We start from the raw sequence: 123,814 nt of genomic DNA, 5'->3' as shown, positions 1-123,814 counted from the left end.
GAGGTTGTATGATGCAGGAGAGCAAAAAAAGCTTTTAGCATCACTGTGTGCTCCCTTCTCCATCACCACTGCGCAGCTCCAGAGCCACCAAAACGGAAGATTAGAAAAAGAGAGACCAGACATTTCATACATTGCCCAAACTCCTCAGCTCACAAATCTAGAAGGTGTTAAATTAAGGTGGTAGTTAGTAATAGCAACACCTTGCTAGTTCTGCAATTCAAATTGTGTCACTCACCATTGCATGTGGCATCTGTACCCAGAAGCCATCTGGTAACACTGGTTACTTGCTTTGCAGGTATACAAACCTTAAGCACCAAAATTCATATATGGGTAAAGAAGGTGAGCAACACAACTAATTTTCAAGGTTTATTTTTTACTTCATGACTGAATTCCCACTTACACTCTAACTTTCTTCTTTTTAAGTGAAAACATACAATTCACAGGATTGGAACTCCATTTGGCATACATCAGACACAGGTTACAGCCCACCAGTAAGATCTCTCAAGTCTCATTTTTAGAGGCTTTGTTTGTATTAAGTTTAGCTGTTTGATGTTCAGCATTTTGATTAAGCTAATCATCCTTCCCACAGCTGAATGGACAGCAATGGGCATCTCAGAGTATGGCATCAAAGAGCTGGAAAGAATCATGTCAGAAGGAGATTAAGTATATTCTGCAGATGGTCTTTGTTAGGACTGCAATACTCCGTCATCCAAGCTCCTTAAAGCAGGTGTTGGTTTAGAGAGGAAAGTTGGAACTCATCTACAATTAGAAGCCTACAAATAGATATCTAAACTCATGCAGAGCTCAGTTCAGCAGCTCAAACACACACAGACAGTTATTGGTATTTAAGTTGTTTACTTAGACCAAACTTGATTTTATGTGATGGACAGCAAATAAATTAAGGACCCTGACAGAACTGAGTGCTAAAGTCAGCCCACTGAAGCTACTACTGAATGTTTTTCTGTTCACCCTGTAGTCCTAAAAGAAAATAAGCACCTCCAGCCTTTACTTAAAATGTCAAGCAGAAGATCAGCTTCTAAAAAAATTCCTGCATTGCCAGAGTCAGTTCAGCCTCACCTCCAGAGAAAAGTGTGGAAAGAAAGAAGAGTAACAAGAATGTCAGACAGATAAATAGCATACTTCATAGCTTTGAGATTAATAATGAAAGGCAAAAATCTCTATTACACTATTTAATTCAGATTCTCAATACAACAAGATATTTACCTGGGTATCCCTCTAGTAAAGCAAATAAATTTCATGTCTCCCAGGCACTGGAAACTTCAATTCATCCATCAAGGCCATAAGTATCTTCAGCAGTTAATAGCCCTGTCTAGAAATAGCAACCTGTTTCTATTAGAATTTCTCAGGAGGTCATTTCCAGTTGGTTATTGCTGTGATTTGAGTACTGCAATTACAATAGTCCTTCAGTTTTATTTGCTCCCCATGAAAGCACTTGCACAATTCAAGCAAAGATCCTGTAAATTTTTTCTTCATAACCTAAACAAATGGAGGTTCTTCAGTTGCTGCCTCTAAAGTATCTTTTTTCCAGCCATAAGAGAAGCAAGAAAATTGAATATTTAAAAAAGAGCACTCATAGTTCTTGGAAACAGCTGAACCTGAAACTGAAGGATGTTTATTATGCCAGTAGAAGCTGAGGAATCTTAGCAACCCCTAGGGTCAGGCCCTTCCTTTGGTATGAAGATGAAAACATTCACAGCCATTCAGGATGTTGGTTTTACAAAAATAATTTATTTTCTTTAAAGCTCAAACATTTCCAAAGCTCTGCAACATGTAGTTCAAGCACATTATCAAAAGTTACACTGTGGACTCTGGGAGAAAGACTGTTCATGGTTTATAGACATGTTATAAAGGGAATTGCCATAAAATCACACCACTTTGGTTTCACTTCTGACTGCACTAAATACCTGGATAAAATCAACTGCAAACAAACCTTTTTGCATTGTTTCCAGCCTCAGCTTTTACTGACATGGTTAGCAGCACCTCGTCTCTTCACAGTTTATAAACAGTAATGCTTTTTTCACTGCCAATCTTGCACTAAAGGGCACAAGGAAGAAATCTTTATCCTCCTGCACCCAGGTCTTTTTCAGATTTTTTTACAGGAATGAGACTCAAGTTCCACCTACCAGTTATTCCTACAGCCATTAACACTGGTGGACCCACATAATAGGAACAGAGGGTGAAAATCAGCACTCCAGAGGTCTGAGTGGCCCCACAATTTTTCAAAATGGGAACAAATTTGTTGAGAAGGAGGAACAATATTTCCACATGGCCCTGTCCTGCTCCAGCCTGTGGATGGTCACCTTTGGACACCCAAGATCACTGAAACCATGGTGCTGTGAAATGTTCCCTTAAGGAGGGCAAGAAATTACATAAATCTGCTGACAATTCTACCTATATTGCATGTGTGCAGGTGGCATTAGTTCACCTTCTGAAACACACGCTTCAGCTCAGTCCCAGATTAACTGCTGACATGTGCAGCTACAACTTCTGCATTCTGTTTCATAGAATCATTAATGTTGGAAAAGACCTCTAAGATCATCAAGCTCAACCACTGACCCAACACCACCACCAAGTGAACCATGTCCTGAAGTGAGCACATTTTTTGAATAACTCCAGGGATGATGACACCACCACTTCCCTGGGCAGCCTGTTCCAATGCTTCACCACTCTTTCAGTAAAAAAAGTTTTTCTAATATCATAGAATCATAGAATTGGCTGGGTTGGAAGGGACCTCAGAGATCATCGAGTCCAACCCTTGAACCACCGTTGCAGTTCCCAGCCCATGGCACTGAGTGCCACATCCAGTCTCTTTTTAAATATCTCCAGGGATGGAGAATCCACTACTTCCCTGGGCAGCCCATTCCAATGTCTGATCACTCTCTCCATAAAGAAATTCTTTCTAATATCTAACCTAAACTTCCCCTGGCACAACTTAAGACCATGAACCAGAACCTCCCCTGGTGTAACTTGAGGCCATTTCTTCTCCTCCTATCACTAGTTACATAGGAGAAGACACTGAGTCCCACCTCACTACAATCTCCTTTCAGGTATTTGTGGAGAGCAATAAGGTCTCTACTCAGCCTCCTCTTTTTCACACTAAAAAATCCCAATTCTCTCAGCCTTTCCAGACTTGTGCTCCTGACCCTTCACCAGCTTTGTTGCTCTTCTCTGGACATACTCCAGCACCTCAATCTTATTGTAGTGAGAAGCCAAAAATCAAACACAGTACTCAAGGTGCAAGACATTGTTAAGAAAAAAAAAAAAAAAAACAAAACAGAAAAAACAAATCAGAATAGAGTGGTTTGCTGGAAGACTTTGTTCACCACACTGTTTCACACAGAAGTCACCATCCAGATGCTCTGACCTGGATTCTGCAGCCCTGAGGGGATGGCTCATGAATTCAGGACCTCACTATAATGATGGTAGCTCACCTTTACCCAGACTTTGCTTTTGACATTACATAAAAGGCATATTTAAAGGCAACACATCAGTAAATTTGACTGCATAAGGCAGACACTTCTCCACTGGGAACTAAACAAATATAGAAATTAACTAAACAAATACAGATTTTTTTTTTTTCATGAGATATTCATTGTTCATTTTATCAACAGCTTTTAGTTGCTACAAGTACTAGGAGCAGTCAATGTCAACATTTGCAAACCTGCTTTACCTGCTGCAGGGCCTGAACAATCACCCCTGATTTGGCTGTTTCCAAGCCTTTTATTTGTGGTTTTCCAGCTCCTTTAATCAAACTTCATTTGGTTTGCTCTCCAACTCCATGGCTGGAAACTCCATTAGAATACCTGAGAGCCAAGGAAATAATGACTTTTTATTTGATCAACTGCTCCAAGGAAAACATTTTTTTGTTTGCCTTTAAAATCTCACATCACTTCAACATCCTTGTTTACCTCTGGAACTAAGCACCCTTAGAAGACCCAGCAACCCAACTTCAAAAAAAAAACAAATAATAAATCAGATACCACACTCCTCTGTATCAACTTTAGGGATTTCTCTCCATAGGCAGTTTGGGAAACCATGTGGTTAAGGAGGCTTTGTTTACAGCCTCCATATTCAACCTAAACTTCAGATTAACTGGGCACCAAAAGTTTTAATCTAACACATTCTAACAGCTCTTAGTCACCTACCCCTTGGTAAGTTTATGAAATGTATTCCTATTTTTCTCCATCTCAACTCAATGAAAATCCATCAAAACACAGAAAATTGCGGGACAAAAAAACCTACTTGACAGAAATTATCAGATATCTCTGTATCGTGGATAAAAAATGAGAAAAAATGGAAATACACAGGAAAATGTTTCTCTTTCAGTATGCAGTTATTTTAAGTAATGAAAATGCCTGACAAGTATCTGTACTATTCATGTGCAACACCAAGTTTTCATCCAAATAAATCAGGAGCAGTTTCTCCTTCACAACACTCCCAGTAAAAGGATAGAGTTTCACATCTAGAATTTATTATACTATTTATATATATGTATATAATTTATATATTATTATTTATTATACCTAGCAAAACACAGAGAATATTTAGAGGTTGCCTGCCCTTTACATCCTCTCATTTACTAAATTCCACTGACACAAACAAATGCATTTAACAGTTTTAGAGCTGAAAATGCTCAGTTCTACTACAGCAGTAAATTTGTCCAGCTTGGCAGGATTTAGTAGGGCTTAGTGCAGTCTGTACAGATAACTGTGGGGTGAAATACAACAGAGATTAAGGAATAGGAAACATCTTGGTAGTTCCCAATTTTACTTGTCTCAGTGTAAGGATACCTGTAATTCCTTATTTCTTGGAGACATGCACTGTAAACACAACCAAGAGCTGTATTAAATCCATGACACATGTTGACTAACCCAGTTCAAAGTCCAGAGTTGGTATGGTATGGTGCCTTTAGGATGTGTCAAGCTGGACACATTGTATTGGGCTGGGAATAGGTTTCAAAGCACATCAGCAAGGGTAAATAAGAAATTACTCACAGCTTTTAGACCTGAGTAACTAAGCAAGTATGTTGCCAAACTAGGTTGGCAAAAGAGCCTTGGTGCTTAAAATTGGGCTGCAGCTCTGCATAAAGTTTGTAAGAAGGCTTCAATCCTCATTTGATGAAACTGGCTAAAAGAGTGCACCTGTTATATATCCCCTTGACCTCCAGTTCACTCTGTGCAATAAATATTTTGAAGAAAATACAATGAAGGAATTCACACCAGATGCTGCCCTCCTCCATGTGATCGACTGTCATGTGCATACTTACAAAGCTGAAATAGTGTAACAAAAAAAAAACCAAACCAAACCCAAACCAAAACCAAAATAAAAAACCCAAAAAAACCATAAAAAACCCCGAAAAAACCCCACAAAACAAAACAAACAAAAAAAAACTTGACATATAACTAGCTGCAAGAAGTGTTACCTCATTCACCAGGAAATACCTTTTTTTCCTCTTTTAAAATCCTATGCTTTGCCACACCTGCAATGTTCCATAAATCAAGGTGAATCAGAGGCAGGTCACTTTATTCAGCTTTTGTACCACATCTTCAGAGCCTCTCCACAGCTGGCAGGCACAGGTGACAAAGTCACACACGTGTGAAACTCGCTAGAAAGAAGCAAGCTCAAATCTATGCCACATTCAGAATAAACACACTGGCGGGATACACTGAATAAAATTCAGATCCTCTATTTGTCAGTCATGAAGCTTCATCTTTTTTCTGAGTTTTTAATGATAAAATTTATAATGGAGTGATGACTTCTGCTCTCTACTATTAGAAGACACTTGATTCCTCTGTTTGCACTGAGATGATTCCATTGTTATTCAGCACCAGTAACGTAACAGGTTTTGCAGAACTACTAATCCCTTCTCATAATAAAAAGTAAAACCAAGGGAATGTAAACTATTTGCCTTAATATGTAAAGCAAGCTTACACCAGGACCTAAAAAAGACCCATGATACCACACACTGCATTCCTAAAAGCAGCACTGGCATTCAGGGCACTGACATTCAACAGCACACACCATTTCCTGCATGTATTCTAAGTTACAGGGTAAACCAATGCTGGCACATCAGAGCACAAAAATGTCATACTCAGGAAAAAACAAGAACCCCCTCAAATCCCCTCTTCTCAGCTCCTCAAAGCCCTCCCTCAGCTCCCCTCAGCTCCCCTCCATCTCTGCTCCTCTCAGCCCCCTGGCTGATCTTCTTCACCTCCCCTCAGTCATGGAATCACAGAACCAGGGAATGGTAGAGGTTGGAAGGGACCTCTGGAGATCACCCACTCCAACCTCTCTGTCCAAGCAGGATCATCCAGGACAGGTGACACAGAAATGAGTCCAGACAGATTTTAAAAGTCTCCAGAGAAGGAGACTCCATGATCTCTCTGGAGAACCCGGTCCAGTGCTGCCAACCTTATATTAAAAAAGTTTTTCCTCGTATTGAGATGGAATTTCCTTTGTTCCAGTTTATATCTGTCGCTCCTCGTCCTATCACGGGGCACCACTGAAGAGAGACTGACCCCTTCTTATTGACACCTGCCCTTCAGATAAACATTAATAAGATCCCCTCTCAGCCTTCTTTTCTCCAAACTAAACAGCCCCAGAACTCTCAGCCTTTCCTCATAAAAGAGATATTCCAGTCCCCTGACCATCCTCAGAGCCCTCCATTTGGGATATCCCTGTCCCTCTTCAACTAGGGAGCCCAGAACTGGACACAAAACTCCAGATGTGGTCTCATAGAATCATAGAATTGGCTGGGTTGGAAGGGACCTCAGAGATCATCGAGTCCAACCCTTGAACCACCGTTGCGGTTGCTAGACCATGGCACTGAGTGCCACATCCAGGCTCTTTTTAAATATCTCCAGGGATGGAGAATCCACTACTTCCCTGGGCAGCCCATTCCAATGCCTGATCACTCTGTAAACAAATTCTTTCTAATATCTAACCTAAACTTCCCCTGGCACAACTTAAGACCATGCCTTCTTGTCTTGTTGAAAGTCATCTGGCAAAAGAGCCCAACCCCCACCTGGCTCCAACCTCCTTTCAGGGAGCTGTAGAGCGTGATGAGGTCTCCTCTGAGCCTCCTCTTCTCCAGGCTGAACATCCCCAGCTCCCTCAGCCTCTCCTCATAGGGTCTGTGCTCGAGTCCCTTCACCAGCCTGGTTGCCCTCTTTGGACCCGATCCAGGACCTCGATATCCTTCCTAAACTGGGAGGCCCAGAACTGGACACAGTACTTGAGGTGTGGCCTCACCAGTGCTGAGTGCAGGGGCAGAATCACTTCCTTGGACCTGCTGGCGACGCTGTTCCGGATACAGGCCAGGATGCCATTGGCCTTCTTGGCCACCTGGGCACACTGCTGGCTCATGTTCAGCTTCCTGTCAATCCAGGCACTAGGGCAGAACAGAGGGGGAAGAGAACTGCCCTTGACCTGCTGAGCCCCAGGATACCATTGGCATTCTTGGCCACAAGAGCACATTGCTGCCCCATGGATCACTCACTGCCCAAGCTCCTTCTCTATGGAACTGCTTTCCATGGAAAAAGCAGGAGCAGGTCATCCCCTAACCCAAACTGGCCCATGGTTATTCCTTCCCTGGTGCTGGACTCCACACTTATTCTTGTTGAACCTAATGTGAGAAGAGAAGAAGAGAAGAGAGAGGAGTGAGAAGAGAGAAGAGAGAAGAATATAAGAAGAAGAGAAGAAGAAAGGAGAAGAGGAAGAGAAGAGGAGAAAGGGAAGAGAAGAGAAGAGAAGAGAAGAGAAGAGAAGAGAAGAGAAGAGAAGAGAAGAGAAGAGAAGAGAAGAGAAGAGAAGAGAAGAGAAGAGAAAGAGAAGAGAAGAGAAGAGGAGGAGAAGGAAAAGAGGAAGAGAGGAGGAGAGGAGAAAGAAGAAGGAGAAGGAGAAGGAGAAGGAGAAGGAGAAGGAGAAGGAGAAGGAGAAGGAGAAGGAGAAGGAGAAGGAGAAGGAGAAGGAGAAGGAGAAGGAGAAGGAGAAGGAGAAGGAGAGGAAGAGGAGAATCTAATCTAATCTAATCTAATCTAATCTAATCTAAGATAATCTATTCTAATCTAATCTAGTAGAATCCTTATCGTTGGAAAGGACCTTCAAGATTATCAAGTCCAAACATCAGTCCTACACCACTGTAACCACAGAATCATCTCCCAAAGAGCCACATCTACCCATTTTTGGAATACCCCCAGGGATGGTGACTCCACCACCTCCCTGGGCAACCTGTTCCAATGCTTCACCACTCTTTTGGTGAAGAAATTTTTCCTAATATCCAATCTGAATCTTCCCTGGCACAACTTGAACCCATTTCCTCTTGTCTTATCGTCGGTCAGTAGCAGAAGCAGACACCCACCACCAACCTCTCCTTTCAGGTGGTTGCAGAGGGCAATAAACTCTCCCCTCAGCCTCCTCTTCTCCAGGCTGGACACGCCCAGCTCCCTCAGCCTCTCCTCTCAAGACCTGTTCTCCATCAGCAGCCTGCATGTCCTTCTCTGCAGCCCCCCCAGCACCTCCATATCCTTCACGGACTGTTGTGCCCACAACTGCAAACAGGACTCGAGGTGTGGGCTGGGCTGGGCTGGGCTGGGCTGGGCTGGGCTGGGCTGGGCTGGGCTGGGCTGGGCTGGGCTGGGCTGGGCTGGGCTGGGCTGAGCTGGGCTGGGTTGGGTTGGGTTGGGTTGGGTTGGGCTCGGTTCGGCTGGGCTGGGCTGGGCTGGGCTGGGCTGGGCTGGGCTGGGCTGAGCTGAGCTGAGCTGAGCTGAGCTGAGCTGAGCTGAGCTGAGCTGGGCTGGGCTGGGTTGGGTTGGGCTGGGCTGGGTTTGGTTGGGCTGGGCTGGGCTGGACTCGACTGAACTGGACTGGAATGGGCTCGGCTTGGCTCTCCCTGATCTCGGTTCGGCTCGGCTCCCCCCAGCCCCTCACCTCAGCCGATCCCCCACCACCGCCCCCTTCCACCGTGCCTCAGCGCCACGCCCACTCCCTCCCCTGTATCCAATCAGCGCTGCGGTCAGCGGGCCTCCAGCCAATCGGATCGCAGAGCCGCCGCCGTTGGTGGCAGTTGGTGCCGCGCGGGCGGCTGGTGCGCAGGCGCGGAGCCAGTTCCCCCCCCCGCCTCCCTCCGCTCCCGGCTCCCCCGGCTTCCCCCCCCCCCTGCAGTCGGTCACCTCCAGAGCCGCGCCGGAGCGGGGCCTCCCGGTGGGGTCAGAGGGGAACGGCGGCGAGCAGCGGGACGGGTGTCGGCAGGCGGGGAGCTCTGCGGTGTGAGGAAGCTGTGGTGAGTGGTACTGAGCGGGGCAAAGCCGCGGGACGACCGCTCCGGGCTGGGGCTGCGCACTCTCCCCCACACACACTTCACGCTTCCCCTTCTCCCTCGGTTTTCCTCTGAGGGGAAGAAAGTGCCGGCCGGCTGCGGGCAAATGGCCGGGCTGATTGCTGAGCCAAGCCCCGGCGGTGCTTCGGGTGCTCCGGGTGCGGGGTGAGGGCAGCGGGGCCCTCAGAGCTCCGCTGGGGCCGGCCCTGGGCAGCGGGAGAGGCGGTGAGGAGAAGGGGGCATCTTGCTGTCAGCTTTCCCGGGCAGGATATCTCATTCTTTAACTGAACTGAGCAGCTGCGAAACTCGAAATTCAGGTTAAAAGGTGGAAGGGTTCCGGGGCAGATGGCTGTGATGCTGATGGGAGTTTGGGGTGCAGGGTGTAAAAAACGCAAGCACTTGGTACCTTTGGAGTATTTCAAAGGTAAATATTGAGGTTTTAATCCGTAATGCGCTTTGGAAAACTCTGGTTCTGCTGTTAAAACCCCTGACAACATGAAAGGTGATTCTCAGCTCTGCTGCTCGTCACATTTCTTTTTTTTTTTTTTTTTCATTTCAAGAGGTTGTGTGTTACAAGCCCTCTGTACTAGGGGATGCCTTATTGTTGGTTTTAATGATCCTTTCTTCAGACTTCTAAAGAGAATTTAACTGTGGGTTACAGGAGGGATGATTTTGCCATGCTTTGAATTCCTCTCACTGCTAACGCTTTGGCTAACATTGAAGCTACTTCCAGTTGTGAAATAATGCAGTCTTAAAGAAATTACTTGTGAATAAAAGTCTTAAAGAGTTTAGGAGGGAGGGCTGAGATAGACCAGATAATGGTTCTACAGTTAGGAAGTTCCTCCTAAGATCACCCAGTTTGTGCAAGTGAGATAAATGAGAAATTTGCTGAAGTGGGGCTCTTGAGAAGTAAAAATGCTAACAATAATCTAGAAGTTTTAATGAAACCTGGGTCTTCACTTCCTCTTCATAATAATTTACAGAATAATTCTGAACCTTCCTGAACAAACTACTCCTGTCACACATAGTAACTTTAGAGGAGGGGAAATGGGATGATTACACATCATACTTTGCATTCATAATAGCCATGAAATTCTTGGTGAGAAATACTTGCCTCATAGCTAAGGTTACTAATGATTTTTAAATTGTTTTGAGGAAGAGAGACAATATGTAAAGCACAGATTTAGATACTGGTGGTTGTACAGCAGCTTAGAAGGAAAATAAGTTACTCCTGGGAGTTCCAGGTGTAGAGTAAGCAATGAATGTTGAGAGACTCAAAAGTCTTGCAGCAACTCAAGAGGGTGGAAACTGGAAAAGGAAAGGTAGGATGAAAAAGATTTATAATTACAGTAGGAAACAAACTTCTGGTCTGAGCAGTGATGTGTAAGCAGAATTTAGAGCTGCAGAGGACTCTTAATTGTGGACCTGGAATTGTTTTGGTCCTTGTGCTTGAGCATAAGGAAAAATGCTGATTGTCTGTCTTGGCATGTAGAGTTGTAATAAGAGACATGGAGTTATGGAAGAATTGCTTAGAAGAGAGAAAACAATTCTTCCTTTTATTTAGTCAGGAATGAAAAAAAAATAATAATCTCATTGCTCATTTGTTTTAATATATGAAAAAACATGGTAATATATGAGAAACTTCTGAAGTCAGTAGGGAAATACACTGTTGACTGCAGTGGTTGTTTAGACTGCTTATGTTGCAGTTAACCTCTGTAATGAATATGTACATAACATATAGCTTGTTCAGCTTGTTCCAGTACATTATTCTGTGCTACATGCCTTATCTTTTTTTAATTTTTCAGGTGCATCATTACCTGCTGGAAGCAATCTCAAGTATCAACAATGAACTCAATTTTAACATTGTTTTTTTCTGGAATGGTTGCCTGTTATAGTCACCCTGCTGGCAATTCAGTATCCAGGTTACTTCTTGTGTCCTTTGATGGCTTCAGAGCTGATTATTTGGAAACCTATAAACTTCCTCATCTCCAGGAGTTCATTGATGATGGGGTACTTGTGAAAGAAGTGAAGAATTCTTTTATCACCAAAACTTTCCCAAACCATTATACCATAGTGACAGGTTTATATGAAGAAAGCCATGGCATGGTGGCTAATGACATGTACGATCCAGATGCTAAGCAGAAGTTTTCACAGTTCAATGATTCAGATCCCTTCTGGTGGAATGAAGCAGTTCCAATTTGGGTAACAAATCAGCTGCAGGGAAATGGAGCAAGCGCTGCTGCAATGTGGCCTGGTACTGATGTAAAAATTAACAATACAGCCCCTCACTTCTTTATGAAATACAACTTTTCAGTGACATTTGAGGAGAGAGTGGAGAAGATTGTTGCATGGCTGAACAGCTCTAATCCAGTGGTCAGTTTTGCTACGTTGTACTGGGAAGAACCAGATGCAAGTGGGCACAAGTATGGACCAGATGACACCGAGAAAATGCGAAAAGTTTTAGAAGAAGTGGATAATCACATTGGCTTCCTTACCAAGAAACTGAAGGCTTCAGGTTTATGGGATACTCTTAATGTCATAATTACAAGTGATCACGGAATGGCCCCGTGTTCTGCAAACAAGCTGATTATCCTGGATGACTGCATTGGTCGAGATAACTACACTCTGATAGACAGGACTCCAGTTGCTGCAGTGCTGCCAAAACAGAGTATGTTTGGGGGTTTATTTGAGTCATATTTTGAGAATTAATTTTATCTTACTACTAAAAAGTCCCCACTGTGGTACCCACTGTTCACATCTTTTGCAAAACCAGTGTAGGTATTACACTCACCTTTGACACAATTCATAACTCAAAAATGTGTGCTTTGATTTGGTAGTCAATGGGAAAAGAAGAGTTTCTGGTCAAGTTGCTGTGGGTGCTGAAGATGATCCTAGTACAGCTTATGAAGGAAGCAGATGGGCACTTGGTGTGCTTGCTCTCTTGTTGCTCACTTACTCTGTATAGTTATAATTCACAGTGACCATGAAATAAACCCTCATGGTTATTCAGGATTAAAATGTCATTTTCTAAATTTCCAAGTAAAAATCTAAACCCAGCTTTGAATGTTTACCACTTCAGTTCCTGTGAATTCATACTATGAATTCAATTTATTTATCCCAGAGTAGTTATTAATAGATAAATCATGACACTGCTGATCTTGGTTTCCATGTCTGTGGCCAGACTGAGGCAATTCTCTCAACTTCTATGCTCAGAGTTTGCCCTCCTTCCCTGCAAGGCCAGAGAGTAAGTTGAATTTTAAGTCCAAAACTACAGTTTTGAGATGCCTGATATAAAATGTGAGGAAATTGTGAAATCCAGCTCAATACATGTAGCATTTCATTAGGGAAGTGAAAAATCCTTTTCTATCTGCCTATTAAAAATACAGGTTTGCAGAAAAGAAAAAAAAAGATCTGAAATTTAATGACAGCTGATTGCAGTAAATGTGAGGTGATTTCTAGGTGTTTCATACATTTTTTTTTTCTTGGCAGACAAGAGAGATGTGTATAACTTGCTGAAAAAATGCAACAGTCACATGAAAGTGTATCTCAAAGAAGAAATTCCAGACAGATTTCATTATCATCATAATAAGAGAATTCAACCCATAATTCTGATTGCAGATGAAGGGTGGACTATTGTACAGAACGAGTCACTTTCAAAATGTAAGTGTGTTTTCCTTGGTTTTGCTCTTGGTGGCTTATGTTGCTAAACAGTCTTGTTTTTATTCCAGCCATTTGTCCTGGTTTAGCAAATGAAGTCCTGGCACTCTGTGTCTTTAGGGACATTTCAGCACTTTCTGGAACATTGTTATCCTGAGCCTGGAGTGTTTTAACAGATGAGGAAGAGATTGAGGATGTTCTGTTGTCACGTTCAACTTAATAGCCTGGGGTACACTTATAAGAGTGTATAAGCTTATAAGTTTTCACCAGAGTGTGAAAACTTATTTTTCACTATTTTTTTGTATATAAAATACATACCTAGGGGAGCATAAATTGAAGAGTGCATGACACAACATTTAATGTTACAGGAAACAAAAGTAAATGGGAGGAAATACTAAAAATACTAGGAGCACAACAAAAATGGTCAAAGAACCCAGAGTTCTTCCTGGTAGGGGTGTCAAACATTATGTTTTAAAGACAGAGAGCACAACAGATGTCACTTCACACACTGCATTGCTAAGCTATGCACTCTTCCTGCTAGATGCTGTTAATGTCAAATCACCTGTGTGTGTGTGTGTGTGTATTTCCAGCTGTTTCACAGGCATATGTTTTGGCAGAGAGAGGTGTGTGTAACTTGCTGAAAAAATGCAACAGTTACATGAAAGTGTGTTTCAAAGAAGTTCCAGACAGATTTTGCTATTGTTATAGTAAGATAATTCAACCCTAGATAATTCTGGTTGTGACCAAAGGCTGCATATATTTATATATGTGTGTGTGTGTGTGTGTTCAGAAAGCAACTGGACAAATTCTTGGAAGAAGAATCCATTAATACAAATTAAATACAAAAGTACCAACTTCCAGGAAGTTTGTGAGCAGCCAGCATCTCAAGGCTGGTTGGTGTGTCACAGCTGGATCCTTCTCAGAAAACCTGTTTGACTGCTGTCTGAGACAGTATGCTGAGTTGGTGTAAGCTCCCAGTTGGGTTGTTCTCAGTGGCTGACCTTTGGACATTTAAGTCCAAATTTTGTAATTATTTGTACAAAAGTACTTTTTATAATGTAAGGTACATTTGCATTTTAATTTCCTCACAGATTTGTTAGAATTCCCAAACTGACAGCACTTAGCACAGGTGGTCTCTTTCTTGTTTACAGTTAGATTAAATTTTGTGCACCTAAGAATAGTTACTCCTGTATATTTAGATTTAACAGTATTTTGTCAGTTTTAAGTGAATCACTTCTCAAAACAATTCCCAGAAGCAGACAGGGGAGTTTTTAGCCTAGAGGGCTATTTAAGTGTTCATTGTACTTGTTTTTATGGACAAAGTGATACAATAGGCCAGTCCCCACTGTCATGACCTGGATTAGGCAACCCAGGGAGATCCAGACTGGACCCCCTTGCTTTTTAAACTTCTCAGAGAGGAACCTGGGTGTGGCTGGATCCAAACTTAGCCTCAGACCTGGCCCTCCCTGGGAGATTGTTTGAAATGTTTTGGTTTGAGGAAATGCTTGACTGCCAGATAACCCTTGGTTGGATTAAGGTGAAACAACACTCAAGGTCTGCATTTGAATATTAGCTTTAATTAGAACAATAAAAGAAATACTGATGCTTTATTATTATATACACTCAGGCTGATACTTGGTTTATAAAAGACATAGCACGTGTATGTTCAAGCTGCACAGTCTGAAAAAAATTATGGTGGGTTTTGTGTTTCTTAATGATTTTAGGGAGAGGGAGAGAGGGGGGGGGAGAGAGAGAGAGGGAGAGGTAGCGAGAGAGGGGGAGAGAGAGAGAGAGGGGAAGAGAGAGAGGGTGGGGAGGGGAGGGAGAACAGAAGAAGTTAGAGAGAGGGGTAGATAACAGAAAATCACCAGTCCTGGATCCAGTGTTGGGCCAGCCAACAGTGTAGGGTTGATGCTTCTGAACCCTGCCAGCACAGCTCCTCCTTCTGTAGGTGTTTCCTTTAGGCAGTTGTTCAGCATGAGTAACCATGGTTGAGATATATCATGATTGTGTGGACCTCCTCCTGCTCAGCTTCTCCTGTCATTAACTCTGTCACTGTCACTCTGTCTGTTGTCCCCATATGCAGGTGTTACTTCCATAGGTGCCAGGCAGTCCTTTGTCCTTTTTTCAAGGGCTTACAATGGGGTTTGGTCACACTTCCCACAATAGCTGCTGTCCCTCACCAGTACCTACACTGGTACCTACACTATTCCTAGCAGTGTTAGCACACACCAACCCTCCTGCTTCAGAGGTGGAGGGCAGGAAACTTCACTGGAGAGGGACAACAAATGAGCAGGATGTGGAGCAGTAGTGTCAGGGGTAGCAAACATAACAATAGAGAAAGCATCAAAAAGGAATACTGGAGGTGCAGTAAAGTGGTGACTGTGACCTAATCAGTAGGAATCATGAAATTTCATATCAAAAAGTTCAATGGAACAGCTGAGGAGGCAGTTCTGGGGGAGACTGGTTAGACTGTTACTGAGAGATGAACTCAGAACTTAAGATACAGTCTTCACTTAAATACAGAACTTAAATACAGTCCCTCATATACTCTGCTGCATGTGGTAGGAGAAATTTGTGGCATCTTAGATTTTTTTTCAGGCTTGTTATTAGAAAATTTGACTATGCCTGGTTTTTAGCTGCTTATATTCCACTAAAAACTGGAGTATTCCTTAAAAACCTACCAATTGTCAAAGTACTCATGACCCTGTAGTCACAAATGTTTTGTTGTAACAGACATAGTGATCATTTGGTTTTTGGTTATTTGGGGATCCCTTCACCTGAAACACCTAATCTGATAAGCAGGATTTGAGGGCTCTTTATATGCTTTAACTGAACACTTTGAGGGATTTTAAGAAGCAATGCAAGTGTCTGCTTTGCAAGGGGGAGATGTCTTTCCAAAATCTAAAGCACAAATCTATATTCTGGGTACTGACTTGTGGAATAGCAACATTCATTTCAGCTTTTGCATGAGTGAGTGGAAAGGGGAAAATTGACAATGATAACCAAAAGGAAAAGAGGTAACAGGCAAGGTTGGGGGAACTGTGGCTGAAATCCAGTATGGGAAAAGACTTCTGAAGCCTGGGGAAGAAGGAAGGAACTCTGGGTTCCTTTGGTGTTTGATCCAAGAATTTTTTTAATGTTCTGCATCAGTCTGTGGTACAAAATAAATGCCCTTTGAGACGTGGGGAGAGATAGGGAGGGGAATACTCAAAATGCAAACAAAAACTGTGATGCTAACTCTGAATTTTTCATCTCTTCAGTAGGTGACCATGGCTATGACAATGCTCTCCCAAGCATGCATCCATTCCTGGCTGCCCGAGGGCCTGCTTTTCATCAGGGTTACAGGCAGAGCACGATGAACAACGTTGATATTTACCCCATGATGTGCCACATCCTGGGACTGACACCACAGCCACACAATGGCACTTTCAGTAACACCAAGTGCTTGCTCGCTGACCAGTGGTGCATAAATCTTCCAGAAGCTATTGGGATAGTTCTTGGGGCTTTTGCAATCCTGACTACTTTCACTTGCATTATAATCATCTCCAAGAAGAAAATAGCTCCCCCGCGGCCCTTTTCCCGGCTTCAGTTACAGTCTGATGATGATGATCCTTTAATTGGATAGCCTGGAGGAAGCCTGGGATTGCTAAATAGGGATTTCAGGAAGAGTTTGAACTTGCACTGGATGGCCTTTTTCATGCACTTTAATGGGATCTGTATAAAATACTGTACAGTCAGATTTTTGCTAACTTGTTTCTGTGTGCTACCTGACTCCTAGTCCTCTCAGTATATTTTCAGAACAATATGGTGAACGGGTGGCTTCCTAATGGAAGAGATGCTTAACAATGTGAGGATACTTAGCTTCTTATTCAAGTTTTTGAACACTTTTCAAGATGAAATTCCAGAGTATGAACTAGCCAGGATAGACTAAGTTAATTTTAACCTTTGTAAATGATAATTTTTTTAAAATTATTAAATTAATGTTGTCTGCTTTTAGTGTTCTTGTACCTGTACTGGAAAAAAAACTTTTTGAGAGTTACAAGTTAGTCCTGTTTGGGAAGTGTATTCTGATTTCTTCTTCAATTTAGGTATAGGGGGTATAGAGATGATCCAATACTTCTGTTTCCATCCTAAGCCAGCAATATGACAAAGAGAACAGAAGTCATCAAGGAAAGAATTGGTGCATATCACTTCTGTTTTCCAGTGATACAAAGTACAGAGTTGAGCAATTCCAACACCAGACAGATGGCTCTGACAGGTTCATGGATGACAGTTCTGCAGCTACTGCACCCAGATAATTGGATGGTACTACTTGCTTGTCTCAAGGATGTAGATTTAATCTGAGAGGCCTTGGATTAATCAGTTTAATGGGCTGTAACAGTAAAATTACTTCTAAACCCTGTGGAAGGTTTTCAAGGTGTAAACTTTGTTGAAGGTGTTTTTTTTAATAAAGGTGGTTCTGCCCTGTGTACTACCTGATCTTTATCTTTTGAAGGCTGTTATGTGCTAAATACAACTGAACATTTTAACATGTATTCATCAAGCAAAGATTCCAAACTTTTATTTTAAACCTTGGAAATTAAAAGGAAAAAATTAATTTTTTGAGATGTTACCTGTTGTGTCTAAATTGTGTAGATGTAAAGTTCTGGTGAAGACCAGAGCTAATGGTTCTCTTGATTGAAACTTCTGATTCCTTGTTAGTCTTCAGCTCTAGTAACTTGTCACAGAAAACTATTTTTGATTTAGAAAGCCTTAGTGGCACTGTTAGTGAGCAAAGAATGTGCAGTTAAATTGTTAATGCTAACCCAAAAAGAGAACTGCCATTGCCAAGTCTTTTTCCTACAAGTTTAATGGTTTTAACAACTGGTAATTTGAAGTCAGAGCTACCTGGTAGCATGCAATGTCATTTTTTGTTCACAAGGTCAAACTCAGTAAATACAATTTCATGTTGTAGCCTTTTGATCCAATTGGAAATATGGACTTGAGAAGGAAGGGCTACTTTTGACTGCCCACTGAAAAATATCCACTTGAGTTTTAAAAATGATAAGGAAGTTTAACTAAATGGTATCTTCCTCTCCAAGGATTCTGTTGTACTAATTAAAAACACAATACAAAAAACTAACCTGTTCTGCATTTTTTCACCCTTCTTAAACTACAGGTTACTGCTTACTACCTACAGCTTTAGTCTGGGTTAAGCTGAACTTGAAGGAGCCTGAGACCCCTTGGAAGATTGTGCTGTTACTGACTACTGGAGTTTAGACTCTTGATACAACAGAGTGATTGATAACAGGACTGAACCCAGAAGTCACTTTCTCACCCTGCTGAAACAATTAATTAATTACATTCAATAAGAGGTCAGGTTAATGAGTAACTATGGAGTGAATGTTTTGCAGGGTAGAACTCAGGCTTAGAAAGGCTGGAAAATGGAAGATGCTGGAATTCCTGCACTGGAGAGAGGTGTTAGGTGCTTGTCATGTTGCTGCCACCCTCAGGGGGTGGGGGATGTGCTGGGAGGTGCTGTGCACCATCTATTTATGGAAAGGCTTGACTCATGTGAGTTATCTTTATCTTTCTTGCTAATGCCAAACCTGTACCTTTGAGGTTTTATTTTTCTAGATGCTAAAAGTGACAAGCACAGTATGTGCTCCACTCTGTTCTTCCCTTCCTCCTCCTCCTCCTTCTCCCCAACAGTTGGGTGGCTGTTGTGCTTTCAGTAGCTCTGTGCATCTGCTGTCATCACCCGGGTGTTGAGGTTGAGGTTAAGTAAAACCACCAAGGTTTTACTTAACAGAAACGAAAATGTTGACAATCACAAGGGCACCACTGTGAAATACATTGTTACAGATGGGCAATTCAGGTCTAAATGCCACCTTCTAGCTCTAGGTAGCCCCTTTTGAACAGACTTGCCACAGAAAAGCTCCTACAAAACCAGGTGAGTGGCACTTCTGTACCAGAAGTACCCTCCACCCCTCCCTTTGGTGACTGCTGTGAGGAAGCAGTGCTTTTGTGGGGAAAGTGGAAGGAGAAAGTTGAAGTATTAATCAAGGAATGCAAGATTCATCACTAATAATTTTCAATTCCAAAGCTGTGGTATGGTCTGTAGGAGTGCTGGGTGTTCTTCCTGGCACAATTAATTGTTCACTGCCGGCAGGGAGGGTTTCAAAGTAGCTCTTGTGTATATCCAGGATTTCATACAGGTCATGGACTGATCAAAAGAACCTAGAAAAACACCTTTCTCCTTAGAGACAAAGTTGATACAGTTGAAGGTGATTATTTTTAAATGTATTAGCACCTTAAACATGAGAAAATATTATTTCCACTACCTAATTCCTATAAATTGTTGCTTGTGAAAGTCAGCAGCTGATTTCCTTTTGAACAGCTAATTCAAAGAACATGAGAAGCTGTGGCTTCTCCCTTCCTCAAAGCTGTGATAAAGCAGATGATAACCTCCCAGCAGTTTGTGGTAACACTTAATGACTTGCTAAATACATGCAACTCCCCAACGTTCATACAGAACATGTCCATTTACAGGAAGTTCCTAATACTTAAATTAGCATTGAAGTTTAGAAGGAAATAAGGGGAGTTTGTAAGGCTGCTTCCCAGCAGCAGAGACTGATGTTTCATTCTGCTGATTGCTTCCAGGAATGAACTCTCAACACTGGGTAGAGAAGCCTTAAAACATCCATGCCTTTGGGTTTGTGTGCTTCTTGTCCCTTAGCATCAAGGAAACAGTTCCTGAACTGAGCTGATTTCAACTAACTCTAAGTCCAAACAACTTCTTTCAGGGGAAATTTAACTTGCTATAAATTAGAAAGAATGTGAAAATAAAACAAGAACATCATGTACATCCAAGGATCAGTCCACAGGGACAGATGTTTACTTTTGTAGGCATGGCAACACCTTTTATTGCAAAAAAAAACAGTAAGAGAGATTTGTGAACTTCATATGATTCTGCTTAGGATTCCATTAGGGAAAGGATTAGGATTCCATTGTACTGCTGCAGGTACTGCTGCTACACTTACCCTTTCCACTGTCATTGCAACAGGGAGTGTGTGACACCATCTGTCTGCACTCTGGACTGGGTTATTCCTTAATGCTCTACAGCAGGCAGACCAAAAATACACCAAGTGTAACTTTACGCTCAGTCACATTGGCCTTGGTGTTAGGTTTACAGTTGGTAAAGACTTAAAGGTCTTTTCCAACCTAAGTGCTTCTTTTTATCTGCAACAATTTTTTGCAGTCTAGCATGTAATAAATGCTTTTTTTTACCTTTAGTGCAGTACAAATATATTGGTTTTGGGAAGGTATGTAAAGCAGCATAGGCTTAGACAGCATCCATGAGCATTATTTAAGCCAGAAAGAAGATCTGGAGGTCAGCCTCTTATATCTGAATTTTACAAAACACCAGGTCTTAAATGTTTGTCATTCTTCCCAAACACAGCTCAAGATTGTGTTGTTGTCTCTGGAAAAGACACTCTACACAACCCTTCATCTTACAGTAGGCATTGTTGTGGTTTGGGGGTTTGTTTTGGGTTTTTTTTGTTTAGATTTTTCCTGTTGAGATCTCGTGTAGTAAACAGCATTATGGCACCTCTTTACTAAGAACATCTGGAAGACTTTTTTTTTTAATAAAAAGCCTGCATAACCACTGTTTTTAACAGCTGTTGTTCCCATATACACTAATAAGGTGGAAAACGAGGTCTTTCATGGAAGAACTTTGACCTAAAATTCTTAACTTCTATCCCATTTCCTGTTATTTTAAATAAAGACACACATCAGGCAGAGCACACAAAATCATTGGGATACACATGAGTTAAGGCCATTCTGCCCCAGCTGTCCCTCCGCAATTCAGGTTTTTTTCCCAGAAGTGTTTTTAAATGAAGCATTCAATGCTTTTGATAGCACTTACAGCACTAAGATATATTTCATCTTCAACATTACCAAGCAGGAAGAAACAAACAAAACATTTGACATCTCAAAATACTCTTCACAGGTCAATAATAAAAGACAAAATCATGCAAGCTTCTCAGTTTTCAAGCTTAAGTCCCAAGTAGTATACAGTGTACTCAAATCCACTTTCCAATAAACTCATTCATACATCATAAACAGTCTCATTAAACCCAGGAACCCAACCCATGTCTTCACCAACCAAAAAGGTAGTCTGAAAAAAATTTCACAATCACACCAGAGCAGAAGTTGATGCTTTCCTCCAGTGGCATATTTGTGCTTTCAGTTTCATACAAGCATACACCCAACAAGTTAAAACACAGTCCAACACTGGCTAGGCAAATATCCTAGCAGGAAATTAGCCAAGAGGTACCTGAAAATACACCTAAGCAACAAGTAAACATGTTTCAACCTAAACTGAAATACCCAAATGCTGAGAAATTCCCTTCAGTTTTCTACAAGGTTTCATTTTGCCCTCCTTGAAGAAGAGCCTTACAGTGCAATAAAGAACAATGACAGAAGAATTCTCACCTTTGTGTTCCCAATCTATTTTTAATCTTGTTCCCAAACCCTTTGTTAGGGTAAACCCACAGCTCTTCCCTTCTTGCACGTTCAGGCAGGTGAGCCCCAGTCCCAGGATCACAAAAACACTGAGCAAATTTGCCCCCTCCTTAAAATCAAGGGTTACTTTGGCTGATGATACAACTACACTGACACAATTAAAAAGTGGGAGTTTAATTAACACCTTCAAGATTACAGTCCAGTTATGTTTACATCTGCCAAAAGCATTGCTATGAAATTACTGCAGTAAGAGGAATTTCTATTAAAGCAGCATGTTCCAAAGTAAGAACTGTGTAACTGAAGCAGCCACAGATGTCTGTAGTACCTCCAATTTTCACTGTTATTCCCTTAACCACACCTGTAGATCTCTAAACACACACTAGTTCATTTTTATGTTGAAAATCAGAAAGAAAAGGTGGACTAAATGCATTCATTTGCTATCTGCCATCCACTTCTGGAAGGTAGCTAAGGAACTGATTAGTAACAATTAAGAGGTTTAAGTTTTCTGCTCAGACTTCCTCAGCCTCTCTAGAAACTACTGGAAACACCATTACTGCTTTTATCTTTCAGGGATCTTTCTTTATCTTTCAGGGGTTTTCTCTTGGTTTCTTCTTTAGCTGGCATCAGCCAATTAAACTTCAGACATATCTACTGCTCAGCTCCACACCAAGAATGTCAGGCACACCTCACCCAGATGTTTTCACAGATTCACAGAATTCTCAGAGTTGGGAGGAAGATCCCTGATCTTCTCAGAGATCACCTCCTCCAACTCTCCCACTAAAGCAGGAAAATGTTTCCTTCAGTGTTTTCCTAAGAAAATGTCAATCTAGGAAAACAAGGAAGCACACAGGACAGTAACAGCAGAAAGTAATTTACACCAGACCTCATATATACCCCCCAGATCAGGGGGTGTCCTGCTTGTTTCCTGCCTTCTTAAAGCTACTGTCACCACTGGACTTTGAGCATATACCTGAAGCTGGAAGATTTTATTGCCTTCCCTATCAGGCTTTCACTGCACCTAGCTAAAAATCTTCCACATCTCTTTGCAAGACAGCTCAATGCTAAGCAGGGGTCCCTTCCTTCATGGAGGAATCTGACAGATTCCTTCTGGAGGGAGCAGTGAGGACCAGACAGCTCCTGACATGCCACTGAGCCAGCAAGAAACAAGCTCACTTCTGAACTCAACCAAATCTTATTCACTGAGTCTGGAATGAAGTTCAGCAAAATAAGTTTTGCACTTCAGTTGGTCAGTTTGCTCCTTGCCTGCTAGCAACCCTCCCAACAGCAGCATCAGACTGGCACACCACTGCTTTGGCACTGGGGACATCCAAGGCCAAGGTGTTCCCATCTTTGCCCTCTGCTGAGTGCTGTGGATAAAGCAATAAATTACCCTAACAGAAACACCAGACTGTTTGAATTTTGAGAGTTTCTTTCTCCTTCAGGCAATGTAATCAGAAGCAAGGTGCAGAGAAATACTAACATCAGGAGGGAAAAAAAAATTCAGCTGTTCAACAAGCCTGACAACTTATCAATTCACACCATTTTTAAAATAAAAATCTTAGTCAGCTGCTTCTCATCTACCATTTAAGTGAACTCATCAAAAAACCACAACTACAGTAGCAAAGGTTTATTGCCCCACAAAGAAGAATCAGAGCAATATGTGGTTTTCTTGACTCAGGATTAATAATTTTCCCTGACACTTTCCTCAGTCTTACACCTTTTTTTTTTTTTTCATATAAAAGTGTGGTTTGTCAGATTTAAGAGGATTTATGGGTTAAAATTTATACAACTCTTCCTTAAATTGCATGTATAATCTTATCCACCAAATTCTAAGGTCCAGCCAGACATATCAGATAGAATACAGGAAAGCAAGGCCAGCTCAGACCTGAGAAGAGTCTCCAGTAACAGATCTGATGTTTCACCCAGTGACATGCTTGAAAGCTCTCTGAAACCAGCTAGTACATGTGTGCCTGACTCTGAAAGAACCTCTTGTCACAGAAATACAAAGACTCCACATGGAAACACAGGTGTTGTGCTTGCATATGTCTTTAAGCTGCCAGCTGCCTGTAATTCCTAGAAGATTTAGTCCAGTGTAGAGGAAACAACAGAAAAAGTAAAGACCTACATTTGTCTAAAATCATACCTAAAATTATAAAGACCTCTATTACCTAAGGAAAAAACAATCACTTAGTTAAATGCTGACTGCTAGAGGCAATGCCACCTAGATTCATATTTTGGGGCTACAATTTACACAATGTTTAAAGAAATATGCCTAACTCTAAACTTAGACACTTAGCACTGCATGACCCATCTTAATAACGTGGGTTTCAGCAGGATTTGATCAACCAAGCTACCTCTATGTAATGGGAAATCATGCAAATGCTTCCTTGGGTGAGGAAGAAAAACCTTGAGGAAATCTAGCAACATTCAGTGGTTTGTTAGAATCTTAAGAGTCTCAAAAAAACCTCTCAAGAAAAAAAAAAAAAAAAAAAAAGAGGGAGTGGGAAATTAAATCACTGTGTAATCATCAGTGAACTGCACCTCAGCTGATGTTCTTTCCCTAAAAGTAGCTCAGAATGAGGTATTCAAGGTCTATTTTCATTACAAGTCTACACATAAACACAGTTTTCCAGGTTTACCTAGAGTATTTTCAACCCCTGAAAGAATAAGTGGTTGTAAGGTGAAACAGAAACATGCTCTCTCTCTGCATACCTGGTGTGTATGTACTCCAGTGGATCAGCATCCATCTCCTTTTACTCCACATATCTGTGCTGATCTCCTTGATTTTTCATTTTTGCACCAGCTTATTTTAAGCATCAATCAGGAAAGAGTACAAAGTGCTATTAACCTTGCAGCAGTGGCTGGGCAGCTTCAGTATGCTGCATGGGCATGGTATTTGCTTGGGTGAGGATAAAATGCTTAATAAAAACTGCAAGAAAAACCATAACAAGCAAACTGCCCAGGAAGACTCCTACAACAGCAGCATAAGTGTCTCCTCCAAAGGCTACAGGAACTTCTTGGGCAAGTATATCTTTCACAGCACTGAATGACCCATTGTTTGGCAGTGGGTTAATACCAAGGAGGTGGCACAATAAGGGGTACAAGTCTGTAGCATTCATGACTTCTTTGGCAGCATTCTTTCTGAAAGCAGGCCCAAATGCCAGAAAAATGGGATGCATTTCTGGCAAGCTGTTGTCATATCCGTGATTACCAACTGGAAATAAAAGATAGATACAGGTCAGTATTCTGAAGCTGCAAAACAAGAAATGGATGTTTTCCTAGGATTAGCATCATGCAGAAAAGGAACAGCCACCAATTATTCTTGCACAGGTTTAGAAGCAGCATTTTGAGCAACAGCACAAATGTCTCCAAGTAAATGCCAAGTCTCAGAACTACAAACATGCCTTACAAATCAAGTGGAGAGCACTCCTGACCAAGTCTGGGACTATGTTTGGATCCAGATGCATCTACATAACTCTTTGAGAAGTTTAGAAAGCAAAGGGATCCATTCTGAACCTTGTGACTCAATGGGAGGGTCTCCCTGAAAGTTTTGTCTGATTCTTGTCCTCTATGGAGTAAATAATCAAGTGTGCTCTGCCATCAATTCTTGTGAAACCACTGGAACATTTACTAGCAAAATTTGTTAAATCATGGACTTATACCACTAAACATTATATTCATTATGTTCTTCCTCTACTCAACATGTCTAGTTACAACTCTTTTTTCTTGAAATCTCTCAGAAAGTGCTTGTCAGTTTGCAAGACCTCACTAAAACATGTGAATGATCTTAGCTCAGTAAGTTTAATCTTTAGAAACAGTAAGTTTATAAGAAGTAAGTAAGAAACTTACTTCTTTCTTACTTACTTACTTAAATAAGAAGAGTAAAAAACTCTCCTAAGAGTATGGAGCCTCCCATCCCATCAGGAAATAAAACCAAAGCAAAACTAGAAATTCTTACTGGCTAACTGACTTAGCTTCAGTTTTCTCTCCAAGTCTTAAAAAAATGATGATAAAAAAATAAACAGTTATGGAAATTGGCAGAGAAAATACCACACTAAGTCTCTAAATTAAGAGACAAAACACTGTAAAGACACAATACTTACGTGGAAAACCATCAGACTTATTAAATACAATTTCCCATCCTTGATCAGCCACTGCTAAAATAGGCTGGATTTTTCTGTTGTGCTTGTAATGTAATCTCTCTGGAATCTGCTCCTTTTTATATACAGTCATGTTGGGATGAGCATTGATCAGGGCTTCATATACTTCATCCAGTTTGCCTTCAAATGAGCAAAAAAAAAAAAAAAAAAAAAAAGTAGTTTAAATACAACTGAAAGAAGAAGGTAAATTGCACTTCCCCAAAAACTACTTACAGCTGCAAGACACAAAACTGGATTACACTGCACAGAGAAATGACTGTGAGGCATCCAGAGTGTCATTCACAGACCTGGCATCAGGCTGCACAGCCTGTTCCCAAACTGTAAGCAACTCTGCATTAGTGACACACAACATACACCTGACACTGAAGCAACCCTTCAGTGGCAGCAGCTAGACTTCAGATTCTGTTTACGACAGGATTCTTAGCCATCTATATCACAGTAAAAGTGGTGTGAACTTAACTGGCTGGCTGTGATGGGGAAAAAAACTACAGGGAAAAAAACCTGGCAGCTAATCAACTTGCCAACACAGGCTCTCTTTTTATCAGAGGTCCCCATCTGGTTTCAGTTTACTGCTCAGTTTTGAAATCTGATTCATTCACCACCTGATGAAAGGCAAGATACGTAACATTCAGTTGTTATCTATCTAGAGCACCAGCCATAGTTGTTATCTATCTAGAGCACCATTCATCCTTAATAACACCATTAGATGATGGTGTTAGAAGATTAGATTATCTTACTTCTCATAAAGACTAATGATATTTGGCAATATTAGTCAATAACAGACTAATTTCTTCACTTTTCATTTGAGGAAGTTAATCCAGGCTTTTTAAAGAGCTAGCAAGAAGAACAGGGAAGTGATCCTGTCTTGTTCAAGGCTGATGTCCTACTGGCACCACTGCCAGCTAAAGAATGAAGTCCAGAATGTTCTGACACTCAAATATTTTCTTCAGAGAACTGTAGTGCTATTTGCTCCTACCTTCTTTTGGCAAAATAGCTACTGCAGGAGAATGGTCGATGACTTTATAGAGCTCTCTGTCCACATACTGATCAAGCTCAATGAGCCTTTCTGAGGAAGACTGTGACATTCCATGATCACTTGTGATGATGACATTTATCACACCCCACAGCTTTGCCTTCTTCAGTTCAGTCATAAGGTACCCCAGCTTTCTGTCAATATCAGTGATTATCTCTCCCATAAGTAAGTTTTCTGGGCCCAGAATATGGCCCATTTCATCAGGCTGTTCCCAATAGAGGAGGCCAAAGTTTATGGGTTCTTCTGATGTAAACCACTCAATAAGTCTTGCAACTCTATCTTCAAAGGAAACAGATTCATTGTAGGGCATATAATATGTAGGAAGGACTCCATGTATTTTCACATCTGTTCCAGGCCACATGGCAGCTCCAGTTTTATGCCCTTCCTTCTGGTTTGTTATCCATATTGGGCTGGCTTCTTCCCAGAACTTGGAGTTCTGGATGTCCATTTTGTCCAGAGAGAAAGTTGCATTCAGAATAGGATCATACATCTCATTAGCAACTATGCCATGGCTCTCTGCATAGAGCCCAGTCACCAGTGTGTAATGGTTAGGATAGGTTTTTGTTACAAACACGTTGGTGACCTGCTTGACATGGACACCATTCTCCATGGCATCATGAAAATTGGGAGTTGGGACTTTGTAGATGTAATCCCATCGAAATCCATCAAAAGAAACCAGCAAGACTCTGGGCTGGGCTGGCTGAATAAACAGTGCACTTGGAAGAAAAAGTATAAAAATTGACAGGACTTGGGAGTAAGAGTTCATGGCTATTCTGGAAGGTGTTCGTCCCCTCTTCTGAGGCATCTGTTGAGCAGAGACAGAAGATTTGTCTGCATTAACCTCTTTGTCATAACTTAATTTTAATGAGCATCTAAAATACTCCTTATTTACTTTATTCAGCTTCCCTTACTCACACTCAGCACCCCAAACACAGGAAGGAGACCTTTTCCCTGTCAGTTATATTTGCATCCTCATTTCACAGATGGGAAGTGGGACACTACAATTTGTTGAATAAAATGCAGTCTGCAAAGGATTCAAACACCACTGCTCAACCTCTTCCTTTTTTTTTTCCTGCTCCCAATACAAAGGAAATTTGCTCTTGAAATCTGAGAAGAATTCCAGTATTTTCTGTACATAAAGTTGTAAGAATCCAGCTTGTGAGAAAGCTCCTGCCTGTTAAAAGTTAAGATGTAAACAAGAGCAGTTCTCACCTTGAGAATAACAAGATTCATCTCCAGAATTTTATAACCCTCACTGAAATCTCTCTCCTGTGCAAGCATGGCACAGGCACACAGGCAGTGGATGACAGCAGGAAGTACACACTGGAACTGGAAACTGCACAGCTCTCATCAGGGAGCAGGGATCAGCTAAAAACCATCCCAGCTTCTCAGCACTGACACTTGATGAATGTGCTGAATAGAATTTCTAGTGAAGAAACTAGCAAATAAGCTTTGACTTTCAGATACAGCAGTTTTTCCATTAAAATTTTTGCTGCTTAAAAGGTGTGTCAGATCAAAAGTTAGACAAGCAAAAAGCAAGAGCAAGTTTCCCAACATTTTATCACTTCTCTAGTGTGGTCATAGCTTTCCTACATAACCAAGCTCTAGCTGATCAACTAATTCTGAAGCTTACTACCAAAGGTCACTTGTGGTGACAGTTTTAGTTTTACCAAAAAAAAAAAGAAAAAAAGAAAAGAAAAGGAAAAGAAAAAGAAAAAGAAAGGAGAGGGGAAAAAAGGAAAGGAGAAGAAAAAAGAAGAAAAAAGAAAAAAAGAAAAAAGAGAAAAAGGAAAAAAAAGGAAAAAAAAAAAGAAAGAAAAGAAAAAAAGAAAAAAAGAAAAAGAAAAAAAAAACCACATAAAAGTGAGCATGAAATTTAAATTCCTCCAACTAACCACTGATGTCTCAGAATGGGTTGGAAAGAGGCAGTTCAAATATTTAGTGGAAATATTCAGTGGAAATACTGCATTTTTCAAGCAAGCCTCATCTGTCCTTTCCAGTCAAACACCACTGCTACCTGAGTGCAGGCAGCATGAAGTGTGCCACACACAAGAAATAAAATGCAACTCCCACTTATCAGCTGCATGAGATGGTGATCAGTACACACTGTACCCAAAAGCATTTGCTCCCTAGATAAACATTCAGCAATAAATCTGATCACATGGCCTAAGGCTATTGACTATTCCAAGCTGTGTCTGGCATTTCTTGTCTCATAGCAGGACATGACACAGAATTTCACATTGAACTGGGTTGTACACCCCTGCCCCAGTTTCTCTCTGCCCTTCCCAAGCACGTTCTTGTTCAAAACGCAGATATTTAACAACAACAACAAAAAAAGATCCCTGCAAGAACTCTCACACAGCATTTCCCTGTCTATGCCTGACCAAGATTTTCATGCTAATATTCCCAATTTCTTGCTCAACAGCATATTTTAACCACAAGACCAGATACCCTCCAACCCAATCCTGTGGACTCTGCTGATGCTCCACACAGCTCCCCCTTTAGTTTCCCAGCAATCCTCTGGAACCAGCTGCTACTAAAATTCAGCTGGAAAACTGATTGTGATAAAGCCATGTAAATATCCAGAGTAAATAATTATCCTAGTTAATATAAAAAGCTACAGTGTAACAAGCATCTGCATACCACTGCAAAGATCACGGAATCATAGAATGGTTTGGGTTGGAAGGGACCTTAAAGATCATCTTAAAGATCCACCTAAAGATCATCTTAAAGATCCAACCCCCTGCATGGGCAGGAGCATCTACCACCAGATCAGGCTGCTCAAGGCTCCATCCAACCTGGCCCTGAACACTTCCAGGGAGGGGGTATCCACAACTTCCTTGGGAAACCTTTTCCAGTTGTCTCACCACCTTCAAATTAAAGAATTTCTTCCTAATGTCTAACCTAAATCTCCCTTCTTTAAACCATTTCCCCTTGTCCTCACACTACACATCAGTGTAAAAAGTGTTGCTATAAGGTCACCCCAGATCCTTCTCTTCTCCAGGCTGAACAACCCCAACTTCCTCAGCCTGGCTTCACAGGGGAGGTGCTCCAGCCCTATGATCATTTTTAGATGCTCCCCTCTGGACATGTTCCAGGAGCTCTGTGTCCTTCTTTTATTGGGAACTCCAGAACTGAACACAGAGCCCCTGTTGGGGTCTCACAAGAGCAGATGAGAGGGGGAGAATCACCTCCCTCAACCATCTTCTCAGCTTCTTTTGATGCAGCCCAGGACCTGGTTGGCTTTCTGGGCTGCATGATGGCTCACGTGAAGCTTCTGGTCCCCCACCACCCCCAAGTCCTTCTCCTCAGGGCTGCCCACAGTCCTTCTTCTTCCCAACATTGCATGGGATTGCCTCGACCCAGGTGCGTAAAAGATGGGACAGGGTTTATCATTTTGGCAGAACACAAGATATTTTCCATGGGAAACCCTTTCAGTACAACTTCCCAGCTAAATATCTTATATATTTATATATTTACACTGGAAAAAAGCATAGGCACTGTTGACTTACAGGTAGTCAAATGCTACACCAAACTTGCATGTCTTCTTAATGTCAAATTCAGACCTAGAATCACTCAGCTTCACACGATGTGGGATTTGTTACAGCTCAGTCTGAAAGAAAAGAGGGAGAACCTGCTGTTGTGTCTGTCTGAACCCCAGCTACCAAACTAAGATCAGTCCATAGCTAAACCATAAATTGCCCTTTCTTGGAAATGACAAGCATGAATTTAAGCCCTCCCAAGTGAAATTTCCGAATTTTACACAGTTGATGTTGTGAACATCATGCTTTAATTACATACATTTGATAATTAGTTAATAGTATTGGGGTTTGGGGCTTTTTTTCAAGGCCTTTCAACGCTGGTCTTCAGCTACAACCTGAGCACCTCTGCTGACCCAGGTCTCTCCAGCAACCCAGCACTGCGAGGAACAGCTCTGGGGTCCCGAGGAGGCTCTGGGGGGAACAAAGTCATCCGACTGCCCTGGGCAAGGAGCTGTCGCACAGACAGACAGACAGGTGCCCAGGGACCCGTTCAGCATCCCCAGGAGCTCGGCATGCAGAGCAGGACAAGGACATTCCCCTCCACAGCAGCCTCCACCCGCGGCTGCCACCTCTGCGTGTCTTTCACCCGTGCCGAGGAGAATCCACTCTCGACTCCCGAATCCACCCTCCCACAGGGCAGAGACCACCCCGACCCCCACGGCACCTCACAACCGAGGCCCACCCAGGCCTAAGGAACCCCCCCCACCCTCCTTCGGGCTGGGCCGCCCCAGCTCCCACCTCCCCGCAGCTGGGGAGTGAGACCTCAGGGGCTTCGCTTTCCCCAGCCCGCCCGCAGGGACTGAATCTCCCCGGAGAAGCCACAATCCCCCCTTACCTGCCTGCCGGCCGGCCCGCAGCGCAGGCGGAGCGAACCCGGGGTGAGGCGGAGCTCGCAGGCAATGGCCGCCCCGCTGCCAGTCAGCGCCGGCGCCGTGAGGGGAAGGGGGGCGGTGAGGGGAGGCGGCCCTGAGGGAAGGAGGCTCTGAGAGGAGGCTCTGAGGGAAGGAGGCTCTGAGGGAAGGAGGCTCTGAGGGCTCTTCTCCCGGAAAAGCTGTCAGCCCAGAGCTCAGACAGAAGCACTCTGTGCTGGGTTAGGAACTGCTGGAGGCCACCAGAGAGTGGTGCTGAACGGTGCTGATCCCCCCAGGGATCAGTGCTGGGCCCAGTTCTGTTTGTTATCTTCACTGATGATTTAGATGAGGGGATTGAGTCCACCATCGGCAAGTTCACAGACAACACAAAGCTGGGGGGGAGTGTGGATCATCTGGAAGGCAGGAGGGCTCTGCAAGAGGGACCTGGACAGACTGGAGAGTTGGGCTGATTCCAATGGGATGAGGTTTAACACGGCCAAGTGCCGGGTCCTGCACTTTGGCCACAACAACCCCATGGGGAGCTCCAGGCTGGGCACAGAGTGGCTGAGAGCAGCCAGGCATAAAGGGACCTGGGAGTTGGGAAGCTGAACATGAGCCAGCAGTGTGCCCAGGTGGCCAAGAAGGCCAATGGCATCCTGGGCTGTGTCAGGAACAGTGTGGCCAGCAGGTCCAGGGAAGGGATTCTGCCCCTGTACTCAGCCCTGGTGAGGCCACACCTTGTGTCCTATGTCCAGTTCTGGGCCCCTCAGTTCAGGAAGGAGATTGCGGTGCTGCAGCAGGTCCAGAGAAGAGCAAGGAGGCTGTGAAGGGATCCAGCACAAGTCCTGTGAGGAAGGGCTGAGGGAGCTGGGGGTGTTCAGGCTGGAGAAGAGGAGGCTCAGGGGAGACCTCATCACTCTCTACAACTCCCTGAAAGGAGGTTGGAGCCAGGGGGGGGTCGGGCTCTGCTCCCAGGCAGCTACCAGTAAGAGGGGAGGTTTACGTTTGATATTAGGGATAAATTCTTTCCAGAGAGGGTGATCAGGCATTGGAATGGGCTGCCCAGGGAGATGGTGGATTCTCCATTCCTGGAGGTTTTTAGAAAGAGGCTGATGTGGCACTCAGTGCCATGGTCTGGGAACCACAGCTGTAGTGGATCAAGGGTTGGACTTGATGATCTCAGAGCTCCTTCCCAACCCGTCTGATTTCTGTGATGTGTAAAACCAAGGTTTAGCCTTTTGCTTTGCTTTTCTGTGCAGGAGGCTCAGAAGGAAGGAGGCTCTGAGGGGAGGTGGCCATGGGGATCCTCCTTGGGCCCACGGGTGTTGTACTCGGTGGCCCAAAGGCTGTGGTTGCCCCTGAGGCAGATCCAGGGGACACCGGGGACCCTCCCGCAGCCCAACCCCGGGCTGGGCGGCCCCGGGGAATAGGAGGAGGAGTCGGTTCGGTGGTGCTCAGAGGTTCGGCGGTGCTCAGAGGTTCGGTGAGGGCAGGGGCTCGCCGGTCCGGCCCCTGTGCCGGTCTGAAGAAGGTAGAGTTGTAAGGGTGTTGCTATGTGTTGTAGATTAAACTGAGGAGAAAGAGGGTCCAGGCTGGGCTGTGACCTGACTGTAAAGACCAGGAGCAGAATTTAGTTTGTGGACACCTGCAAGTCCTGTCTGCTTCAGTTTAATAATAATAATAATAATAATAATAATAATAATAACAATAATAATAATAACAGTAATTCAAATTAAAATAATCGTTATATTAATATTTATAAAACCTAATTTTTACATTTGAAATATAATTTATCTTATTATTAATATATTTCAATAATATAATTAATAATATTGCTATTATTATAAGAACTAATTATTGTATTGTTATTATTATTACTATTATTATTATTATTACTATTTTGTTTGTGGTTTTCTATCTTCCTTTCTCTCTATCTTCCTTTCTCTCTCCTCTTGTGTTCCGAGGCTTTAAATTTTCCTTTTTTTTTTTTTTCCTTTCTGGCAAATAAATTCTCCCATGTTGTGATGTTGCAGACCTATGCCATACCCTGGACTGAAGAGGAAAATTAGTTTATCCCACCTCATTTTACCAGAAACTGAATTGGTGGAGCAGACAAAAGTCCGAGCTGGGTTCCCCATGTTTACTGGTTTATGTTCTGAGCTACATGAAGGTCCAAAGCCAGCCTCTTGTGTAGGTACACAAACCTTACACCACTTTGTAGCAATGTAGCAAACGATTACACTTCGGGAGCAGGAACATGCTACTTAGAAATTACTTTACAGCAGCAACTGCCTAAATCTGGACCCTGATGCAATCAAGCATTACACTGTAAAGACAACAGAATTTGTGCATTTGGGATTTTTGTGGGGTTGTGGCTTTGGGTTTTTGGGGTTTTTTTTGTTTGGTTTCTTGTTTGTTTGTTTTTTCCCTAATTCACACAGGATAAACCTGCTTTCATGCCAATGTAAATCTGCTGGAAGCTTCACATCCCCAACATGGTACACTTTTGGCAAGTAAGTAGGTAGAAAAGGGTTACATATAACCCATGTACAGGATTACAGGCTGTAATCCAGGTAAGGTCCTGGCTCCCTCTTCCTTTTTGTGTAAAGCCACAGCTTGAATTCATGAATTTGAGATCCCTGTGCTGGTAAGGCTCCTGGAGTGCCTGGGGCAGTAGCAAAGTCTGGTCATTTTATCTCTATTTCTAAAGCAAGTATGATAATTCCTTTTCCCTCACCCTAGCTCTAAGAACTATTGTAGGGGACAAGGCTCTTTTGATTTTCTTTATATCTCCATCCCCCTTCATTACAGTCCTGTTAGATAAATGAGATTAGCAGGAAATTGGCAACCCCAATTGGTGCTGTGATAGGGAGAAGCTGTGTGGATGTGGCTTTTGTAGACAGGAAACTGAGCCAGGCCACATCAGTGGCACACAGCTCATCATCTGATTCCTGACAGTGACCCTCACCAGAAGCTTGGGAGAAGGGGGTGAAAAGAAAAACAAAGATAAAACCCCACATTGTAAAATTTTATCTGTGTATACTGAAACCTCTAGCTGGGTGCCCTTCAGAAGCAATGTCTTGTCTCACACTAAGAGTTACTCTCGCTGGCTAAGAAAAACAACACTCACGTTTCCTGTTGGTTTGTCTTTAATTACAGCTTTTCATCAGAGGCCTGGAGAGCTCCAGAGATGCCCTTGCACACGCCTGCAGTAGCTGGAATTGGTCACTAGAGGGTAGAGGTGTATATGGATTTAAGGCAGTGTTCTAAAGAGCTGGAAATAGTATTTGTCTTGGATGTAAGAAACGGCTCAGCTGTTCAAAGCTGTTACGAAATGAAAACATAGCACGGAAAAGGATTTTTCTAATTCCACCAAAATGTTTAATACCATAATAGATTTTCACTGAAGTACAGAGCTAATGTGAATATTTGTACAAAATATGTGGTTAAAAATAGTATTGATTTGTAATATATACAGATATGTCACATCTGTGTCAGAAATGCAGACACTCGAATTAAAACATGAGTTATGTTTTTAAATCTACAACAACATACATGAAATATTTCTGCAGCTACCCACAGTAGGACAACTTGTCAAACTGACACTTAAAGATCCATCAGTCATTACAAATGGCATTTCTTTCAGAAGTTTCTGAACAAGAACTCTGCTCTAAAATGGGTTCAAAACATTTACTTTCATTAACCGGATAGTGAAAACCACTGTGTGACACTAATGTGGATACAACTTTCTTGTACTAGATAAATGATCAGTTACAGTAATCTGTTTAAACGAGGCTGTATAATAACAGAGAAGTTTAATCTTTCTTGCTGGATACTCTTACACAGGTGAGTGAGAAAGCCCCTGAGTCAGGGACAGTAAATGGGCCCTTCTTAACATAGCTCTCAACAACAGGAATTGAAATCCTGGAGTCTGTCTTAAGATTCTAAATATCTTAATTGTTTTCTAACCTTGAGACTGCTCACATTTCACAGCTTTCCCAGCTTTACTACACCAAGAGCCTCCCTAAGAAATGTCCTCAGTTCTAGGCTTTGTAATTACTGCAGAGGTACACAACCTGTATTAAAAGGGTCCACAGGTGGCTCTTACAGCAGCCCCAGAATCTCTGTGTAGCAACTGAACAACCTGACAAAAGGGGGAGACAAATTAAGGCTATTTTTTTTTAATGCTTTCTGAGCATCCCTGCAGTGGAGGCATTCAGGGCTCCTGCCCTTCCATCCTGCTGCTGTTCCACCTCTATCAGTGCAAGCTGCCAAAAGCCAAAGCAAATACACTCAACACTTCAAACAGACATGTGGGAAAGAGCTTTAACAACACTCCTGCCCTTGTCACTTCACTCCTGAATGCCAGTCTATATGTATTTAAAAAAAGATCATGGCTCACATTAGGAAAAAAAAAATATATCTCTTAAAAAGAGGAGCCTGGAATATTTAAAGCTGCTGTACTCCCCCTAGAAGATGTGCTGAAACAGCAAAAGCTTGGGTTTGGAGCTGTGGGAGTTTTTTGCTAGCACAGTTAATTATTGAAGAGCATTGCATGAGGATGAGTATAAATTAGAGACTGTCTGCAACTTGAATCCATACCTGGTTTTGCTTTTTGGTAAAACAGAACTAAATATGATTTCTTAGGCAGAAGGGAACCAAGGCAATCCAAAGGTCTTAAATTTATACCAGTATAAGCAAAACTCTTAAGTGGCTGTTTCACAGTAAAATTTTTATCACTAAAGAAAGAACAAGAATAAATTTAGCAAACTTTCTTAGTGCAACCTGCGTGCATTTTAATCAGGATATCCCAAATAACCTCATCAAATCCCTTCTACCATAGAAAACTTGCTCCAGCTCCCCAGACCTGTGACAGATAGTGCCCTCCCTTCAAACAAGCTGTTCCAGAAGTCTCATCTGTCACAGCACCAGCCTGACCAGGTGTCCTGGTTTGGGCCAGGATAAAGGTAATTTTCTGTCTTGTAATTTTGCCAGGGGTTTCATCATTCCATACAATGCAAAAGGACCCAGCTCCTGTGAGCTCAGGGGTTGGATTGACCATCAGGGAGTGAGTTGGTAACTCCAGACCCAGTTACAGAGCTGGAGCCTGTGCTGCACTTTCCAACATGTCCTTAAATCACTGCTTGTCTTGCTTTGATTTTAAGTCTTGAGGACAAAAAAAACCAAAAAAAGAGGCATGAACCATGGAAGCCTCAGAAGCCTCAGGCCCCTGCTGCACTGGGCAAAACCACCCTTAATTCCCATGATTTAGCATCACACAGCATCATTTGGCTGCACAAACACCAGGTATAAATCAGCACTGCCTACTTGTGTGTACAAATTACTGAAGTACAGGCATACAGGCACTCATACAAACAATTAGTTACCATTTTTGTTATAATTAATGTCAACAGAACTTATTCCCCAGCTTGGACAGCTGCTGGATGCCATGCCCCTTATTCAAGCAGAGGAAAAAGCACATCAGCTGTCAGGGATGTGCTGTTGCTTGCCAGGGATTGGGCTGTTATGTTTCTTTTTCATCCACCTAGCCAAATCCCCAGCAATCCAGTACAAGTTTACATGACTCTGTGAAGCTGCAACAGTTGAAAATGGAACATGGCATATCCTGCCAGAACAGGTATTTGCCCTCCTCTAACTTCTGTTGAAACAGAATTTGGCCCACATCACACTTTTAAGCACTTTCAGATCTACCAGTGAAGAGAGCAGTGGTGCATACCACACTTCTCAGTTTAATAATTTCATTTACCTCTTTCCACGTTGCTTTTCAAAATGCCAACGCAAGCAGAACACAACAATATTGTTTGCCATGTTTATTTTTTTTTTAAACTAAGCTCTGATTTATACAAGTGTAAAAGTGATTAATTAGCCAACAGCTTTTTATTACTCCTATAAAATATGACTAAGTAGAGGATTTCAAAAGTATGTACAATATAATGGAAATGCTGCTAATATAACCTGTCACAGTGCTCACACATACCACTGTAATCAAGTCTTGCAAGATGGTTCAGTCCATTACTCTGCACACAGAACAGTTTCTTTTTGCAGAAAGCTTTTTAACTGTTGCTGAATGGGAGGGTGAAAAAGGACCAAAATAAAAGCAACTTTCCCCTCCCAAACAATTTAGGATCAGTTACATGTTAAATGATTTATCCATGGGGCAGGATTTTATAATAGAAAGCTTTTTAGAAAAACTGTGTCTGAAGTAACCATCTTGTCATGTTTGAGGAAGGGATGCTCTTGCCATGTTTTCTCACTGAAAACAAAGCACACTTGAGTGTGTATGTGAATGTTAGGAAGAGGGGATGTCTGTACTACCTTGTCCTAATTATAAAAATCAAGGCCACAAAAATTATTTGTTCCAAAAGAGAAGATTCCAAAATACCCTTTCTCCACGCTTTGTAAATGGTTTCATGCTTTTACTTAGTAAGTCATTAAAATTTCGATTTTGTAGCTGAAGAGGTCAGAAAGGACAAGCGAGCAGCGGGCAACAGAAACAGCAACTGTACTCCCTGGTTTCCATCTTTTAATTTCCAACCAGCAGCAGGAGCAAAGTCCACTCAGCAGAGGACTCCAGGGCATCCCTGCCAGCTGCTCCCCCAGGCTCCTGCTTTGGGAAGGAAATCAAAAGGACATCGTCTGTGTCACTGTGCATGGAGATGCTGTCGTGTAACACAGAGATTTCAATCTTGTTTAGGGTGTTATGACATGAGAGAATCTACTCCAGCACTGCAGACACCCTGTGGAAAGTGCAAATCGAGGGACTGAGCTTACAAAAGAAAATTCCCCCTGAAGTAAGCAGGGGCTCTGCCTCTGAATTGCTGAATTAACTGGGACAGTTTCTCTTCCAGGTGCTCAGCATCTTTGGAGAGATGCCTTTGTTCTGTGCCAGGTAAAAAAAAAAAAAAGCCTTTAGCAAAATACCAGGCTCTCTTAAGAGGAGTCATGATTGCTGTCACTTTTATGATAGGGACTTAATTCTATAATGCCAGAAATATTTTCCTATGGTGTCTGTTATTTTACCATATGAGGGTGACACATATGCTTTGAGTTTTAGGTCTGTAGCTGCACTACAGTTTTATGCATGGGGTCTGTTTTTAAATCTGTCTGAGATGTATTTTGAAGAAAGAGCATTTGAGATCCAATGCTTTAATTTGCAATATATTTTTACATCATTTGAGTTCAGAATCAGGCCTCTCTGAAGTTTGAGTACAAGGATAGAAGGACTAGATTTGCCTCCAACACTTCTGCATGTAAAAAAAATCCAGAGTATTAACTTGGGCTGGAGATGATGTCTGATCACTTACATCAGCTGAGGATGTGACCATTAAATTCTTCCACACAGCATATATAAAAAAAAAAAAATCAAAACCTTAGGTATTTAGAAGTTACTCTCCCTGTTTATACTGATTAAACCTCATGGACCTCAGCATTCTGTATGTTCTTAAAAGACATCATGATGTTACTCCTGAAGTATTTTAAGTGGTTCAGGAGAGTATTTTCAACAGGAACATCAGGTTACAGTCCTAGGGCAGTGAGTGACGATTTATTTATTTAAGCCAATCCTAAATTTAACACAGAAAAAGTAATTGAAGTGACATCTCTAAGGAGCTGTTTCATGACAACTTTACACAGATATTGTGAGGATACCAAAACCCCATTTTTCCTTCAGTCTCTGCTGTATTTAATGTGCTCCTATTGGTGTAACACACGCACAGTAATGTCCATAATGCAGTAACAAGTATCACATTATAAATATATGCTAAGTAAAGCACTACATCTCAACAGGAGTATTAGGGGGCTGTGGTGTGGTCAGAGAATGACTTATATGAGAATGGCAAAGCCCTCATTCTCAGAATGTCCTCACCACACAAGTTGGGAATGGCATCTTCCTCTTCTCTGCCAAAGCAACCTGCTTTCCTTCCTGGAAGTACTGCAGAGCCAGCACCTCTGCAAGGGGAAAAGGACTCTGCTGAAGCTTTTAGCCTCACTGCTAATTGATCATGGGATGGAACCCTCCCTCAGAAACCAGATCATTAGGTTTTATGATAATCTTAATGACAGAACCTAAGCTGGCTTTTCCGATCCTAGAATGAGCTTCCAAGATTTGTTGACTTATTTTAACTTACAAAGGATTTTAAACTGTGGAATCTCAGTGTGCCACTTTATAGTCACTTTTGGGAGTACACCTGCAGCTAGTTAGCTTAAAAATCCCACTGTATCATACACATATGCTCAGTTTTCTGCAGTATTAATTTCAGTGGAACTACTCATGTGCATAAATTAAGCGCATGCTTAACTATATGCAAAGTCTGAGCTCAAATGTCTAGAAAATATGTTCTCAAAAAGACAAGTACGCATTAAAAAAAAAAAAAATCATCATGGAAGATCTGCCAGACAGGGAATCCAGTGTCTGTCTGCTGTCAGCCATGATGAAAACACAGAACATTTTTTTTCTTAACCCAGTATACACTGCAAGTGAAAGAAACATGCAAGACAGAGTGAAAAAAAAAATGGGGATTCAATTGCATGCAGCTTGATTTCAAGTGTGTAATTATGGTCCTGTTTTCTTTGGCCAAAAAAAAAAAGAGAGAGAGAGGAAAAAAATGAACAAAAGAACACCAACTAACCTCTCCTCACCTCCACAAACCCAAAATGCATACAGCTCAAAAAGGGTTTTAAAGCACAAGAAGTGGGGAGGAAAAAGGTCTGAACAGACCTGCATGTACAAATAATTACTAAGGGTTTCAGGGCTATTCAACACACCACTAGGAAAGCATTCAGCCTGTATCATTACTGGAACTCACAGCAATGACTGAGAGCAATGAATCCCATCTTAAATGAGCAGTCAGCTTCTCTCTTTCTTCCCCAAAGTCAGAGAGAAATACCACTCATACCTTTATAGAAGATAAAATTGCAATTCCTACTGATATTCTGGCTCCCTCCTCCTTAGGAGAGAAAGACTGAAAGACCTCAGTTCCCCCCAGCAAGCTGCTGCCTCTCCCCTCAGCCCAGAGAGCTCTGTCTCACATCCCTGTTACCATTAAGGACCAGTGTACTCTACAGCTATTGATGGAAGAGGGTCTGCTATTTCTAAAAGTGTGTCAGAGAGTATTCCTTAAGAGAAAACTTCAGGGGAATGAAAAGACCACCAAACTACTAATAGATAAAAACAAGACACAGATACACATCATGGGGGAGGAAAAAAGAGGGGAAAAAAGAGGAAAAAGACTCAGGTCTGCTGAGGAGGTCAGAGGAGCAGGCTGCTTGGTGAAGGGCAGTAGCAAGTATTTTGGAAGTTTGAATATCAAGCCTGATATCAGCTCAATTGCCCACCCTGAATGATCTCTCTGGTAGTGGTGTTTCAGTGTGTGAATTATAGCTGTGAAAAAATCCTCAGACTGAAACCCTCCCTTGAATCTTCAGCCTTCTTTCCTCCTTTCTAGAAATACCTATTAGTTGGTGTGTGATATGCTTACATATATAAAGATCTTTTTCTCAGCCCTTTTATTACATAGGCTTGATTACTGTGAAGGGATTTCAATGGGTTTAATGTCCTGGTTCTCAAAAGGCAATGGCTGCCTTTCAACAAAACAAAGCAAACAAAAAAAAAAACCAAGAGCTGTGCTGGAGGAGAGAAGTGCTGCTTCTGCCAGAGAGGCTCAGTGAGATACAGGAGGGGGCAGACCAGGGCGTCGAGTTTGGATGATTTTTGGCTTTGGAGAATTCTTTGGGTCCTCATCTTCTTCCATGTCGCTGTCACAGACGTGCACTACCACACTGGGAGTGGACTCTGTTCCTGCATGCAGCTCATATTTCTCCCCTAGAAGCAGAGGAAAAAGAGTTAGATCAAGATGAGGAGCAGCACAGCCCATGGCACTCTTGGGACTGCACCTGGATGGGGCAGATGAGTGTGTGCTGCTCCTAAATTTAGCAGATTCTGGGGGTCCTGCCACTGGGCAGGAGTGATCTGTAAGGCATAATAAAATAGCCTGGTGTCTACAACAGTGTTTTGTACCACTATTAGTGGCCAACAGCACTGGGAGGAATAAAAATTTAAAAAAATTTAAAAAAGTATGAAGAGGAGAGAGAGCACAGAAGTTCATGGGTAAGAAGAGGGACTGGAATCCAACCTATCAAACATTTGGCCTGAAGTCACACCACACCTGCTAGGTTGGGGCTGCTCCTTTCTTTCACTGTTTTCTTTCAGCCCAGCATGGCTCCAGGACCATTTAATGTTCATTAGATTCTGCAAGTAGTCACCTACAGAGAGACTTAGTCCAGTTGCTTCAGAAATAAAAAAAATACACATATCTGCTCCAAGTGCATTTTGAGATTCAAAGTTCTTTAGCCAGGGCTGTAACAAACTCTGTCTCTACAGATGAGGTTACTGTTCAGCCTCTAAATGCTCACTAGAAGGCTAAATGCTTAAACAGCACAGGAGATTTTCTAAAAATGTACATTTCTTATTTAAGTCTCCACCCAGTGAGGGGTGAGGAAGATGAATGTGGCTTAGGTGGCTGCCTGCAAGAGTCCACAAGGAAAATTAGGATCAGACAGGACTTTCAGTCCCATATTTAGTCTGCTGGCAGTACGTGTGTTTTGGTTTGTGGAATTAGGAGACAATTAGGCATAGGTTAATAAATCAAAAAGAATTACTTTAAGACTGTAAAGAAAAAAAAGTCCTAACAGTGACATTTCTGACAAGCTGGCTGGGTATCTCAGAAGTGACAAGCACCCATTTGCAGCACTAGAAACTAGAAACCATTCCAGATCATGTGCTTCCCCACTTTGGACTATTTGCCATCACTCTCATCTCCAAGCCCCACAAGCTGCAGTTGAATTCAACCAGGTTTACAGTGCCCATGTGCACACCTGATAGTTTGGGGTTTTTTTAATCAGATTGCTCCAGAACCACTGCCTATTGCTTGAAAAATATTCTGAGATGAGGAAGGTAAGGTCCCAATACATTTAGCTAATGTGATTAGATATTAGGAAGGAATTCTTTAGTGTGAGGGTAGTGAGCCAAGATGCCCAAGGAGGCTGTGGTTGCTCCATCCCTGGAAATGTTCAAGGCCAGGATGGTCAGGGCTTTAAGCAACCTTGTCTAGTGAGAGTTCCCTCTCACACAGAGGGGCTGGAATGAGGTGATCTTTAAGGTCTCTTCCACCCCAAACCACCCTGTGATTCTAGAGCTGTATTTGTGGTGCAGCAGCTCCTACATTCCTGCACCACAGGCAGAACCTGGCAGTGCCAGGTCTTGTACAATGCAAGTGAAATGGCAGTCCCTACCTCAAAGCACTTGGAGTTTGTGTGTGTTATGTATTTTGGATTTTATTTATAAGCAACTTTTTGGCAGAAGAATTCGTGTGAGAAAAGGGCCACAGGTTTGGCCCTGCATCAGCACATGCACTTCTGGGACTGTGCTCACATGGTGACAAGCTCTTGGTCCAAATAAAACTGGGTGGCTCGTGACCAGGGGACATGCTGCATGTCCTGCTTTGCCTAAAAACTAGGAGGCAACCAGTGAAAAATGGCTAAAAGTCAGGCATCTTGCTGTGAGAAATATTTTACTGCTGTAAAACCATTAATGTTGACATTTAACTGCTCTATTTTTGGCAACCTTTCCTCCGAATCCAAATTGAGCAAAGCATTACAGGTCTTGCTGATAGGCTAAAATATAAAAAATGAGAAATAGCACGGATGTGCTGCACTGAGAAATTATATGGTTGGTTTTTTTTTTTTCTTTGCCTATTTTCCCTGTGGGCTTCAGCTAATTTCTCAGCTCTGGGCTGACGTCAATGCTGCCAGCCAGCTCTGAGGGCTGCATTGGTCACTGTCAGCTACAAGCAGCTCTGCAGCTCTCTGCACACACAGGACTGGGCCCTTTCCTCAGACACCAGCACTGTGAAGTAAATCAGATTCACTGCCCTCTTCAAAGATAATAATCCCAGTTCAAATGCCACATTCTTTTACTGTTCAAATCCTTCCCAGAAGGACTCTTTCTGCTGGTAAAAGAACGGTGGGAATAAGTAGAGACACGAGGAAAAAAAAATAAATATTCAGATGCCTCTGGCAGAAGTAGCTGCAACAGCAATTAATGTCACTTTGCAAATCAAAATGTGATGTGCTCACAAATTAGGTTTTGAAGGCATCCAGTTATTTCTGAGCAGAAGTGAGCTGCAGACTCAGTTCTGTACTCACAATTTTTCATGCCTGCAGAACTGTGCCTCAAACTGCAGAAAACCTTCTCATGGCTGAGCCAGGAGCAGGACAACTGTAACTATGGGGCTTTCTGCAGCTGTCTCTTGTTCCTGAGTATAACTGTTATTTGCAGAGAAATGCTAAGGTAATAAGTACAAAACAAGAGTCCAATAGATGCAGCCAATTACACCTTGCCTTCTGCTTTTTTCTTTCTTTTTTTTTTCTTTTTTCCCTCTAAAACACAACCTCCAAAATTAGAAACAAACAGAAAACTGAGCTAAATCCTCAGCAGTTAAGCTTGTGAAGTAATGGTTAAAAATCACTGCAATTGAGTTATGTTGACAAGACACAGGTTTTCCCAAACTAAGAGCTGCAGGTTCAGTTAGCACAGTTCAGACTCACCAACTTCTGTAGTTAACATCACTCAAGCATCTGCCCAGTTATCCACCTGCCTCTGATGATGCCTCCTTTACCATCTCAGGCCCTGCATTGCACTGCCTTTTGTCACCTCATTACCCACAAGCAAACCCACAAGCCTCAGGTGACACAAGGAAGACCACAAGAACAGCACAAACACAACTTAGGATATTTCAGGATCCCAGATGATTCTCTGTTCCTTTGTGAATCTTTACTACAACCTTTCATGGGTGGTGCAGCTCCTGTCTAATGCTTTTGTTCAGCAAAGAGAAGGTTCATATAGTTAATTAACAATGACAAAATTATAATGCTGCTGCTACCTCATCCCTGATTCTGACTCATGATCAAAGGTTAATTGGGATCAGAGCTGTCCACTCAATGTAAAACATGTCACTAGCATCATAATAAAAATACCTTCCATTTATAGTTCCTTCATCCAAGTGCTTTACAAATAATATGGTGTAAATAACAAGTGGTTCTTTTTCCAGGTGCACCTTTATGCTGGAAAAGATACAGCCCATCCCATGTAACACCTCTAGTGCATGGATCTGCCATCAGCAAAACTAAGTAGTTTCACTCTGGAAAGCTGTCACTGGAGTGAAATCCTCCTCTCCTGGCCAGTGGAACAAGAAAGAGGGAAAGCTTTCTACACCCTGTCCCTGCTAAGGGAAGAAGGAAACACAGAACAGAAGAGAAAGGAAGCACAGAGATGGAAAAAATTATCTATTGCCCACCTGCATGTCCCTCCACTTCTGAACCCTCTCTGGAAGCCATACAAAGTATTTAGTGTTTCTTTTGAATTAGTGAGAAGAAACATGAGAGTTTGAAAACACCTGGGAATAGAAAACTTGACATGCAAGACATGGCTTGAAAGCCCCATGTGTGGCATTTACTGGGCAGGATCCTGCTCTTCCCCATTTCCCCCCTCCCTGCACAAGGGAGAGACAAACCCAGGGTGGAACACGGGCAAGACCTTCACCTCCTCCTCAAGAAACTCAGTTGGAGCATGGCAGGAGCTGCTGTCTTCATTGCTTAAAGAGAACAAAACCCTGACCCAATCCCTTCTCTGACCAGTAACCATGCACAGAGCCAGCAGCCAGGTGGCACAGACATCTGCAGGGTCTCCTTGGTGTCCCAAGAGGTACCAGCATGAGCCCTCACGTGTAACACTTCAGAATTGTGCTTTTATAATATGAAAAAATGTATTTTGCATGACCTGCTGTGTAGCCTGAGGGCATCTAGGAGGTGCAAAGCCTGCTGAAATGCTGATGAGGGACCAGGAAACATGAAGTGAAACAGGTATAAATTTGTCTATATAGGCTACTGGAGATGGCACCAGCCTGCACTGGTTTTCAAACAGTGCCTGATATTGTGGAGACAAGGGCTGGCAGAGGGCAAAATCACACTGGGGAGCACAGGGAGCAGGTGAATGCTTGGGACCCTGACTGATATTTTGTGTTATTTAGAAGTGCAGATCTCATCAGTGGAGCCAGCATAAAACTATAGGAAAAAGGCAATTCCTGGGAAGCTGCAGTGTGGGCAGCAGGCAGGGACTGAGATCAGCAAAGAGAAGCCAGGGTGGCACTTGGGGTCCTGGGGAAAGGCTCTTGGGAGTGTGAAGTTAGGAAGTGAGGGAGTGCACAGCAATCTGTTGTGAAGAAATTGGGATGACAAGTTTGAGAGAGGAGATGGGGGAAGGAGGAAAGAATTATGCAGCTTGGGGGGCAGATAGAGAGGGGACAGGACTGCTTTCCAGAAAAGAAAGGAGTTATTCTAGTGCTAAAATGATGGTTTGTAAACTGCTGCAGTAATAAATGGCAAACACAGCTGCCTTTTCTTTGAGAGAAGCAGCTCTGCTGTATATACACCCCCTGGACCTGGAGATTCCCCTTCCTCCCCCTCACAAACATTTCTCACATAAAATTATTTCCTGTATTCCTCAGTGGGATGAAATTAAGACCATGTAAAATGTTGTGGAAAAGACATGAGGACCTACACTGGACCACAACTGGGTAGGTTGCAACCATTCCTGGTAGCAGAGTTAGGTCCAAGTCAGGCTGGGCAGAGACACAACCACAGGTCAAACAGCCAAGCTACCACCCTTGTTCAGTGCTGTGCCTTTGTATCTTCATCAGCATTTCAGATTACTGGAAGTTCTTTGACAGTGGAAGTCTTTTTCATCAATTAGATTAATGATCACACTTCTTTTTTTTTGCAATATATTGGAAAAATTACAGGCTGGTCTTCACAGTTCCTGGCTCTGGCTGGTCTGTGACATTCTGTTCATGCCTCATTTAAAGCTCAATTTCTACAACTGCAGAAAGTGAGAATATACATTAATCAGCTGGAAACTTAAATAAATATGCCATAAATATGCCCTGAGAAGTAAATCCACCCTCACTGATCTCTGTAATGTCTAAGGACCAAAAGCCATCTTCCTTTGAGCACAGCAAAAAAGAAAACTTTTCCATCATACCTCTGAGGTGCCAGACAGTCACTACTGCAGCCACAAGGCTGAAATAAAATAAAAAACATCCTGTCCCAAAACTGAGCTTGGAAAAAGACAGCACATAGCAAATCTGTTAACCAGCTCCTGGCCTGTTCATTTCACTGTGAAGCAAATCTCCCAACCTTTGTGCCTTGGCACAGTTTCAAGTGTCTGATTTTGTAGCTGTAATGATTGTGGCAGCATATTGTGAAAGGAGATGGTGTCTGTTCTTGGAACAGGAAAGTAGTGGAAGTGTGTGTTCAAGTGTGTCTTACATTCCCAGTGGATCAGGTCAGTAAAACTCATCTTGTGCTGATGACATCCAAAGAAATTGTTCACTATTTACATGTGAAAATGAAGTTTTCTGATCCTCAGATATGAATCTTACCAAATTAGTGCATTTAACATAGCAAAGATTCCTCAGCACAAGTTGAAGACAGAGAATTCAGGCTCTAACACTCAGAGTCCTGTAAACAACTGTGCCAGTGAGTATTTTTTGACAGCTGATAAAGCCACAGTTACATTTTTTAATTGTGTTTTTAATTAAAAAGAAACCCCAACAACTCAGCTGAGGCTAGCAGTGTTATTTGATGTACAGCAGCATGGTTTTACGGACGTGAATCTGAGAGACGAGTTTTGGTGGGATTTGTTTTTCAATGAAATTCTAAACATAGCAAATGCACAACTGAGCAACTGCAACACTATTTTAAAACCATCACTGCAGTTAACTAAAATTGATCTCTCTAACAAGTGCTAAAAATAGAAAGAGGAGAGCACACAATGACTTTTCATACTGCTCCCTGCAGGCTTCTTAAATACGAGTGAGTGTGACCTTCACGCCAAGCTGTCCCAGAGTGTGGGACAATGAGTGATATTTCACATTCCACTGCTCTAGAACAGGAATTGATTTATTACCCAGCTAGCCAGGGAATTCGTTTACACGTTTCCATTTATAACACTGCTGCATCAAAGGAAAAACAAAGGGGGTTTATTTGTTTTTCTTTTATTCAGCAGTTTAGATGCAAAGCATTCTAGAAATAACAATATGCAATATAGCACAACACGTTACACCTCACAGCCCTTTTTCTATGGGCTTTCCTGCTGAAGGGGAATAAAAAACAGGAGTCTCTGATCTTCTCCAGGTATATATTTCCCCCTGTGACAGATTCCATGTGAAAAAGGTATGAAATGATCCCAAAAACCTTGAGAATTATGAAACATCTCTTCCTGCACCCCATGAATCTGGGTTACTCTGGTGCAGTTACACAAAAGCCCCTGTGATAAACTGTCTGCAATTGGAGCTGCTCTTAGAACAAGAAAGCAGCATCTTCAGTACAGCTGGGCAGAAAACAATTCTCTCATCCCACAAGTATTTTGAAAATAAACTCTGATAAATTTTCATGAGTTGACCCCCTCAGCTGTTATTAGATTGGATCTGAAGTATTTTATCTTGGTATGAAAAAAATTTATCAAGCTATTTTTTCCTTACAGTTCATAACTGTAAACAAGACTTAATTTCTAACTGGCACTACTTGGGCATGAAAACTGGAACAGTTCCCATTTTTAAAATTTTAAGAGGGTGCTTTAACAGCTTTTGAAAGAAAACTATTTGTGAAGATGACTTGATTAAATCAAAAGTAATACTCTCCTGTGAAAAGTTTTGCTTCATCAGATGAGCATTTTCTAAGGAAAAGCATTGTTTTGAAATTCCCAGCTAGTCTCAATTCCTGGCATTAGCTGAAGATGGGAAGAAGAATAAAGTCTCTCAGCATTATCCATTATTGACACCTACCCTATTTTGATTGAGGTGACAACTTATTTCTTCTGCAGCTGAAAATGGGCAGTCCTGACAGAGCAATCCTGCCCAGGCTGGGGAGTGGCAGCTCTCTCTACAAAGTTATTAATGTGGGAGATTCTCCAGCCTGGTGGAGATGCAGTGATGCCTGAACATTTGATCCTACATCTTGGAAAGCAGCACTGAGCAGATGTGATTTAAAGCAAAAACTCCTCAAGTTCATGGCCCAGCATTTGTCCAGGCCCCACATAACCCATCAGTTGTTTCATCTAAGCACACACAATAAATTATGTAAACATGATTTGATCTGCTGTTCAACCAAACAGCTGCAGGTAAGATGTAATTCTGTATATACATAGAGTAAAACTCATTTGTAAGCAAAGCATCAGTTGACATGCATCAGCTTAAAACCAAAGCTTTAATGCAACTTCCAGGCTTCACCCCAACTTGCTCTACAGTTATTCTCTATTCTGCTATTTCTCATCTGTTTTTTTCTGACACATTTTCACATAAGGACCACAAGCTTACCTGGTCCTAGCTTAGAAACTGCATAAAGGAGGTCGTAGTTGATGACAGGTGTTGCATCATCTATTGGTTGCCACCCTACAGGTGGGGAGGCTGGAGGCGAGATGAGAAACTGTTTTGCAGGCTGTGGTGGTGCCAGATGAAGCTTGTCTCCATCTGTCTCAGAGGTCTGAATCTTAAAAGCACAACAAACACATTGCTTAGTACAGGATGGGTAAGTGGAACGATTACTCAAATCACACACTTGTAATATGAAATGCCACTCAGGCAGGATTTCAGCAGCAGACCTGGCAGAAAAGGCCTGGAGATGGAGCTCATCTCAGTCTTGCAGATGGTTCCTCTACAGTAAATACATGATGGGGGGAGGAGCTGTTGTATGAGCAAAGCTACAATGTCTGTGTCTATTGTATATGTTCTCTGAGAATAAATGCAAAGCTTTGTCATCCACAGCTGCTCGTAGCTCGGAGATTTTTAAAGCTGAAAAGACACTGTTGTGATCTACTGACCTAAACTCCTAAATAAAAACAGGCATTAGACAAGAAACCAGTAACTACTGCACCAGGGCTTTGTCAGTAACTTCAGACAGATTTCTGAAGGTTTTATTTCTTCAGCTAAAGTGCTATCATGTTCCTTATTGATTTGTGACTAATTGTTGTAATTTTACATCCATCATAAATGATCTAGTTCAATTCCTGCTTTTCTTCTGATATATTAAAGGAGTCTCAACATAAATGAATTATACTACAGCTACACCTGAGCAAATTTACAACCAGCTTGGGCCCAGATGCAATAAACTGTATTTGTATGAGAGGAAGCCAGAGAAAGCACCCTGCTATACCAGGATGGGTTTTGCAAAGAACCAGTTTGGGTCTCCCAACTCCATGCTCCTCAGAACTCCTAGTTCTGGAAGTGTTTATTCAGTCTGGCTCAGACCCATCCAAACATCCACTGCTCCAGGCACTGTTTTCTCCATTCCCTGGACACAAATAATAAGGTCTTTTAAGACAGCACGTACTGGAGAGCAGAATGCAGATACCCAAATGGCTTTGCAGGAGATCAGTTTAGATATGGAGACCAACCACTACTATGCATAATTTTATTCTGTTATCCTGAACTCCTATTAACCTCTTGATTGTGCAGCTAGAGAGAAATGATTCTCAGATCTGCTTACCAGCAGATTTTGAAACCTTTCAGAAAAAAAAAATAATCAGAGCCAGATCTAGGAGGTTAAGGCAGATTAAATGGGTTGGAGGTAAACTGTCAACACCTAAACCAAACTGAAAGATTTTCTGAAGTCATTAGCCCATGAAGCACATTGCTTTTTTCACACTTGTAATTTCTCATCTTACTGAGGTTCTGCTTCTACCTAGGCTCAAAACAGCTTCTACTCTGACCAGGCTGCAAGAGCTCAAAATTTAACAGCCTCTTAGGTTTGATTCTTCAAACCAGCCTGCCTTTAATCTCAGACCTCTGAAGGACCCATCTGGCAGCTCCAAGAACACTTACATTGCTTATAAGCACTAGTGAACATCTCTTAAACCACAGTGGCCAAGGCAACTTATTAAAATAGACTGAGAAATGATGTTGGTCAGGTTCTCAACCTTCCTCACCTTCCAATAACTTTGCTGTACTCACCCAGGCTATGGGACATCTGGGTTCCCTCACCCTTGGCCAAGAATTGAAACCTCCATCTGATGCTTCCAACAGATGGAAACAATCCTGTGCCCCCAGGCTGGGGGTATTCTCTCCCTACTTTCTCCCTTTTTTTTTTGAGCTTACTGAATTTCATTTAAAAAAGTTCACACACATTCACAAAAAGGTAGGAGGAAGCCTGACTGTAGCTCAAAGTTGCAATCAAACAAGTAATTCAGCCCTATTTTTTCATGAATTTAAGATAGTTTACTACTTTTTTTTTACGATTAGTTTAGAGAGTTACCCACAGAAAGTACCCAATGCTGTAAATCAGTTCTAAGCTATGTAACTTTTATGTGTTCAATAAGCAACTGGGGTCCTAAGTAGTTGTTTAAATTTATTGCAGAACCACTGGGCATGTACAGCTCAGGCAACACAAGGATCTCTAAGTAACCATTTAGCAGAGAGACTGAGCACAGGGAAAAGCTTTATTACTTTTATTCACTGTTACTGAGCAATATTTCTTACAAATGCTACACACTAATGTAGAAACAGATACCAGATTTCATTACCTGTGCAAAATACAACTTTAACTTCTTCCCTCTGAACTGTGTTTCATGCAGCTCTATTCTGGCACGAGCAGCTGATTTGGGACTACTAAAATTTATCCTCACACGCCTGAAGCTTTTAAACAGCTGGAATGTCACACAGTCATCATAGGCACGGAACAAGCCTTCAAATTTCTCCTGCAAACAAAAAAAAGAAATAATGAAGATTAACATAGTGTTCTGTCAGGTCTGTCTGTGTCACAGGATGATTGGGAAATCGATGACAAGTGTTCAGCCAGGAGGTTGCAGCCTGTGCCTGTTTTGGGATGGGTGTCCATAGACTCTGTGAAAAGAAATAAAGGAAAACACTGGTCTGGAAGTGCTGAACTCTGCAAAATATTGAACTTCTTGTAAAATTTGAGCAGAATTGTGATAATGACTTAGGAAATGAAGCTGAAAAGGGGCATGTGACTGAACATACCAGACAGCTCTGGTCTCATCTATACAAAAGCACACATTGTGCTGAACTACAATGGAGTCAGCAGGCAACATCAGGCCCAGTGGTACTGAGGGTTACATTCACATTACACTGCAGGGTCATTCTGTAGTGTCTGTTAGGTTTTTCTGGATGTTTAGTCATTTAAATACTTGGTGCAGATATACACACAGTCCTCGAGAGTTCCTGCAGAAGCAGAGAGAAAAGCTGGAAAACTGAAAATAGTGCTTTGTCCCAAAGACAAACTTCAGGCTTAAAAGTGTTTAGCTGTAGAACTCTGTGTTCAAAAGCACATGACACAAATATGGATGATTTAACATTGCAAAAGAAGGGTCTAAAATGTACCACATCTATGGACTTAGAGATCAAAAAAAATCTCAAGGTACTTTAAGCAGCCCTTGAAGATCAGACTGAAGTTTCTCCATAAACCAAGTGCACCCAGCAGACTAATTCCACATCATCAAAACCAAACAAGTCCTTAATTCTAACACCCTTGCACAGATCTCTTTTTTCTCACAAGCACAGATTCATAAAACATGGGGAGTGAGAGGGAACAACTGTCATTCATTCCAGCCTTTGGGTTTACTCAGATTTTAGGCTGCCATGCAGTGATTCTCACATAAAGTTCTTCATCTTAACTACTGCAACCAAGACTTGAAGTCTTAGAACATGGACAATCAGCCAGAGAAAGCCTTTTCTTTTAAGACTTCTTTATCCACAAAAACCAGTGCCTGAGATGATTTGCCACACCATTTCATAGGCTAAGGGCTATTTTGACGTGTGGAAAAGTTTGTATAACTACAATAACCTGGCATTTTCTTTGACATATCTGCAAGTAAGCACATTTTAAAATACAATTTCTTTCCTCCTCATCCAGGAAAACAATTTCTTATCCCTTGAAGTGGAGAAGTGGTAGGCTGCAGATGATGACACAGGGAATGCAGTTTATGTAATCTCATCAATATTTCAGTTCTCATCTGTTGATCTTACAAGCAAGGCAAAGAATTGAGAACTTCTTAAAAAAATGTACCCTGAAGCAGCACAGTGAAACTGCACCAGGGAACACTACCAGCACTGGGGAACTGCCTACTGCCAGCACAATGTAAGTGTGAAAGAGTTAACCAGGAAAACACCAGTGTGGTGGCAAGGAGTCTGAAAAACTGATGTGCATCTACCACATCTCCTTTCATTCACTGCCAGCTCAGCTCTGTGGTCTTCTTCCCCATAACTGAGATTCTATTTCTGGCACCCTTTCAAAGGAACCTCCCTGTGGTCTATTAAGCTTTCATGATTTTCATTTCATTTTGCCTGACCTCATTCACCTCTCCTTCTCACCACAGGAGATGGTTTGGAAGAGGGACAAAAAAAAAACAAAAAACAAAACCAAAACCAAAACAAAGAAAAAAGAAAAGAAAAAAAGAAAAAGAGCTCAGTGGTTTGGGTGAGGGTGAATGAAGGAAGACAAGCAGTAATCCCACAAACCACATGAAGGTGATAGGTATGAACATGCAGGTCTGGTCACTTAATGTTCAAACTGTCACAATTCCTCACCTGAGTTATGGGTTTTATCTGCTTTGCTTACAGTTTTTCAAACTCCCATTTTCCTGAGCAGAAGTCTACATCCAGTGACATTTGGGTAAAGGTCAGCCAAAAGCAGCAGTCATCTCAGTTCTGTCCTACTTGGAATTTGGGTGCTATGACCTTCACAATGTCCAGCATTATGTATACAGTAGGACTTATACAGCATCCAGAATCACACAGTACTGTCTGTAATTGAACTAACAGGTAACTGTGACCAAAGCTTCTGTCTTTGTGTTAGATATATTACCTATTTCAGAGTTCTTTTTTTTTTAAAAAAAAAGAGCAGCCTGAAATAAACTTAAACACACATACATGAGAGATATCAAGGTATGTTTATGTATATATAGATACATCTGAGATGATCAAGATATTATAACAGAAGTCACACAAGCTCAAAAATAAGCATCAAGGTGAATATTTTCAATTCCCTTGCAGTATCTCTGTTTCCTCACAAGTCAACGATGAAATCATTCCTCACACTAAAGAAATATTACACAGACCATGGAAGAAACCAAGCATGGACTTGTCAGGACATCGGGATGTAAATATCTATTAAAACTGCCTATTTATTAGGAAACATTCTCCCTGTATGGACACAAGTATTATCTTGCATTGGACAGCCCTGTGTATCTGCCCTCCCTGTGCACAGCAGATGTGACAATGTGGAACGTGGCTTTTGGCTGGGGGCATAATGCAAAAAAAAAAAAAAACGGGGGGGGAGGGATAAGATTTCAAATGTGACTCCAAGAGCAGAAAGCACAAAGAACATTCTGGGCTCATTCCTGGACAATTCTGAGACACTCTCATTAGGCACCAACAGGGACAGATGGAAATATCTCTAAATAAAGCTGATTAAGTACTGGACGCCAAATGTAATACTGGGAGAACATTACATTGCTATGGACTTTATTCTACTTACTTTTCAATTTGTTGCTAGTGAAGCTCTAGAGATCCAGCTTTGATTAACACTTCTGAAGATGCCAGGGAGAAGAAGGAAATAAAGCCCTCTGCTTGATATCAATACTGAGCAGTCTATCCATAGTGGGGACACATCTAGTGCACTGACTGAAACTGCATCTCCCAGTAAAAAGTTTCATACATATGAGTTTTTCTGCACTTTCAGATAATAATAATAATAATAATAATAATAATAATAATAATAATAATAATAATAATAATAATAACCTCAGTAGAGATTATTATTCATCCACTGTAGTTAATGGCCCTCAGCTGCATCTTGAGCCATTCCAACTCCTTCCAGTTTGATGCTGTTTCCCAAGAAATACCTTATGCCTTCATTCACGTTGCCTGTGACTTCTAATGCCTGCTGAGTGTCCTTATCTGGGTAAAAGTATTCCAGAGTCATTCCAATCAATAAGAAAATGTATCATATACATTCTAAAGACCTGAGCAAATTCTCTCCCCTTCATATTTTGAGGATAAATTATTCACAGCTCATAATCCTCTCAATTCAGAACTCTTAAAGCACTTTAATGATTTAGTATTTTTAGAAAATAGGTGTCTACACTTTCAGAATACTTTGAAAACTCCTTGAAAAAAATAAAGGAACATAAGAAGTTAAGCAGTAGTGCTGCTACTCTTGAAAAAGTTAAACTGCATTAAGTCCTGAGAGATACATTTATTTTGGGGATTTTGTCATATAGGGATGTGAGACCAAACAGTTGCTTTGGCAAATTTGAGTAGCTTTCATTTGACCAATACTACAGAAGTTCTCAGTGGTCCCTCATGGCTCTGTGATCCCTCTTCATCTCACTATTCCTTTGCACAACACTGGACACCTTTTCCCAGTCTTTTAAGCCAGCTCTCACCCATCAGTCACAAATTCTGGAAGTTTCTAGAGTTATGTTTGGGGGTTTTTTAGTTGAAAAAAATTAGCACAAAGGAGGAACATACTAATTCAGGCTGCTGATTAGTTAAACTTGTTTGTAACTATTTACAGCATCCAATGCAAAGGACACAGAGAGCACCATCCAAGAAAGAAATGTGCTCTAGACACAAGCTTAAAAAAAGCCTCAAAGTACCAGAGCAAAACTATGCACTCTGGGACTAAAAACTATTTCCACTGCTAAATGGGATCTCACCTGGGAACCCAGATCCTATAAGCCACAATAAAAGGGATCAATGAAATGCATCCATGAGGCAGCAAACAGCATACTGGATGTATCTGGAAAAGTATTTCCAGTAAAGCAAGGGAAGTATTAACAACTTTATATAGAATGCTGTTATGCCTCATTAAAAATGAAGACCTTGTTGTCCATATCCCAGATAGATCAAGCCAAATGGGAATAGATTCAGATAAAGGCTAGAGGGAATGAATAAATATCTGAAGAAGAAATAAAAATGCTTGGCTTCTTTAGCAAAGCAAAGCAAAACCTGAGAAGAGATGGGACAGTAACAAGTAGTTCACCAGAACTATACAGAGTGAAGACAAAGCATAACATACAGAGTAAAGCTGGCATAAAACAAGTGGAAACAAGTGGTATAAATAGGTTTAGGCTAAAAGTTAAAGAATGTTTCAAACATCAGAGTAATGATCCAGAAACATCCTTCCAATTTCAGCAGCAGTGGCAAGACTTTTTCTTTTTTATTTTTTTTTAAGATTGAATTTGATTAGTTCATGCCAGGAACTATGACAAAGTATTAACACAACAAGCATTGCAAAACATGACTGCCTGAATTAGCAAGTGAATTAGGTTCCAACAGAGCAAGTTCCTTCCAGTTCTGCATTCCTGTGATTTATTTCCAAACATTCCTCCCATGAATAGCTCCACTGGTATTGTCTTCATTCAGGACAAAAGCCAAGGCCTAATACAAATCAATGAAAGTTTTTCCACAGACATCAGTGAGCTTTCTATTAGAGCCCTAGAACTCAGAACATAACTTTACATTTTATTTTCCAGTGTGTTTACACTCATTATCAGCCTTGGTATACATTTGATTTAGGAGATGGTTGTGATTTAAATCTTCACCCTAATCCTTTTTCCTGGAGTTTTGTAAACAACTAAAGCAAGCATTTTCCCATTTCAATGTTTCCTGTTCATGTATATGAAAGAATCCAAGTAACTAATTGTATACAATGGGAATCTAAGACATCATTTACAATTATAAAATGTTTTTTTCTGAAATGGGTTCTCTACCTGATATAAATTTTCATGTAAGAAATAAACTTAAGTTTTAGATTCCAACATCTCATGTTTCCACATCACCACATTGGGTGCAACACTGGAGGTCTCTTGTGCAGCACAAGAGGAAAGATGGGGTTGGGTAGAACACACGGAGCCAGTGCACTGAAGAACCCAGTAACAAATACATTCTACCAGCAGAATAATTTCCAGTTTACAGCAAAGAGGTTGGGCACACTGGTTAATTCTAGAGGGATAAACGAGTCACTAAAATGGCACAGATTTTAAAAATAACTAATGCATGAGCCTAGAAAATACCAGCTGGAAGTACTTGTGAGATTGGGATATGTCAATGCCACAGGAAGGGTGCTGTAATAACCCAGTCTGGATGTTGCCTGTAGCTCTTCTCACCCAGGATTAAAGGAGACAAAGGCAAACTGGAAGAGCAGCAGAAGACAACTGCAAGGATGACCCAGTTTTTTAAGAGGTGAGGCTATCATAGGAAGCAAAGGTAGGAGATCTCACCTTGGAAAACAGAAAGTGAGGTACAACATATTCCCTGCTACATCTAAGTATAAGGAAATCTGTAAATGATGGTAAGGGAAAGGGATTATCTGAATTAAAATAACCAACAGTGTTGGCATGAAAAAAAAATACTGTCCACTGGAAGATTTAAGATTGAATTCAGGAAGGTATTTAGCACTAGCCTTGTGAAACTGCAAAATGCCATTACCCTAAAAGTATCAAAAAGGCAAACTACATTCATGAAAAGGATGGGAAGATTACAGGACAGCCTAATCAGGACTTCAAGGAATTGTGTTCACCTTGAGTGCTGAAGTACAACTTCTTGATGAGGCACAGAAAACAAACAAGCAACTTGATATAACTGATATGTGGAAACTACTCAAAGGGCAAGAACTCCTGCAAGTAGCCAGTGTAAACAACAGCCTAATAAATGATCATATTCTCTGCCTCTAAAAAAGTAAAACTCACCAGGAAAGTGCTTGACTTTGGAAGCACACATGAGAAAGCACTACTGATTCTAAGTTAAAATTCCATGAGTGCTAAAAAGAGAGGAAATACTTTAAATAGATTATGATGATGATGATCAAAAGAAAGCTCCCAGGGTCTTGTCCTCATCCACCTTTAAGAAATCTCAGGAGAATAAAATATAAATTTATCATTCAGAGATCACATTAAGGAACAAGGTCTCCAGGTCCTAACTTTTGGGTAAGAGTGTGAGATCTTCCCATTCCCTCCTTACCAGTGGGTCAGGGTATTACTTAAATAAAACATTTAGACCGCATACTACTGTCTGAATGTTTTCTGCAGAAAGTTATTTTCTGTTACCATACAACCACACAACTTTCTTCTCATACAACCTTATCAGTAGAAAAAGCACTGAAAACTGCAATAGAAAAATGGGTCCTTCCACTTGCCATTCCTTGGGGTACATGTGAGAAATGTTGGAAGTGGGAAAAAAACCATGAAGCACTGGGTATTTTGTCAGGCAACCAGAACTGCAAGGTACCCTGTAATGACCACCAGGTTACCCTACTGTCTAAAAGCAAGTTTCTCACCTTGAAACTCAGGGTAAAGTTCTGCTCATCTCTTCCTGAAGTTAGATTGGAGCACTGAGACAGGGGTGAAAAGAGCTTGGGTTTATTTAGTTATCTCAATCACAGCAATAATTAATCTTCTAAAATAGCACAGTTGTCTCAGTACCCCAACAAGTCAACTCAGGGTTGCTACCCCAGTTCCTGCAGTTTGTTGTTCTGTGCTTGGCTTTCTGATGTTTTTAAGGGAAGGAGGTCACATAACTGAGAGCCAAAGATGAAATGAAACAGTATAAAAGCAGATGTTAAAGTTGGACTTGGAGAGGGACAGGGTTAAAAAATACACTAAATCTTGCTCTCTCAGTTCCTGGAGCTACTCCAATGCTGTTAGTGTTGGGGTTCTCATAACTTATAAGTTTTACTATGCAAAGAAAACACATTTTATATTCCTGACATGATGCTATGTGACCTTGTTTCTTTGCTCTGCAGTGAAACAAACCCAAAGAGAACAGACACTGGCCACAGAGCATATCTGCACACAGCTCTGGTCCATGGCTTACATGTGCTGCTGTCTTACCCTGACACACTAGGGCTGTTCTGGAAGCATCTGCATGGAACTTTCAGATTTTAGTTTTGCCTTCATTTTGTGCCAAAAATCATTCTGACAGCAGAAATATCTGAAATAATGCTTACTGCTTACAGATTCAGTGTCTTGCTCCAGAGAGAGACTTCGAGAAAGTATCACAGACATAAGATGTGATACCGATATTTGTAATTCATCATCTCATAAAAAAACAGAGATGACTAAAATAGGTAGGAAACAGAGGAAGTTGGTGGATAACCATCAGGATGGAGGCACAACCCTCACTACCAGTCCTGCATGTGGACAGCCCCCCAAGACATGCAAACTTCCCGATGAACAAAACAAGGCAGATTTGCCTCTTGAAAAAAAAAAAATCAGCAGAAGTAAATAAATTTATCTTCAGCCTCCAACTTACCAGCACAACAAAAGATACAGAGATAATATCTGCCCCAAAGCTTAATGGAAACAGCGTTCACTTTGCAGAAGAGGCTGACAAATGGCAGGGGCAGAGAATTTTGCTGCGTTGCCTTTTCTGTTTTTAACCAGCTCACATCCCTGTTTACCTCAATGTGACGCATGTTCCTCCTGCTTAGCTCCACTGATCTGGAAACCAAAGGCTCCTTCAAGATGAAATAAACTGTTCCTGTGGCAATGCCAAGGGGGTGATTTAATGGAGTTTGGAGAATTCTCAATTCAATTTCACACCCGACGATTGGAGCTAAAAGAAAAATCCACACTTCACGTTTCTTCTTTACACACAAGCACTGCTGTTTCACTGTGTGACCAGCAGCAGCTTTTTTCTGAGCACTCCATGTTTGAAATACTCCAGGTCCAGATGCCAAATTATCTCCCCTGAAATGCTGGAAGCACTCTTTCAAATGGGCTGGCCGAGTGTACATTATATGACTATATAGATCTGTTAGCTTTGCCTCCAGTGCTAGGGAGTGTTCTGCAGATCCATCATTCTTTGTTCTCTGAAAAGCTACTTTTGATTCCTATGCTGGCTACCATTTTGTGCAACACCACTCAATACTTTCTTTTGCTTTTCTCTTTTGTATTTTATTTTACAGTGGAAAATAGAAAGAACGGGGCTGTGGCAGATTTAATGCCATTTCTGATTTCTGAATAGCAGTCTTGCATTTTGCCTCAAGAATGATAAAAATAATGCTAATAACAAAGACACAAAGATTCAGATAGTCCTGAAAAAAACCACACAAGCCAACCTTTTTTTTTTATTTTAAAAATTCAAAAAGAAAATGGGTAGATAAAGTATGCAGTGAGCTCCAAGGAGCCTGCCTGCATTGGATGTAAGAATGTACATAGCATAATACCAGCTATTGATTTTGTCTTGTTGCTGCAAACACTTAAGCCCAATAATTAATTGGTAGCACAAAGAACAGATTACTGTTTATATATTTAGCCTGTTTCAATAATTCCTAAAGTTCTTATTACCTTAATTTAACAAACAAAACCAAGGAAGAAAAACAAGCTTAATTAGTTTTTACCAATAGCTGCTGTGTTTATTGAGATAACAGGAGGAGATCTCTACAGCAGCAGAGTTGGTGCTGAGGACTTTCTGATCAGGTGCCATGGACTGGATGTACATTAGCACTTGGACCATAATAGGCACACTATTGGAGGGCATCTTCTATATTAAGTTTGTCTGAAAGGTATCCAGTTCATGAACTGCTCTGTGATGTGAATGAAAAGCACAGTTAATGAGGATCAGGAGGAAAGTTGTCTCATTAGAACACCCAGCTCAGACTGAAAATGCTAATGTAGACACAGGCCACTATCATAAGAATAGTTAGCTGTCACTCTTGGAAAGCTTCCAAAAAACTCCCCAAAACCCCAACAAACCCCCAAAAATACCCTAATCAAGTGATAGGAACAATAATAAAGAAAGGACAGGTGGTCAAACTTGTGGAAAAAAACTGGGATCAAAGTTATGCATTATGAAAATCCACATGAAAAATATAACTATAAATGTAGGGACAGTAATTTAGGAATCTGCTGTAAATTCAGGGGTCTTCTCATGAAATTATTTTTCACTATCTTTGACAACTCAAGTTCCATCTCCTCAACCCTTCTGAGGTTTTACTGTTCTCCTCTGTTTGCTGACACTGAGGCAAGGACAGATTTACTTACAGTCACAGTGTTCACTTTTGGGCAACTGTAGGAGTAGAACCTGTGTTTCTGGAACTTATTCAGGAGCACCTGATTTCTAGAAGTGTATGAAAAGCCATTCAGAGCATCCAGAAAGATCAGTTTCTTTCAAAAACTGTTACTGACCCTGTTGAAGTGTGGGGACACCTCCGTTGCTCTTGATGGTGCAGAATTAGGACCTCACTGAGCTGTATGCTAAATGGAAGAATTAAATGTGATAAAGAGAACACTAAGTGCTAAGAAACTTTGTTTTATTTATACTCTTGAAGCTGTAATGTTGTAAAACAACCATGAAATACATGCTCTTCATTCTCTGCCTCTGACAACACAGTTAAACTAGCAAAATAAACTAGAAAAAGCCACGGGACAGTTTAAACAAATAAAATGCTTGCCTTGCCCATTCCTGATTTACTGTTTCACCTACAGCGATCAACATTTATAGGAGTTCAGCTGTTTTTCATTGCAGTCATGGGGAATGTTTTTTTTTTCCCCTTCCCTATTCCCTAACACCACCAAACTGCACTGACATGACTAAAAACATCTTTCTGCTTGTCTGGATTGAGAAAGGACAGTGACAAATTTGAAAGTGACTGTTAGAAAAGAAACTATGCAAGAGAGTGGTAGAGAACCTAACTTGATGATCTTCCATAAAAGTTGTTTAACTGTCAAAAAAGCACAAGGGAAAATGATTGACCCACCAAGGCAGATCCTCAGATGAGTAAAAAAAGAAAAAAAAAAAAATCTCTGCTAAAATGCAGCTTCAAATTCAAAGGAAAACCAAAGTCTGGAAACTAAATTTCACTCTTTTGTCTCATTTTGCACCTCTGCACTAAAGCACAGAACAAAGAGCCTCTTCTCCCCTCTCCTGCCTTTCTCCCTGTCACTGCAGCCCACAATTAGTGGGCAGAACCTGCAGCTCTCTGACCACTGTCAGACACTCTTCTTGCACAATTTCACTGGTGCTGCTTGCCAGTCTGTCTCAGCCATCTGTCATTTGCTGTCTTACACTTCATTTGCAAATTACTCAAGCAGGTCTGGTTTCTGTAGACGTTCAAGCAGCTCCTAGATGCTACAGGCTCTAAAACTGGAGTCTCTTTGTACCATCAAAATACATCAGGGGTAAGAATAGGCTGTCTTCAGCTGAGGGACTAAATGGAGTGTGCAGCAAACCTACATAAATGACATGTCAATACATTTCAAGCCTACTGGTACACAAAAGGAGTTCAATAAAGGCACCTTCTATCAGAAAGAAACATGCAAGAAAAAGGTAAAAGAAAAAAAAATCATTGGGCTGGAAAAGAGCAATGGCCTAAACAGAAGAAAACTGCTTTTAAATAGAGGGGACATGGAAATTTCTTTCTAGGATCCATTTCAGACCTATTCTGACCTATTCTGTCTCAGATCCAGGCCAGTGTAGATGGTGGAATAGGTGCCCACAGGAACACACTGTAAGGGAATGGATGACACAAACAATTTAAAGAAATTTTACATGATGGGTTAAATAAGGAATTGAGGGTCCAGGGTCAGATGAGAGATGCTTACACCACAGTTCTTGGGATTTTGCACTTGGTTAAAACAGCAAAGTCCTTCATGTCTTGATAAACAAGAGATCAATATATTTTCCTTCCAATACATTAACTTGTTCTACTTCCTAATTTCACTTTAAAATAGAGAAGCAGTCTAGGTGAGAAAGAAAGCAGATAATGGAAGAGGAAAATAAAGTGAAATAAACAACCTTAAAACACAGTTCCAAAACGATGACATGTCTTTTAAATTGAGAGATCCAAAATAAATATGTAAAGATGCTTCACTCTCTTCAGTGAAATTATTTCCAGAAAATTTTATGATTCATGAAAGTCTCCATCTGTAGCATGCCAGTGAAAATCCATCCTTATCACCAATTCTTTATGCATATTTTCTTTTTAACCTCTTTTACTCTTTGGAGTTTTTACTTCATGAATTGTTAATTAAAAAAAATGAGTTTGATGCATTTACTTGAAGAGAAAAAAAAACCCACATTTTTTTATTATTTAATTAGGATATAGAGTTAGGATATAGACTTTCCTTACAAGAACTGTGCTATCAAAAATGGAAAGACATCAGCATGTCTGTATATATATATGTATATATATATATACCACCCATATATATATATATATATAAAGATAACTACAGGTAACAGTCTGTTCTTCTAACTTCAAATGGCAGAATTTCCATAGACTAAAATGGTTATATTTATACATGGCACGGAGAGAGATGACTAAAAAAAGACTGCAAGTATCTCCATCTCCCACACTCACTGATTTGGTGCCCTCAGAGAAGCCCCAGATGAGCTATAATCTGATGAGTATAATTGATCTTAATGCTGTTACCACTCTGAAAAGTTTAACTGTGAATTTGATTTTGCAGCTCACGGCAGAAAATGGATTAAACACATCTGCATAAACAGGGAAGATGCACTCTTCCCTTCATGTTGCTTCTATATCATCACCTGTTTCAACATTGTCCTGCAACAACTGACGATGCTTTCCAGTTTCAATAAACTTTGGGGGAAAAATCAGTGCTTGAAGAATTTTTTTCCATTCAAAGAGGCTGTTTTCTGCCCCACCAGAGGTCACAGCCTTCAAAACACTCCAGGATCTCAAGCTGCACAGATGCTGAAATGTCAAATAAATGCCATAGAGTGGTTTACACAGAACCACCGAATGGGAAGGGGGTGCAAGGGACCTCCAAGGATCATCAAGTCAAAGCACCCCAAGAGCTGGTTTGAGATGCAATGCCTAACTAAAAAAAAAATTTCAACAGCTTGTTTTCATTTCCAGTACATACCACAATGCTAAATTAGCATCTAGAACTTTATGGTGTTATAGCACCTGATGAAACCACAAATTTAGCAGATTGCAGAACACTGGGCTTGTGTAGGCCAAAAGAGGTGTTTGGGGTGGACCTGCTAAGCACCACCACCCAAGAAGGAGTTACTGAAATGACAAACCCAAGCAGGGTAAGGACAAGGGAATTTCAGTCTTCCAGTGATATAATTGTTTTATTAGGCAGATGGAAGAAACCCTAGGGTGAAAAAGCAAATATTCCTGACCAAACTGCTCCCATGTCATTTTTCAACCAACTGGAGAGTTTCCAGCTGGCACAGACTTTGTTTAGAAACAAGAATTGGAAAGTAGACTAATCCTATCTTACAGCTAAAACCAGGGCTGCTCTTCATCAAAATAATTTTCATTTCCTGATGTGAAAAATGTATCAGTAACAGCATGATATTAAAAAGATACAGGTCTGGCATTATGGAACTAAAGCTGCTCCTCACAGAAGCCTGGATCCAGAGTAGTCAGTCCAAAGGCAACAAGCCCAATGACTGGCAAGCAGAGTGGTAACCAAGTGTGGATTTTATTCTTTTTATAACTGGTTGGGGTTTTTTTTCATATAAAAACCCAAGTAGGATGTGTAAAAATAGTTCCTTGCCCTGTGGCACTGTTTCACACTGTGTCAAAAGGAAGGCACTCACATGGTAAATGCTGCTGTGTCAGCCCATGGTGTGTGTGCATCAGCAGAGCTGAAGACCAATGAGCAGACCTGAGGAATGTGAGATTTTCAAACCCCCAAGGTGTGGTGCCACTGGATTCTAAGTAAGATGAGAAGATGTGGAACTACCAGTTTCAGGGGAAGTAACATGTTCACTGCTCAGTTACACCTTCAGAAGTCCAAAGGTCTCCCAGACCACCCAGCCTGATGTACAGACTGTACCTGCATCCAGCTGCAAGCCACCAGTGTCAGTCGTAGCCTCAGGAACAGAATCTCCTCTTTAGTGAACATCTTAAACTGAGAAGTGTTTACGTAATCATGATGGGATACTGGGATCTAAGAAGGACAAATTATCCATTAAAAGTGAACAAGTTCATTTTAAAAGCCCCTCAGTGGAGTCCACAGACTCTTCTATGGAGTACTCAAATTAGAAGCACAGGAGATCTGGACTTTCTTCACCTAAACCTCAAAATTTGATGGAAAACAGGGGAGAATAAATCAAATGAGGCTGAAAGCAAGGGTACTTTCCTACTGGTAGCTGGTCTCAAAATAGAGTAGTTCAATAGATACCAATATACATATACTATTTTCAACCACATCCTTTATTTTACACAGATGTGTACACTCCTATTAATTATAATTTCACCATACCTATACCAAGTACTTTTTCTCAAAGTAAATTCTCCTTATCCAAGACATTTTAAACCTTTTCTTTATAAAATTCTTAAAGTTCATCTGCTCTGCTTCCACTTCATTACAAAACTATATAACCTATATCAATTAGTTAAAGCTTAAGCAGGTATTTTAGCAAACAGTGAGTCAATAACATTCAACAATATTCTGTATATTTATAGGATGCAGCATGGATTGAGCATAGGCTGGACATTGGAAAGAATTTCCTCATGGAGAGAGTGATCAGGCTTTGGAATTGACTGCTCAGGGAAGTGGTGGGATCATCATTCCTGCAAGTGTTTAAGGAAAGACTGGATGGGGCACTTAGTGCCATGGTCTGGCTGATGTGGAGGTGTTAGGTAATAGGTTGGACTTGATGATCTCAGAGGTCTTTTCAAGCCTCAATAATTCTGTGATTTTGAGCATCTCCTGTTTTGGGACTGCCACTATATGCCAAGCAAACATTTTTGTTCAGCAATACTTAGTGACCCCAAGCTGTTTCCCTACCTCAAGAAATATTTCTACTTTGAGAGTTGATGTGAGGGGCAAGTAGCTTGGGTCAGTACAGTCTTTCAGGAATTTTGGTTCAGTTATCTGCTATAAAAGCAAGAAATAGACATCTGTATCTTTTGTCTTTGTTTTAACAATTCAGACAGAAAAGCATCAGCCTCCCAAAGGTCTGAAACTTTAAGTATGCAAATAAATTACTTCTGTCTAACACAAGCAGCATACTTATTACTGTTATGGCCCAGCACTTGGCCTTCCTCCCAGCTGTCTTGATTAATAAGATTTTTTTTTTTTAGTTCAGCAGTTCTCAAATTATGGTTTAAGGACTAGCAGTAGCCTGCAGAAAGCTGGCTGGTCACAAAGTCCTGGAATTTCTCTAATATAATAATTTGTATCTGAAGATACAAGGTACTATCTTTCACACTTCAACAATTTTCTTCTTAGGATCTGTAAACAAGATCCTAAGCAATGGATTAGCCCTTTATCCACAATGCCAAGCTCTGTAACAACATCAAGAAGCAGAATAAAACCCCCATACCATTTTACTTTCTTCTAACAGAACAGTGTAAAAGCAGAAACAGTACAGGTGGAGGGGCTGCCATCCCTGTTGGTGTTCAGCTTCTAACATGTTGCAGCTTTACCATTTTCTTCCCAGTTTTCTGCATCCACTTTAAAGCACACTGCAAACCAGCCCTGGTAGCCCAGCATCAATGTACCAAAGAAAGAGAACAAGTGATAAGATGAGAAGAGGCTGAGGGAGCTGGGGCTGTTCAGCCTAAAGAAGAGGCGGCTCAGGGGAGACCTCATCACTCTCTACAACCCCCTGAAAGGAGGTTGGAGCCAGGGGGGGGTTGGTCTCTTTTGCCAGACGACTTTCAACAAGACAAGAGGGCATGGTCTTAAGTTGTGCCAGGGGAAGTTTAGGTTGGATATTAGAAATAATGTCTTTACAGAGAGAGTGATCAAGCATTGGAATGGGCTGCCCAGGGAAGTAGTGGATTCTCTGTGTCTGGAGATATTTAAAAAGAGACTGGATGTGGCACTCAGTGCCATGGGCTGGGAACCGCAACGGTGGTTCAAGGGTTGGACTCGATGATCTCCGAGGTCCTTTCCAACCCAGCCAATTCTATGATTCTATGATTCTATGGCAGTGTCTTCTGTAGCTCCATGCAGGGAATCCTGTCCTGGGATTCATAAAATGAAAGGTCAGGAAAAGTGTCATAAAAGGAACAGTCAGAAAATAAAAGCAGGGCAATGGAAGAAAGTGTCCTCCTTTTGTCCACTCTGAAACCCCACCTGGAATACTGTGTCCAGCTCTGGGGTCTCCAGAGCAAGGAAAACATGGAGCAGTTGGAGTGGGTCCAACTCATGACAGGAGGTTGGAACAGATGGGCCTTGGAGGCCCCTTCCAACCCAAACTATTCTCTAGTTCTACTTTTGTTTTGGTTACAAAAGTGTGACAATGCTGACTGACACTCACTGCAACTCACTAGAAGAGAGCTTTGAATCACACAACTGCATGGACACGTTGATTTCTTTATATAGCTGGGATGTTGATTGGTTTTTTTTCCAGGTGTACTTTGCACTGGATTTCATCCTGTTGTTCAATTAAAGATTTTTTAGAGGTTTGACCCTGCCCCACCAGCATGGTGTCATCCACACATTTTTTTTAAGGTCTCTTTCTGTTGACTACAGTCACTGATCTCAATCTGATTCCAGGACAAACTACTAAAATGCTTTTACCATTTGAGAATGAACCACTTCTGGTTTAGACTCTTTTTAAACATCAATGCACCCACCTTAAGGAAATTATATTTAGACTGCAGATGACTTATGAAAATACCTTGAGCACTGTGAAAGCTTTAGTCAAAATATCTACCTTCCCCATCTCCTTATCCCATTTATCCAGTTGCCCTGCCAAGCAAGGAAGGCACATTGGTTTGACATGATTTGCTCTACACAGCCCTAATTACTTCCAAAGTACTCACAAACTTCTTTCCAACAAGTTAGATAAAAGGATCTGCAACTATCTAGGCCTTTCTCCTCCTCCCTTTAAATACAAATCCTATTTCTTTCCATCTCCCATTCTCAGCAGTCTCTCTGTAACCTACAAATTCTCAAAGATAATTTCCAGCAGTAGGAAGATAATGTCAACTATATCCTAAAGCACTCTTTGGTGGGTTTTATCAGGTATTGCACACTTGAATACCCGTCTTACCTCTGTATTTTTAGCAGTTTTTCTCTGCTTTGGCCACTACAAGGAATATTTTTTTTTCTATTAATTTAGCTGATTACCTGTCAAGCACTTTATATAACACACATAAAATCAGCCACATTGTAACCCTACCCATGGTGTTTTCTGTGTATGTATCTTGCTGGATTCATACAGTAAATTCCCCTTACTTTTTACGTTTCACAAGACTCTTCTTGGTCTTATTTAAATCCTCTCCTAATTGGAATTCATTTTGTGATTTTGCACACTTGATTTTCACTTTCTCTATAAATCCTTGAACTTCTGTAAAGCAAAAGGAGTATCTCATCTAGCCATAGCACTCTCTTCATGTATTTCCCATCTGTCCTTAGCATCAGGAGAGAAAATCTCCATTATGCATTCAAAAGTGCCCCCTCAACTGCTAATTTTCATGCACTTCTGAGTCTCTCAGATAATCTTCTGAGGAGACACTATTTACCAGCTCCAAGAGGTTTCTGAAAATGACTTTTAAAGAAAAAAAAAATTTTCCTTGTTCCTCTGATCTTAGATTATTTCAAAAGCTTACTTCAAAATAATTTTCACCTCACGTACCTGCCATTATTAATTCCTCCTTAATTGCCAAGATCCAAATCGAAAATCAAATATAAATTCCATGCCTCCATTTGCTGAAAGATGTGTGCCCAGAAAATTCTCATAATTTGCTATGTCACGTCCTGCTGCATTGCTTGCTGTTTGGATATTTTCAACAATTTAGACAGTATTGTTCTTTATTTCTTATATCATCTACTACACTGATCAACAAAACAAAAAAGAGAAAAAAAAGGAAAACCACAATTCCTTCTTGCATTGTACAAGAATGAAGCGGAAAGGAAGCAGAAAAGGTAAGATTAAAATCTATTAAAAGAGAATTTTTTTGTATCTTTCTTTTCAGAGCTTACAAAATAAATGCTGTCCCAGGCATGCTTATCTAGCTTAGCCTAGCCATATTCAATCATTTAATCACTTGTTAGACATTTAACAGCAAAAAATGAGGGAGTTGGGGACAGCAACCCAGACTAACAGTGCACAAAGGGACTTTGTTACCTGGAGGCAGAATGGAAGCCTGTGGAAGATGCTTTCAGGAAAGAGAAAGCTGTCAAGAATAATTTGCTTATGGTTTCAATGATGCTAACACCTTCTTGGTGAAAAAGTCAGGTTTTTCTGGCATCTTGTGTCAGTCTCTGCTCTTCACAGTCCTTACATCTTCCTACTCTACTATGAGAAGTCAAACTTAGCTGTTCTAACTTTGGATTTCCATTGATTATTCTTTTTTTCATCAATCCTCAGTCCTAACTTCCCTGGTACTGTCACCCACTCAATCAGAATGCCTGCCACAACCAACCACCCAGCCCCAGCCACCACAAGGCTTTTCTTGAGGCTTGGTCTTGTACCACAGAGACATTTCTGATGGAAAAAAAAAAAAGAAAAAAGCCCTAAAAGTCTGTATGACTTCCCTCCTCTGAAACCCCATGCTCCTCTTCCTCATTTCAGACCCCTTTTTAAAAATAACAACTGTTTTCCTCTCAGGCTGAAACCACAGCTCAGAGGACTTCCACCTATGACCTGCTCTTTAGGTAAACTTGCTTCTCTTAAATAAATGTTCTTCTTCAGTGGAGAAAGGCAATTTTTGATGGTGGGTTGGTTCTGTTTGTTTGGTTGGTTTTTTATCAGCACTAGCAAGAAAAAATAACACTCCCCTAAATAAAATGGTACAGGTACAAAAATTAAACCAAGCCAAAACAAAAAAAATCAACCCAAAAAAAAGAAACAAAAGGATCCACACCAAAACAACAGCTACAAAGAAGTGGTCATTAAAACAAATTTCCCAGTACAGTTCTAATTATTTAGACAGCAAAAGAAGTTTGAATTCTTATTAGTTTGGTCATTGGTTTGCTTTGAGAAACATGGAAAACCAACCAAAACCAAATGACCTTTGTCATCAGGCAAGAAAATACCCAGCAGAGGATGAGGAAACATGAGGAAACATGAACTCAGACTCTGACTTGTCCAGCAAATGAAACAATCCTCTTATCTCCTCCATAAATGGAATTTCATTCCTTGAGAGGATTAGCAGTTCTTTTTCCAGAATTTGTTCATCTGCCTGCACACCAGCACATCTGACCTACATGAATAAAAGGAAAAATGAGATTTCTGCAAGGTTACCACTTCTCTGGCCAAGGCCTGGGTAGAAAGCAGAAGAACTCACACTGAATGATTCAGCTCTCTGAGTGTCTCCACCTTTTACAGCCAACGCACCAAGATTACTCACTGCAAGATATGAAGCAGGCACAAACTTCTACAAGTGACAAATTGAGCTGCAGAAATTACAGTGTACAGCTGCACAATGGGTTCATTGTGTTTCTCAGCTCAGTGACTATTATTCCAACAGATAGGGTTATCTGGTGCTGCAAAACTGGAGCCTCTTCCATGCTGCAGTACATTTCTCCTGCTAAATATGAAGCCATCCTGCAAGAGAAAGTTCCATCTCTCCATCCAGATGCTGCCAAATTCCCAGGCAGATTCTGAAAGGTAGTTTGGGCTAATTAAAAAAAAATAATTCCAAAAACCATCTATTAACTAAACCATCTATTAACTAAGCTAAGTTCCTTTCTCTCTGGAAAATCTCTAAAAAGCTCAAACAGCAGTTGAAATTCAACATCTACAGAAGTGCATTAGTAAAACCAAGGATTATTAATTACACCAGATCAAATACATTCCAAACCAGTTCCCTAATCAGAAAACTTATTTCCTGGTTCCTTTATTTTCCATCTGCAGATGTGAATATTTGGAACTTTTTAATTTAAAACACTACTTGGAAGTTTTTCAGCATCTCCAGGAGCAGAGAGGACAGACACACACACTGCCACGGAGATGTAATCAGCAGCCCCCAGCTCTGCAGAGGGCCCTCCAGCTGGCTTCCTACTGCTCAGTTTGCTGTGGGACAGAGTCAAGATTCAACACTAGGAAGCCAATAAATACAATAAAAACTTCAAGGAGGGGTAGACAGTAGTCCCAGAAGTCTCCCATGAGGAAAACCCTAATTCCATTGGCATTTGGAAGGAGAAGGTGCTCATGGACAGCCATATGAACAAGGGAAATTTTCAGGAAAAGCCAATGCACAGAGTCCTGGCAGAATAATAAATACGTGGATGGAAAACAAAACCCTGCAGCTCCCAAGCACTGATGAGCTGAGCCTGGCCAGTTTCTGGACCTTGGCAGCTTGCATGTTAGGCAAGTGTTTGATAAACTGTGGTACTCTTCTTGCTCAGCATCTCTGTGCCAAGGAATAATTCACTGCTTGAGACCACATTGTCATGGTTGTTTGCATTCTAGCATATGATTAGATAATATCTTCCAAAGCAAATATGCTGTTCAGCACATGAATGATCAAAACTCTGGAGAGGTTATTTAATGCCTTTAGTAGAATCACCTCTTGGATATATTAAAGGAAGAACTCTACAACCATATCCATTAATCTATGTGAGAAAAAATTATGGAAAAGATACACACAAGATTGGTGCAGACCTCTGCTTCAAAACCTGCAACTTCTCTCAATATAAAAGTTTCTGTCATGCCAAGAAGCAGCAAACAGTAGGAGCAAAGCTTAAGACAAACCAGTACCTTCTGAGACAATGGAGACTTGATCACACTAGACCTGAAAACAATGTGCCCTTTGAAAAACTTCTTTGACAAAAACACAGTGAATTTGGGTACTTGGCCCCTCCAGGGTCTTCTGGGAATTCTAAGCAAAGACATTAGTTAATGAAAAATCAGTATCACACTTGAATCTGTATTAAAAGTACCTCAGTGTGTAGCTGTACTGATTAATTCTTCACGTCTCCTAAAAGAAAATCATCATCTCTTCTTTGTTGCTGACAAAGGTCAGGCCATTTATCAGCAGAAATGCAAGGTCCATCTTACCTCATTACCTGTCTTATATTAATGCTGCTTCTTCAGTAACAGGTTCTAGCTCTTACTTTCTTTTGACCACAAATTGTCTAATTATTCTAATGAAGAGGAAATACTTATATGTGAAATCCCTTGCAATAGAAAGGAGGATCAAAAAGAATACAAAAACCTCTGTCTCCTGCTGCTCACTTTTAGTATTAAAAGGCTGAAGAATGACAAGCAGAAAGGATGCTCACAGATGCACAGGCACCTGCAGCTACCTCTGACCTCTAGTGTAAGAGCTTGACTTCCTGAGTCAAGCAAAAAGAAAATACAAATAATTAGAGGTAAGCTTAAGGGGCACATCACAACCCTCAGAAGTCTTACCCTTGTATCATTCCTACATCCCTATTTCAAGAGGGATTATTGTAAGGTACCAGCAGCTCCTCAGTCTGCAGCAGCACCAGGTGTGTTTGCTGGCTCAGAGTCTCTGGGTGCTGATAGTGAAGCCATGAAGCAGGGGTCAATGTCTACAGCTTCTGTGACCTTCTGAAGAACACAGAGAAAAGGGCTAGCATTAAATTAAAGGTGGAAAGTATCTCTCTGGACACATATACTGGCTTTTGAAATGTTTTCATTTTTACAATATAGCTACTAGTGCTTTCTATAAAAAAGAGAGATTACATGTGTCTTGAAACAATGATGAGGTCTTGAAACAATGATAGCATTTTTCTTTCTAACTCCCTCATTTTACACCAGTTATATCAGTATTACAGATTTTTCAACACTGTTGAAAAAGAGCTTGGACTTTTCTCTCCAAGAGTCCTATTTTAAAAGCATTTATACAGGTAGAGTAAATGAGAAAAACAAACAAGTGTCTTCATTCTTTCTGATTGGTAATTACTCTGTCTGAAGACAGTAAGCAGAGCTCAAAAGACATGTATAGCTATTTCTCAGGCAGAGCTACTGGATCTTGATGTTTTCACAGATGCTGCATAATTTGCAAATAGAAACAACTATCAGGTACAAAAAATACTAACAATGGAAGCTTTAAAGGACCTCTTTCAAGACATCATGGGCAGCCATGCTGTTGTTTGGTTTCCTCCTTACAGCCTCAGCCTGTGGAGTTTTATGACTGTGCAAGTCTCTTCCCACAGAACAAGCTCAGGTGAAGAAGAAAACTTGGGGAAGAATCTAAAAAGAGAAACCCTGACATTCTCCCAACAGGTCATGATTTGTAGCATTGGGCAGCTGGCAGCACCCAGAGGAGCAGCAACACTCCTCTTTTTTTCTTTTTTTTTTTACTTGACTCTAATTTTGGAGCACTTAAACTTAGAACCTCAGAGCATCTCTGTGAATGAGCAGATTTCACAAATGGAGAATTGAAGCAGAAGTAAAACCCCTAAGAACCTAGCAGTCTGCTTTCACCCTCTAGACCCCAGAAGTTTGGATATGATGTTAGACTGCTGAACCTCTCAAAGACAAATGCAGGGCAATGAGTAATCTCTAAACCATCCATCCCACACAGGCAGTAATACCAGTGTGCTCCTGGAGTATTTGAACTGAATAATGAGTTTACAGATTGACAGAGATCCTTCTCCAGGGGGGATTAATCCCCCAAAGCAATACAGTCAAAACAGTGAAAATATGTCTATTACTTGCTGCCTGGCTTGTGTCCACATTGGTTCCCCCCACACACATATTAAGACAATACTCTTATCCACACTGTTTTACATTACTGTCTTCAGATAAATTTGGATTATTAGTATTTATTCTGTGCCACAGTAGTGCCTCATGGTCCCACTGATACCTTGTTGCCTGGTGGAATGGTGCACATGAACACAGCTGAAGGGAGAACAAGAAGAATTAATAATAGAAGAACATCTTGCTTAGAGTAGCAGGTATGGATTTAAATTCTCTTCCACTGAAACAGTGGAAATACTGTTTCAGTATTTCTCTATTAGAAAGAAATAAAATATCCATTAACTAATTGTTTATGTAACAAACATCATTACATAAAATTATCATCTAGAGGCACCGGAAGAAGAATTTTAATTACCCTGGTGAACTTCAAAGCAGAACTGCATTTTGGATTTCTAGGGTTGTCTGAAGATTGCCAGTTCCTGATACACAGGCACTATGCAGTTAATAGCACCTTGAGTAGCCTGAACCAGTTTTCGTAGAATAAAAGACAACTCAAAGCAGCAGCTGATCAAAAGCAAGAGGCCCACTGGATGGGTTTGGGGATGGTAAGAAACCCACTAGTGTCAGTGCTGTGGGCCAGCTGCCAGCTTCAGGGCATCCATACAAACCTCTGTTGAAAGGAGGAGCTACTCCACATGCTGAACCTAAGATGCTTTGCCTTCAGTACTGAGTAATCACTCTCCAGAGGCCAAATAAAAAATAAAAAAAAAAAATTAAAAATAAAAATAAAAATAAAAATAAAAATAAAAATAAAACAGCATTTCCAAGCCTATCTGCCAGACACTAAGAGCATAATGAGAGTTCACTTCAGCCCAAGCCCTGGGTCCAGTAGCAGTCTTTGCCTCTCTGTAAGAACACCCCAGCACTCAAGGGTCACTCCTCTGGATGAGTGACAGCTTCAGGAGGCATCATTGCCACCTGCTACCAGAGCTTCTGCTCTACACCCCAGCCACACACCAACCTCTTCCACTGCAGCCTGGCAAATGGGACAGTCAGCCTCCCAGGTGGCTCCAGCCCACTTGCTGCAAGCAGGATGACAACAGCTCAGACCAGCCAGCATCCTCCAAAGCCTCACTTCCATACCCTGAATTAGAATGAAGTCAGCTGTGTTTCAGTCATATCCTAAAACACAATCCTTGCTGATGCTAGAGAACTACCTCTACGGGACTATGTCTCATTTTAGGAAATCTCATCAAGCACCACGAGCATCGTGAAACCTCTAACACAGCTGTTCCACCACTGGAGGAACATTCCCTTCACACAGCCAAAAGGTTCCCTACACAAAATTTTCCTCTATGTGAAAGCCTCTGTAGCACCAAACCAAAAGGATGATAGCCCAGGCTTCACCTTTCAATGCCAGTTGTGCCCTCCAGCTGACACGCAGAGGGGCCTGGGCGGAGGGGTGCACACAGGAGACCAGAGGAGGGAGAGAGGCAGGATCTCTGTGCTTGCTTTTGCACTTTGATTTCAGCACACATCTCCTCTTAGGATCAACCTCCCTCCTTTTTAACCTTAAAGCCTGATGTTCCCACCATCCTTTCAAAGACAACACAAACGTTACGTTCTGTCAACAACAAAAAGACTGCTTTGAAGTGATAAAAAAAAAAAAAGTATTTACTTTTTTTTCCCCTGCAATTCTCCTGGACCTCAGCACAGAGCTTTAAGTCTCTCCACCTTTAAGACATCAGTAGCAGTGAAACTTTGATACGGAGGATGCCTACACTGCAGCCTGCTCTGTAGGAAGAGGCTGGGGGATGCTCTGGAGCAGGGAGGATCCATCCAGCACTGGCAGCAGCCGGGCTGCGGCAGCGCTGCACACAAAGCCTCTGCCCTCACCGAGTTTGTTGACAAGGGAGTGGAAATCGGTCTGCAGGGAGCTGTGGGTCACTGAGGACAAACTGCTTCCAGCATCTGAGCCAGACTTCAAAGTAGAGTCCCTGCTCCTAAGCTGCACTGCAGTCTGCAGTGCAGTCTCCACTGCAAATGTAACCGAAGTCTTTGTACTCCAAATTTTAATTCAGACATCGGGGAAAAAAAAAAGAAGGAAAGAAAAGAAAAGAAAAAAAAAAGGTGGTTTTAACAAAAGCAAATTAAGTAATTTCCAAGTAAAATGGAAGGGATTACAATTTCTGTATTGTGCCTGTAACCCTTTTGTTCTCTTTTACCCCATGTTCTTGGGCACCACTTTCCAGATGCTGCAGCTTCAATCAGGCTAATTTAAGCCTTACCAAAGTCAATGGAAAGCTTTCTGCTGCTTTTATGGAAGCCACAATTTTGCTTTTTCATTGCTACTGCTGTATGAATGAGGATACAAGAAGATCACTACAAGTTTAATTTCTTGCATAGTCTTATGCTGAACATGGGACCAGACATTAAGACAGGTACAAGCTGAAATCACTGCAGGCAGAACTCGTTATGTCCTAAAAAATATGTTCCTATATAACAAAGGAAAAAGGAATAAGCAAACATTTTATTACTTCAAAACATTACAGGAAACATGTCCCAGTGCAGGCAAGACTGTTCACCTTAACCATCCCTCTGAATCATTCCCTATTTAATCCCTAAATCCAGTATTATACTATTAAGAAAAAGCATCTAAAATTAAGGAGAACCTCTTGCTGGCAACACAAAAACATGTGTATGAAGAATGCATATCACCTGGTAACAAACTAGCAGAGGAAATTAAAAATCATAATAACATCTTGCAAATGAAAGTGGGTTTATTTCCAGGTATTTCTACTGGCTTCAATATTTGACTTGGAATTAAACAGAACAGTGGTTCAAAATTTGACCTCTGATTTGTAAATCCTTTTTCCCCTGTTCCATTATTTTAATATTAAAACCAGAACAGATTAGAAACTCGTGTTGTCTGTATCTCCATCCTTTAAAAAAAGCTATCACTATATTACACCTATGAGCTCTTTCAGATGATCTGTATAAAGCATAGTTAAAATTCTTCTTTCAAACTTAATTTGCAGTGATTTTCTTGCAGCAATATGAGAATAAATTAAAAGGATAATTGATTTCAACAGTAAGCAATTACACACAATGATTTTTCTACAGCAGTTGTCTAATTAAGAGACTATGAGCCCAGCATATCAAGCCTTTGATTTAAGCATTGTTTTTGAGGCATTTATATGATTTGCAAGGTGTACAAATTCTTTTATTGTATTATAAGGCAGATGCACCAAAATACTTGCTAAAAACTTTTAAACCCTCACAAAAATTATACTTGTATACATGACTGAGACCTGAAGAAAAGAAAACAGCTACTGTTCAACTGAGTAAACATCTGAAGATTATCAACACAGACAAACAAACATTTATGGCAAGGCAGTTCTCAAAAGTGACACAGGACTAAAATATCTCAACAAAATTAACAATGGATGATTTGTTATGAGTATGAAACATGCATATGCACAGATGCCTGTTATATAACCCATTTCTTGTATCACTAAAGAGTAAACACCAGCCTATTCTTTCAGCTTATCAAAACACAGTAAAAAGCAGGCACATTTCTATTTCCCTTCCCTAATTAGCAGAATTTTTTTTTAGCTACACATCTTTTACTGCTGCAGCAGAATCTCATTTGCCTCCTTATTCTGAATTGCTACGTACAAATGCCTATTGCTCCCAAAGGCTTTTCTAAGAAGCATCTGTAACAAAAGAATTGTAGGTGCATACCTTAACCTCTTGGTTGGCAAAAATCTCCACATCAACCCCACAGGCAACCAGAGTGGAGACATCACAGTCCATGCTACGGGCTGGCATCCCCCCCTTTAGCACACAGAGTTAGGAACCCTCAGAGTAACAAATGATTAGGGGGGAAAAAAAAATTAAAAATAATAATAATAAAAAAAAATCTTCAGTATTGCAATTGAACAGTCCAAAATTCTGTTTCAATGCTGACAAGAACTGCAAGCTTCTGACACGGAGCTCTTTGCACTTAACTGAGTTGCTCCTTGCCTTCCCCTCGTACACCCACCAACTGAGCAGGCACAGCATAGTAACAGCGCTATTCCATCTCTGATGGCAATGACATCACCACAAAGACTGACATAAGCTAAATCTATTTTTTCAACCCTTTTATCTCTAGGCAGCACAGTGGATCAAATTGAACATGATTATGTGCTAAATCTGAACTCGGACTAAATCAATTCAAGCGGCGTTTGCTGGCAACTGAGTCATAGCTGTTGTTTCAGCTGAGTGCTTATGTTGGCAAAAAGGATCTCCTGCCGCCAAAAGCTCCTTTCTGAGTGTAAATTAACCCAGCATTTAGAGCCAGTAAGCTTAGGGTAATGTTCATTACTTTATTATGCTTCTATATCTACAGCACAGCACCAATAATAATAATAATAATAATAATAATAATAATAATAATAAAAGAAAACATAAAACAACCAAACCACGAGCATTCTGCTTTCAAGCCTTCTTTTTTCATCCAGCACACTACAGAACCCTGCACCTGAGGATAGAGAACATCTAGTCCTGTTATCAGGACTGATAAACTTACTGCAGATTTGATCCCAGTACTTAGATATACAAGTTGCACTATGACTCATCTTCAGAAAGATCAGAAGCACGTTGGTGGGTGCTTTTGGAAGTCAATACCCCTTCAAAGAACAGGACATTAAAATATTCCTTGAAATTAGGACTTTACAGTAGGCAACCTTTATACTATTTGTCCTTGGGGTTACTCTTTCACAAATGTAACAGTATTCAACCAAAATAAATGTTAAATGAAGATGTTTTGCACCTGCTGACTCACTGGTCTGCTTATGCTTCCCAAATTTGTTTTTTAATAACACAAATAAAATATGTGCACATTTGGGACTTGTAAAGTTGATCTTTATCCCAAACTTGGACTGTTATTTTTCCTCTTTTTCATTCTTGGGATCCATAAATTGCTTTTAATTGTTGCAGACCTAGAGATGACATTTAGGAGTAAGTCAAATTAAAAGGCAGAATTAAAATATTTAAGTATTGATATAAACCTAGCAGCAGCCCATAGCTCAGTGCAGATTGTTCTGCTTCACTTCACTGACAGATCCTGCAGCTTCTATCACCTTCTGTGATGCTGCACACAGTTTGCTGCTGCTATTGAACCCAGGGTTGTCTAAAACTGTCCCAGACACAAATGCTGAACCATGGTCAGTTTGAGTTGCAGACTACTGAGCCCCACATGAAATTCAAAATTAAGACACCTGGGGAAAAGACAACACATTGTTTGTACCAAAACTGTGCATTCAGACATCACAAAACAGAAGCAGCTTCAGATGAGATTCAAGCCACCCAGCTTCCTCTCTTACTCCTTTACCAGCACCATAAATTTGGTTAAGTGCAGGGAATTCCATGTTAACCAATGACAGAACAACTTCCACTGAGAAACCTACTTTTTAGCCCTGCAAACTAGCAGGAAAATTAGATGCTGTTGCAGAAAAGCTGAGATCTCTTATAAGAGAACTCTTTTCCAAGTTTTATTATTTGTCTTCTTTTTAACTTCCATTTCTAGTAGCTCCCTCTGCAGTAATCACAGAGATCCAAAATGAGGACAGAAATATATCCCAGCACTAAGGGTTTTACAGAGCAAGACTTTACCTATCAACAGAAATGGATGGGGTAGTGCAAGGCAGCAAATAAATCACTATTGTTATCACTACATTCAATTGCTCTGTGCACCCATCAGTCACTTAATCACCAAGATTTTCATAAACCATAGGAAATGACTTATTAGAAGGAATTTGAAGTTAATGCTTTGTGCATATTTAGAGGAACTTTTATTCATGTATTTGAATATCGTATGGATGTGATACAGAAAAAAAGCCCTAAAGAGGCCTGATGAAAGTTCTAAGCAGGCAGCAGTGGAAAAAACATGTCATCAGAAAACTGAGAAGTTAGAAAGTGGTTATCAAAGACCTGGAAGGAAACACTGAAAGCAAAGACAACTCATGTATAGCTGAGCCTAATGAAAGTTTTAGCAGTATGGACCAACAGGACAAAAAAAACCCATAAACATTTGAAAAAGGAGCAGACCAAGAATTAGACAATGTGGAGTTTTAAGTTCTAGAAAGGCATCTGAAGTGAAAGTGATGCCTGTCCTGAGTGTGCTTTCATAGCAGTAAGAGAAAAAAGATCTTACAATACAGAGATAAACTGAATAGTTCCATAATTTATTTCTTTTTTCTTTCCCATTTTTAAAACTGTCACCTACTAATTTCAATAGCTCATCTCCTTAATCTTCTTATGAAAACTGGTACATGGTATGTAAATGATCTGTTCCACTTCTTGATTATTCTTGCACTTCTACTATTCCTTTCTTTTTATAACAGTCATTGTGATTTTTCAACTCCCTCTAAGTATGGAAACTTTACTGAGATCACAATTATTTTCATCTTTTGTATCTTCTTGCCTATTCCTACACATAACCTATTTTTCCCCCCTAAAAACCACTCTAGCTCACTAGGGTATTTTAGTGAGCTCTTTACAAAGACAACCTATCTGCTTTTGATTACCCAACAGAAGAACTCTACAGAGCATTTGAGTACTTCAGCTTACATCTTTCAATAAATGTCATATTCTATTTGTTACTACTCACTTCTTATCTGAAATCAAGACATAATCCTACACAAGGTTGGTTTTTTTTCAGGGCATTCTACAATTCCTTGTAGTCTTCATTAAAAATGTATTATGAATTTAAAATTGATTAATATTGATTGCTTTCTCCAGATCAGGAGACTTGTTTTCAAACAAATTTAAAGAAAGATTCTTTCCTTTTCCTTCAAAAGAAACTCTTAACTATGGCTCTAGGTGGTCTTGATAAATTCAGTTAACCAAGCTACTATAAAAAATAAAGCCATATTTCATATATAAAGTATCACGGTTAATAAACATAAATTGATACAGACACAGATGAACTGCAGTGTACCTGAAGAACCTACTCCTGCAGTAAGTTCTCCAGATCACAAACTGCTACTGATCCCAGCTTTTTTTTTTATTAGCATGTGCTCAGGAATCATAGAATCGGGTGGGTTGGAAGGGACCTCAGAGATCATCAAGTCCAACCCTTGATCCACTACCGCTGTGGTTCCCAGACCATGGCCCTGAGTGCCACATCCAGTCTCTTTTTAAATATCTCCAGGGATGGAGAATCCACTACTTCCCTGGGCAGCCCATTCCAATGCCTGATCACCCTCTCGGTAAAGAAATTCTTTCTAATATCCAACCTAAACCTTCCCTGGCACAACTTGAGACAGTGCCCTCTTGTCTTGCTGAGAGTTGCCTGGGAAAAGAAACCAACCCTCCCTGGCTCCAACCTCCTTTCAGGTAGTTGTATAGAGCAATGAGGTCTCCCCTGAGCCTCCTCTTCTCCAGCCTCAACACCCCCAACTCCCTCAGCCTCTCCTCACAGGATCTGTGCTCGAGTCCTTTCACCAGCCTAGTTACCCTCCTTTGGACCTGCTCCAGGACCTTGATATCCTTCCTGAACTGAGGGCCCAGAACTGGACACAGGACTCGAGGTGTGGCCTCGCCAGCGCTGAGTACAGGGGCAGAATCCCTTCCTTGGACCTCGCCCATCCTGCAGGTGCTGTGTGATTGCATTGAGGATGATCTGTTCCATAACCCTGCCAGGTACTGAGGTCAGGCTGACGGGCCTGTAGTTTTCCGGGTTCTCCTTCCAGCCCTTTTTGTGGATTGGCGTGACATTCGCCAACTTCCAATCATCTGGGATGTCCCCAGTGAGCCAGGACTGTTGGTAGATGATAGAGAGAGGAGTGCTGCTCTCTTCTTGGAAGGAAACAGTATCACAGATTTAAGACTTTTCAAGCTCAACTGTCAAGTCATTAAAACAACTTGTGGAGAAACTTGACCTTCCTTTTGCAAACATCCTACTACAGATTTAGCCTTAGGGAAACTTCACTGTATCTGGACCTCACAGTAATATCAGCCCCGTTGTAAACAAAAAATAACAGCTAAATTCAGAAGCAAGTGTGACATTTCTTGCTCACTGGATGAAGCTTGTGCTCATTATAACTAGTAATAGAGGGATTACTTCTGTAGCAGCTGTTTTACAGGTGCAAGCCATATTGTTCAAGGTGCTGTACAAATCCAGAACAATAAAAAGAAACCCCACATCAATGGCCCTTTGATGCTTGAATAGAAGCCATAAATAGATTCATGTTATGTCTGAATCAAATGTTTTTAATTATGTGCATCTTTATCCAGCTCATTCAACCTGCTATACACACCCAAAGTATTTAAGCTGAGCTGCCTTATATATACCTGTTGCTAGGAATATACTTTTACAAACATAATCTTATTTAACAGAATTTTAAATGATAAATACTTTTTAAAACCCATACAAATTTAGTAACATAAGAATCAGCCCTGGCAAGAAAGGAGACCAGAAAAAAAAGCAGTTATTCCACTTTCTCTGTCTGCAGCAGCAGGCCAACCAGATAGGTTCTTCAGGAGCAAAGTTACCTCCTTCAAAGAGATCTTTCATAAAGGCAATAAAAGAAAGTAGAATACTGAAGAGTGAGTTCAGCTTAGCCATAGAAGGAAGAAGAACATGCATAATTATCTTTTTTTCTTATGAAAATTAATATTGACTCATGCTAAAGTAGATTAACCCCAAAAGTATGGAAGCAACAGATAAATGCAGCCAGAGGAAGACAGCAGCACCAAATGAGACCAGGGGAATCTGGGCTAAGAACTGGGAACTGAAGGGAGGTATGATCCTTATTTCTAGTTCTGCTGCAGTTTATAGTCTGTATATATTGAAGGGTGAAAGGCTGACACTTTGAGGACACAGTTCAGAGAAGGATGTCTAAAACTCAGAAAGAGGTGAAAGCAAATGGGAGAAAATACATTACCCAGTGCTATGAGCTAGAAGCACCATATTAAATCAATTCCCTGGTACTACTTGGAAACAACATTCCCACTTTTAATTCTGAAACAGAATGCCCATCAAACCCTACCCCTTTTAACAACATTGGGAGGATTTTAACTTTTGATGTGTACCTTCTGCAAGACATGCAAAAGCCTCAGATTCCATTAGCTGAATTCTCTAAAAACCTGAACAACATCTGAAATGTGTTCATCCAGAGAAGCATGTCTGTACCTACTTACTCCTTCCCAGGTTCTAAATTACTATCAAAATGTTAATTTTCAGGGGCTATAGAAAACAGCACTACCAGTTATAAACTAGAGCATTTTTAACCCCACTCCAAGACAACAAATAGATGAATTATACATGAAACATCATGTCATGTAGATAGAAAATTTAACAGGCGTTTACAATAAATAAGAACCAATCCATACTTTTGGGATTAATCTACTTTAGCATGAGTCAATATTAATTCAGCAGCTATGAACCCAGTGGTTTTTTCCTAAGATGAGTTAGATGCCCAAGTTTCTACAAATTCTAAATTTAGAAGATTTGTAGCCAAAAAGAAAAAAGGAGTCCCAATTCATCACTTCTTGTAACAAACAGCATGCAGAACATGCAAAACCTCTCAAGCTTCAAGCTCAGAAGAGGCCTGGCTGAAGCATGCCTTGGCTGGCCTTGATTTCTAGGAAGGTAATTTTTCTGTATTATATAAAAGTGATACTTTGTTTTTCCATACTTAATACCTTTCTGTTAGTCACACTTGGAGATCTCAGAATCTGAGGGTTGAAGAGCCAGAAATTTTAAAAAATAAATCATTACCACTATGAAGGATTTCTTCCTCCTTTAACAGAGATAATATCAAGAACTCAAAAGACCCACATATGATCATGTGAGACTACTTCAGTAACTGAACAAAGGACTGTGTCATTTAGACAACATAATTTTGCTCCATCTAAGTTTCAACTCTGAGTCAGAATTTTCAATTACTTTCAACGTGGCAGTACCATTCATAGTCCTGAGCTTTCAAGTGTATGCAGGGAGATGTGAGGGGGTGGAAATCACTGCGTGTGTCTTCTGCCTACTGAAAATGGTTACAAAGCCTTCCCTGAGCCAGATAGAGCCAGGCTAAGAACTCTTCTGGTTCCAGACAACAGAACCCTCTCTTCTCATGAAATGAGCTGCTGTGGTTCAGAACTCAGGACATCCTTGATTCACTTGGCCACCCACAGAATAAATAACACACACTCAAATCCTTGATAACAGAAGAGGAATCATAACCCTGCAGGGTAAGCTAAATTTATTTGCACTCTGTCTACATCGTAACACAGATAAATTGCAGAGGTTTCAGTTTTAAATTAAAGAGAACTAAAGATAGAACTCCAAATCCTGGTATTTACATTGCCACTATTGGTGACAGATTTGGGACTTCATTGCTTCAGCATGGATAGTTGGTGCAATGTGAGATGCCTTGGGGCATCCAAGACACATGAAGGAAGACATTTGTCTTCTAAACCACCAGCCAGAGGCCCCCAGATATACTGTAAAATATTTAAATTAGCACTAAGCACCTGTGATCAGGTGATTGAATGCTTCTTGCTCAATAAACTCAATGGACACTTGAGGGGGATTTTGCTGACCAGTCACTTGCTGTGTAGTTTAGTTGGGCTGAACTGCTCCCTAACCTTCACCAGTTACCAACTAGATTTCCAGCAACTGCAGCAGAAGCTTAACCACATAATGCAGATGTACCTATGGATAAGCTGAATTTTAGATTTGTGCTGATCTTGAACTGAATCCTACAGTCTACCACTGTGCCTCCATTTCTTCAGCAGCCAGACAGGAATGGTGATACCTGCTGTGTAGATGTAAGGCACTGATAATCAGCACATGTAAAGCAGATTTCCCAGGCAAATTTCTAATCAATACATTTTTTTGTTATCTTTCATTTTTAAAGAGTGCAAAACAGGTGATGCACTTACACCTATTTACTCTTGCAATAGTTGGAAATGGAATTAAAAGATGGATTCTGAGGGAGAATGCAACTCATGCAGGACCCAAGGCCACTGCTCCAAGCATATCCAAAATCTCAGGCACCTTCTCAGTTCACATTGGGAAGATGGAGGTGCTCATAGGCTGGCACAGCAGCAGGATGCTGAAGAAATGAAATCAGCTATTCACAGAACTACCTTTGTGACCTTGGACAAAGTACGTGCAGGAAAACATACCCAGAAGGGCTCAGAGCCCCTGTGTCTTATTTGGATTTCAAGTGAAAGCTGAGGAGGACACACATTCTCCATTACTCGACTTTATTTTAATGGATTATGCCAACTGGGAGAGGGCTGTAATAATCCCTGCCTAGAAATGTGATTTACTGCTATCCACGAACTCTGTTAACAGCTTCAAAATGTATTTTCAAAATCATCTCCATTTACCCTTACTTGTCTCAGGCTAGCAAGAGTATTTAACATGCCTGTACATTTTCGTTGTCATTTGAGACACTTCATCACAGCAAAATGCTCTTGAAGGAAGAGCCTGGAATACCAATGCTCACTGCTGGGAGGGAGCAGCCTTATCTCGCCAGTGCAGCTCTGCACAGGACACGCAGGTGAGAGATTTAATGGCTGTGCTGAGAGAAAACAGTGCTTACTGCCAAGCCAGCAAAAGCAGTGCAGTTCAAAGGGAAAAAAAAAAAAAAAAAAAAAAAAAAAAAAAAAAAAAAAAAAAAGAGGAAATTATCAAAAAACATACAGTCAGACAGAAAAAGACATTTCTTATGTAACTGGTATTTCATCCTGATATTATAAGGGAGTCTTTATTTGCTGCAAGACCTTACACCAGATAGGATCCTTCCCTGTAAGCCCCTGTGCCAACTGCAGACAAAAAAAAAATGTGTTAATACTTAAAATTTACCATATAAAAATGGGTTCCTATCTTCATTACAGACAGAAGATGGTGTCTTCCATTTTTATAAATTCTTATTTTCAAAGGATGGTATCAGTCATACCTGCAATTGAGGTCTCAATCATATAGAAAGTCCAGACAACACTGACTTTTCAAGACCTTTTTTCCAAAGATAGGAGGGGGAGAACCCAATTACTGGCTCCAACTGAGCTACAGCAGCTCAGCTGTTACTTTAGCTTTTGACTTTTGTCTGTTTTGGTTTGCTTTTTCCATTACTTTAAGAGACTTGCTCTTAATCAAGAGTCCCTGTAAAAATCTGACAACACAAACAAATGTTTCTATGAAGTTCTGTGGAGTTTCTTGTGTTCTTGGAAGCACCAAAACTTTCTTAGCCTCAGATTTGTATTTATTTTATAACTTCTCATGGTGTTCTGGCTGGTTTACATCTAGGCAAACACAGATCTCAGGTTAAGTTGCTACATATATTTAGAACTAGAACAGATTGCTTAATTGTACCTGCAGTTACACCAGGAAACTAAATTTGCCCTAAAAAAAAGCTTAGTTTTGAGACCAACTAGCACACAACAGTCCACATCTGTGCTGGTACCCTTGGCATGCAGAATGAGACCTGTCTGAAGATTTCTGTCTTAGCATGACATTTTTCAGGCTTTCTTCACTGCCCCTACTCCCAGACAGATTTAAACAGTCCAAGATAATTTGTAGTGCTTAGTGAACCTGCTTAATCATTATTTTTAAACAAAAGAAAAAAAAACCCTATGTTAAAACATTCAAATCACAAAGGTGGGAAAAATAAATCACAAGATCTCAGAAAAAGCTCAGTGAAAATGCAACAGTCTTAACATCAATCTCAGAGCAACTACCTTTGATTTCTACATGTCAGGAGCCAAAGCTACAGGCTCATTGATCTGATATGGAATTGCTCTTTATAGTTCAGTCCATCTGTAGTTTTGTCCAAACTACATTTAAACATCCAAGTGAGGAGTCTCTCTTTAACAAAGAGTGTCTTTAAATTATCTGTTAGAACAACAGGAATTAACCTGCTACTCAGTTCTGCATTTCTGATCACAACCATTTGTGCACCTGTTACATTCCACTCTAAGTTATGTTCACAACTTTATCTCAGCTTACTTCATCCACAAGGAACCAGTGAGGACTTAGATACTTTTATATTTCTTCACCAGCAGGCTCTTCAAATTATCTGAGAATATTTGGTTATTTAACTTGAATCTGCTCATTTTTTTTGTAATCTTTTATCAGGAATTCAAGGTAATATTCTATTCTAATTATATGAATCAAATCACATGCATCATATTGCTATAGGCCACTTGATTCTCTCTTCAGTCAATTAAAATAGATAAGAATATAAGCTAGGAAGAGGGAGAATGCCAGCACTGAGGCATTCAAAAATAAAAAAATTCAAAGCATTAAGAGTTAATCCAACAGCCTCAATTTTCATATAATGCACAGCTGAGAGGAAAAACAAGTCTCATGAAAAAAATGGTCCTCTCCAGCTTCTGCCCTTTGATGCATGTACTGTTGCTTACCATAAAACATGAACTTGGAATTATATTAGTCTGGATCTCCTCGCTTCTTTCACAGCTTTTCCCTGGAAAGGCAACTTTTTCCTTGTAGCATAAAGCAAACAGGACTTACTGCAAAAAAGGGAGTTGTTTGCTTCTTGTTGAAAAGACAAACAATACAAGTATTAATTTGTAATGTAATATGTAACTTTAAAATAGCACCTATAAATCTTAGTTATACATTGAGTTTTTACAGTCAGAACTTCATATTCATCCTTTCAACCTAAGATGGAGAAGCAAAACTCTGCTTCAGTTCACTCAAGATACCATCAATTATATTACCACTTCCTCAGGACAAGGAGATAAGGCTTATACTACAACACATCCTACAATCCATAGAAAAAGGCATCTTGAGTCTACCCCCTGCTCTTGGAATCATTTTATTTCATGGTGCTGTATTTGTCAGCTTGAACAAGAATAAATTTATGTTGCAAAATGCACACATCAGAAGAAGATCATAACTCTTTAAATTAGCTCTTAAAAGACTGCTAAGATGTATTCTAACATTGGATGATACCAAATGACAGCAACCACTCCCCATGGAAAGGATGTGCTCTGCAGCTAATACAGATTTATTCTCCCTCTAAATTACTAAGCATATCTCAAGTATATTCATGTGTTTAAGACACAAGGAAGTAACTGAAGACAGTCCCAAGCCAAGAAACATTCCTTGAAGATAACTGAATTACAACTCAAACAAAAAATAACTTATCTTTTGGACAGAGCATTCTGCCAATGATCTTTCAGCATCTTAAAATATTATTGTAATGTCTGGTTGCCATTTACAAAATACTTCACACACGCCAAAGAATGCAGACATTCTTCTGAAAGGACACGTACCAGACCATATGCAGTCAGCATATTTAATAAAAATAAAAAATAGAGAGCAAAAAAACCCCAAATTGCCTGGCAAAACAATTCCTACAACAGGATGCAGCCTCTTGCAGGGCAGGGGTCTGCTCCACATTAGACTGTCCTAAGAGAAGGCCATTGAAGTCTTTAAGGTATCACATTCACTTTAGTGATGGCCACAGGATAAAACAAACTTACATAGAGAAGATTAAAGGAGCATCCTGCAAAGGGCAAGGTCCAGTTAGCACTGCCTTACACTGACCCCACCTTAGCATTAATAAACTGCACCTATTCTGACCCCATATCCATACCTTATGGAAGTCCCAGCTTAATGCCTCTCTCCTGTAAAGCTGCAAAGGAGGAGGTGGATGACAGACAGAAAGGCTTCTACACTAAGATCCACTTAAATGGGGGGCTAGCTACAAAGCTGCTAAATAAATGTTCCAAAAGCTACTAAATATCATAGAAGGGTCAGAAGAGACCTTTAAAGTCTTCTAGTCCAACCCTCCTCCAATGAGCAGGGACTCAGCAGGTCCTGTATCTGGAACAGCGTCACCAGCAGGTCCAAGGAAGTGATTCTGCCCCTGTACTCAGCCCTGGTGAGGCCACACCTCGAGTACTGTGTCCAGTTCTGGGCCCCCCAGTTCAGGAAGGATATCGAGGTCCTGGAGCAGGTCCAAAGGAGGGCAACCAGGCTGGTGAAGGGACTCGAGCACAGACCCTATGAGAAGTGGCTGAGAGAGCTGGGGCTGTTCAGCCTGGAGAAGAGGAGGCTCAGGGGAGACCTCATCACTCTATACAACTACCTGAAAGGAGGTTGGAGCCAGGTAGGGGTTGGGCTCTTTTGCCAGATGACTTTCAACAAGACAAGAGGGCATGGTCTTAAGTTGTGCCAGTGGAGGTTTAGGTTGGATATTAGAAAGAATTTCTTTCCAGAGAGGGTGATCAGGCATTGGAATGGGCTGCCCAGGGAAGTAGTGGATTCTCCTTCCCTGGAGATATTTAAAAAGAGACTGGATGTGGCACTCAGTGCCATGGTCTAGCAACCACAACGGTGGTTCAAGGGTTGGACTCGATGATCTCTGAGGTCCCTTCCAACCCAGCCAATTCTATGATTCTATGACTCAGGTCTGAGCAGGTTGCTCAGAGCCCCATCCAAACAGCACTGAATGTTTCCAGGGATGGAGCAAATCTCTCATGGTAATTTGAAAACACAGAGAGAACAAAAGCTTTTGTGGAAGGGAGGGTATTTACCAAGTACAAAATAATGCCTCAAATGATCTTAAAGGAATTGACTGGTTGGAGTGATGTGAGTTTTTTTTAAATGTCAACTTAAGGTCTCTCAAAATTATTTGAATGGCTTGCTTGGTGGATTTTTTTCTATAATGCCTTTGACCCATTCCCCAGCTATGACAACAGCTGTATTTCAATCTACTAAGTGAATTCTTCAGTTTATTAAGATAAACAGAAATAATTATTTTTAGTGATTCATAAATACACAAATTTCTATAAGTAAAACATTTATGCAAGCTTAAGGTATAAAATTAGAAGTGATTCCTTCTATGCCTCAAATGAATAAGGGATCACAGGTTAAGAACTATTTTAATACTACTTCTAGACCAAAAGTTAAGCAAAGAAATAATACTAAACTAATACTAAATAATAATAATACTCTAATAATTCAAAAGCAAAACTGAAAACACAGAAGAAGTACGAAGAGATCTTTTCCACCATTCAAAAATCACTATCCTCAAACAGTGATTATGCAATCCACAGGATAGTTGCATGCTGCCATTAACACAGGAAAAATTCATTTTTTTAGTTTATTTTTCCAACTATAATTTTTTAATGTTTATTTCTTACAGAAAACTCAGGTGTACAGAATTCTCTTTGCCTGTAATTTAAGTATTATTTCTTTGGTGACTTTATAAATCAGAAAACCTGTCAAATTTAGATGCTACACTTTGTGCTGTCTGAAGACTGAGCTGGTCTTTCCCTCAAAAAGCCTAGGAGCACTTCTGGATACAGAGATATCCATATATATATATATATATATATAATGAAGCTGGAAGCTTAGAAATGAACCACAGGGGGCAGTCACACCTTGAAGATATAAGTTAACTCTCAAGAATTTGTACAAAAGGCTACAAGAAGACTCACAAAGACAAAATGCAGCAAAAACTTTGCTGCATCTTTTCCAACTTGGGAGTAGACCTCCCCTATACACAACAGTAATTTTATTCTGTGAATTTCTATTAAAGGTAGTTGATATCCTGATTAAAAGACTGATACATGCTTAAGTGCAAACCCATACTCCTGGGGGGACCAACAAATAAACTCCAGAACCAGAGCCAGGAATCTTCTCATTAAGTCCTTCAGCCTTTTGATGTAGCAGATTGAGTTGAATGAAAAGACTGTCACCTTTTTGGCCCCTCTACTTCCAAAACCAGGTGTCAGCAAGACATAACACCACACGACTGGACAAAAAGAAACACAAGTTTATTTAATACAGGTAGAAGAACATTAGGTAAGCAGAAGCCTACACAACTTCAAGAGATTTTAGAAGAGTTTTTAATAGAGATCATTGCAATCCATACATTCAAATGCTAAAAAAGGCAGCAAAAGTCTCCTTCTGAAGAGGATCTTTAATAGATTTTGTCTAGTGTGGTTTATTTCAGATAAATAAATGGTGGACCACACATAATAAATCATCTGATACAGTCCTGGGCAGCAAATTGTTTGTTAATGCAGTGAAGACAGGATGGGTATAGGAACTGCTGAGTGTAGAAGAAGAGATCACTACCTGCAGTGCCAAAAGAAGTATCAGACTGAGGAGAAAGCTATTAATACTTCTTCTGAAAAGGATTATTAGCACTAATTTTATCTGGCATATTAATGACAACCCACACACAACCCATGACAATCCAGGCAACAGAGAGGCACCCACAGAACTGCCAATGGCTTGAAGGTAGAGGTGTTTGCAAAGCACATGAAGATGGAGATCAGGACTAGAATTTTATTGCAGACTGGCAGTGCTGGTAAATTGACATAACAGCATCTGGGAAAAGCCAGCACAATCCCAGGTTTCAGCAGCAGAATACTTCTAGGTAAAGAAAGACAAATTATTATATCCCTTCACAACACCTCAGTTCAGTAATGAGTACAGTTTAAAGAAAAGATAGGTGGCCTAGCAAACAAGTACCCATTTGTGATAAAATAAGGAGCTCCAAGATGTCTGCAGGATTGCTAACAGAAGAAAAAGATTGGCACTGCTGCTGGGAAGAAACAAGAATCATTTGAAAGAGTTTTGAGTTAAGAGTGGGAGGGAAGAAGTGCAAAGCAAGAGTGGCAATAAACTTGAAATGAGACTGCAAAATTATTATATGAATAGATCAGAGTGGTAGTGATGCAGAGAGGGAAAAAAAGAAGCAGGAACATATTCCTATTTCATACCATTTTGCATCATCAGATACATCAGAACCACAGTCACAACGATTCCCTAGGAAGGAGCCTGGCAGCAGCTTTGCATAACAGAATAGCAGGGAAGAAGGGGTGGGAGTCCTGAAACCCAAGCACATGGTCAGAGCAGCTCTGGGATTATTATGACTGAGAGATTCCTTTAGCCATAGAAGCAGGGGAGGGAGGGGGGCAGTACAGTTCTTACAGTTGTCATTTGCTGAGGAGAGATAAAATTAGATGGATTGTCTGGGTCTGTCACCTGGAATCAGGGCAAAGATACTGCAACATATTCAGCATAAAAAAAGCAAAAAGACGTCAGAAAAGGACCAGGAGTTTGGTTGCAGTCATTCAAGTTTTTACACAGTCAGCAAAGCACACATAATTTCCTCTAAAACAGGCCAAGTGGATTTCAGGAGCCACTCACTGTGCTGATGACTTGAAGTCAAGACAAATAAAGACATGATCCAAGGAAACGTGAAGGTTCCTATCAAAAGAGACAGTGAAGTACAGAAAAACAAAAGGTTAAGTCTCATCAGTAAATTGGGAATATAGAATTACATCCAAATCTAACAGGAGCTCATTAATGACCTAAACGAAGAACATACTAGAAGCTATTTCACTTCTACAGGGCCTGATTTTAATTTGGGTAAGAACTTCAAGAAGTGCCAGTAGAGTAAGTGCCCAAATTTGTGCAATAAAATTGTTCTAATGATCATAGAATCATAGAATTGGCTGGGTTGGAAGGGACCTCAGAGATCACCGAGTCCAACCCTTGAACCACTCCCGCTGTGGTTCCCAGCCCATGGCACTGAGTGCCACATCCAGTCTCTTTTTAAATATCCCCAGGGATGGAGAATCCACTACTTCCCTGGGCAGCCCATTCCAATGTCTGATCACTCTCTCTGTAAAGAAATTCTTTCTAATAACCAACCTAAACGTCCCCTGGCACAACTTAAGACCGTGCCCTCTTATCTTGTTGAAAGTCATCTGGCAAAAGAGCCCAACCCCCCCCGGCTCCAACCTCCTTTCAGGGAGTTGTAGAGAGTGATGAGGTCTCCCCTGAGCCTCCTCTTCTCCAGCCTGAACACCCCCAGCTCCCTCAGCCTCTCCTCATAGGGTCTGTGCTCGAGTCCCTTCACCAGCCTGGTTGCCCTCCTTTGGACCCGCTCCAGGACCTCGATATCCTTCCTGAACTGGGGGGCCCAGAACAGGACACAGTACTCGAGGTGTGGCCTCACCAGTGCTGAGTACAGGGGCAGAATGATGGCTGAGCCAGTACAAGCAGTTGATCCACACAAAGATTAAACACTTTACAAAGCCAGTAGTAAGGGGACCGTGGCACAATGAAATTGCTGATTTCACTGAATGGTCTTCAAAAGTCAAATGCAGAATGCTTCTACCTCTAAACCTTTCTACCCATCTACTTTGCATTCTGGCAGTCTGTTTTCCTAGTGCTCAGTTGCCTTCAAGAAGGAAATAAACTCTTGAACTATCTTAGAGCAGGCAGTTTTAATTAAATGGTATGGCTTAACATTCATTAAAAAGTCAAAGTTACATAAATATGAAATAATATTACCAAAATCACTATGGATATTACAGAAGGACATGAATTGTAGTCGTATCTACCAAAAAATATTCCCAGAATCACTAGGGCTTTTTTATTCATTTTGTTTAATTCCTCTAGGGTCTGGTGCATTGTATTAGGTGCTGTACTAACGAGCATCCCAGTCCTAAAATTCCTAAGATGGTGTAAGTTACAGATAAGGAAAGTAAATCATGTGAAACAATGAAATAATTAGAAAATAAAGATATTAGCTCGTCATATATAACTTTCAAACTGAGAAATTATGAAAAAAGTTTTTCTGTTGCTAAAACTTCTACTTAATATTCCAAGAGGGCATAAACTTCTAAAAGCTTGCATCATGCAGCAGACAACTGCAACTGGAGGAAAATGTCATTCATTATGGATGTGGGGATGTAGCTCCCAGTAGAGAGCTACACAAAAGCAAAAAATATTTTTTCCCCCTCAAGTAATTACAGTTCTCATCATATGAAGCACAAAAAACAGAATCTGGTATGAAGAACTGACACCTTTCTTTAAAAAAACGTTCTTGTGTGGGACATAGTGCAGTATCAATGGATTAGAGATAACCCCAAATGAATTTTTTTTTAATTCTTCCCAAGCCCACATACAAAACAGAGTAAGTTTATGAAAACAACTTCTCTACAGCACCTGTAAAGTGAATATGTCCCAAACTGCATGCTGATCCAGAGGTCTTTTAAGTGACTCAGCACTAGGGTTCAATGAGCACACAGAGAAATAATTATAAATAGCAGAACTTACCATCTTTTGATACAGACAAGTAAAATCCATAATCATATCAGCAGTCAGAGAGATCCTTTTTTTTTTTTTTTACAAAGCTTGAAATAAATGTGCTTTTTTATGTCCAATGCATTTAAAACTACTAATGTATTCCAATATTTCATGAAGCAAATTGTTCTTTTACTTAGCTGCCTTTAAGCATTAGATAGCAACCATATCCATTAGTTACTAAGTAACTTTCCTAAGTATTTCTGGGCATATCTGGATGACATCCCCTCTTTTCCATAAAGATCAGAATATCAAAGATTTCTCCCCACCTGCCTAAACAGTCAAGTGAAGAGGACACAAGCAAGGGATTCTTAAATTAGAAGATACAAAGATAAATTTAGAATATTTCATCAAGTTATTTTTAACAAAAAGACTCCTTACCAAAGCTGGGCTATGAACAGCACAGTACTGAATGTTCCCATTTTGTTCAAAACATTCTGTAAATTTATTTAAATAATTTATTACTGCATATTTCAGCTGATCTCATTCATCTAATCGAGGCTGAAACTTTATCCATCTTACATATTACTTTGATTTCCAAATAATCCTGTATACTTCAGTAGTGCTTTGCCAAATAGGACAATAAATATGCAAGAACATGGATCAGATTGAATCAACTTAATGCAACTCTATTTCTCTTCTCTCCCCTCCTTTAAAAAATAAAAAAAAAAACATGTTAAGTGTCATAAATAATTCTCACAATACATTTTTGCTAGCAACCACCCTGCTAGAGTAGGTGAGGTAGTAATGGTGCCTTCCAGTACACACAAAGCCACCTGGTCTGGACAGAAAAATAAACCTGTGAACACAATTTTTGTCCCAAATGGCTCAGAAATATTTCAGTTCTGCTTCCTCACCACAGCATGGTTTGTGGAGTATCCATTGAGGGTTTTCCACTTAATATGCATCTTGGATAATCCCCTTTGTAGGTGGAGGTACAACACTGACAGGGAATAAGTCTGAGTTAGAATAAAAAAAAACCACAATTGAGAACTGGAACACAGTAATTTGAAGGCTATTTTACCTATGTAGCCTTGGGGTTTTTTCAGTTCATGGTAGGAATAAGTTGACAGAGGAAGTGGAATCATACACAAATACAATGTTAGGATTTGAATTACCAGCATATATCAGGTGGAGAATTTAAAGAAGCAGAAATGTTAGGAAAAAGCTCCCATGTTTCCTTGCCATGCTTTTTAAAAGGTCCTTATCCCCACCTTCTGGTGAGGATATTTAGACAGATAAGAGACTGAAATTTGTAAAGGAAAACATCCTGAAAGTTATTGATACAAGCTCAGATTTAAGGCAAGTGTCAAGTAGCTGTCAGCTTCCCTCACAAAAACAAGCTTCTATTTTTTGTTAGCAGTAGATTCTGTGCAGCCTAAATATATAAGGTAAGCAGTAAACTAAATCTACTTTAACCACAGCACCATAACTGTGACAAGAAAGCAAAAGAATCACGGAATCAGCAAGGACTGCAGAGATCATAGGGCAAACCTCGACCCCTAACCACTAAACCCCCCACTGTAGCACCTCATCTGTCTTCTGAACACCTCCAGGGATGGGGCCTCCACCCCCTCCTTGGGCAGCCTGTTCCAATGTTTAACCACTCTTTCTGTGAAGAAATTTTTTCTAATATCCAGCCTGAACCTTCCCTGGCAGGGCTTGACCCCATTTCCTTGTCTTATTACAAGGTCACTACAACCTCCTTTCAGGTTGTTGTATAGAGAGCAGTGGTCTCCCCTCAGCCTCCTCTTCTCCATATCTAAGAAATCCAAGTTTCAAGGGGGGTGGAGGGTTGACCTTTCTTGTAAATAACATTTCCATTAGTGACATTTTTAGGAGTAAAAGATTACAGCAAAATTAAATTTCCAGGAAAAGGATTCACATGTGTCCCAAGTGCTTTTATTTTTTGTGCCTCAGCCCTCTTTTTTTTTTTTTTTTTTGTAATTAAAGTTTTCACACACTGATTTCCTCTATCACTGCCCATGGGCCTGGTTCTAAACATCTTTTTTTCCAGGCACTGTCCCTTGCCTTTCAAAGGTATTAGCTAGAAAATACCAGCCAGCCATTCATCTCCTGTTAGAATCACAGAATGGTCTGGGTTGGAAGGGACCTAAAATCTTTGATCACCAAGTTCCAACACCCCTGCAGGGGCAGGGAGACCTCCCACAGAATTAGATTTTTTTCCAAGCACTGAAAAATTGTTATCATCATAAAATGCAACTATGTAACCCAGTATTAAGTGCCTGCCTAAAACCTCTCACATTTCGAGATTCATGTTACTGTTATCAGTACAGCACTGAAGCTATTTCATCAAAAGTTACCTAGCACAGTAGGAGACCCACAAGGTCTTGAACAAACATGAAAGTGCAAGTTGTATATACATCTACAGAGATGAAACATGGGATATTTAAAAAACACATTGGGGTTCTGAGCTCAGCAGACAATTGAGAAGTATTAAAAGCAAATTATTAATGTGGAGCTGAGGGAAGCAATCTGTTTCCTGGGGTGCTTAGATAAATACTTGCTTTTTTGGAAGGCTGCTTTCAGCACTGCAGAGCCCTTAAATTTCAGTTGCATAAAACATTCTGCTCAAACTTTGCAGATACTTTCTGCTCAGCTTCAGAGCAACTGCAAAGCACAAGTTGGCAGTGTTCCAACTGAGACTTTGCGTGACTGTATAAATTGTCTGAAATTTTATATAATCCACGTTTCGTGCATCCAGACATCACAGCCACAACACACCAATAACACAAGCAAGCCTTTTTATAAAAACAGATTTTCTAGAAGTGGTTTCTATTTAAAGATAAAGTAATTTCAACATTAGAATCTGCATCATTAAATGATAGAATATGCACCCTCTGATTTTATAGTCTGCAAAAAGCAAGAGTGTGATCCCAAGGAAAAGAAACAGCAAGAGGAAAAATGCAAAACTAAAGGACCTGCATTAATTCCCATTCCAGGTGTTATCTCTAAACTTTCTGACAAAGTAGGCAGGCATCTCTATCAAGTATTTAGAAGGAGGTCCTGGTGAGCACTCCATAGATAGTTGGGTTGAGGGTTTGATGCTTTTGGGTTTTTTTTCATCCCAAAGAGGTTTCAGGAGAAAACCTCAGGCAAGCATTCTGTTTTCAGCTATTTTGAGAGTCTGGAGCACATCTTGATCCATACACCAAGGTCTCATAAACAAGATGAGCCAAGACTTTGTTTGATTCTGCAGAACTCAAACATTTGTTCTTTGTCTCCCACTAGAGGTTTCTAGAATTATTGTTCCTATTCCATTTGCAATGCTTCCATGAGAAACCAGCACAAGCCCCACCCCCATGTTCAACCGTATGATCCCAAGAGATCACACAAGGAATTTCTGGTTAATCCAGCAGGCTCAGACTGGTATCAGGACACTAGAACTACTTCTACATGACAAAAATGAAGAGCTGTCAAGGCCTGTCCTCAAGTCTTGAGAGGGAGTAACAAGAGCAAATCTGCTCCATGAATGAGGATCAGCTGGAAGCTCAGGGTCACCCCAGTGGTGCCCTCACAGACCAGCAGCAACGTGGAAGCACTTGGAGAACGTGGTGGGCTGAGCCCTGGCCACATAAAAAGTGATGGAAACAGATCCAGGGAGTCAGGAGGAGAAAGAGATGGGACCAGAGTTAAACTAGAAAGGCTGCAATACAAGCCCAAGGCTACATTGTGGGTCCAAGGACAGGACTTTAGGCAGGCAGACCTGCGTAATGGGTCAGGCCAGGAATGAAAGGCCCATCCTGAGCTTAAAATGAGGTCTGGGATCAATGAGCTGAAGGTGAGGCTGCTCACAGTAACTGAAGCCTATTGGTGCTCCTAGAGACCTGATGCAAACCACTAGGTAGTAGCCCCATCTGTGCTATTAAATGATAATGAATTACTTTGAGGAAGCTGTCAGCTCAACTTCTGAAATGGCTGCTTGGAATGGCCCCTGGGACCATGCAAACTCCCAAACTCTCCGTGGAAATTGTCATGGAAAGGGCAATTTGTCCTCAGCAGAAGTGTGTCACAGACCATTGCAACAATTCAACTGAAAACACTGTCTCACATTACAGGTCTGGAACCAATTAAAACCAATGTAAACTGACTATAAACTACTCTAAGGTCTAAATGAATTATACTCCTCCAGTTTGCCCCTTCTCTCAGCTTTTTTATTAAATCAGCCTCACCTGGCAGCACTTCTCCTGTGGTCACAGATAACAAACTATTTTATCAGGTTTGCAAGCAAGCACAACAAGAAATTCTTTCAGTCTCACTTCCTAGATTGTCACAGGATACCACAGATGGAATAAAGCAACTGGAATGAGAAAAAGAGTTCAAAAACGTAAAAAAGTTGAAAAGATAAAGTGTGTGGCTAGAAGCTGAGTTCAGACAGCGAGCCACAATACACTGCAAAAATAAAGATGTAGATTCACTGTAAGCAAAAATATTGCAAAAGAACACTGAAAGTAATAACACTGGAAAACAATTTCCCAGAGCTGAAATGAAACTCAAATACTCAAATTGAAAGTTGTTCTTCATACTGCACAAAACCAGGAAGGATTAAAAATTGTATTTTGCATTTAACATTCAATTGGCAGGTTACTTAAAGCTACCTCTCTTTCCGTATGTTGATGAGTTATGTGGTACCTGAAGGAGTCAGCAGATGGCACCCATGGCACTTAGTACAGACACAGCACATTCTCGTGTCCTTCACACACAGGGTTATCAATCACAGCAAGTCTGGGGTTTTTTTCTGTGTAAGCCCAGATTTTCCTTCATACAGGGTAAACAGTCTGAGTGGGTACAAATAAAGTTCATCTTCACTATGTAGGTGACTTGCTGCATGAATGAGGTGCAAGGGAAGGTCAGAAAGAAGTGGACAGCATATTTCAATTTCATAATTTTAAACTTAAGTTCCACAATATTGGTGTTTTTACCCAGTTTTTCAGAAGCAATGCATCTGTACAAGAATCCCAGTTTCAAATACCCTCTTTCACCCCACCTTACACACACCTAAGATATGACCTTAGAAAAAAAACCCAAACAAATAAAAAACAAACCACAGACAAAGAGATGGTGATTCAGGTGCACCATAAAACTCAAAATCACAAAAGGAATTAAGAAGAATGCTTCAAAATCACAGAATACTGACACAAGCCATGCTGGTTTATAGCTCTGGGGCTAATAGCAGTCCACATATAATACAAGAACATGGGTAAGGGAGAGCTGAAGGTCTTTCAGAAGCAAAATAAGGGAGAACAGGAACTGTTAATACAGAAGTAGAAGAAAAAGCACAGGAGGTACCAAAGATTTCAAGATCAGTCTGTTGAGACTGTATATTATGTATCTGAGGTACATATACAATAAACATATATTGGAATAATTCTCATTCAAAGTGCAGATCTGAGCAATACCTATTAAGAGGAAAGATAAACAAAAGAGAACGAATGTCCTAGAAAAACTAAAGGACTGTACTGGGAATGGGAGATAGGAGTTGCAGAAAAATCTTATCTTTTAATGTATTCAGTAAAGGTACTGCTAAGGCATACATCCACCTCTTTCTGGTTTAAGATTCTGAGAAACGTCAGATAAGGATTTCATTATCTGAAGTAAATACATGAAATGCAGACACAATTTGGACAAGCTATATTAAATACTTCTTTTTTTTATTGTCACTGAGCACAATGGCAACCTGATCACAGATTTCAGATCAACAGAAATACCAGAGTGCAGTAGTGTTCTGAATATAGACAATTACCTCCACAAAAATTCCTTGAAATTTGAATACATATAGAAGACAGACTCAATTTGGTACATGGAGGTCACAAAACAGAAAAACTTCAATTTCAAAACTGTAAGGGTGATAAATTAAGACACAGTAATGAAAAAAACAATTTATTTGAGAAAGATTTAATTAAAAGGTATAAGAACTACTAATAATAAGATATTAACAATAAGATTTACTAATAATTTGAAACTGGAATATAAAAAAGGAAGAAAAGGTCATATTCCTAAGAAACACCCCTCTACCATTTGTGCTGTATGTTTCTCTCTCTAACGACAAGACAACCAGGAGCAATTAGAAGGCTCCTATCAGAAGAAGCTGCATTACAAAGCACACAGATGATAAAACAAATTCTTTGTTTAAAGAAACACCTAGAATGAAGTGGTTGTAGTAACAAGGAGGATTTTTAGTTACAGATATAAGAGATGAAGGGGATTTACAGAAGGATGTGGGAAGGAAGGGCAGAATAACAGCATTCTCTGACCTATTACTGCAGTTTCTGTTGACAGCAGCTGACTTGAGAGGAATTTGGAACTGCCAAGGACCAAAAACTAAGTGAGATGGTGAGAAGCAGCCACACACATTTATTCAGAAGATCACTGGCAGATCTGCTAAAATCACTGGTACATAAGAACAGAATGGATCTAGAAGTTTATTCACCTAAGTATTTATCATTATGTAACCTGAATTTTCTCTTTGCCTGTTAAGCAGACATTCTTGTACTAGTCCACCCAAAAGCTTTGAAAGTAACCAGTGCCAAAAGACTAAAACTTTCTAATATTCATTAAACATGTTTGATATGGCCTAGGATGCATTTGATATGGCATCATCTGGCTCAAGGCCTGCAGTATGTCAGTGCTCTCAGTCTGTTCATGGCCCTGTCCCAGCAACTGAAGGAAAACCAAATAAAAATAGCACCAGGTACCAAACTGGCAGAAGGCTGATCTAGACAGCCTTGTGGTTTGATGCAACAGTCTCAGCCATGTGAAATACCTGTTCCCATCACCTCAGCACTGGTGGCATTTCAGCCCAGCTTATGGTATTTCTTACCAACTTATGGTATTTTGATTGAGGGATACCACAGACTCCAGCTGTTAAATTAAAAAAACACAAACCAACAAAAAATAGCAAAGTTTTCAAGAAGAAATATCTTGAGGAGTCAATGAAAGATAAAAACAGACCTTATTTTACCAGGGCTTTTAAAAGTCAGCTCCATGGTGCACGCCAGTGTTAAAAAGGCCTTGAAATAGTGGCCAACTCCAACTCAGTCAGGGGCTGGTACCTCATTTCCTCAGCATCTTATAAAGCTTTAAGTTTTGCTCTTCCCTTATAAGCCACTCACACACTGGAAACGTAGGGATGAAACCATTAGATTTCTCCCCAGTACTCATTCCAGGAAAATTAAATGCAAAAATTTCTAAATGATTGCATGCAGCAGTCTTACAATATCTTGAATGCCTTTTAGACCAACTGCAAAACCAATTAAAGCCAACACATACTGATTTGATTCCACCCTGCTGCTGTGTAATGGATGCCTTCATTACTCTTGTGAGGGATAATGCAATTTCTTTTTCTCATCCTACTGTCATCTTAACTTCCAACTCATTAGTCTCTATCACATGAAAAAGGTTTTTTTATCCCTCCAAGACATACACATTGAATCTACCTTACTTTCAATGCTTCTGTATTAAGTTTCAAAGCCCAGTAAAAAGTCAGGTAGTTTAAAGAACCTACGGGTAAAAACAACTGTATTAAAAAGACAACAATAAAAGTAGTACAAGGAACACTCTTTTTAAAACCATGCACAGATTTGTACTACACAGAAAAATAAGAATTTGAACAAACTCCTCAGCTGACAGAATGCTACAGCTTGGCAGCAGATCCATAGCCTGAGGACCAGACCTGAGAACACAGCCGTAGAGAAATCCTTGCACTACTGCAGCTAAAACTTCCACCAACCAAAAAAGAAGCATGAATTTATCTGGCACAGAAGAAAACATGTTTCAAATGCACACAAGAAACTGATAATCCATTTCACCTTGATTCAACTCCAAATATTCTCTCTCATCTTTATGCTCAAATCTATTGATGAATTTGTCTTAAGCAACATCACAACCTCAGAGCCACTGTCTCTCTCTACTCACTGTTACCTCAGATCACCTTCCAGTATCCCTCATGTTCTAAGGTGACATTCCTTTTCAAGTGTCACTTTTTACCTACCTCTATTAAGCATTTATATGTTAATTAAGGTCTGTTGCAGTGTTCTTAACACCTATTTTGTATTAAACATGAGAAATCCCCTAAAATAACTGGTAACTTCAGCTGTAAATTTACTGGTTTGAATGGGATCAAAACAAAATATAATTTCAGTAAGAACAGTAATGAAGGCTGACCTTCATTCAGTAGCATTTTCCTTGGGCCAGAAAGTTGATATCAGAACTTGTGGATGGATTAGGACCTCTGATGGTATTAAAATAAAGAACAGCTGCTGCCTTAACCACATTAGAATGGCTTTACTGCACTTTTTTATTACTATCAGCAGGAAAACCATATTTTTGTTCTCTTCAGAATGACAGGGAGGGAGGGAGGGAAGACCTACATTCAATTCTTAGCAGTATTAGCTGATAAGAACGACTTCAGGGGAACAAGCCACAGTTTTTTCTATACACTACATAAAGGTAGTTTTTCCCCTTAAAAGATAGTTCTTGATGGTATCAGCAGATCAGATGGGTTTGGCTTCTTGCTTTATTACACACTGTGCCAATATAAGTGTCAACTAGATGCAAGGAAGTTCCCATAGAAATCCCTGATATGGTTTATTCCAAGTGTGACCCCGTGTCTCTCTCCTTGGCTTTATACTTTACAAAAACACTCACCACCTTAGGACTGCCTGACAAGAAAAAAAGAAAAAAACACAAGGAGTAACACTGGTCAAGAACAGCAAGCATCACAAATCAAGCCCTCTGAATTTTGTTAACATGAAAACAGCATAAAATGGCATGGAGAGATTGCTGCTCTGCTAGCATCCCAGAAAGCAACATATCCTGCTACCACCCTAGAAAAAGAAAGCTCAGTACTCCATGTACACACAGTTAAACTCTCAAATATTTTCAAACAGGATAACCAGAAGGTAAAACAACAACAAAAAAGTAAACTTCTCTGTCAGCAGAAGTCCTTGGTTGCACTCCTGATCCCAGCTTACAATGGTAGCAAGTTCAGAGGAAAAGCCTCAGCGTTCCAGGGCAGATCTCATCTTCCTTGAAGATCAAAAGGCATTCAAGTCCAGGAATTTTTTTCAACCCATTACAGGATACAGACAACTGCAAAGCTGAATCTTAATCTAAATTTGTGCAGTGTTTAGAGATATCTAAATCAGACCTAACTACAGTTTAACCTACAAAGTCCATTGTGCCAGAGAAAGGAATAATTAACAGAATTCTTTACTGACTTGTAATTCTTTCTGGCTCCCAGAGCCTGTGTTTTCCCATGCTACAACAGAAGGTCCTCAAACCTTGGTGTGCTAGTTTTGGGTGGGATAGAGTTAATCTTCACAGTAGCTGCTATGGGGCTATGTTTGGGGTTTATGCTGACAAGAGTGTTGATAATGCAAAGATATTGTCCTTGTTCAACAGTGCTTAAAGAGTCAAGGCCTTTTCTGCTCCCCACCCCATCAGTGAGTAGGCTGAAGGGGGGGGACACAGCTGGGACAGCTGACCCAAACTGACCAAACAGATATCCCACAACACAGAACATCATGCTCAGCATGTAAATATGGGGAAAGAAGGAGGAGGAGATGGACATTCAGAGTCATGGTGTTAGTCTTTCCAAGTAAATGCTACATATGATGGAGCCCTGCTGTCCTGGTGATAGCTGAACACCTGCCTGCCCACGGAAGGGAGTGAATGAATTCCTTGTTTTGCTTTGCTTGCATGAATCTTGCTTTACTGATAAAACTATCTTTATATTAACACAGGAATCTTCTTATCCTTCCAATTCTCTCCCCAGTCCTACCAGAGGGGAGTAAGCATGTGGCTGTGTGCCTGGTTGCCAGTTGGGGTTTATTCACAACATGTGTATTTACCAGCACCTTTGTTAAAATATCACCTTATTCAAAACGTTTTAAATTTTACAGAAATGATAAAAATTGTATTCCTGTATTGAAAAAAAAAAAAAAAACAAACCAAAAAACAGCTTACCCTGACTGGTCCTTTCCCAGGAAAGGTTTCCCACCCACCCTGTATTTTTGAGATAACACATTCCCTCTAGACTCCAGAGTAAAGCATGACCACAGAAAGCCAGCACTAGAAGAATTTTTCCATAGTTGCTCTTAAGGAGAAAAGTACATTTCCAAATTTAAAAAGCAGACAGTTACTGCTGTCTTGCGTGCTCTGGAAAGAACATTAATCAGTTTATTTTTGTAATTTACAAACAACTAATATAGTTAGATGCTTTGAAGCACCACTCCAAGTTTCAGCTGCAATGAATGCAGGGCTACCTTTAACCCAGCTGGTCTTTTGCCAGGCACTTTCTCCCATCTCAAGGGCTTCTGTGCTACCAAGCACCCTGGGCATGGATGGGAAAATAACCTCAAGTATTGTACGAATTATTAGACAGCATCCATGTTACAGACACCAGCATTTCAGGCCCAGAAATACTTGTTACTTATTTGATGAGTTAAGGCTTTTTTGCTGTTTAAAAAAAAAAAAAAAAAAAAGAAAAAAAACAAACACATTCAGAGAAAGAATTGAACATTGACTGAACTGAATATTTGGAGTTTCATAATTCCTACATGCCAAGAGGGTAATCATGGCCAAGTGTACCTTCTACTTGCATGGGATGACGTGGGTGTCTGAACACAATTCAACTTGACCATATTGTTATAGCAGCACCACCTCAGCATGGCCTTTGTGTTTCCTCAGAGATTAAGTCATAAAGATTATGCATTTTCCCAGAAAGAGAGTAGAAATGCTGAAGCCTTTCAGCAACAGCCAGAACTGCATAAGAGGGAAGACAGAAGAAATGCTTGAACCAGACTAGCAACTCTTTACAATTCCTTTAGAAATTCTGCAGATCAGAGAAAATTAATGTTAGACCCTATATAAATACATAAATACACGAGTTACCTTTAGTACTCTCAGCAAGCTGTCATGCTAACAGCAACAAGAGCTGTCTTAAATATACCCCTTATAGATCTATTACTATTCTGAATATGCAAACCACACTAATCAAAACTAATTAATTTTCTTTCCCTGAACCAGAATAAACACTCAACAGATCCCAAATGTCAGTGAAGGTTAAAGTTTGCTACTGCTCCTTCTCCTGTAAAAGCTCAGCACCTTGAGTGTGGTTCCACAGCCCTGGGGGGCTCTGACACTGATGTGCTTGGGGCCAGGCACCTTTAGATGGTTCAGATGAGTTTGTCTGATTTCAACAAGTGTTTGGTTTTGCTATCTGAGCTCCTCAACCAAACTCACAACTGATCTATGAGTAAAGCACAGAAATGACAGCTATGCAGAGGAGCTACTACACCAGCACCCTATTCCATGTGTCAATACAGAGCTGATTCACAAGGTCCAAAAGCTACACCACAAGGTAAGCTAAGGAAGGTTTATAAATGAAGAGTTTCTGCAGCCTAAAAGAGCTGCTGATAAGACTCCTGTAATGGGGCTCAAAGGTTGGGATTATCACCCAAGCAGTCAGATGGGGTCTCAGATGTAAAGCATAAAAGCTCAGAAATGTTTTCAGCTGAAATACTGTCTTGCACCAACATGGTTCACAGAGAAAGTATTTGAAATGACAGAATAAATGCCATGGAAAATTAATTTTTTTAGACTGCTTACTTCTCAGAGCAAGAAGAGCTGCCTACAGCCATATTTTAGTGCCTCCATGGTCATACAAAAAAAAAAAAAAAGCGCAGTTGTTAGATGTCTGAAAACCACCATCCAGGGTAAGACAAGATTCCCACAGGGCAGCTATGATTCGTAAAGTGCCACAGGACACTGCTCCTGCAGCCTTACCTTGCAAGCCCTCTGCATCTAATAAAATAAAAATACATATAAGTAAAGATGCACTTCAATTTATACACAACATCAGGGAATAGCATGCACCCTATTTATAAATCAGAACAAAAAGTAGGTAGAGATGCCACAGCACAGAGCACAGTCTGCTTTGAGTGGCAGTTTCTGATAATGTTATCATATCAATGAAAGACAACCCTAAAAAGGTAGAAAAACTGAAATTAAAACAAAGCAACAGCAAGTGCACCAGGAAAGCAGGATGGAGCCTGCATTCCTTTCCAGCCTTGGAGCAGTGACTTCATCTTTGTTAGGGTGACCTTCCACTGAGCCCAGGCTTGAATACTAATATTAGACTAAAAAGAAGTGTGCCACCCTCTAAATATAATGATGACTCAACACCTAGAGGCTTCAGTGATGTAATATGACCAAAGAGGTTTTGACTTCACAATCTACATTTTTACAAATTAAGTCAAAAAGAACAGATTTCCCCCTGCAGAAGCAAAGCCTGCCTCCTAGAGCATCAACTTCAATTAGGCTGTAGGAAAACATTTCACAAATGGCAGCAGACACACTGGCTCCAGTTTGTTTAAAAGGAGAACTGAGAAGACACATTTCAATTACATGCTTCGGAGTCAAAGCATCAGTACAAAGTTTCAGTTCCAGAATTAACGTTTTAAAGTTAAAGACAATGCATCAGATCACTGAACAGTTCAGTGCCTTTTATTGCACCTTAAAAATAAAAATAGCAGCATGAAGATGTGCTTTGTTAAGAAAGCTTTGTTAAGAAAATACAAATGAAAGAAGCCTTTCCAAGTAAGACTTGGAAAATACTTGAATGTTTTATGAATTCTCATAAAACATCATCCTTGGACAAATATTCCAGGACCCACTTAAGATAGTCTTAAATCTTTTTCAAACCCAAGCTCAATAATACACCTTCAAACAAACAAACACCAAAAAACAAACCCCACAATAGCAACCAACCAAAGGTAAACTTCTGCAGTAAAAGAAAGGAGTCATCCAACGTGTGAATAAATTTGGAATATGAAAAAATCCCTCATTTTCCTAACAAAGCCTTTCCATTAGTTCAGGATTATCTTTTCCACTGATGTGTTAATTCAAATGTTTTTCTCTTCCCATTTCCACCTTGCCTCCATTAGCTCACAGTTCAGGGTATGCATTTTTAATCACCTTTGTTCCTCAGTCTTGTATTCTCACACTGACACTTGTCACCAGAAGAATTAGGATACACTTCAAAATGGATTTACAGAATCACACATGGCTGAGGTTGGAAGGGATCCCTGGAGGCCCTCTTGTCCTCCCTCCCTCTCTCAAGGAGGGCCACCTGGAGCCAGCTGCCCAGGACCATCTCCAGATGACTTCTGAATACCTCCATGGAGGGAGACTTCATCACCTCCCTGGGCAACCTGTGCCAGTGCCTCAGCACTCTCACAGAAAAAATATTCTCTCAGGTTCAGAGGGCACCTCCTGTGTTTGCTTGTGCCCATTGCCTCTGGACTTGTCACCACTGAAAAGAACCTGGCTGTCCCCTCTGCACCCTCCCTTCAGGTGCTCATACACACTGATAAGATTCCCCTGAGCCTTTTTTTCCATGCTGAACAGTTCCAGCTCCCTCTGCCTTTCTTCATAGGAGAGATGTTCCAATCCCTTCAACATCTTTGTGGCCCTTCACTGAACTGTCTCCAGTATGTCAAGGTGCTCCTTGTACAAGGAAATCCAGAAATAGATATGGTTTTGGTCACCATATTTCCTCAAGCAGAAACAGGAACTCCTCTTGGTTTGAACTACATTAACAAGAAAAAGCATTTCATGCCCTTTGGATATCATTTCCTAGGCAGCTCCACCATAACTAAAAATTTCAGAAACTCATTAATCATTCTTTAACCAAAATACAAATTTAGTAAGTGCTCCTTCTAATTTCAGGCAAAACAGTGGAAAAAAGAACAGTGTACAGCCCCTGAACAACTTGAGGAAACCCATCCTTCCCTCACATAATCATATTCTAATAGTGGGAGGTTTGTGTTAAGCATCTCCTGAGGCTGAGAGGATCTGAAGAAGCCATCTTAAGAGTCAAAGATGCTTCACTCTGACAGAATGCTTGCCAGTTTCAGCCTGAAGGAAATTACTTTACAGAAAGGGGGCTTTGCAAAACTGAATACACAGAACAAAAGGGTTACTATCCAGAAAGCCTGAGGGCTACCTGTAGCAATTAACTGCTAACACACACACATATATCTACTCTTAGGAATAATCAGAGTCATGCCCTTTGGCTCCCCACAGAAATTGCTTTATCAGGAAAGATAAAAGAGGCAGCACCTCCCAATTCAGTCACACTCAGCCAAAAATAGCAGTCTCAATTTTGCTGTATCTTGCTCACGTAAGCAGTCCCATCAGTTTTTCCAAGAGACATGTGGCAAATTCCAGGTTTTTTGGCTTCTTTAAACTATGACTTCCACAACAAATCAAGTCAGTGTTGTACACTCCAAAGCCCCAAAAATCTGTCCCTACCATTAACAGGTTATATGCCAAAACAAGTAATCAGAACACAGGACAGCAATGGGTCACATTCAGCTGAATATGATCCCAGCTTTGTAACAGGCCTGTTGGATAACCTCCTCCACACCCTTGTTCTTCCTTAAAAACTAAAAGCCTGTTTTCTGCTCACATTATGTAAAGAAGGTAGAACTTGGTTTTCCATATGAAGGAGCAGGCTGTCCATGGTGGGAGTGGAGAAGCATAACAACCTTCCTGCTGCTGCAGCAAGCTGTTAGGGCACCCAAGCTGCTAAGCCATCCTGTGCAAATCCTTAAATGCCTGTATTACTGACCCAAATAGCTGGGGCATTCTCCAAACTTAAACAGAGATTTCCTTCCAAGAACACCAGTCTGAAAGTTAGGGAAATATTTTTTGAAAAGATGCTACGTTACCATAGAAAATTCAAATATGTGTAGCTAGTACTAATTTATATTTTCCCTTTCTTCTGCCAGTGTCCAAGACCAGGCACACCCTCACTCCTGAGCAGCCTCCTTTAGGCCAGATGGCAACACTCAACTTCAGATCCACAACTCTTCAGTCTCACTATGTTGAGACCAGCTCACCAGGAAAAAAACTCCAGCCTGGCCTGATGGAGTTTCTTTGTCTGTAAAGGACCTTCAGCAGCAAAAATTCCTCACCTTCAGAAAATTAAGGTCCAAACTCAGACCTCCTACCAATGCCATCTTCATTTTTAGCAGGTAACACAATCCTAAGAAACACTGTACAGCAACATAATACTGGTCAGAAGGTGTATTTGATACAGGACACAGTTAAGAACAGGCACAGTGAATCAACTTATCCATCCATAGTGCAGGTGCAGCCAAGTCTTCCCTTTGGGAAGCTTCAAGCCTGTACTGAAGCACAAACTGGAACTTACCCTGTATTTGATACAAAGTAGTCTTAAAATTAAAAATATTTAAGGCATTTGCTTTGGGAACCCATCTTCAGGAATTATATTTTGCTTAGATATTTGTGTGTTAAAAGTTTGAACCTGACATTTCAGCCTCTTAGATACTTCAGGTAACATAACTTTATAGCTGTCAGGATGAAATCTTTACATTAATACTGTTGCAAGCCAGAGCCACTCTGAGTTACATATTAAGTATTATTTATGCAGCAAGCTCACACACCAAATCAAAACAATAATTTACAATTTACAGGTTTCTCTTACTTCCTTTGCTAGCTAACTTGTAACTTCCAAACCAATTATACCTTCATTTTCATCTTAAAAGTCTAGATTAGGAGTAGAAGTGAAAAATACATTGCAAAAACTTTACTTTCTGTAGAATGTAAAAATAAAACTGAAAAATGTTCAAAATAAAACTGAAAAATGTTCCAAATAAAACTACTGTAGACATGGCCACTACTGTAGTATGTTCTTGAAGAAGCTGAGTATCACTACATGTATAGAGGATCAATATATAATTGAAGATGTGATTGCTAAGCAGCATTTATTGTGATTCTGTGAAATTTTAAACTTTATCTTAGTAACTTGAGAGTATTTTATATTTAATTCATGTCCACACTTACCCTGCAGCAAAGTAACAGTTAATAATAGAAAGGATTATGGGTATTAATCAACTGGAAACACAAATACATTCTACAGGAATAATAAAAATCATAATCAGCTCCCCAGATCCTTGGATTTAATGAGAAATCTGAAGGTAATCCCATCTAGTTAAATATAGACTTACAGGAGTAACTACTTACCTGCAGAGCTGTTCAGTCCATGTCACTGGCAGAGTTTACAGATGTGACCATGGAACAGAACATCCAGCTCCACAACCCAGCTGCTGATCTTCAGACACATCCTTAAGTGCTGCAAGTTTTTGGGGATTGCTATCCCATGTCCCTACATAATCACCCACCCCATTTTCTAACTAAGCCACCAGCTAAATACTTGAATGCAGCTCTCAAAAGGGAAATCTGGGGAGCAAGTGGGGAAAGAATCTCTGCAGGATGAAGAGAGATTCTCTAGTTCTAGCCAGGCTTCTGTTTTGTACCTTTAATACTGGACTTTCAAACCCCTTCAATTTTGGATAGTTTCATTATCAGACTGTTATAAAACTCCACAAAATGTCACAGCACTATCAAGTTGCTCACCATTTTCCAAGACTGCAATTCAGAGTTTTGATTATTTATGTATAAATATGACTACTTTGTTTAATGCTGTGCTTTGAACTTTTGTTTTCTTTCAATCTGTATTACTCATATACAAGACTTCATTATAGAAGACAAAGGTGTCTAAAAAATTAGACAATTCCATTTATACAGCCTCAACATATAACACATTACCTTTAACAGGAAGCTTGTATCCTTAGGTATCTTGGGTTTTTTCCCTTTCATCTATTAAGTCTCTCACTGAAGACCCTTCCTATCCTGGCCAGCTTTGGTCTAGGCAAATCTCTAGTTTTATCTGGAGATGCCATCAGCCAGTTCCAACCAAAACTCATTTTACCAACTCCTAGCTTGCTTCCAAATAGAAAATTCCAGACAGCACACTCAAATAGCCTCAGATGTGCTTATAACCATTAGCCTAGAGTAATTTCATCACAAAATAAAGCCCCAAGCTATCAGTTTTATATTCCTGACACCTTCATCAGAAAAAATCAGAGCATTGGTCATGTTGGAAAAGACCTTTAAGATGATTGAGTCCAACCATTAACATAACTCTACCAAGCCCAGTGCTCAAACACATTCCTATGCACCATTTCTACTTGTCTTTGAGTCACCACCCTTGGAGGTGTTTAAACCATGGGCAGCCTGTTCCAGTGTTTCATAACCTTTTCAGTTAAGAAGTTTCTCCTACTATCCAACTTAAACCTCCTCTGGTAGTATTTCAGATAAATTTAAACATTTGAGACACTACTGCTCTCTACAGCTACCTGAAAGGAGGCGGTAGCTTAGGGGTGTCAGTCTCTTTTCCCAAATTAACAAGTGATAGGACAAGAGGAAATACCCTCAAGTTGTGCCAGAGGAGGTTGAGATTTAATTCTAGCAGAAACTTCCTCCCCAAAAGGGTTATCAAGCATTAGAACAGGCTGCCCAGGGAAGTGGTGGAATCACCATCCCTAGAGGGATTTAAAAGATGTGCAGACGTGGTGCTGAGGGACAGGATTTAGTGGTTGACTTAGCACTGTCAGGTTCATGGTTGGACCATCACCCTGACATTTTAAAACCAATCTTAGAGGTCTTCTCCAACCAAAATGATTCTATGAGAAAATACAAGAAATGCAGCTCCCATTGGTGGGAGAAGCTTTGACTTGCTTAAGTTTGCTACCTCCACTATGACTGCAACTGCAGTTGCTATGAAGGCATTTCAGGATTCCACAAATTTGAACAGAAAACAACATTCACCATAGTTGACTAAAAAGGTTTTTAAGCTCTCAAACAGACATCATGGGAAAGTGTTACCACCTTATAAAGAAGTCACATTTAAAATCCAGTTTCTTTACACAAGACAGATTAAACTTCCCATTTTACTGAAACATCAAGAAACACAAACGTAAGGCATACACCAAAAATAGAAACTGACACTGTACCTTACTGTCCTCATCTTCAAACACAGACTGGTGAACATTACAAGCAAAGAGAGAATTCGGGAGATCATTGAAGTCAATTATTTCATGAAAATCTTCCTCTGCAAAACATCTCTTTAAATTGTTGTCTCCGTGTATAGAGTAGAGCAAGAACTGTCCTCCATCCTCTGGGATGCAGCCATAGTGACCCAGGCCTCGCATTCCAAAGAAGTATGAGTCTCCCCTCATCCCTGGCAGCATGGAGAAGAGAGACACAGTTACACATTTTAAAACACCACATACAAAAATTCTTAGTTTGGGGGCTTAATTTGTAGAAAGTATATTTCCTGTCATTTTAAGGCAACAATTGACCTCTGAAAAAGGGCACTAAGTCACCAAGGCTTAAATAAGGACTTTGCTTTAGTTTCACTTAAAAGCACAGAAAAGATTTAACCATCACAAAGAAAAGATTTAACCATCACAAGCTGCCAAGCACAACCAGTATCAAGGCATCACTTCAGTGCTCTACAAGAAAATATTATGCTGTATTTGGGTTTAGAGAATCATGTTTGTTACTGGCAAGGTAGGCTGGTGCTTCTGGGCTTGCAGTCAGCATAGACAGAGTAATGCACTAAGTAAGAAGAAAATTAAAATAACTTTGAAAATTACACCCAGCATCAAGAAAAAAAAGAAAAAAAAAAGATCCTGTTGGAAAAGAGCAACAACAGAGAATCATCAAAACACAGTACAAGTAAGATAAAACACTACTACAAAGAGTAAAGCCAATTTTTTTCTATGGTGTAAGGACAGCATATACCTGGTTTGTAATGCCCATTACCAATTTGTTTGCATCTTAATCACATTAGGAAGCAAATAAGAAAACAGCTAAGACAAGAGTGGACTCTTGAGATGACTGTCACCACCTTACAGGAAAATCCTACTAACTTTGGAGCTTCTGTGGACACATAGAAGTCACCTATATATCAAACAGTATCCCTACTCTTGATACAACCCAAGGGGAATAATTAAAGCTCCAATTAATTATCAGCATGGTTATTACTATAAATTCAGGTATTTATCAGTCTTTAGCACAGGTGTTTTAGACATCAACCTATAACTTCCATAGACCTTCAGTGAGCTGACTAGAAACTATGCCAAGGAATAATTAATTCCCTCATAGTTGTGTTTCTTTCAATAACAATGTGCAATCATTGGCTGCTCTTTTTTCCTCATAATATAAGGATATAAGGAGCTGGAGTTACATAAGCACAGTGTGCTCATCTGTTTCAGATTTGCCCTTGCTCTATTGCGTACTTGCTGTTCTCTATAAATAGTTGTAAATAGTAGTTCAAATACACTATTTAGGACTGGCATCCAAAATTAAACCCTATGGGCTTACCACACTTAATCTCAGTAAAGCAAATCTAAATTATGGAGCTAATTTGCTATGCCTATGCCTTTCATATAACCTCATTTCTGCTGCTCTGAAATGGCATTTGGCTGATGACAGAGCACATCATTCTGTAATCTTATGTTATGGAAATGACAGCAATTGTTACAGCTGAAGTCTCAGGGTTGACAACACAAGTCCTCAAGAAAACAAGCTGATGTCACACTCAAAAATGCCAGTTTGGACCAAGCACTGAGCCCAAGCTTACCACACCCTCAAATCCCATGACAGAGACAAATTTATTAGCTGGTACTGGTGAGAACAACAAAGGTTGGAAGGGGCCTGCAGAGGTGATCTGGTCTGAAACACAAACATCAGATCAGGATAATTCAGGATCTTGTCCCCAGATAAATGTTGCACAGCAATACCATTCCTGGTGCACAGAATGACCAGGAGAGAGAGTACATCCCTGGATCTTAGCTCTCCTCCTTTTCCAGGCACTAAAATGTCACACAGGTCCAGACAGAATAGTCTCCTAATCCTATATTCTGTGCATGTAATTTATGTGGGAAGAGCTTAAAAACCAAGAAGGATGTGGTGCTGCAAGGAAGCAGGTGCAGTATGAAAGCCTCAGGCCCTTTACCTCTTTTTAGAAACCTGTCATCAGGTTGACACATCAGTCTATCACATACACACTAGTGTTTTCACCAACTCCTTCTGATATTAACACAAATAACTCCAACTAATTTCAGTGTAGGAATTTATTTCTAACTGGGGAAAAAAAAAAAAAAGCCTGAACAAGTGACACAGGAGATGGATACAACTTCAACAATTTACATTAGTGAAATAGGAACTCAGTATCATAGCAATATTGCCTCTGGCATTTGAACCAACCCACTTAAGCCTGTGAGTATTACTGTATATTTCAGTGGAAACATACCCAGGTAAACACTATAAAGAAATCCCTACAGCAGCCACTACTGGGGAAGAAACTTAAATCAGGATATATTGCCACACTAGTAGAAAGTATTAATATATCATCTACTCAAAATAGAATCATCTCTAAACATTTTTGCCATCATGCTTAGACTGTGCCAAGAGGAAATTAATTGCCTTTAGGTTTGTGAAAATAAACCTCAAGCCCAGTATGTTACAATCTATAATTTACATGGCAGAACAGAATTTTGCCAGAGAGTATGAAGTATTTCATTCACAAGAGGCAAACTACTTGCAGTCAGGGAAGACTCTATTTTACAGACACCCTTCTGGGTTAAACCCTTCTTCCCTCTCCAGCATTAAGCCAGAAGAGTCCACTCATTACAAGGATGCCTCAAAGCCAACTTTATGCAGCACTCAGAAGTATAAAAATGACAAAAGTTGATACTCAAAAATTGTAGGCATTTGGATTATGAATTGATACTCCATAAGCATCCTAGTGAGAAGAGGGGAGACTAAATGAAACCGGGAGTAGTAAAGTTTAAGATCTGTAAGAATGTCCTAGGATATTAAACAGGAATCTGCTGGCTGAGTGGAACTTAGCATTTAAATTAGAGGAAGGCAATACAGTGCATTGTTTTTTATACCCATCTTTATTTATACTAGGTGATTTCTTAAGCTGTACTTCCCACAGTGAAAGTGAAGGTTATTTATTAGACTAAAGGCATAATAGTAAAGACACGTTCATAGCAACTAACAAATTCCCTACATCCTGTTCTCAGTGCATAACAATGATATTTTGGTGGCCAGAAACATAAAGAATCTTAACATATTAGCAGAAAAGTCTTAATTTCCTCAAACTGTTCATTTTCTTCTCTTGGGAGTACCATATTATAAGGTACTAGATAGAGAAGCAATATTTTAAATTAAAAATTAAACAAAAACACTATGACTAGGAACAAATCAGAACAGGATTGTAAATCATAACTATGAAGTTCAGGTTTTTAACCATCCTAGGTGGTAATAAGATGAGCATACACTATAGCAAGCCATTCTACATTTTATAGGCTTCAAAGCTCCATTAGAAATTAATACTCTTAACTTATGTGGCAGTAGTTTTGCTCTGCTAGTTCTTCAGCAAGAAAAGCTTGCTTCTTTTTTCAATCAATTCTTGAGAGATGTGCTTAACAGGACTCTGGTGTTGGCCAAGTCTTCTTATGCAAGTCACTGTCTTATATGCTTTTTGACCATCTCTTTTTCAAGCCCTGTAGGTAGGTGTGTGTGTGCACATGCCTCTCCTACACTGAAGATATTCCCAGAATTCTGGTCAGTGTTCCCTCCACTAGCAAATTACTAGCAAAATAAGTTCCTTCTACTTAAAATTAGTAAATCCTCTGCTCAACTTAAGATGGGACATGCACAGTTAAGAACATCTGTATGGGAAAACTAATGTTTCACTAATTTTACTTTGCTATACTGCACAATATTAAGTACAGCACCACAATTAAAACAGAAATCTCACTACTAATGCATGTATGTTTTTCAAGAGAAAAACTGGATATGAGCCTGGGTTGAATGATTATCAGTGCAAACAAACACACTTGCATCAACAGCATATGTTAGCACACTTCAAGCCACAGAATGGTTTGGGTTAGAACAGACCTTCAAAGCTCAACAGGGTGCTGAGACATTTCAATATAAACAATAATATTAGAAGGGTTGGACCAGATGATCCTCAAGGTCCCTTCCAACCTGACATTCTCAGTATATATGATATGATATAGATAGAATCATTTAGTTCCAACATTCCTGCCATGGGCAGGGACACCTCTTACAAGATTGGTTGCTCCAAGCCCCATCCAACATGATCATGAACACAACTTCACTGGGCAACCTGTTTCAGGGTCACTCTACCCTCACAGTCAAAAATCTCTTCCTAATATCCAACAAAAACTTCCCCTCTTCCAGTTTGAAACCATTACCCCTTGTTGCATCATTACAAGCCCTTGCAAAAAGTTCCTCCCCAGCTTTTGTAGCCTCTTCAGGTAATGGAAGAGCCACTATAAGGTCACCCTGCAGCCTTTTCTTCTCCATGCTGAACAATACCAGCTCTCCCAACCTGTCTTCATAGATAGGAGAGGTGATCCAGCCCTCTGACAATCTTCATGGTGCTCCTCTGGGAGGGCTGGAAGTTCAGACACTGACTGGACAAACCAGCACTCCTGCCAAAAGATATAATGTAATCACATAACACACCTCAGGCTTATCACTTCCTTTCACCAGTCACTTCCTACACAGACAGGGCCCACGCTACCTTTGGAGTGAAGAAAGCATCTCCTACTCTGATTCATGGTGCAACTGTACAAACTTGATCAATTAAAAGACAAGGCCTAAGGAAAAAAGTTTGGGTTTAACATTATTAAGTAAATAAGTAACCTGATTCACTACATGGTTGCATAAATACTTGTAGCAACCAGAAAAAAAAAAAAAAGAGAGGGACAAGTTTGGGAATGGACAGACATCAGTAATGTTTAGGACTGTACTTTTCAGTGACTAATCTACTTAAAGGATTCATGCAATTATTATCAGAGTATTTACAGCTCTGCTTACTTCACAGTAAGTCAGCATATTAGAAGTTATCTTTCAAACAGTCAGGATCTGGAAATATTACCCTTTTCTGCATTATAAATAAAGTTAGACACATAAAAAAATCATCTACATATCCTTTATTGCCTGTCAAACACCTTAAGGCTCAGGTGTTTTGTTCGTAGTGTTTTGTGGATTCTTTGAATTTCCTTAGCCACTTCAGGCAGTCCTCTGTAAAAAAAAAAAAATTATCTGCTTTACAATTATTCCACTGATTTAGAACAAAAGAATTTCCCTTTCAAATCCCTTAAAACAATTAATTCTAAATCATGTATAAGCCATGAACTGCCACACAAAATAAACCAAATTAAAAGTAATCTTTCATGGAACAATACTACAATGTGATCACTGGACCACATTCCCATTTATATTAAAGCTCCTTTCTACAGATTTTGACAAAAAAAGTTAACTCCCCTAACTCTTATGGTCTGTTTTATATTATCAGAAACAAAGCCATCCACGTAGAAGTAAACCTTACTTATCTTACTTTTGAAATGTAAGAAGTACAAACCAAGTTGTGTGCTTGCTTCCCCCTTCCCAAATCAGAAAATTTTTCAAATACCAAAGATCCTGGAGGTTGTCAGACAAAGTATTAAAAGAGGTGGCAATGCCATAAAAAAATAATGCAGTAATACTAAGTTCTATTGCATCCAGCACCAACACTGATGCTAAAGTAATTCGAGACCTTAACTGGAACCACACTATTAAAGTCCATAGCAGGATTGTTCCCTTTAGGAGGCTGAGCTACTGAGCTGCAAACAAACCTGAGCCTGAGTTTATTTAACCTCCAGCCAACAGTGTTTCTGTGTTATTTTTAAATTTGTTGTAGGGTTTTGACTCTAAACTTTCAAGTCAGAAAAGATATTACAGGATAGAATACAACAGCAAACACTATCCTTCCAGATCTGATGTGTCACATCCTTGTCACTTCTTTTGTCTAACTTACATGTACCACCTGCATCACTTTACACTGATTTATTTCAAATTTCTCCTCCTGTGGTCAATGGGTATTAGATCTTGTAATTTGTGATAGTTCAAAACATAAAACAAACTCCTTTCCCACTGGAACAGATTAGGTCATGCCAGTGTTCAACTCAGAGGGTACTTCAGCTGAAAGCTCTGTAGAGACTCCAGGTGAGAGTTAAGCAGTCATTCTGTTACCTCACTATTTTTAGACCTAGAGGACTTCAAACTAAAATTCACAGCAGAAAAGGATCAGCAGAAAAATTATATTAATCAGCAAATAGCTGAAATTTCTGTTTGAAAAATTGCTTTTTTTTACTGCAAAACTGACAGGGCAAAGGTGTGCATCTTGTTATGAAATTAGACATCTACAGAGCAAAGAACTTCAGCTGAAGTTTTGCTGAATGAAGACAACTTGATCACAGTGCTTCAATGGACCCATCCTTTATACATCACCAAGCACATATAGATTTATTCACTGTTTTTTATGGAAATTAATAAGGCATTTCCATGGTGACCATTTTCCTGTCTTAAGAGTTTTTTTAAAGAGTCCCTGAGGGACATCAGGAAACAGGCACATATCTCTTGAAATTGCTAGGAAACTTTACTTTTTTTTATTAAACACTGCTTGCCATGACAAACAACATAACTAAAAATAGAATAAAGCAAACAAAATGTTACAAATAGAAGCTTTAAATATAATCACTATAAACTAAAAGTATTATTGAGTCCTGAGTGCAAACCTGGAAACAAGAATCTACAGGAATTAAGAAAATTTGGGAGGGGTGAGGGGGGGAGAAGGAAATTTAGAAAAGTTGCAGTAGTTTTCCTAGAAAGGTCCAGAAAAAAGGGCAAGGATTACACCTCTGTTCCTACTAAAAAAAAAAAAAAAAAAATCCCAAACCACTAAACAGCAATTTTTATCATAATTCAAAAAGGGGAGGGAAGACAACACAGGAGAGGGAATCAAACCCCAAATCAAATCTGGTTTTAGTTAAAATACTCACTGACTTAATGAAAGCAGTCACTCATTTCAGCCTAAGGATGCAGATCCTGATGAAGTCAACTGGGCCGACACTGAAGGCTTTGGCAGAAGGCATGAAGGTAACAGGGAAATACAGATAGTAGCAACCTACCAAAATTTCATTCCATTCTCCAAAATAGCAGTGGAGATTGATATTTTTATGTGATACTAATTCATCACTATGGAAAGATCCCATGGACTTAAATGGAGATGTTTTACTTAATTAGAAAAAGAAAAATGGGACCTCATGTGACAGGATTAATGAACTGTTGATGTCTCAAAAGAACCAGACTGTAGTTACCTCTCCCCTCAACATTCATACCTGCATCTCCCACCTGGGCAATGGCTATTCCCCTTACAAGAATAAAAATTGCTTGTTCAGTGAAGTCCAACCACATTTTAAATGAAATCATCACAGAAAAAGAGGGTCAATCTCCACTATTCCCTCTTAGAGAAGTGGCAGATAGGAGGTAGAGGACATTTTTTGTTTTAAATGCTAACTGGTGCAAATCCCAAACGTTCTAATCCCTTCCATTGACATTCTAGCCGTATTAAATTTAGCTGAGACTTTGTAACTATTTTTGGAAGCTTTTAGCATCCAAAGGGACTATTCACTTTTATTTCTCTAAAACGGGGCTGTCCAGCTCAAGCACTTCAAGACCTGTATATTGCTCAGAAGGCTCAGTTTTGCCTCCCATGCCAAGGATGTAGCCTATGACCAGTAAAGAAACTCACTTGGCATTGGCTTCCTATGCCATGTCCATCCCCAGTCCTGCAGAAATGGAGCCAAAAGACACTGATGCTCCACCTTACCAAGCAAAGACTCCAGCAAGGTGATATTCTGAGCAACCAGTGCCAGGTATAATGATTTTATGTGCTGTTCTTAAGGTCAAGAAACTGAGCTGTGATTAATCAACCACTAAAGCTACCATGGTAACATTAAGACATTCAAAGAACAAAAAAAAACCAAAAAACCAAAACCTCCCCAAGCCCCAAAGAAACCAGAGCAAGCTTCCAGATTACCTTCACTTGGCCTCTATGCTACTCTATTTAAAGCCAGTTTTATAAGGGGCACACAGTATTACAACACTGTTGGCCTTCAGCCAGATCTGTCACCTCACACAAGGGTCAGTGAAACATTTAATAGCCCTCTAATAGCTTGTAACATACAATTCATAACATATACGCGGATTCTTACCAAGACCTACTTTACCTTTTAAGAGGAAAAAAGAAAAAGGGAAGAAACCATGCATGTCAAAACTACACTCAACAGATGTGTTTAACTCCTAGAAAATACTCAAGACACTATGCTGACTTGGAATAAAATTTCAATGGTTTCTTCAAAAAGACTTTCTGTTGGTACACACAAGTAACTTAACTTAGAGAACAGTAGGGACACATCAATGCAATGGCATTTTGCATTGACAAAAAAATGTCAAATTGAGCCACTGACTCTATATACACTCTACAATATTTGGAAAAAAAGCTAGATTATATAGCTGACAATCCTTCTAATACATTTAAGGAGAAACCTTAAATGTATTAGACAGTTCCTGCTGCTAAGAGAGGTACCAGCTACCGGAATTGATAATATACACAAAATGTCTTTCTGTTCCTTTTTACTATGATACATTTGTAGCTTTTCTGCTTGCTTATATTGTCGCAGTATTCAAACTTCCATCTGTTCAGGAACGATGTGTAACCATAAAATTTAGTTCTATTGCAAGAATAAAACCAGCAGAGTTTCTTTACAGTAATTATTTTCACAGAAAGGAAGAGAATTCTTCCTTTTCTGTAGAGCAACAATTCTAACTAGGTAAACAGCAGTGAGCAAACCAATTTGTAAGTGCAAAACCTGACAGCCTAACACATAAGGTCAGGAAAAGCACAACCCCTGATTAAACGACAACTCTCATCAGTATTATTTCTTTCAGCTATATAAACCTGACACACATTTTCCTTTTAGGAAAACAGATTAAGCTCCAAACTGACGCAGTGAGGGGACCGAAGTATTTTCAAGAGATACAAAAGAATCCAGGAAAGACGGGTGGAAAAAAAAAACCAAAACCCAAACCAAAAGCTTTCAGGGAGCTACCTGTTATGTAAGCATCAAATACCACCGCCGTGGGATGCTGCAGCTAACTTTAAAGCAGCCCAAAAAGAGCCTCCCTCAGGGGCACGAACTTCACTGCGTTCCTGAACACCAGCTTCAAGTTATCCGAGGAGCTGGAACAGGTCCGCACCCCGGCACCCTCCCACCTGCTTTACACCCGCACCCAGCGCTCCCCGCAGAGCTGCAAACCCCGCTTCCCCTCCACTCCCCACGGTGCGGGGATGCTCCCTCACCTCACCCCGCAGCTCTCCGCCCCAACCACCTGCCCCGCGGGACGAGCCGCCACGCCGCTCCCCCTCCCCGCACGCCTCCACCTCCGCCCCCCGCTCGTTTCCAGCTGCACGGCGGGCACCGACACCAGGGCGGCGAACGGGTGCCCCCGGGGAAGCCCCGGGGCTCGCCTCGCAACCCGCCCCCCCCCATCCGCCGGCGCCCGAAGAGCCCCGAGGTGAGAGCGGAGCCCCCGGGAGGGGTCAGGACCGCGGGGAGAGCCGGCGGGGCGGTTACATAACCCCGCACGGCGCCAGGTCGGCGGGGCAGGGCTGCAACCGGGCAGCCCCGCTGCGGGGGACAAGGAGCCTCTCGCAGCAGCGGCCCTGCCCGTTACCTGCTGCGGCTCAGCGCGTCCTTCGCCTCCCCGCCCTCCTCCCCTGTTGTCGCCGCCGAGCTTCGAGAGCCGCGACGCCGGCTCCTCACCGAGTGCCCCGCACCTCTCCCCTACCCGCCCCGCTGAGGCGAAGGTGGAGGACAAGGCGGGAGGGGTGAGGAGAGGCCACAAGCCAATCAGCGAAGCCCTTCGCCCTAACGGGCAGGAGAGAACCACCAATAAGAACGGGAGGAACACGGTGGCCCCGCCTCTCCATCCCTAGCCACGCCCCCCACCTCCCACCGCTTCGCGCCGGGTGTCGGTTACCGGCGGGGGCGGTGGCGGCGGCGGGGAGGGAGCGGGTGAGGGGCGGTGGTGATGGGGGGGACGGCAATGGTACGAACCTGACAGAGCTTGTGGCTTCGTTACTAGTGCGTTGTCAAGCGTCCTCCCTTAGGGTGTCTGCCCCGCTACCTTGGAGGGGAGAGGGAGAGGGAGAAGGGAGAGGAAAAGTGAGAGAGGAGGGAGGAGAGGAGAAGGAGAAGGAGAAGGAGAAGGAGAAGGAGAAGGAGAAGGAGAAGGAGAAGGAGAAGGAGAAGGAGAAGGAGAAGGAGAAGGAGAAGGAGAAGGAGAAGGAGAGAAGGAGAGAAGAAGAGGAGAAGGAGGAGGAGAGAAGGAGAGGAGAGAACAGGAGAGGAGCTGAGAGGAAAGGAGAGGAGAAGGAGAAAGAGAAGGAGAAGGAGAAGGAGAAGGAGAAGGAGAAGGAGAAGGAGAGGGATGAGTTAGTGTGAAAAGAAGTGTGAAGTAAGATGGGGTAGGGATGGGGATGAGGAGAGGTGTGATGAGAGTGAAGAGGGGTGGGATGAGATGAGGTATGGAGATCTGGGGTGGGATAGGATAGGGGAGAGGTGGGATGGGATGGGATGGGATGGGATGGATGGGATGGGATGGGATGGATGGATGGGATGGGATGGGATGGGATGGGATGGGATGGGATGGGATGGGATGGGATGGGATGGGATGGAATGGAGAGAGGTGGGACAGGATGCAAGAGGAAGGGTCAGATTGCCCACCAAAGTGCCAGCACACCTTATCATGGCTGTAGGGACAAACCTCCTCATGCCTCCTGTGGTGATTTTGTAGGGGGCCTAAATGCCTTTGGGGGATGGGGCTCAAAGCCATCATTCCCACTGACCACAGATAAGCAAACACAGCCTTGAAGTGATCTCCATCTGGCATGGATCTTGTTGCCACTCATCTCTTCTTCAGCCCAACGGGAATAAGTTGTATCTCCCTGTTACAGACAAGACCAGAAGTTGCATTTGTAAGACTCTTAAGGAACATCAGGGTTACACTGGAAAAAGGCTGATGGTGGTAATGATTTTAAAAAGAAGAGAAAGCATTCAGATGCCCCCGAGGCATTCTTTATTAAAGGAAGGGCTATTTTCTCTCTTCCAGATGTATGTCCAAGACTGCTGAGCCTCAGAATCTAATGCTGATTTTCTGTGGTCTCTTCTCTCTGGAATGTAATACAGAGGGACTTAATCAATAGGGTGATCCAGAAATGTAAATAGGTTTTGTAAAGATGGCTTTGAAAATCTATAGAATATAACGGAGAACTGGAAGACTCCAGTTTATAATTATTAAACAGCCTGCAAAAAATCCATGGAAGGAATAATTCTCCACTGGCTAAAAATATATAAAAAGATGTATGCCATTTATAGTAGTACTTTCCAATAATAGCAGGAAAAAACTGCTGTGATTAATGAGTTCAATAATGAATCCCACCTCATCTCTGCAAGTACCCAAGAGCAATGCATTGTAGCTTGTACTTGCAAGAGAAGAGTTTTTTCCTGGTCCCATCGACAAGCACTGCCTTATGTCTTGATGCATACCTGGTTTAGACACCTCCCAAGCTTTCTTCTTTTGTTCTATTCTAGTTTCTAATATATAGTAGGTAACTAATAGTAGCAATTACCAATTCTTTTTTATTTTTTTTTAATCCTTGTGCTTAAAATATGCCTGGCCATGATCTTATTGCTTTAGGCACGATGCAGAAGAGAAAGCAAGCTGTGGAACTAAAGATGTCACAGTATAAAGTAATCAAGGTTTCAATCAAATTAAATGCTTGTTGGTTTGGGGTTTGTTTTAAGAATGAAACCTGGTAGGATATATTCCTTCATTTAAATACCTTCTGTTTGCATGATGTCTTATTTTAATATTCTGAGTAAGAGGGGCATCCACCACAATTTTCTGCCCCACATTTTATGTCAAACAATTTCCTCGTGTCTTCTTATTTCCATACCTCTTAACTGTGTCTTCTTCACAGCAGCCAATCCTAAGTTTTTGTCTTTTTCATATTTTCATACTGGGGAGAATATTTTCTTTGTGATGAAGTTGCCCTAGTGTATCTTTTCCTTGGAGTTAAATATAAATCTCTCCCATTATGAAAGCAAACTAATCCATGTTCAGGAAACATCAGGAACACCTAAGTCAGGACTTTGGCTTTTATATGTGCCCAAAAATTATTGCTAAGATGAAGGGGAAAAAACCTAATTCCACTGTTTGCAGTGAAAATGTCCTTTAAATTAAATACTAATGAAAAAGGCAACAACTGCAGGGTTTTTATGTCCCCTGTTGTAAGCATTAAAGATTTCTCTTGGCAAAAATAACAAAGTAATATGTTAGACATGGAAAAGGAGAAAAATAAGAATAAGAGCATCTGAGAGAATGTGCTTTTTGGAGTCACACTGTTACCCACTGAGGCCCCAGTGCTTCCTAAATGCTTTGGGCATCTTCCCACAACCCAGGTAGCTGAGTGCCAAAATCTGGAGGAAGCTGAAATTCTGGAAAGGATACCAACAGAGGTGATAAAACAGCTGCTACGTGCAAGGTTTGAAAGCAGTGCTGAACTGAGTGGGAGTCCTGTTACTGATACCTCAGCACAGGCTTAGCCCATCTCATCCAAATCCTGAGCTGCTCATTATCTTCAGGCTGCACCTGCTTCTTCTCTGCAGATTTAATCTGTAAGCAAAAGTGGCCTCTCAAATGTATTTGAAGCCACCACGGTGAATTTCAGAACAAATAGAGTATTGTAAGCAAAGGACTTTGCCCCCTCTCCATTTCTGAGCCTCAAATCCTGGCTCAATCCTGCAGACTTTGCAAAAGCATTGATGGCAAAGAAGAAATAAGTAAGTAGTAGCTCAAAATCAGTAGGTTCTCAAGAAATAAATACTTATTTTACATCCCATCTCGCTCAGATAATCCCCAATTCTCTGGCCAGATATGGATTGTGATTTCTTGCAAATGGCTGAGGCTGGAGATTAGAGTGGATAAAGGGAGTGAAATTAATGTTGACTGTCAGCATTAGCAAACCCTTGACTGTTTCTGTTACTTTTTTA

The 123,814-nt window shown here is 40.7% G+C and overlaps 3 protein-coding genes across 4 annotated transcripts; 1 reads left to right on the top strand and 2 right to left on the bottom strand.

The window, feature by feature from the left end:
- Window positions 1-9,120: 9,120 nt before the first annotated feature.
- Window positions 9,121-17,950, top strand: ENPP4 (ectonucleotide pyrophosphatase/phosphodiesterase 4). The gene is made up of 4 exons (XM_030447829.1): window positions 9,121-9,301; window positions 11,143-12,005; window positions 12,827-12,997; window positions 16,258-17,950. Exons 2-4 carry the CDS (start codon window positions 11,183-11,185, stop codon window positions 16,620-16,622), a joined length of 1,359 nt encoding a protein of 452 aa, XP_030303689.1. The 5' UTR covers window positions 9,121-9,301; window positions 11,143-11,182; the 3' UTR covers window positions 16,623-17,950.
- A 2,604-nt stretch (window positions 17,951-20,554) lies between these two features.
- On the bottom strand, window positions 20,555-31,351 carry ENPP5 (ectonucleotide pyrophosphatase/phosphodiesterase family member 5). 2 transcript variants are annotated; one of them, XM_030447827.1, is made up of 5 exons: window positions 31,076-31,350; window positions 30,211-30,311; window positions 26,642-27,503; window positions 25,609-25,785; window positions 20,555-24,719 (listed from the first exon to the last, which is right to left on the bottom strand). In XM_030447827.1, exons 3-5 carry the CDS (start codon window positions 27,501-27,503, stop codon window positions 24,349-24,351), a joined length of 1,410 nt encoding a protein of 469 aa, XP_030303687.1. In that variant the 5' UTR covers window positions 30,211-30,311; window positions 31,076-31,350; the 3' UTR covers window positions 20,555-24,348. The 2 variants fall into 2 exon arrangements, with proteins under 2 accessions (XP_030303687.1, XP_030303688.1); XM_030447828.1 differs by lacking the exon at window positions 30,211-30,311 and having other exon boundaries at window positions 31,076-31,351.
- A 3,098-nt stretch (window positions 31,352-34,449) lies between these two features.
- Window positions 34,450-120,549, bottom strand: RCAN2 (regulator of calcineurin 2). The gene is made up of 5 exons (XM_030447089.1): window positions 120,435-120,549; window positions 110,780-111,006; window positions 50,743-50,916; window positions 48,542-48,713; window positions 34,450-40,932 (listed from the first exon to the last, which is right to left on the bottom strand). Exons 2-5 carry the CDS (start codon window positions 111,002-111,004, stop codon window positions 40,772-40,774), a joined length of 732 nt encoding a protein of 243 aa, XP_030302949.1. The 5' UTR covers window positions 111,005-111,006; window positions 120,435-120,549; the 3' UTR covers window positions 34,450-40,771.
- Between the last annotated feature and the right edge of the window lie 3,265 nt (window positions 120,550-123,814).

This window comes from Calypte anna, chromosome 3, assembly GCF_003957555.1.
Source record: "Calypte anna isolate BGI_N300 chromosome 3, bCalAnn1_v1.p, whole genome shotgun sequence".
NCBI lineage: Eukaryota > Metazoa > Chordata > Aves > Apodiformes > Trochilidae > Calypte > Calypte anna.
This window is presented reverse-complemented; position numbering and strand designations above follow the sequence as displayed.

Excerpts from the sequence above, each read along its gene's own strand:
- ENPP4 (XM_030447829.1), top strand. The coding sequence starts at position 11,183 with ATGAACTCAATTTTAACATTGTTTTTTTCTGGAATGGTTGCCTGTTAT. Across the intron at positions 12,006-12,826 it reads TGCAGTGCTGCCAAAACAGA|ACAAGAGAGATGTGTATAAC; the intron begins GTATGTTTGGGG and ends TTTTCTTGGCAG. Across the intron at positions 12,998-16,257 it reads GAACGAGTCACTTTCAAAAT|TAGGTGACCATGGCTATGAC; the intron begins GTAAGTGTGTTT and ends TCATCTCTTCAG.
- ENPP5 (XM_030447828.1), bottom strand. The coding sequence starts at position 27,503 with ATGCCTCAGAAGAGGGGACGAACACCTTCCAGAATAGCCATGAACTCT. Across the intron at positions 25,786-26,641 it reads AGCTATTTTGCCAAAAGAAG|GCAAACTGGATGAAGTATAT; the intron begins GTAGGAGCAAAT and ends GCTCATTTGAAG. Across the intron at positions 24,720-25,608 it reads TAAGTCTGATGGTTTTCCAC|TTGGTAATCACGGATATGAC; the intron begins GTAAGTATTGTG and ends TTTTATTTCCAG.
- RCAN2 (XM_030447089.1), bottom strand. The coding sequence starts at position 111,004 with ATGAGGGGAGACTCATACTTCTTTGGAATGCGAGGCCTGGGTCACTAT. Across the intron at positions 50,917-110,779 it reads TTGAAGATGAGGACAGTAAG|GAGAAATTTGAAGGCTTGTT; the intron begins GTACAGTGTCAG and ends TTTTGTTTGCAG. Across the intron at positions 40,933-48,541 it reads AGTTTCTAAGCTAGGACCAG|GGGAGAAATATGAGCTGCAT; the intron begins GTAAGCTTGTGG and ends CTCTGCTTCTAG.